The following is a 144,179-nucleotide window of genomic DNA, read 5'->3' as shown; positions in this document are numbered from 1 at the left end:
CACACTCTCTATCTTAAAGGGACTTTCACTGAGTCCGTAACACCTCCCACCTAAAAAAAAATTTTTCCCAAGAAAAATTTAACCGCGCATACAGTTAGTAATGTTAATGATTATCATGCTACACAACTACAGACTATCAGATTAGTACAGATACATGTTTCCCATTTAACATCGGGAAAGACAATCAGCAATCACATTATCTTTGCCTTTAATGTGAGTTATCATGAGATCAAACTCTTGCAAAATTAAACTCCAGTTTAACAGCCTTCTGTTCTTGTTTTTGACTCAGCTCAGAAACACTAATGGGTTATGATCTGTATATACAGTCAATGGTTTCTGAGCGGTGCAAACATATACACTGAAATGTTGCAAGGCTAAAACAAGCGACAGTAATTCTTTCTCTGTGGTGGAATAATTCTTTTGATGCTCATTAAATTTCTTTGAAAAGTAAGCTACAGGATGGTCAATATCATCAAGGTCACCCTTCTGCAGCAACACAGCTCCTGCAGCTTCATCACTGGCATCTACTGCTAATGAAAATGGCTTTTCAAAGTCAGGTGTTTTGAGCACAGGATGGTAGCATAAAATGGCTTTCAGTTTCTCAAATGCTTCTTGACAAGAATCTGTCCAAACAAACTTTACTCCCTTCTTCAGAAGATTAGTTAGGGGAAGAGCAATATCAGCAAAACTTTTACAAAATTTTCAGTAATATCCAACCATTCCCAAAAATCTTCTAACAGTCCTCGTACCTGTGGGAATAGGGAACTCAGATATTGCTTGAACTTTTGCCTGAACAGGAGCTTGCTTGCCTTGACCTACAACATAACCAAGATACGTCACAGTGGCATGGCCAAATTCACTTTTAGCCAAGTTAACTGTAAGGTTAGCCTTGGAAAGTCTTTCAAACAACCTTTCTAACGCAGAGATGTGATCTTCCCAAGTATCATTCCCAGTCACTAAGTCGTCAATGTAGGCATCTGTATGTTTTAACCCATGAATCATTGAATTAATCATTCTTTGAAATGTTGCCGGAGCATTTTTCATTCCAAATGGCAAAACATTGTATTCATACAATCCAGAAGGGATTACAAAGGCTGAAATCTCCCATCCTCTATCTGTTAATGGAACACACCAGTATCCTTTTAATAGGTCAATCTTTGTAAGAAATTTTGCCTTTCCCACTCTATCTATGCAATCATCCACCCTAGGAATAGGGTAAGCATCTGACTTCGTTACAGCATTCACTTTCCTGTAATCTGTGCAAAATCTAACAGTTCCATCAGGTTTAGGTACAATAACACAGGGCGAACTCCAATTTGAAGTAGAATGTCTAATAATATCATTTTCCAACATGTATTTGATTTCCTGATCAACAAGTTTACTTTTTTCCACATTCATTCGATATGGGTGTTGTTTGATTGGTTTTGCATCCCCAACATCAACATCATGGGTAATTATCGATGTTCTGTTTGGAACATCTGGGAACAGATTTTTAAATTTTGAAATTAATTCTCTCATCTGTTGTTTTTGTGAAACTTGTAAATGGTCCAACTTCATTTCAAGGTTCTCCATGATATTTTGGTTTTTTAGTTTTGATGGAACAATATTTGGTCTAAATTGGCCTTCCTCAACATCAACATCAGGCATTCTAGAAACAACCTTTACATCATCCACCAAGGCCACCATTGAATCCCTCTCATAATAAGGCTTTAGCATGTTTACATGACAGAGTTGTGTTTTCTTGCGTCTATCTGCTGTTTTGATTATATATGTTAGATCAGTCACTCGAGATTCAATAACATAGGGTCCAGAAAAACAAGATCGCAATGGATTATTTTGGCTAGGGAAAAATACCAACACCTTTTGCCCCACTGCAAATGTCCTAGGCCGAGCACGTCTATCAAAATATGTCTTCATTCTTATCTGGCTGGTTTTCAAATTCTTTCTCGCTAGCTGGCAGACTCTCTCCAACCGAGTTTTAAATTTTTGGACATAGTCCAACAGACTCAAGTGCACTTCTTCATTAACCCATTGCTCTCTTAACAACTCCAAAGGTCCTCTCACCCTATGTCCAAATACAAGCTCAAATGGACTAAATCCTATTGACTCTTGGATTGATTCTCTAACGGCAAACAAAAGTAAATGAATACCTTCGTCCCAATCCTTTGTGTTTTCAAAGCAATACGTCTTCAGCATATTTTTGAGAGTAGAATGAAATCTCTCCAGAGCCCCTTGAGATTCTGGGTGATATGCAGAGGATACAATCTGCTTTGCTCCCAGCTCATAGACTATTTGTTGAAAAAAATTTGACATAAAATTACTATCTTGATCAGATTGGATTTCTTTTGGCAAACCAAACAAGGTAAAAAATTTTAAAAGAGCCTTTGACACCGTCTTGGCCTTAATATTTCTAAGGGGTATTGCCTCTGGAAATCTAGAAGTGGCACACATGATGGTTAACAAATACTGATTTCCAGTCTTAGACTTTGGTAATGGGCCAACACAGTCCACAATCACCTTCGAAAAGGGTTCACCAAAAGCAGGAATTGGCTTCAACGGAGCCACAGGGGGCTTTTGATTTGGTTTACCTACCATCTGACATGTGTGACAGGTTCGACAAAACATCACCACATCTTTTCTCAAACCAGGCCAATAGAATTGTTTCAAGATCTTCCCTACAGTTTTATTCACACCCAAAGGTTTAAAATTTCATCCCTATAAACTTTTAGAACAACAACCTGATGAATAACTTCCCATTCCTCAGTAACAGGAACATGAGGAGGTCTCCATTTCCTCATTAACACTCCATTTTTGACATAGTATCCAATTGGCACTTTTTCAATCTCCTCACATGAGAGTGCTTTTTCTTTCAATTCTGTCAACTTAGGGTCCTTTGTCTGTTCCACCATAAAATCCTTCCTCGACAAAGACAAATCTTTAAATTCAGGCTCACTATAAGGATGTTGATCCTCCAGTGAAGACAGAAAAGTGTCAGATAAGGCATCATAATTTTCTTCCTGTTTAGGACTGTCACAAGGAACCACATCAGACTGCACCAGACTGTCTGTCTTGGCTAATTCTTTAGCTCTAGCTCGAGTCACCGCGCATGATGGGTAAACATCTGGATCATTCTCAGACTCATCAATCCTTGGTTTGGTTGTTAACCGTACCACAGGAACAATTTCTCCATCTGCAAGGTCATTTCCCAATAACAAAGAAACTCCTTCCACTGGCAACCTAGGTCTTATCCCTATCTCGACTGGTCCTTCTACGAACTTTGACTTTAAAATCACCCTGTGTAAAGGGACAGACATGGTGTCATCTGTAACGCCTCGCACTAGATTTACCTCACCAGTGTCACTTTCTTCACCAAAATTTAAAACACTGTCCAGCAAGAGAGATTGACTAGCCCCAGTATCTCTAAGAATTTCACTGGCACCTGGGGTGACTCATCATTCAGTGAAACAAAACCCCCTGATACATAAGAACGGAATTCCTTTCTCACCTCCTCCAACTTTTCCGCTTTTACCTCTTGCAAGGACTGATCTTTAACAGCATCTCCTAAACCTTTTTGATTTTTAATTGCCTGAAAGCAAGCACTGGGCACAGCTTCCTTCCTTTTCTTCAAAAGGGCACAATTAGATATCACATGGCCAGGTTTCCTACAGTAATAACAAGTACGCTCAACAGGTTTCTCCAGCCCTGGCTTCTTTTCATCCTTTCCTTTTTGATTACCTCCCAATTTAATCTCCAGTTTACCTGGATTGTCCTTGTAACTCTTTTGAAAGGTTTTAGGTTGTCCCCATTTGGATTTATGGGTTAAAGCATAATCATCTGCCAACCTAGCAGTTTCTTGTAAAGTTTCCACTGCCTTTTCATTTAAATATGTTGTTAATTCAGCTGGAACACATCTTGTAAAGTCCTCCACCAGTATCAATTCTTTCAATTTATCAAAATCCCCATCTACATTTTTAGCCATGTACCATCGTTCAAAACATATTCTCTTTCCATTGGCAAATTCCATATAAGTCTGATCTGCAGATTTCCTCAAGTCTCTGAATTTTTGTCTATAAGCTTCAGGTACCAATTCATAGGCCTTCAATATAGCTTGTTTTACCTTGGTATAATCAGCTGCATCCTCAGCAGACAAAGCAGAATAAGCTTTTTGAGCTTTACCTTTAATCACACTCTGTACCATAAGAGCCCATCCTTTCCTTGGCCAGTTTGAACTCACAGCAACCTTTTCAAAATGTTGGAAATACTGATCAACCTGATCTTCTTCAAAAGGAGGGACTAATCGAACCTCCCTGCTGGCTGAAAAACCTTCATCAGAATCAGATTCCAAACTCTTACGCTTCATTTGTAACTCATGTTACCTCTGTTTCTCCTTCTCCTCACTATCCAGCTCCATCCTCTTCAATTCCATCTGCTTCATTGCTAGATCAGCCTCTATCTTCATCTGAGTTATCTTTTGTTCGGCCTCTAATTTATCTCGTTCGGCCTCTATCTTTAACTGGGTTTGTTCTCGTTCAGCCTCTAATCTCTTTTGCTCTCGTTCAGCTTCTAATTTATTTTGCTCTCGTTCAGCCTCTATCTTTGCCAGCTGCACCTGTGCCTCAGAAATTGCTATTTCACTGCCAGGAAACTGTTTTAACACTTCCTTCTCAAACACCTTCTTTTCCACATAATGGCCAGCTATCAGTCTCTGAATATCTGCCTTTCTCATAGACTGCTTTACTTCTGTAAGGTTTAGCCTTGTAGCAATCTTTATCAGATCATCCTTTTTCGCCACCTCCAATCCCTTTTGGGTATATCCATTGCTGCTGGTTTCCACACACACACAAGCCAATTAAAAAGAATTTATCAGACCTCCCTCAAAAATCTTTGGATTGAATCCCGAACAAATCTCATCAATCTGGGGAACGATCCCAGACGACACTCGTTAATCTTTGGATTGGATCCCGGATGAATCTCGTTAACCTTGGGAACTATCCCGGACGAGCCCCCAATTTTGTCACGAACCAGCAACAAAAGAAACACACTGAGCATGATTCAGTGTTAAAAACTATTTTATTAATTACTACTTATGATAATACATAAAATAAAAGTAAAAATGTTAGTATGTTAGAATTCAAAAATATTAAACCTCGAACGTTAACCCCAAAACTCAACTCGTCGTGTGTGTGTGTGACAAAGTCCCAAACTCCAAGTTCCGGAATGGTTCTTAAAGTTCAGTTCCGCAAGCCATAAGATGAAACATGAGCAAGGGCTTCTTCAACAACCACCGTTGTCAGAAGATAAGACGTAGATGTAGAGAACATAGAGAGAGTAAATACGAAATCCAAATGTTCCACAATGGAACCCAAACGACACTTCAGGGTTTACTCGGTAGTGACTTCCTCACCCCGAAAAGCATCCGAATCGTGGTCGTCCACACACACAAATACCTGTTTCCTTCTACAGGTCAGCAACAAAGTGAACTCCACCGGATTACTTCCAACTTCCATACATGGATTTCTGTGGCAAACACAGTTATTGTTTCTCATCCATCGATAGAGAAAACTAGCAGGCTGGTGTCTCTCTCCCTTCTCTCTCTCTCTCTCCTTCTTCTTCTTCTGACTTCTTCAACAACGTCATTACGTCCTTTATCTTCTATTGACGTAAGCACGCCCCACACACACATACACACACACTCTCTATCTTAAAGGGACTTTCACTGAGTCCGTAACAATTAATAAAGTAGTTTTAAACACTTACACATGACTTGGAGTGTTTCTTTTGTTGCTGGTTCGTAACAGTGACAACACATCGTTGTGGCCTGGATTATCTATTTTTATGCCAGTAATATCAATGCAATTTAGCAGAGCTCAAGGTAGTAAATAGATCAATGATGTTTTTAAAGTCACTTTCAGTGATTTTATGTCAGATTACTCACAATTGCTTATTAAAAATGCTTATTTTTGTGATAAACCCTGTTCACTTGTATGAGTAATACTGGACAAAGTTACACTACTTAAATACATTCTATTCCATTGTTCTGTTGTGCTGGTTCGTATAATTGTGACTATGCAACCGATTTTTATTGGAAACTATAACCTATCCAGTCTAAGTTCAAGCATGTTTTTGTTGCAGTTTCCAAAGATGAAATTCTCCATGATGGCAGGGCCCTGAAACTGAGTGCTAAAGATAAAGCAATAGCACTTGCACTCATTTTCAGAGAGAACTGCCAAGTAGTTGATCCATCTCAGCTTCTTCCTGTTGACCCCGCCATTACAGAAGCCAGTCATTAACCAATTCAATTCACTCTACATGATTACATTGGATACAGTCAAAGCCTTAAGACTGGATAACAATCCAGCAGTAGTGCTGAAGACTTGCTCTTAGGTTCCAACTAATCCTCTAGCCAAGCTGTTACAATACAACTGCAAGATTGGCATTCACCCAATAGTACTGAAAATTTCCCAAGATGTTCTGTGCATAAAAGGCAGGACAAATTCCAGTAAAGCTAATTACCAGGCAATCAGTCTACTCTTGGTAATAGAATCATTGAAAAATCATTGTACAGGAGGTCATTCAGCCCAGTGTGTCCACTCCAGTTGAAAAAGAGCTACCAAACCTAATCCCAGCGTCAAGCATTAGCCTTGCAGGTTTAGATCTTCAAGTAGGCATGCAAGCACTTTTTAAATATGGTAAGTCTTTCTGCCTCTACCATGCCTACAGGCAGAAAGTTCCAAACCCCTACCACCCTCTGGTGAAAAACATTTTCTTCATCTTCCCTCTAACTAGTTACTATAATTCTACACCCTCTTGCCTTTGACCCCTCAGCAAAGGGAAATAGGTCCCAATCACCTGCAGAGTGTTGAAGCGTATAAACAACCAAAATATTCAACAGCTTTTAACAATAACCTGCTCACCATTGCTTGATTTGGGTTTCACCAGGAATTGTAATCTTCAATCCTTATTTTGGCTTTAATCCAAATGTAGACCAAACAGTTGAATTCCAGGGGGGAGATGAGAATAACTACCATTGACATTTAACTAGGTGTGACATCAAGGAACCCCGGTTAAGCTGAAGTTTAGGGGTATCAAAGAGAAAATACTTTAGTGATTGGAGTCACAAAAAGGAAGGTGATTGTGCTTGTTGTAGGTGAATTATTTCAGCTGCAGGACATCACTGCAGGAGTTCTTCAGGGCAGTGACCTGGGCCCAGCTATGCTCAGCTACTTCATAAGATTAGAAATGAGGACATTGACTGATGATTGCCCAATGTTGAATTCCATTTGCAAACCTCAGAAATAAAGCAATCCATGTCTACATTAAGCAAGACCAAAACAACATTCAGGGATGACCTGATAAGTGGAAAGTAACCTATGAGCCACAGAATTGTCAGGCAGTAGCCAACAAGAGAGTTTAACAACCTATCCTGGATATTCAATAGCATTACCATCACTGAGTTTGCCATCACCAAGATCCTGGGGTCATCACTGACCAAAAGCTTAATTAGCTAGCCATGTTGTAGGTCAAAGAATGAGTCTTTTGGAGTGAGAGACTCACATCCTGATACTACAAAGTCTTCACACCATCCATGAAGTACAATTCATGAGGGTGATGGAATGATCTCGTTTCCTGTATGAATATCCTTCCAAATACCATCAAGGACAAATCATTCATTGGCACCCTAATCACTACTATAAACATTCATTCTCTCACCCATGGGTGCACTACAGCTGCAGTGTGTGGCATCTACAAGAAGTATTTCAGTTATTTGCTAGACTACTGTAACAGTATACTCACCCCCCACCACTCTGCTTCAAAACCCACAATCTCTACCACCAAGAAGGATGGTGGTAGCAGGCACACTGGAACACATCTACCTGCAGGTTGCCCTACAAGTCACAGGCCTTTGTAATTTAGAGCTACATCATTGTTCTGTGATCTTAATCGCTCCCCTTTAAATAGTATTGTGCAGAAAGAGTGCAGAGGTTCAGGAAAGTGGGTTATCAGCACCTTTTCAGAGCAAATAGTGATAAGCAATAAATGCTGTTCCTGCCAGCAATTTTCATATTCTGCAAATTAGTATCAGAAAGTAGAAATACTCTTTCTATAAAGTTGCATGTGGGTTAATTTGCATATAGCCATTTCCCATCCTACCCTGGACAAAACTACCTAGAACTGCGTAGGTATTTTGAAGAATGCAGGCAGAAAGTTAAAGATATCTGAATGTAAAGATTGTAATAAACTATCATAATAGATTACCAGGAAATCTAGCTATGTTGTATAGAGAAAAGTAGTATAATTTTCTAAAATTGTTATAAATCATTTTCACCTAAAATATTTGGCCAGGGGGAAATGATATAACAGTTGCTTGCTCCAATGCATAATTAACATCCCTAATCTCAATTAATGTGCAAAGTACCTCACTTGTTTTTGTTTTACAGTTGAAAAATCTTTATATATTAAATACTCTGGGTCTTGTTGTAGTTCTTTATTGCTTAACCGAAGATTACTTTTCAGTCCTTTTAGAAACACACATTTAAAAAACAACTAGAGCATTTCAAAGGAAGTTAAAAATAATTTCAACCCTCTTATTGACTGTACTGCTCCCTTCTCATACTGCGAAGGAGCTGAGCTTCCTGTTCTGAGCTTATGGATCATCATTAATGTTATGCTGAGAATTAAATTGACTGCAAGCAAATGGACAGTCATGATAGTGCCCCATGAAAAATGTTGCAATTCATAAAAGAAAACACAAATTTTAGTACCTTGTAGCTATATATTTGGATATATTTACCTTTAATATAAGATTTTCAAAAATTAGAATAACATTTTATATTGACCATCAGCATGCCATCACAAAAATACTGAAAAGGCAAAAATATTAGCAGTATTCTGATTTACATTTGCTTAAAAGTAAAAGTTAAAATAATGTTATCATGAATATTTCATGTTACACACCAAGATTTAATCTGAAAATTCTAAGGAAAAATTTCCAATTCTGCCTTTTTTCATTTGAAGAATGTCAAACAGATGTGAATTACTGCAACACTTACGAATATTTTGGCATGTTTTATAGTGAAACAGAAGGCACAACACTGACCAAAAAATAAGAGACAAACAATTGGCATAATTACCCTGAGATCTCAAAACCAGCATTAAATACATTGGAATAATTATTATGAATGATTAAAGATTGATTTGATTTGTTTTTGATATGTGGGTTTTCTTTTGATTGCTTATGAGCATATATTCTTTAAATGTGAAGAATAATAATTAAACAATAACCCTACTAATCTTCATAAATGCACATTTAAATCTCAAATGACGACTGGCTGACAATCAGGAATTAAAGTCTGACAAAGATATTTGATCTGAAAAGTGTGGGAACATCCAATGTGGAAGAAAGAGAAGTAATGGGCCAGATCTTGTTGCTAATAGCAAGCCACCCACATTCACTTTTGACCTACCTTCTCTAGTGTTGACTTGTTGGCTGAAGACACTCAAAAGTGGCGGTGTCATGTAATTGTGTTACACGAAGTCACAGAGTCATACAGCACAGAAACAGGCCTTTCGACCCAACTGGTCCATGCCAACTGTGTTGCCCAGCGAGCTGGTCCCATCTGCCCGCGTTTGGCTCTCAGCCCTCTAAACCTCTCCTATCCATGTACTTATCTGGATGGCTTTTAATCGTTGCTAATGTGCCCGCCTCAACCATTGTTTCTGGTCCAAATACGCACCACCCTTTGTGTGAAGAAGCTGCCCCCTGATGTCCCTCTTAAATCTCTCACCTCTGATCTTAAAGCTATGCCCTCTTGTTTTGAGCTCCCCCTCTTCCCTTGGGAAAAAAACTATGTCACTCATTGAGACTCAGCCCGGTGATATCCATGCAGACTTGTCCTATCTCTTGCCCTACAGAGAAGCAAGAAAAACCTAAAAGTCTTTTGCAGCCTGCCAAGCCACACCAAATGTGAATTATTTTTAAAATTTTAAAATCAAAAACTCTTAAAAATGTTTTAAAATATGCAATTAAACTCAATTAATTAAAAAAAACCTGTAAGTTACCTTTCTCTCTAGTAGCCATTCCTTTCCAATGAAATCAATGAACCCGCTGTTTGAATAGCAGAATTTCACAGAGAAGTACCACAAATTCACATCAGTCATTGGGGTACATAATGTGTCCAATGTTGGAGACCTGCCAGTATAATCGGATGAATTCAAGCTTCAAGTGGAAGTCCCCTATTTAGTAACACTTAGGGTGAAAAGCTCAGCACAGCACTGGCAGTTTTCCCAGCAAGTTCCAGCCCAATAAATTCTTCATACATAAAACTTATGAAATTGTGATTGATTAAACTTTGCTTTCTGAAAATGAGAGGTGCTTATTCTGCTTTTGGGTGTTGCATGGATGTTGTCAATTTCAAACTGGGCACTCAGTCAAGCAAGCTGCTGGAGTTATCATTTACATTACTAGCTCAAACAGGGACATTTGTCTCAGCTGCTTACTGGTGATAAGCATTTATTTTGTCCTTGGGAATTTCTATCATAATTTACATTGACTAACAGTGATATGCAGCACAACAAATTGCACAAAGAAACCTGCCAAACCTTTTGAGGGCTGCATTGTAACATACAACTAGTGTGCCAGATATCTAAAATGCATTTTAAACATTCCAAGTCATTTCAATTGCATGCAGAGATGAATAATTAATTTGATTTCAATGTTTCTTACCAAGAGGACAGTTAAGTTTAAGTGAAGCAATCATCACCAGTCATAGCTTCAGGCCATGATTACAATTTTGTCTGTCTCAAGTCCACTAGAAATGGAATGATTTTTGTAACAGACATTTGCTTAATTGTCAAAGACCTATGCAATTGCTCTGTGGGAATTATTGGATCCATGCATGTTTTTATCAGTGTAATACATTGATATTCCAGAAAGTGGCCAGTTATCTCTCCCAGTGGTGAAAACATCATCTGTTTACCAGAAAAAGAATTGGGGTCAATAACAGACCCACTACATCACAGTTGTGCATTCACAGTACATTAATCAGTTTTTTGGGAACTTGCATCTGCTAATTCCAAATTAATTATGATGTTGAAGAACTGTGCATCAAAATTACTACCTTTAGAAACAAAATCCACTTGCAACAAATTCATACTGATTGACATGAATCCACAACTTTTTTTTCCTCAGTGGTGGATAGAAGAACTGTGCTACAAGATTTTTTTAAAAAAAGAGCTGATGAGAGTAGGGGCACAAATAGAAGGCCTTGAAGCAGAAGGACACAGTCAATCTGCTGACAACTGTGTATTGGCTCTGCTGCTGACACCTGATTCTAGTTAATTAAAAATATAAACTGGAATGATTTAAAGTTTAAGAAAGGTCTCTGTTGTCATTATTCTTTGCCCTTGTCCCTTCTTTATTATATTCTAAGCATGGCATTTCTGTGCACATTTATTTTCTCATTTCCTTTACTATGAAACTGCAGAATGTGAACACTCCCAAATGTCCACACTACACATTCCATTCCTCAGTTTTTAAGAAAATGTAAATTGGGACTAAGTTCCTTCAATGTTAAGAGAAGTATCAATCTGAACCAGCCTCTAATTGTTAAATTCAGTCAGGTTCATATATAAACTTGAGGACCTTTGGTAATTGAAACACTTAAATTTCATCTAAAGTATTAATTACTTCTCAATCCCCAATGGCACTATAAAGTCTGTGGTGTCCTTCACCACATCCTCATTAGTTCACACACCTTTTTGGTGTTTACACCACAGTAATACTGGAATATAAATTGGTCTGAGTCTGTAATTTTTTTTCAAACACATACCGCCTCAACGAACTCCATGTATAGAACCTCAGAATGGCATTCCCTGCCTTCCATTTCTTCCCTTAACTTTGAAGGCAACAATCTTTCCGTTATTATAACACTAATCACTCTCCATGCCATTAGTCAAATAGCTATTTTTTACATGTATGTCTAGGCAGTAAGAGTTGATGGGCTTAAATTGCTTAAGGATAGCTGAATTTAGTTGGACCTTGCTCAATGTTTACACATGTACTTTATAACAGGAATCAGTGACAACAATCAGATGTTGATTTTGTCTCTTCCACAATGTGCAACTATATAGCAACTTTCGGGGTAATACAACAGCCCAAAATGTTTCAAAGAACTAATCAGACACAAAGCAACCAGTAAAAAATGATTAGGGCTAGTCACAAGACATGGTCAAAGAGTTTGATGTACTGTACAGAAATGAAGTAGAAGAGTTAGGCTGTGAATTCCAGAGTACAAGGCAAAGAAATACGAGAGATCAGTGACCAAAAGTAAAGTAAAATTAAAAATTAAAGTAACATCAATAACATTAAATCAAGAACAAATAATTACTATTTTTAACTAAACTTGTTCTTCCCTTTCCTACTCATAACTCTCAAATCTGCATTCCCTTGCAAACCCTGTACCCAGTCTAAACTGTTGTAGGATCCACAAGCATATTCCATTCATTCTCCATCCCTGGATTCCATTCAAATACATCACTTCCTACAACTAGCATTAATCTACAAGATCCTGTACCACTGCGCTCTCATGCTTCAGGTATAGGCCTCCTCATGTCACGTTCATGCTTATCAATACTGTCTCCAAACAATGGCTCATACAAAGCAGAGAGTGGTGATGCAGCACCACTGTTACAAATATAATGACAAGTGAAACTGAGTTTAATTCAAAGAATGTGTAATAAGCATAGAAGCCTCTACACACGTTACGCCTTTAGACATGCTTGCTTTGCTGCAGATTCACCTAAAGCCCAGAGAGAGGGTTTAGATGTCATGAAATATGTCCAATGTGCGTAATTGAATTTTAGCTGACAATAAGCAAGAATTGATCTGAATCTCTTTGTATGTTTTGATGTGTTTATATGTTTTTGTATCTTTGGGCAGAGTGAGTTAACAACAATAATCAAGGAATCTTGTTGCTTCCTGATGGCATTGATGCATTAAAGATAACAAATAATTGACCTGAAGTATTACTGACTGATGTAACACACAGGATTAAGATTTTATCCTCAAAGTGCATCATGATCATGATCTACAAACTAATGTTATTTCACATTATGCATATCAAGCACTACAGGTTAATCTCTCCATTAACAGCACATCAGAATCATTCTCCCTACAGATTAGAAATTTTTTAAAAGTTACTCTGCCTTCTTTTCTGACTCCATATAAAATTGAAATTACGGAAAAAATTTTAGGCTTTAATCCCTATCAGGAGGGCTTGATAGTAATAATTTATGATCTAATTATGAAAATACATCCAGAGACACTTGATAAAGTTAAGAATGAATGGGAAAGAGAACTCCAGATACTTTTACCCACAGAGACATGGAAGAAAATTCTTCAATTAGTTAATACATCTTCAATGTGTGCCAGACACTCTTTGATACAATTTAAGGTGGTTCACAGGACCCATATGTCGAAGGACAGGTTAGCCCGTTTTTATCACCATATAAATCCTATATGTGATAGATGTAATTCGGAGGTGGCTTCCCTGACATATATGTTTTGGTCCTGTCCTCTTTTGGAAAAATATTGGAAAGACATTTTTAACATTATTTCAACTGTATTGAATATTGATTTACAACCTCACCCAATCACTGCAATTTTTGGGCTACCAATGATGGAATCTGGACACTTATCTGCTGTTGCTTGTCGTATGATCACCTTTGTTACATTAATGGCCAAGCGATCCACTTTGTTTAAATGGAAGGATCCAATACCTCCCACTACTTTTCAATGGTTTTCTCAAACTATATCATGTTTAAACTTAGAAAAAATTAGGAGTGGCACTGTTGATTCTTCGCTTAAATTTGAGGAAGTTTGGAGTCCATTCATTCAATATTTTCATATGATATAGATCCCTTTTCAATAATGTTTGAACTTAGAGGAGTGGAGTTGACGACATAATAATGCTCTTTGTTCATCGAGGAATGTCAGTCCAGTTTTTTTTTCCTTTTGAGATTTTTTTTTTAGTTTGCTTCATTTTATTACTTAAATTTTTTTTCAATTTTTTTTATATAATAAATCTTTTTCTTTCTCTTTTTCATTTTTTTTTGTAATATATTCGTTTACTAAGAAACCGTGGGCCTAGAATATATTTTTTTATTTTTTATGACTATATATGTTATGATTGTCCTGTAGCGGTTGCTACCGCGGAATAAAACAAGACTCTACTCGGAGGATTGCCAAACAGAACTGGTTTATTTTCCCGCCTTGCGCGGGCCCTTTAAGGGAGAATGTTCCCGCCCAAAACAACCGGCAATGACGTAAGTCCTACGTCATCAGGACTTTCCCGCGCGCGGGTTCTCCCTGTCACTCGGAAAGACGAGGCCCGCCGCCATCTTGGGCCTCGTCGCTCCGACGCCGCGCGACCCGACTGCCGAGCCGATTCGCCCGACTAGACGGTGAGTCGCCACACAACCCCCCCCAGAACCGGCGAGACAGTCCCCAAGGTCCGTGGGCTGTGCCAGCTGCCGCTTAGGGGGGCGGCCTCTGCGTCGCGGCGTGGCAACCTCGACAGGCTGTTGCAGATCCAAATGGGCCGGTTTGAGGCGGTCCGCCGTGAAAATCTGTTCCCTGCCTCCAATGTCCAAAATAAAAGTGGATCCGTTATTCCATATGACTCGGAACGGACCCTCATATGGTCGTTGCAATGGCGCCCGAGGTGTGCCCCTGTGAACGAAAACAAACTTACAGTCCCGTAGTTCCTTGGGCTGGCAGGATGGGGCTTGACCGTGCCGTGAGGTGGGAATCGGGGCCAAGGCGCCAAGCTTCTCACGCAGTCTTTGTAGGACTGCTGGGGGTTGTTCCCCTTGGTCCTGAAGGGCAGGTATGAAATCCCCGGGGACAACTAGTGGCGCCCCGTATACAAGCTCAGCTGATGAAGTGCGGAGGTCTTCTTTGGGGGCAGTGCGTATGCCGAGCAGGACCCAAGGCAGCTCGTCAACCCAGTTAGGACCCTTCAGGCGGGCCATCAAGGCCGATTTCAGATGGCGGTGAAAACGTTCCACCAACCCGTTTGATTGAGGATGGTAGGCCGTGGTGGTGTGCAGCTGCGTCCCTAGCAGGTTCGCTAATGCAGCCCAGAGACTGGAAGTGAATTGGGTGCCTCTGTCTGAAGTGATGTGGGCCGGAACGCCAAAACGTGAGACCCAAGTTGTGAGCAGCGCCCGGGCGCAGGAATCAGTTGTGATGTCAGCCAGGGGGGTTGCCTCAGGCCACCTCGTGAACCAGTCCACGATGGTAAGGAGGTACCGGGCTCCTCTTGAAACCGGCAGAGGGCCCACGAGGTCAACGTGTATGTGGTCGAACCTCCTACGGGTAGGCTCGAACTGCTGTGGTGGGACCTTGGTGTGTCGCTGGATTTTTGACGTCTGGCAGTGCGGACAAGTCCTGGCCCACTCACTGACCTGTTTGCGCAGGCCATGCCAGACAAACTTGCTGGCGACCAGTCGGACAGTAGATCTGATGGACGGGTGCGCCAACCCATATACCGAGTCAAAAACGCGTCTCCGCCAGGCTGCAGGGACTATAGGGCGGGGCTGACCAGTTGCAACGTTGCAAAGTAGGGTCCGCTGACCTGGACCAACCAAGAAATCTCGGAGCTGCAGACCCGAGACTGCGGTTCTGTAGCTGGGCAGTTTGTCGTCGGCTTGCTGTGCGTCAGCTAGGGCCGTGTAGTCGACACCCAAGGATAGGTTGTGGATGGTTGGTCTGGAAAGTGCATCAGCAACGACATTATCCTTTCCGGAGACATGTTGGATGTCAGTTGTGAACTCGGAAATGTAGGATAAATGTCTCTGCTGACGAGCTGACCAGGGATCGGAGACTTTGGAGAAGGCAAAGGACAGAGGGTTATGATCGGTGAAAGTGGTGAAAGGCCTGCCTTCTAGAAAGTATCGGAAATGCCGGACCGCCAGATACAGCGCTAGAAGTTCCCGATCAAAAGCGCTGTACTTCAGTTCGGGCGGTCTAAGGTGCTTGCTGAAAAATGCCAAGGGTTGCCAGCGGCCTTCGAGTAGCTGTTCCAGTACCCCACCCACCGCGGTGTTGGACGCGTCTACCGTGAGGGCAGTCGGGACGTCAGTCCTGGGGTGTACCAGCATCGTGGCGTCTGCCAGGGCGTCTTTGGCCTTAACGAAAGCAGCCGCAGCCTCGTCAGTCCAGGTGATGTCCTTGCCCTTACCAGCCAGCAGCGAGAACAGAGGGCGCATGATACGGGCTGCTGCAGGGATGAAACGATGGTAAAAGTTGACCATCCCAAGGAATTCCTGTAGGCCTTTGACTGTGTCGGGGCGGGCAAAATGGCGGATAGCATCCACCTTGGCGGGTAGGGGTGTTGCCCCGTCGCTGGTGATTTTGTGGCTGAGGAAATCGATAGAGTCAAGTCCGAATTGGCACTTGGACGGGTTAATCGTGAGGCCGAAATCGCGGAGGCGGGAATACAGCTGGCGGAGGTGGGAAAGGTGTTCCTGGCGGTTACGGCTGGCAATCAGTATGTCGTCCAAGTAAATGAACACGAAGTCCAGGTCTCGGCCTACCGCGTCCATCAGCCGCTGGAAGGTCTGCGCAGCATTCTTAAGGCCGAACGGCATCCAAAGGAATTCGAACAGGCCGAATGGGGTGATAATCGCAGTTTTGGGGACGTCATCCGGATGGACCGGGATTTGGTGGTATCCCCTAACGAGGTCCACTTTGGAAAAGATGCGGGCCCCGTGTAAGTTCGCTGCGAAGTCCTGGATGTGAGGGATGGGATAGCGGTCCGGGGTGGTGGCATCATTCAGCCTGCGGTAGTCGCCACAGGGCCTCCACCCTCCGGTGGCTTTGGGGACCATGTGCAGGGGGGAGACCCAGGGGCTGTCTGACCTGCGAACAATCCCCAGCTCCTCCATGTGACGGAACTCTTCCTTTGCCAGGCGGAGCTTGTCTGGAGGTAATCGTCGTGCTCGGGCATGAAGGGGTGGCCCTGTGGTAATGATGTTGTGTCGTACCCCGTGTGTGGGCCCAGAATTTGTAAACAAAGGTGCCAAAATCGATGGGAATTCGGCTAGGAGCTTGGCGAAATTGTCGCCAGAAAGGGAAATGGAGTCCAGGCGCAGGGCTGGTGGGCTGATTTCTCCCAGGGGATAGGTCCGGAGAGTGCTAGAGTGGACTAACTGCTTCCTTCGCAGGTCGACTGACAGGTTGTGGGCCCGAAGGAAATCGGCTCCTAGGAGTGGTCGGGCGACGGTGGCAAGGGTAAAGATCCAGGTAAAACAGCTGCCGCCAAAGTGTAATTGAAGCGTACGGGTGCTGAAAGACCGTATCGTTGTACCGTTGGCGGCATTGAGTAGAGGACCTGGTGACCTGTCACGAGTGTCGCGGCCTGTCGGGGGCAAAATACTGACCTCCGCTCCAGTATCAACGAGGAAACGCCGTCCAGATTTCTTGTCCTGAACGAAGAGGAGGCTCTGTCGGCGGCCAGCCACCGTAGCCATCAGCGGCGGCTGGCCCTGGCGTTTCCCTGAAACTTGCAGGGTGGGCGGCATCGACGGGCCTCCGCACCCCACCTCTGATGGTAGAAGCACAGCTGGTCACCTGTGTCGTCGTCTGCGTTCCTGGGGCGTGGCTGCTCGGTTGCTGGGGCCAGGCGAGGCGGGCGTTGGGCTCGCAGCCTGGTGATTTGACTGATGGACGAACCGCTCTCGCGCTTGGCCCTCCACAGGACATCTGCCCGGGCGGCCACCTCACGGGGGTTGTTGAAGTCGGCCTCAGCTAACAACAAGTGGATGTCATCGGGGAGCTGTTTGAGGAAGGCCTGTTCGAACATCAGGCATGGCTTGTGTCCCTTGGCCAATGCCAGCATCTCATTCATTAGGGCGGATGGGGATCTGTCCCCCAGGCCATCCAGATGAAGCAGGCGGGCGGCGCGCTCACGACGGGAGAGGCCGAAGGTCCGGATCAAAAGGTCTTTGAAAGCCGGGTACTTATCTTCCTCCGGAGGCGACTGGATGAAGTCTCCAACCTGGGCGGCTGTCTCCTGGTCCAGAGAGCTAACCACATGGTAGTACTTCGTGGAGTCAGAGGTGATCTGCCGAAGGTGGAATTGCGCTTCGGCCTGGTCAAACCAGACGCTGGGCCGAAGTGTCCAAAAGGTGGGCAGCTTGAGGGCCACTGCGTTGGCTGCTGCGCTGTCGTCCATTTCGCGGGTCCAAAAGCCGTTTGGACCGTCGGGGTCACCAATGTAGCAGTTGCTACCGCGGAATAAAATAAGACTCTACTCGGAGGATTGCCAAACAGAACTGGTTTATTTTCCCGCCTTGCGCGGGCCCTTTAAGGGAAAATGTTCCCGCCCAAAACAACCGGCAATGACGTAAGTCCTACGTCATCAGGACTTTCCCGCGCGCGGGTTCTCCCCGTCGCTCGGAAAGACGAGGCCCGCCACCATCTGGGGCCTCGTCGCTCCGGCGCCGCGCGACCCGACTGCCGAGCCGGTTCGCCCGACTAGACGGTGAGTCACCACAGTCCTCCCGATCTCTTTGTATTACATGTATAATTACCAAGGTTATATATATTATTCTGTATTAATTTGAAAATTAATAAAAAGATTGAAAAAGAAAGAAAGAAAGAATCATTCTCCTACATTTCTACAGAGAAGGCAGAGATATTAAAATCTCCATCAATATAGCACCAACAAAAAATCCAGTTTAAAATTGGAATATAAGGAGGTTATAACCCTAATAACTTAATATTACTGATTTAATTGTTAGCTTTTGAAATGTCTTATCCTAAGCTTGCAATGAAGTGAAGGATACCAGCTTTAGTATATACTCCATTTACCCCAATTCTTCCTCACAGTTCTAAGTAAAATAATATGGCAATTTTTTGACATTCCAAGAACTATAAAATGCCACCAAGTCCTAATCCATGTTAAGGAGTAAACTTTAGCGATGTAATAGCAAAGATTAATATTAACATGAACACTGATACAGTTTATTAAGAACTGACTTGTTCCTAAATAGTCTTTAGCAAAATCATAGACAGCATGCAATGCAATTTAGGACTAGAAAATTGCCCCATTTGTTAAAATCATGCTTCACAAGTGTGCTTGGTCTGATAGATTGAAAATGAGATGACTGTGGGTCTTTTCTCAAGAAGAAGGCAGAATGAGCAAAATATGAAGATGTGATTAACTAATAGTTATCATGCTCACAAGGATTGTGCCACAATGTATAACGGCTATTACAAAAAAAACTTTTTCATCTGAATTTTGCCACCTCCATCTCTTCAAAGGCTGTTTTTAGCTCTAGAATGCAGATCAATAACCGTTAACATTCAGTGCCTCTTCAATTTCTTCAATTTCTCTATAACAAAGGAAAATGGATAAATAGTTGAATGGAATAGATTTACACTGCCATTGGTAAAGAGCAAGGGTGTCTAACTTATTAAGGGGCTCTTCCAGAGAGCCGGCAATTGCACGAAGAGCAGATTAGCCTCCTTCTATTCTGAATCCTTTTATGAATCTAACCCCCTCGTAAAGAAAATTACTTCAATGGAGAATGGCACCCAAGGAAATGACTGGATACTTCATAAACCAGTTCTAGAGAGGATAGTGAGGGAGAAAATTTCTGCCAATGGTGCCCTGAATCAATGCACTCAACCCCTGTGCCATTCAGGGAACTTTTAAAAGAACCAATAGTTTTTAAACATTTAGTGCCTTTGTTCCAATATACATTGTACACAGACAAAATGGTTGCAATATCATATTTTGCACATGCAAACTTTGTGAACGTAATAAGACAATGATTTTTAAAGCAAGTGTATGTGAAGCACTTTTGGAGAGGCAGTAAGATGCCATGTAAACAAATTCTCATTCTTTGCTAGTCAGAGTGCTTCAAGTTTACAGAGGACAGGATAGTTCTATAAAGTACAGACCACAGTATGCACAAAACATAGTTAAATTCAGAATTTTAAAGTAAAATGCGAGAAGAAAAAACTTCATTGTCATTTATGAAACACCTTCACTTTTACTAGAAAGTCATTCTTTATAAAACTGATGGTCAAGAGAGTACATACTGATGGAAATAGAAAATAAATGAGATATGATGTACGGTTGTGTCTCAGCTAAATTGGCAGAATTTCACCAGTGTCAATTTTGTGTAAAATACAAACTCATCAATATAGGCAACATCATTTTTTTCTCATTGTAAAATGTCATCCCTGTTACCTAAATTCACAGATATGTTTATGAAAATGGTAATTCATGAGAGTGAGGATTGCCATGCTTTTTGTTTATATTGATTGCACAGTGCTGTGGAATCACATAGAAAAAATTGTCATGTTTCCTACTAAATTACTGATTCCTTAAATTGTTTTGGTAAGATATCTTGCTTTTGATAGAGAAGTTATCCACCAATAAGCTGAAAGTGACCATAAATAACTCTATCCAATCCATTAGGCCCAGAAAACTTAAACAAAATAAACTAGGTAAGAACGTATTCTACAGGAATCAATGTTAGTATAACTTTATTTATAATTTGTCTTAATTATTTGGATTAGAAACAAGCAACAAATATCAGATTGTATCAAAGTAATTTGGGGGATTGGTATCCAGCCTATGCAGAAGCAAAATGTAATATACACATAATTGGAAAACTGTGTGGCTGAGTGACAAATTATCCATATGATAGATAAGTATGTAAATAATTGTAAAGCGATGCATTTGGGTAATAAAATTATAACATCAACTACCCTTCATAAAATAAGAAACTGAAAAGGTTAGAAGAGTAAAAGGAACCAGGGATAGAACATAGAACAGTATTGCACAGGAACAGGCCCTATGGCAACCATTATGCCAATTTAACTAATCCTATCTGCTTGCACATAGTCCATATCCTTCTATTCCCTGCCCGTTCATGTGTTTGTCTAAATGCTTCTTAAATGTGCTATTATATCTGCTTCTCCCATATTCTCTGGCAGCACGTTCCAAGCACCTACCACTCTCTGTGTAAAAAACTTGCCTGCTCAACTCCTTTAGAATTTCCCCCTCTCACCTTAAACCAATGCCCTGCAATAGTTGACATTTCCACTCTGGGAAAAAGACTCTGACTCTCTACTTCATCAATGCATCTCATAATTTTATATACTTCTATCAGGCCGCCCCCTCAACCAGAGGAAGCAATCCAAGTTTGTCCAAACTCTTCTTCTAGCTGATACACTGCAATCCAGACAACATCCTGGTGAATGTCTTCTGCACCCTCTCCAAAGCCTCCACCTCCTTCCTACAATGTGACAACCAGAACTGCACATAATAATCCAAATGTGGGATAGTCGAAGTTTTATGCAGCTGCAACGTGACTTGGCAACTTTCATACCCAATGCCCCGACTAATGAGGTAAGCATGCTGTACACCTTCTTTACCATTCTATCCACTTATGTGGCCACTTTAAGGGAGTTATGGACTTACACCCCAAGATTCCTCTGTACATCAATGCTCCTCAGGGTCCTGCCACTTTTACATTTGACCTCTCAAAATTCATCACCTCACACTTGTCTGTATTAAACTCCATCTGCCATTTCTCTGCCCAGATTTCCAATTGATCTATATCCAGCTGTATCCTTTGACAACCTTCCTGACTATCCACAAATCCACTAATTTTCATGTCATCAGATACAGGTGAACAAAGCTTTGCTGACCTGTGAAGCCAATTTTACAGGTCAGCAAAGCTATGAAAACATCGGGATTTATTTTAATTGTTTATTTCATGTTTTGTTTATTTCCAGAAGCAATGGAAAACCTGACAGCTTTCTCAGACAGCAAAACTGGGGGTGCTTTTACCACCTGTCCAAGGTTTTCTCACTATGTTTGTGGGCAAGACTTCTTCTGGCGCACCTGTGTAACCTGATTATGTTATAGAAAGCTCTGGCACCATACAGCGTCTCTCCAGTTGGGTGCAGGATGCTTTCATCCAGTGAGTTCCTTAATCTACATTTCAGTGAGTTCCTTAATCTACATTTCAGTTACTGGCATCTACTTGCATCAGCATAGATATTTTCAATATAAATGAAGAAATCTTCATAGAAAACTTTTGTTCCTACTCAAAAAGTTTAATTATTTTCCAACCATGTCCTGTTGCAAGAGTCTAATCCTATGATGTGGTTCTCAGTTCTATTGTTTAATATTCCTCAAACATAAAGATGCAATTAATTAAACATCTCTGTCATATTCGGAGTGAAGTAATTAAACACATGTATTATATCATGAGCAAAAGAACCGGGGAAAGAACAGGTCCCCCTAGGAACCAGAGGGGAAATCTGTCTGTACAGTTGTGCATAAGGTCCTACTTGAGTGTTTCCCATTTGTATTCACTAAGGATAAAGACATGGTAGATGGAGAGTTTGGGGAGATCATATTATTGTGGAGTATGTTAGCATTAAGAAGGAGGAGGTATTAGATATCTTGGAGCACATAAAGGTGAATAAATCCCCAGGGCCTAATGAGAGGTATTCCTGGCTGCAACAGGAGGCAAGGTAAGAGATTGCAGGGGCCTTGATGGTGATTTTTGCATCTTCATTAGCCAAGGTGAGGTGCTACATGACTGGAGAATAGCACATGTTGTGTCTTTGTTCAAGCAGGGCAAAACAGATAAGCCAGGTAACTACAGGCTAGTGAGTCTTACATCAGTGGGAGGGAAACTATTGGAAAAAAATCTAAGGTCAGGATTTATCTGCACTTGGAAAGGTAGGAATTGGTTGGAGTTTTTTGACTGATAATTGTTTTAAGATATAACTGAGCATATTGATAAGTGCAGTGTGATAGAAGTTGTTTACATGGACATTAGTAAGGCCTTTGACAATATCCTGCATGGTATGTTAAAGCCCATGAGATCCAGGGCAAGCTGGCAAAGTGGATCCAAAACTGACTTAGTAATAGGAGGCAGAGAATGATGGTGGAGAGTTATTTTCTGATTGGAAGTATTGTGACTAGTGGTGTACCTCAGAGATCAATACTGGGTCCATTCTTGTTTGTGATACACAATAACAGCTTGGATGTGAATGTAGGAGGTGTGATTAGTAAGTTTACAGATGACACAAAAGTTGGTAGTGGTGTTAATAATGGGGAGGGTTGTCTAAGTAACAGCTGGATGTAGATCAAATGGAAAGTTGGGCAGAGCAATGGCACATGGAATTTTATGCAAGGTGATGCATTTTGGGAAGGCAAACAAGGGTAGGACATACACAGGAAATGGTAGTACTCCAGGGAGTGTTGGTGAACAGAGAGACCTTGGGGCACAAGTCCATAAATCTGTGAAAGCCTGTTTCTGTGTTGTATGACTCTTTGACTCTCTCTCCTTTAAGCATAAAAGCCAGAGTCTCCACTGCATATTCCAATATCCCAAACCTGAAAACAAAATTGAGATGTGGTGAAATCATGAATCACTAAGAAAAGGGCAGTCCTTGTTTCTATGTTGTATGGTGCACCACTGCACTGCACTCCAAATTACAACTACACCTCCAAGTTCTGATATCATTACTTTTGTAACAGAACTTTACTTAGGGCCGGTGTGACTACCATTTGATAATTTTCTCACATTTTCACAAAATAATATCCTGCGCACATGATCATATTGATCTGTTTCACTTCTTATTTGATGATTTTCAATGGCATAAAATACAACAGCATAATGTGCACTCTTGTTAAACAGGATACATTGAACAACAATATCTTGAGTTAGGTAAGCTTTTAGTTTCCATGACAACAAACTTAATTAATTTACCAAGGTATTAACTATTAAAGAGTTTATCATAAGTTAATGTTTTCAATTTATAAACCTCTTCACTTATTATGTTATGTTCTTTACAGATACACTGGATATTTTATTCAAAATATAAACTCACTGATAATGACACCTATACCAAAGTTCTATGGCACAATTAATCTTGACAGAGCAATTTTATCTGCCAAGAGTTCTTGCTAGCTGCTAATTCTGATGCAGTCTTACGTGATATACTGTTCTGATGTATTCAATGCCAGTTATCCACATATAACAAATTTGACCTTATGCTCTCTGTCCACAGCCCACTTATCACATATAATTTATTCAAAATATTATATAGGTAATATTATAGAGATAATCATACTGGAATATTACATGGATAGAAAAGGTTCAGAGGGATATGGGCCAAACATGGGCAAATGGCACTAGCTTTGATGGGTACCTTCGTCAGGTATAGATTTGGGCCAAAGGGCCCCATTCCATGCCGTATTGCTCCATGACTCTATGTATAAGTACTTCACTTCCATCAGCTTAGACGTAATTCAAATACAAGCACAAATGGATATTGAGATATATCTGACAATTTACGTTATTTTATATATATATAATCTTGTTATTTACAGAGAAGAATAGGCCTTCTCCTTTTCATTAAAAATTAGATTTCACTAGGCTCTTGTTGCCCTAGACTGTGGTATTTTAGGTACTTTTTTCCTGGCCATAATCTTGCCATTATGTCTGCCAGTTTTCCATTCATCACTGCTAGTTCTGTTGCTGTTCTCAAGGGAATAGCTATTTACCACTCCTCCCAAGCTGTTCTCCATGGATGCCATCATCACCTTTTTCATCAATTATACCTGATATCTGGGCAATACCAACATATTAAAGGCCTTGGAAATCACTAAGGGCTTGCAATTAATTTGTTCACTGCCAACTTAACAGCATGCCTTGGATGAGATAGTATTAATGCGGAGTGAAGAAATTTTGCACATGTTGCTGAGTGTCTTGGCACCAATCACTAACAACATCAGCTCAATTTTGGGCAAGAGTTCTGTGTTTGCTAGTGTTTTTTTTTACATCACCAAGCACACCAAAATGATGTCAACAGTACTGCAACACTCAAAATTCATCATCTGAAAGATTTTCAATTCCATTGGTTTGAAAAACTGCAGTTGCTGTTCACTCACAGATGAACTAACTTTCACTAATACTGGCTTTAAATGTTATTTAAAGAGATACTACATTAAAAACACATCCAAAGCCAGACTGCTGCACACTGTTCACACTGAAGACAGACTCTTCCTTGCAATCAAAGCTTACCACACCCTTTTGCTAAGGCATTGCCTTTCTCTTCATGGATAATATACCTGTGCAAAGATGCCTCGCAAACATCCCACAGGGAGTATATCACATAAAGCTTACAAGAGCTCAGCACCCAACATGTTATCCACCCAGTCTACCTACTTTTATCAAAGGAAAGTGTCTATGAGAGAGGTCTCATTCACATTCATGATCTCCTAAAACCTTAAATACAAGCTCAAGCAGGTTCCAATACTCTTCTCTCAGTCAAAGTCAAGGTGCCCCTCATTTTCAACTTCCTTGCTGCAGGATCATACCAGTATATGACATTGTTTCCTGCTCATCATATCATTTACATTCTCAGCTCTCCAGTCCTAACTATTGATGGTGGTTGGAAATAATCCTCCTGGTTATAGCTGCAGTAGCTGCAGGTGAAAACACTTGTATTGAAGACTGAGGCTGTGCTAAGTACAATGAAATTGTATCTTGCCAAATTTGAACAAGCTCTGTTTCTCTGGTGGCCAGGGCTCACCTGACTCACCACTCAACAAGCCGAGCATTCTCTCCTGCAAAGGCATCAACCTGCTGTTCCAAGGTGGAGCCCCTCAAGTCTGAAACGGCATCTGTCTATTCCTGGCTATCTTCAGTCTCAATGGACAACAATTGTGGAAGATCTGAGATAAATTATGTTGTACCTTCTTGGATTATCAGATGGAATAGTCATGAAGTGATCGTTTTAATGTGGATACGCAAGAAGTAATGGAGTGAATCTGAATCAAGTTTATTATCACTGACAAATGTCGTGAAATTTGTTGTTTTGTGGAAGCAGTACAGTGCAAGACACGAAAACTACTGTAAGGTACAAAAATAAATAAATAGTGCAAAAGAGGAATAATGAGGTAGTGTTCATAAACCATTCAGAAATCTGATGGCGAAGGAGAAGCTGTTCCTAAAATGTTGAGTGTGGGTCTTCAGGCTCCTGTACCTTCTCACTGATGGTAGTAACGCGAAGAGGACATGTCCTGGATGGTGAGGGTCCTTAATGATGGATGCTGCCTTCTTGAGGGGCCACCTCTTGAAGATGTCCTTGATGGCAGGGAGGGTTATGTCTGTGATGGAGCTGGCTGTGTCTATAACTGTCTGCAGCCTCTTGAAATCCTGTGCATTGGAGACTCCATACCAGACTGTGATGCAACCAGTCAGAATGCTCTCCACTGTACATCTGTAGAAATTTTCAAGAGTCTTTAGTGACATACAAAATCTCCTCAAACTCCTAATCAAGTAGAGCTGCTGGTGTGCCTTCTTCATCACTGCATCAATGTGTTGGGCCCAAGGTAGATCTTCTGAGATGTTGATGCCCAGGAGCTTGAAGCTGCTCACCCTTTCCACCACTGACCCCTCAATGAGAACTGGTGTATGTTCTCTCGACTTCCCCTTCCTGAAGTCCACAATCAGTTTCTTGGTCCTGCTGACGTTAAGTGTGAGGTTATTGTTACAATACCACCTAACCAGATGATCTATCTCGCTCCTGTATGCCTCATCACCATCTGAGCTTCTGCCAACAACTGTGGTGTCATCGGCGAATTTATAGATGGCATTTGAGCTGTGTCTAGCCACACAGTCAAGAGTGTAGAAAGAGTAGAGCAGTGGGCTAAGCACACATCCTTGAGGTGCGCCTGTGTTGATCGTCAGCAAGGAGGAGATGTTACTACCGATCCGCACTGACTGTGGTCTCCCGATAAGGAAGTCGAGGATCCAGTTGCAGAGGGAGGTACAGAGGCCCAGATTTTGAAGCTTATTGATTAGTACTGAGGGGGCGATGGTGCTGAACGCCGAGCTGAAATTGATGAACAGCAGCCTGATGTATGTTTTGCTGTTGTCTAGGTGCTCCAAAGCCACATGGAGAGCCAGTGAGATTGCGTCCCCTGTAGACCTGATGTGGGAATAGGCAAATTGCAGCGGGTCCAGGTCCTTGCTCAGGTAGGAGTTAATTCTAGCCATGACCAATCTCTCAAAGCACTTCATCACAGTAGACATGAGTGCTACCAGGTGATAGTCATTAAGGCAGCTCACCCTGTTCTTCTTGGGCACAGGTATGATTGATGCCCTTTTGAAGCAGGTGCGAACCTCCGACTGCAGCAGTGAGGAGCAAGTGCCCTGCTGAGTGAGCGGACACTGATGGTGTCATGGTGAGTCAGAGTGAAACGTGAATGTTTGATTTCAACAAGGGTGGGGCCAGAACCAGCTTGTGGTCAGGAGTGAGGGCGAGAGTCAGAGCAAGAGCACTACAGAAGACATAAAGAGACATGGAGAAAGAGAAACATTGTGTGTGTGTGTGTGTGTGTCCAGGTGATAAAGTGGAAGCAAGAAATATTGTCAATGAAAGTTTGAGAAGAGAAATACCATTGTAGAATCCTTACCATAGTGGCAATCTTCCCAAGTCCCAGGCACTCTGCAATACCTCTTAGCTTCACCTGGCAGTTGCAGGCTCCAGACTCTCTGTTGTGCATCCTGCAGCCAGCGTGTAGTTTCAGGACCAGCATAATGGTCTTTGTTATAAGCCTCAGTGCTGTGTGCAGGGAACGGGTCCCAAGAACTCTCAGTTAGCAGCAAGTCCAACAGCAAAGAAAGAAATGAACACAAACTGAGTGGGTGGCAGAGAGGCATGAAAATGGAGAGACAGAAAAATTGATTGACAAGGAGAGTGCTCGAAGTGGGTGAGAGAAGCATATGGATAGCAGTAGGGAAAGGGAGAGACAGGCAGAAGAGCAAGGAGCAAGGGAGAGAGGCAGAGGTAGAATGAAAGACAGAGTGAGCAGGATGGGAGAAGCAGCAATGCACGACTGAGTGAAACAATGAGTCTGTTGCAAAAAAAGGTTTTGGCACTACAATTGGAAGCAAAGGCAAAAGGTGGAGATATAATAAGGAAGCATACTGGGGCGGCACGGTAGCGTAGCGGTTAGCGCAACACTATTACAGCGCCAGTGATCGGGGTTCAATTCCCGTCGTTGTCTGTAAGGAGTTTGTTCGTTCTCCCGCGTCTGCGTGGGTTTCCTCCGGGTGCTCCGGTTCCCCCCCCCCCAAACATTCCAAAGACGTACAGGTAGGTTAATATGGGTTTAAAATGGGTGGCGTGGACTCATTGGGCCGGAAGGGCCTGTTACCACATTGTAAGTTAAACAAAAAATAATAAGGAAGTCTTAAATTGTGAGGACACCTCTTGACCAGTCTAGTGAGATCCATTTTTTTTAAACACAGGTCGCCACTGGAGATTGCCATGGCAACCTGCTGTCAATGTCACCCGCAGGTAGTGCTGGAGTGTCTTTGTTGCCCCTTTGAACAGAGCACATCATTTCGCTTTATGATTAACCAGCCTCTGTAGGTCCCTCTCACTAAACCTGCCCTCAGAAATCAGTGGTTCAGCCATCTGCAAATAAACATTACTCTCCAGTAGCTAAAAAAGTGCTGATTCTGCTGTACACATGCCTTTAAGGATTGGCTGATGAGGTCCCAGCTGCATGTCCAAATGCTGGCAGATGTGAGAAATTCAACTAAAGGTTTTGAATAATGCCTGCTGTATCTGAACACCATGCCACTACATAAGGGAACATAACAATACTGTTCTTTTAATTTTTGTATGCAATAGTCAGATTTTTTTGAGGTTTTTAAACAATATTAGGGACATGCCGGCTTAATATGAAAAAAATAATTTCTAGATCTACATTAGATTAATAGAATTTTAAAGTCTGTATAAAACTAAAGACTAAAAAATGTGATTCTTGTATCTATTAACCAAAAATTACCTATTTCTTTCTATAGTTCTAAACTTATTAATAAATTGTGGGACTCTGTAACAGGTGATTTCAAGACAATGATTTTAATGTAGAATAAATTGCTTCTCCTGATACTTGTTGTGGGATTTCATCCAACTCTCTGTTCATTTATAGCATTTATCTCATGTGATAACACTCTTCAATAAAGCATGTTTTGTTTACTTAGTTCCAGGTCTATATAAATGCTAGAATTGGCACCACATCATCTGTCAGACTGATATGAGATGTGTGCATGACTTTACTACTGAACTGCATTGCATCTGTCACATTGCGTGTTTTTTCAACACAAACACATGTAGAAAATGCTGTGGCCTACATTAAACAATGGAAGATAAGACAGGTGATCACATGGTTACCACTGTCTTTTGAGAAGGTCTATCAGTCCTATCTCATTAGGGATGGAGCATTGGTTATGCAAACCACACAGTTTTGATATTCAATGATTAATTTTCAATTGCTTGAATTTAATTGTCATCTTGTTCAAATACCTCAAACAAATTAAACTTCAGGTGTACATTATCTATTACATTATATATTATAATGTACATTATATATTATATATAATGTATATTATATATTATAGCAGTATCACTCACCATTTTAATGCATTATATTAGAGAAGAGATTGCACTGCAGAAAATGTGCTCTAACTTTACGCAATATACTTAATGACTCCCAATTTTAATTCATCATAACCCATAATGATGTGGTGGCTATATTGTTTAATGTCACTCAGAAGCCTGGAGCAATGATCTGGAGACATAAGTTCAAATGCCACCAAATTATCTGAAAAAAGTTAATTTCAGCTCATTTAGTAATCTGGACCACAGTGACCATGAAATTACTTTGCAAAACATTTGATCCTTCAGAACCATAGGCCTGGCCTATTTGCAACTCAAAACCCCGTGCAATATCCTTGATTCTTAACTGCTCTCTGAAAGGGGGAAACCATCCAGTTGTATCAAAACTGCTATGTTTAATTATAGAAATATTAAAATCCAAGATAGACTACCAGGAACATTGGTATACAGTCAGGAAGGAATGGTCCTGCAAATTCTCACCATTAACTTGAGACCCTATAAATTCTGATCAAATCAAATGTGGTCTGGTAAACCACATGCCAATTGCCACCTGTAGTCCTCCTTCAGCTGATGAATCAATGCTACCCCATGCTGAGCACAGATCATGAAAGGATTAGAGACACAGAATGTATCCTCGAAGCTATCGAAATCCGTCACCAAATGTGGTTTATTGGTACCACCACTGACCAAGCTGGCCGAGTGCTAGCTGACATATTCGCTAGACTGGGTCTGTGGCAGGTACTGAGTGAATCAATGTGAGGTATAAACATCTTTAACCTCAACTTCACTAATTTACCTGCTCCAGAAACGAGTGTCCATGAATGTAAGTGCTACGTACTACCTATGGCAATATTTGGGATACCCTTGATTGTGTAGTGCTAAATTGGGTACATACAGGACAGAAATGGCATCTCAGCACCCATGAGCTGGGCCATCACAGCTTCAGAAATAATCCACCATATTTTGTAACTTAAAGGGCCCAAAGATCCTTCACCTTACCATCATAATCAAGGTAAGGAGCCAACCCTGAATAAACAAGGAGTGTAGAAGGACACACCAAAATCAGTAGAAGGTGACTCTAAAAATAAAGTCCCAATCCCAAGAGGTTGCAACACAGAACCATAGGCAAAGATAGCCATCAAAAGCAGCATGCAACAGACAAAGCCAAATGATCTCACAACCAATAAATCAGATCAAAGTTCAGCAGAACCGCCACATCCAATTGTAGGTGGCAGTGGATAATTAAATAGCTACTGTGAGGAGAGAGTTCCAAGTACATTCCTATGCATAATGTCAATGGAACTCAACATATGAGTGTCAAAGACAAGATTGAAGCATTTACAAACATTTTCAGCCAGAAGTGCCAATTAGTTGATCTATTTTGACTTCCTCCTGAAGGGCCCACCCATCACTGAAGCAACCAATTTGATCCAATCTATCGAAGACTGAAAAACAGCCGAGAGTGCTGGATATAGCAAAGACTATAGGGCAAGATGACAGCTAAAAGGTGACACTGAAATATTTGCACTTCAGAACTTGCCATGCTTCTAGCCGCGTTATTCTAGCACAGTTACAACACTAGCTTTTACCTTACAATGTGAAAAATTTTCCAGGGATGTCCAATCCACAAAAAAGAGAACAAATACAATCTAACTAATTATCATCCCATCTATCCACTATCAATCATAAGCAGAGTGTTGGGAGGTGTCACAAACTGTGCATTCAGGCACAACTAGCTCAACAATAAAAACAGAAACTGCTGGAAAAACTCAGTACGTCAGGCAGCATGTGGAAAGAGAATCAGTCAACATTCCAGTCAATGTCAGCACCCACCAAGTGTCGCAGACTTGAAACGTTGAGTGTTTCTCTTTTCACAGATACTGCCTGACTTGCTGAATTATTCCACCACCTCCTGTTTTTGTTTCAGATTTCCTGCATCTGCAGTTTTTTCAATTTTTGTTAGGTCACCAGAAACTAGAAAAACAGAATCTTTTTTTATGCTTCTGAGCATTACTGTTCATCTTCAAGCATAATGTTAAAATTCCATGTACCATTGTTAGACTTTACTGAATTCTTAGAATTACACCTTTTATGTTATTGATTGCATAGAAAATATCAATTTATAATATTTTCTGTTTTTGTTGGTATTTAAAACACTAATTGAATTTTACTTAAAAATCAAAGAATTAGGTTAAAATCTAAAAATAGAGAAGGTAAAGACATTGGCTTTTGTAATTCTATCTTTTGTTTGGTTCATAATGAAACAAGCTCTCTACAATTTTGCTTTCTTGCTTATGACTATTGAAAAGATGCATCATGGGAATGACTTAAGCTTCCAGCTCAATGGCTTATTGGGACTCCGAACACTTCAGAAAATAGCTGGAGTTTAAAAATGCAGCTTTATTGTTTCTCATTGCTGATATAGTTTACTATTTTAGCAATGTCCAAAAAAATGTTGCACTTATAATCATCCAGGTGACATCCTAAATCCGATTACCACTAAATTATTTTTCTAAGCAAATATGGTGGCCATGTTGCACAAAAGATTGCACAAGCAAAATTGGTAAATGACCATTTAGGTGAATATTTTATAATTAACCTATGTCAAGCCATGCCAGATCAGCAACATACAAAATATTGGCCCACGCTCAAGATGAAGAGTTGATATGAAACATCACCTGAACTATCTCACAAGGGATTATCAATAGTAGCCCCATCTGAACTGGTTGACTGCATATTGGCTGACACCGGTCAGTTTGGGATAGCTGAGGCTAAATGTTCATGTTTATAGATAATTACAATCAAATCTCAGCATTACAAGCATTTTAAAGAAATATTTTCAAAAATAGTGCAGTTTAATAAGTGTAACCCTTACCCGAAGTCATGTGCCGTCTGTAATCAATCTTCATGAAAGTTAATTACCATAATTACACATAGCTTCAAGTTCAGATTTCTGGGTGTATGCACAGTGCACAGTAGTGATATGGGCAAGAAATTCTAACTGAGATATAATGAGGATTTCAGCTACAAGGTTAGATATGTGAAGATGCCTTTATTCTCCTTAGAGAAAAGAATGTTGAAAGGAAATTTGATTGAAGGGTTCAAGATCTTGACTGGTTTAGATAGTGTAGTTGGTGAAAAGATGTTGCCGTTCGAAAATGGTTCAAGACAAGGGGCACCGAGTTAAAATTTTATGCATAAGATACAAAAGGAATTAAATAGGTCTTGAGGGAAAATAATTTGCAGGACTGTGGGAAAAGAATGGAGGATTATGACGGATTGCTGTACTAGAAACCAGCAAAGGCTCAATGAGCTGTTTGGCCTCCTTTTATGCCATACTAATTTTAGGATTCTGTTCAATGATTCTTTGGGACACAGACAATTAAAGGAAAATGTCCGAAAATCTCTATAGATTAGGAAATCCTCACATTTTTTAAAAATTTTAGCTTTGGCAAATAATACCAAAGAGGAAGAAAGCAAATGAACAGCTCACAAAATCTGAAGTGCAAAGAAACACTAAAGATTGCACCAATCCACAAGTAGGTGGCTGAGCCCAGTATTTGATCACCGGTTAATAGCTCCTTACGTGGTAGGAACACTCTGCAGGGCTTCCCTCATTGTTACATATGCCAATGCATCCAACATATTATATCCAACATATTTCCTCTATTGGCTTCTTCCCCCCATGCTTTCAAACTATCACCGATGGTCTCCAAGATTCAGATTTCTTAAAGTTGAGCATTAAACCCAGATTTAGTTTATCAAGGTTGCTTATTTCTATCACAACTCTAAATATATTTCAGCTTATCCTCAACTCACATTCATATATTCACTGCATAACCACTCTGCAACATGTTGAATGCAAAATCTCTCACCCTGCCTAAGAATTGCTCTGTAATTTCACCCCATGCACCCTTTCAGAATTACTTTGTGATCTCCCATTCTTTCATTCCCCCATTTGGTGGGAAGATCTTCAATCCACATGATCCATTTCTAGACCTGGCTTTATCCAATCCAAAGCGATTTCGGGCTTCATTTTTTGTTATCCCCTCTAGTTTTTTCCTAGTCCAGGTGTAACACCTATTTGCTGATACATTTTGAGATATTTAATAACACTTAAACAAAAAGAATGTGTAAATAATAAGTGCCAGTGCTTCTTAAAAATATAACATTTCACCCATTTTTTCAAGGATTTCTACTTGTATTTACCTATAGTTTATTTTTGGATTGTAATATTTTTCAGCTATCATATCAAGAAACGGGTACAGATTCATCAAAAGTGTGTATGCAAATATAATAATAGACATAAGTGTTACAAAAATGTACCTCAATCCTGTGACACCCACACACATACACAACAGTTTATGCTGTTGTCTAGCACTTCCATTGCTATAAATTTGCCCTCCCAGTATGTTTGAAAGTGCTTCTGCTCATTACAGTGTGTTAATGTGAGAAAATATGGACTAGTTATATTATCTAATGTGTGGCTTTCAGAGTTTCATAAAGTAGCACATTTTGGGTTCATGCTAAGTATCACATCATTGTGGTTTCTAAATACTTTACGTGAAAAATCTGGAAATAATGCAAATCCAGGAAAATAAAAATGAAAAAATGCTATTGCAGTGAATATAAGTTGTTTCAATATGGAATCTTGAAGAGAATTTGCCAAAATGCAAAGATTGCAATATAAATACAATCCTTGGTAAATTGTAGGACTTTTATTAGCCTTCCCCTTTTGCCAGTTTTTTTTTATTTCTAGCACCGGCTTGGGTAACCTTTACCCCCTGCAGATATCTTCCTCTTATCCTTCAAATTATTGCTAATTCATTCCAGATTCCACCTTCATACTGTGCTTCCATAGTACCAGTATTAGTTCCCTCACCACTGGAGGCATCCTTCACAAATTTGCCTTGATTTCCCAACAACACCAGATGTAGCTACACACATTTGTCCACACAGACTATCACATTTCAGCAGGAATCATAAAAACGGGCATGTGGATTCTGGCCTGCCCATGTTTAGTTGAGGGCCTCTGGGGCCAATTTACAGAATTAAATTTTTTTTTAACTTTTTAAATTTTACTTACAGTATGGTAACATGCCCTTCCAGTCCAACGAGTCCATGCCGCCCATTTTAAACCCAAATTAACCTACCCATACATCTTTGCAATGTGGGAGGAAACCGGAGCACCCGGAGGAAACCCATGCAGACACGGGAGAACGTACAAACTCCTTACAGACAGTGACGGGAATCGAACCCCGATCGCTGGTGCTGTAATAGCATCGCGCTAACCACTATGCTACCATGCCGCCCCTTTTATACTCTTATTTTCTCCAATCTGAGGCCAATGTTGTTCACTAAACCACCAGGAAAGCAATTTAAGCATTCTACTTTTTCTGAACACCATAGAAAGCAGCATCAGTGAAAAGAGACTGAGGGATATCTGAATTATATTGGAATGTTTCTTGTTAATTTTATTAATGTCCTATTTGCCCATTAGTGCAAAGCACAATCATCTCCATGCATTACTGGAAGTTAACATGCACATCCAGCAATAATTAGGTCGGCAAATAATACATCGACATTTATTCCAATTTCAGTACAAGAATAGAGATATCTTGCTCCATACGCATAGAGCTCTGCTGCGACAGTATCTGGAATATAGTATACAGACCTGGTTTCCCCACCAAAGGTAAGATGTACTTGTACTAGCAGGAATGCAGTTAAGGTAGGAAAACAAATAAAACTGCAAATGCTAGATTCTGGAACAAAAACAAAAATGCTGGAACATCTGTGGAAAGAGAAACCAGTTAGCACTTCAGGTCAAAGACCCTTCAGCAGAACTGAGAAAGGGTGAAAATAATGTTGGTCTAAGTAACAGAGAGGGTGGGGAGGCCAATGGGTGGAACAAAGGAAGTGACTTTAATAGGGTGAAATGATGCAGCCATTGAATGGACAGTAAAGCTCCTTTGTCTGAGTAATATGTTGCTAATGTTCTGAAGTCTGGGTGATGTTGCATGGTCTGGCTTACTGGGACTTGCTGTTCAGGCCAGAATGTGAAAAAAAGGAAAAGGAATGGCAGGCACAAGTGTCCAATCCTGACACAAACAGAAGGAAAGAGCAAGTTATCTGAAGTTTAGAATTCAGTATTGAGACCCAAAGGCTGCAATGTGCCCAGACAAAAAATGAAGTATTGTTCCTCAAGCTGACATTGGATCCCTTTGTAACAGTGCAAAAGGTCACTGAGAGAGAGGTCAGAGTGGGAGTGGGATGGTGAATTAAAATGGCAGACAACTGTAAGCTTGTGGTAACCTTGAAGTGTTGGGAGTGAGGATGTTCACTAATGATTTCACTACATCAGCTCCTTTTGTAATTCTTCAGATAACAAAGCACTTTTTGATACTATCAAAATTTGGGCTGATAATTGGCAAGAACCATTCATACCGTACAAGTGTCAAACAATGCAATTATCTTCTCTAATAAGACAGAGTCTAAGAACTTTCCCATGATAGCAAATGCTCAACCCATCAAAATACTGAGGATCCAATGGCACAGACAAATGAGTGCTGTGGCTACAAGGGCCAATCAGAGCCCAGGGATTTTATGGTGAGTGAATCACTTCTTTCATAGTCAAATTCTTTCCATTTATGAGTTACAGGTCAACAACAATGAAATACTCTCCACTTATCCAGCTAAATGCTGCTCCAATCATATTCAAGGAACCTTGACGCCATGCAGGTTAAAATATTCTACTTAACCAGCATCTGATCCACCTTAAACATTTATTCCTTCTGCCACCAACAGTTTCTGTGTGTATCATCTACATGATGCATTGCAGCAATTCACAAATGTTTCACTGGCTGTGTACTAAATTTGAATCTTCTGCCACCTGGAAGGTCAAAGCTAACAACCTTTGATTAATAGATTAGAATCACAGAACAATTTGCAAGATTCCTTCCAAGTTCCAGACAGTGCTGACTTGGAAATATATCACTGTTCCTTCAATGAGGCTAGTAATCTCCAGCCTAACAGCATAATCAAACTGAAATGGTTCAAGAAAGCAACTCACCACCACTTTCTGAAGCAGTGGGCAGTAAATGCTGACATGGGCAGTGATGCCCTCATGTAATAAATTTTAAAGAGTTCAATCGAACCCATATATCGAGTCCTATCCAAACGAGAATATGGCTCAGCTCATTGCTGTGAAGTAATACCATGATCAAGGATGAGAGAACATATTTAACCAAAGCTACTCCTTTATGTTTGACATGCACAATAACAATGGAAATTAGATTTTACATTCTCATTCAGTCCACTGAGCTTTGGTGTGGAGCACTATGCACACAAACTAAAGATAATTATTGGAGTCTTCGTGATAGACTTATTATAAAACGAATGTATGTACTCAGCTGATAATAGATGAACTGATGCAAGGGCATAAAGATTGCCTTTGGTGGCCCTCCACAGGGAGGAAGAAGAATGAAATAAAAAGAAATTGAGGATTCCTGGTTCACCATCCTGCTGAAATTGTACATATGGATGGTGGGTTTCTTGTAATTTCACTAAAGGGTGAATTCACAAATTCCCCTTGCATAGAGTACTTTGAAGATGACTGGAGCCAATGGAACTGTACAAAAATGAGCAAATTTGTCACAACATAAGACCATAAGATATGAGCAGGATTAGGCCATTTGGTCCACCAAGTCTGCTCTGCCATTCGATCATGGCTGATTTATTTTTCCCTCTCAACCCCATTCTCCTGCCTTCTCCTTGTAACCTTTAACATTCTTACTAATCAAGAACCTATGAACCTCTACTTTAAGTATTCCCAATGACTTGGCCTCCATAGCCACCTTTGGCAATGAATTCCACAGATTCACCACCTCTGGCTAAAGAAATTCCTTCTCATCTCTGTTCTAAAGGGACATCCTTCTATTCTGAGGCTGTGCCCTCTGGTCTTTGACTCTCCCACTACTGGAAACATCCTCTCCACGTCTACTTTATCCAGGCCTTTCAATATTCAGCAGGTTTCAATGAGATCTCCTCGCATCCTTCTAAACTCCAGCGAGTACAGGCCCAGAACCATCAAACGCTCCTCATACATTAACCCCTTTCATTCCCGGATCATTCTCATAAACCTCCTCTGGACCCTCTCCAATGCCAGCACATCCTTCCTTAGATATGGGGCCTAAAACTGCTCACAATACTCCAAATGTGGTCTCACCAACACCTTATGAAATGACAGGGGAATTGAAATATTTAAAAAAGAACTGGAAAGAAACAATGTTATCATGTTTAGATATAAAAGAGGGAGCCATCAGTGCTGTAATGTTCTCTGGAAATGGTCATTATAATTAATAGCTTAACTATAATGGAAGTATGTGATATAGTGGACCAACACAGGATCCTTTCAAAAAGTAGCGGTATTAGTTTACACTAAGCAGCACAGGGCAGTTCCTCGTGGTGTCTTGCCAATATTTATTCCTCAATCAAGAACAAGCAGATTATCTGGTGATTATTATGTTGCTGCTTGCGGGACCTTACTCTGCACAACTGGATTTTCTTTATTTTCCATTATACTAATGAATACATTGGCTGTAAAACACTTTGAGACATCCTAAGATCATGAAGGTCACTGCATAAATGCAAGTTCTTACTTTTTCTCTTTTATTAGACTCCTGCAGGAAATAGTAAAATGGATTACTCTGCATCAATATGTCTGGGTGGACAGAGCTATGCTTTGAATTTAATCTGTTCAATATCTGATTTAAGATTGCACGAAGTGAGAAAGTGTTTAGTTCCCTACTATTGGTCTTTTTCTTTTGATAGGCGTTCACCATAATAAACAAGTTTACATGGATTGCAAATTGGAAAGTTATATTGAAAATATATAGCATCCGCTGCAGGTAAAGCTTTCCTTCACTGCCAGTGTGGCAGTCATCCAGTAGAATTTTCAAAGGAGAAGGACTCTTCCAAGATACTACTCTTTCTTTAGCAGAGGGTTTGAAGAAAGGATTTATCTTGTTTCTGTGTCATTCTGTAATGATGCCCAAAAATGTTTTTTAACCACTTTAGCAGTAAAGTTCAGAATGTGTGAAAGCCATTGTTTTCTTTTACATTTCCTCGTCTAGTTTTCCATTCTTTCCTAAAGATTCTGAATCATGTTGGATCAAGATCAACAAGTGTCAGCAATATGTTGGACCACTGCACAACACGTCGACCTCCATGTGGAAATTTAATAATATAAGGACATAAAGGACTGCATCATCCTGAACCTGACTGGTACCTGGGGTCATTGCACTCCCCATTCACATGCACATGCAGATGTCAGAACCAGATAAGCTGACCCCCTGCACTCAGCAAAATCTGATGAGGCACAGTATGCTCTGAGTACTCAACAGGCTTCAGTGGCGTATCCTGAGGCCCTGACCCTGGATGCCCTAACAGCTTGCTGGCTAGCTGGTAACACTTTTTAATAATAGAGACATTTAAAAGTTGTTGAAATAGATGTAAATATTTAAAAACATGATATTTATTCTTTAAAATCACATTAAAATATTAATAAATAATTAACATCATTAAAATAAAGTGAGTCAAGAACTTAGCCAGCACTTGTCCTTTTGCACAGGGTCAGGGAACCCATTCACATGAATTGGGTCACTGTTCCCAGTCTTCCACAGTTTAAAGCTAAGGGTCAGTAGCTTGGTGCATCTTGACCCCCCCCCCCCCCCCCCTCCGTGGGACATCAGTCATCTGCCCTTGGGGTCAATGGTGAATGCAGTGGTTCCCTTCAGAACCAATCAGCATGATTGTCCAAGAAAAAGTTGCAGGAGGAGGCCAAATATCCTCTCAATGCCACTTCACAAGTCAATAGCTGATCTGATCTTTGGCCTTGACTCCATGTTTCTGCCCAATCCCCATACCCCTTGAGATTTATGTAGTCCAAAATTCCACAGTGAATATGTTCAACAGCCCAAATCTCTGAGTAGAGAATTCCAAAGATTCACAGCTCTCTGACAGATGAAATTTCTTCTCACCCTGAGATTCTGCTATTTCTAAATTCCCCCAGTAGGAGAAATGTCTTCATAACATCTACCTTGTTAACCCCTCAGAATTAGATATCTAGCATATTTCTGGCTTTGTTTGGTCTGGATATTAACTTAGAATGCACAGAAAGAGAGAGGCAGAGTAGGAGGTGAGATATGCTGTTTTGCTGTAGAGAAACTTAAATGAATATGTTCTTCTTAGCCCCTGTTGGATTTAAAGACGGGACTTGAATAACAATTCTTTGTCTCCATTTCCTGACTATAGCCAGCCAGATTAAAAGGATACCTGTCAGTGGAAACATATGGCATCATACAACAGCCTGAGAGCCAATTGTTGTATTTATTATTGCTGTGTATACTGTTTGCTCTGTGAGCTTCACACGAGCAAGGACTTTTATTGCACCCTGGTATATATGACAATAAACAACAAATTAAACTAAGAGGAGCATGGAAAAAATTATAAGTTGGCACATGTGATCAGGCATTTAGGGATACTGAGACATCAGAAGCATTAGGAGATCATGTGCTGGTTGGAAAACAAAGATATACAAGGCCACCAGAAGTGTGCTTGGAAACATCAAGTGAGGAGGATTGGAGATGTCACAGAGAAGTTATCAGGAAGACATCAGAAGTTTCAGATCAGTGGAAGACACACAAGACTGCAGATGCTGAAATCTGGAACAAAAGAACTTTTGGAGGAACTCAGTGGGTCAAGCAGCATCTGAGGAGGAAAAGGAATTGACAGTGTTTTGGGTGGACACCCGGCATTGAGTCTTGACCTGAAACATCGATGATTCCTTTCTCCCCACAGATGCTGCTCGACCCACAAAGTTTGTCCAGCAGTTTCTTCATTTGCTTCAGATCAGTGGGAGATACGTCAGAGACATTGGATTGCGGGATCTGGGGGTGTGGGGTGGTGCCTGGTAATGGGTAAACTGGATCCAGTAGGTAGGTGGAAAGGCACATTGAAGATTATTGTTGGATCCAGCAGTCATAGTCCTTCTTTAGTTGCCAGTTAAATGGCCATCCCATCTTCTTGAAGCATTTGATCATCATCCATCAGTCCCCACCCCTGCCCCCTCCCATTTATGTTAATATTCATTCTGGAACTTAAAATTCACCATTGTGTATTATTTTACAAGAGATAGGCTATTTGAAATGTGACAGGTTAAACACACCTTATTAAAAAATGTTCTTTTGCACAATGGTATTCCATTTGGCATTTACACAAGAGCCTGTTGAGGTAGGATTCACCAACACCAGATAAGAGTAGAATCAGCATATGTTATGAAATTTTAAATTAGAGTTCATTTTAAAAGGTAGCAATTAGTTGACACCAGTTTTTTTTCTACTTGGATTATTCTAGGAGGAAAGAATTGAGAAATTAGGGAAATCACACACTTAAAATCTGTAAAAAGAATATGTTAAGAATATGGAGTGGAGTGACACAAGTCTCTGCACAGAGAAAATAAAAATACAGGAAAAATCTATATTTGTAAAATCAGTGTTTATGTGTAGCTCCTATAAAGTTCAGGTAATTGGCCCAAAAAGACAAAAATCTAAAGGGTTTTCTCTGTTCATGATCACAAGCTTTATAATCGTTCTCTTAAATATCCTATTTATAAATTAATATTTGGTGTTCTAAGAACAATATAATACTAACTTTCAGTGAGTGATTAATACAAAAACTTTACAGACGAGTTTGTTCAAATATAACTAATTTCATAATCTGAGGCTCAAAACTACTAGAATTACAAAATCTAACATCTCTTGAATTCAGTTCAAAGAATCCAATAAACAAAGAGCAGTTAAAATGATTGTTTTCAAAAAGAACATCCTAAATAAAACAACCCGGTGATTGTATTAAACAATTTATGTGCCTGTAATAAATTATAGTGAATGTGACAAGACTCGATCTCTGAAGATCTAATTTGATTTAAGCTCAGCGATGATGATCACAAATCAGCAAGGGTCGTTCCATGACATAAGATAAATGAGTTGTGACAAATTCAGTCTACTCCCAGTAGATCCAGGTCCACAGCACAAACATTTAGCATTGCAGCAAGGAAGAATAGGCTGGTCTCCTTCCAACAATTGAAGATGTGGTTCAGGAATTAATGCTTGTTGATCTATTTGCATTTTACCTGATCTGGAGTTGTATGCAACTAAAGCAAAAGGGGAAATATCAAATTGTCAATTATTTGCCTCCCACCCCTTCCCTATTGACAATTATACAAAAATAGTTAACTCCCTTAAAATTCTTAAATTTGTTTACAAGATAAGGAATTATGCTAGAATAGTCAAAACATAAATTCACTTTCACTTACAGCATACTAAGGCAGTATCAGTAAAATGAGTTCCATTATTTCCACCTGAAATAGGCCATATAAAATCCAATAGAGCTTACAAGGAGTTGTGCCAGATGTAAGCTTCACTTTTAATCTTGGAATCTAAGGTACAATGAAGATAAGTACAAAAATGGAGGAAAACCTTCATAGACTGATAAGAGAAGAATAATAAATTTACATAGTAAACATAATGCATAGGATCTAGTAGGTTAATGATCCACATTTGTATGATCACAGAAAGAACCACAGTTAAAAGAAATGTATCATTTATATGGCACCCTTGATAATCTTGTACTTCAGGAAGTATTTTCAGTCATCAGCCCAAAAAGGTCACTGCTATTTAAGAAATTCAGCAATCAATTCCTAATATCCCATATCATTTGTTTGAGTAATGTTTTAGTATTTATCCAAGGCACTGGGAAGAACGCTGCTATTTCTCTATCAAACCAGATTATCTGATCATTATCCCATAGCATTTGCAGGAACTTACTTTGTACAAATTGGATGCTCCATTCTCTATTTTATACCATTAATAATATTTCAAAATGATTTCACTGCTTATAAGCCACTTTGGGAAGTTCTGAGGTAATGAAAGGCACAATATCATTCAATTATTTTTGTTCTTCACAATAATGCCAAATGAACTCTTGCACCGAATTCAAAGGACAAATAACCAATATTCTGTGTAGAACACCAAGGGTTTTTGACTACAGGAAGAGTAACAAAAAGTTGTAACAAAAGTTGGCTTTATGTAATAAAGTGCTTGCATTTAAAAGATTAGTGTAGCCATGCTTACATAAAATTATTTAACTACCCCTTACAAAAAAGGACAACTTAGGGCCACATTGTTCCTTACTGCAAAATGATAATTGCAATGATTCCATTTCTTTTTTGATCATTTAATTGAAATGAGTCAAATTGAAATTACAAACTACAAAATTGAATTTTCGGCAAAATTGAATTTTCAACAAAATTTAGGACTGAAATAATTTATGCTTTCTGCAATTTTATGAAAAGGATTGGTGAAGCTCTATTTGCATATATACATTGGGAATGGAAAGTTGATGGTATGATGCATTTAATTGGACCAATATCAGAAACAACCTTGTAAATTCTTGAAGATCATGATTCCTTTCTCCATTTACTGATTGGGTCTTATGTACTCTAATTTCATTTTGGTTATTCTTAAGTCAGAAAAAAAATATAGACTCAAATATATTTCTGAAAAAAGTACTGAAATTATGGAAAATGCCAAATTACAAATAGGATTCTGGTCCTATTTGTTCATATTACAATGTTAATTCATTAGGTTTAACATAAAATCATTCAACTCCAACATGATCTCTTAAAACCAAAAATTTAGATATGCATTTTGTACTAATTTTGCAATATTGTAAAGATTTAGCCATAAAGTGAGATTTTCAACAAGCCCTTTCAACTGCAGGAAAATAGAAGGAACAGCAACACTTCAAAACTGCACTGTGGGACAAATATATTTCACAATGGGAGTTTGGGGTCCTAAGATGCATAGGTCATTGGATTAAAGATAGCAAATGTTAGAATGACTGACAAATGTCATTAGTATTCATTTTCCTTGTTATGAAGGGCTGAGAATTTATGGGGTGTTACAGCCAGCTAATACAATTACTTTTATTGTCAGAAAAATTGATTTTAAATAAGTATCTGTTTTAAGGTGATTGCACTTAAGTTAATCCTCGAAATAAATAGTTTCAGTCAGGTTCACTAGAATGAAAGGTAAGCAAAGTTTACTTTTATGAAAACAAAAGGCATGAAAGACTGTATTTGTGACCCTGAAAGAAACAAAACTTTAAAAGGATTGTTTCAGCTGTTTTCCTTCTCACTGACTTATCATTTGTCTTAGGAGATCACAGACCTGACTGCTTTGGAGCTCACTGAAGAAATAGCTATATCCACTCAGATTCAGACAAAGAGGAGAAATCTAATCAACTCTACTCCAAAAGTAGCTACTGCCATGTAAGGTGGATCTCCCAAGAGAGACAGAAGACCCAGAGGGGACAGATACATCATCCACAGATGGAGGTGCATGTCCCAGGCAGCTAATATGAGCATCCAAGAAGAAAGCAAAGCAATCAACTGTACCAAGCCAACCCAGAAGGATGAGGATGTGTAATATTCAAGAATCATTGCTAAAGCTATTCATTTCATCCTCAAAAGTTACTCAAAGCTGGTAACCTGTCCTCTACGGATCTTAAAGGTTAAGTTTGTTTGTATGCTTAATACCAAACAGCAGTTAAGTAAAATCCAGATGATGCTACGTTACTTTAGAATACCTGACCTGTCTTTGCAAATTTCAGTTAATTATATCTGTATATGATCTTACACACTGCTGGTGTTCAGTATTTAAAATATTACCAATTTGGAACATCACGTGCAAAGGTAGAAATGTTAGTTTATGACTGTATTGTGTGATTTCCTTAATAATTTGACAAGAGGTTAACTCACATTATTAGCTGGTGATATAATTTCATCTGGTCACTGTGAAAATGGTAAAAGCAAGTCAAATTTAATAAATCCTTCATTGCAAACAGTGAGCTTCCAGATGCCTCCTTTATAAGAAGTTATGATGAAAGGGTTTTAAATTCACCTGGCTCTCTTTCTTTTAAATATACATTGTACAGATTATAAATTTACCACCATCACATTCCTATCACATTTTTCCATTTTCTGCACCAACCAGTCTTCTGGTCTTTCTGAGTGATATAACCAACTAATACTGAATAATGCTGACAGCTTTATACTCATGAGTGCACCACCCCCACAATGAAAAACCCAATCATTTCACACAGAACCACTGCAGTCAGCAAAGAAAGACTGCCAGTCTGGATTTGGATTCAGATTCTGGTCATTTTAGTCAATGGATAATGCTTTATCTCACTGCACCACCAAGTCCATTGAAAACTAAAATTTAGTTTGAAAATTATTGTACATTTACCATGAGAATTACTGAGATTTTATACAACTTTGAGAAAAATACTTCACTTTTGAGCAGAATCTTATGCTAACACTGGAGGATCTATCCCTTAATCATCAAAATGACATATCTTTAATTTGTTAACATTTGAACCACAAATATTATGAAACTTGCAATCATCAGAGATTGCTGAATCTTCAGATCACTAATTCACATCTCTTTAAATGTTTTTAGTGCATTCTCAGCTTTGTCATCAATCTTGAGGAATGTGTAAACTATTTGATATAATCAAGCAAAATATTAAAAATCCCCTCCCATGATCGTAATCATCTTCATGAAAGTAGTTATTCAATTTCTATTTAACCATACCTTCCTTCAATTAATAAATGTGAAATATAACTGAACTCAATCGGGAGAAAGGCATTTATAATTCACTCATAGATTCAACAGATTTCCTTAAATTCAACATCATTAATTCTCTTATTTTGTTAGTTTCAAATTGAATCTATAGAGTATTCAGCATCTGAAATAAAATTCATATTGTACTACAGAATTTGCTAGTTACTGTGCATATTTGAACATAATCAAAAGGTAGAATTCCAGAAACATTAAACTATTAGTCCTATGGATAGGTTTTATTGCAACAAATTTTATATTACAATAAAACCAAGTTGCATCATAGGTATAGATTGAAACACATCAGATTGTCACAATGAATCTTAACCTGATATTCAAACACATTTAACTAACCTGTATGTTTCAAAGTTCCAGTCTGATTTTTGTGATTTGTTTACTCAGTCATATGTTCCTTTTTGGCCTCTGTTAGATTTATTTCTCACTTTTATTTATTTGACTTTTCTAAACCATCACAATGTCACAACCCACTTTTAAATTCTAAACTTAAATAGTAAATTGGATGGGTAATAAAAGGTCTCCAGTATATTTAAAATTTATTTTCATAACCTTTATTTTTTTCAACTTTGTGACAGGGTTCCAACATGCCAAATAGAGAATTAAAGTTTTCATTTTGAAAAATTACCTTTCATTTTCACATTAACAAAAGGAAAATGATGAATTTAATTGCACTAACTTATGGGACAGAGTTGTATCATTTCAGATTGTTACACTGTGGGTTCACAGGTTGTACAACCCAATTAAATAAAACACACTTATATCAAAGGCTGTTGTCCCATGTGTTGGGAGCATTAGTAGAATGCTAATCCAAATCATTTGTCCGGTTAAGTATTTGCAATCCAATGTCAGCAATAAACTTAACAAACTAACTATGTTTTGGTAGCATTTACCTGGTATGTGTAGGTAATTTTTGGATGTCATTTGTTGCATAATAGTTTGGCAGCTGATGGAGATTTAGTTGCATTTCACCAACTTTGCCAGTTTCTATGCTATTTGAAAGGAACATAGGAACAGGATTAGGCCATTCAGCCCCGAGCCCGTTCCTCCATTCAATTAAAACCAATGTTAATTTTTTAAAAAAGCAACTTTAAAAGTAAAATAACTTTTTTTCATTTCATGTGAATGTTCAACAGTTTCTTGGATTTGGTTCCCTTCTTTCAACAACTTGCATGTTTATTCATAATTGTCAATCTTTACACATCAATAAGGAGACTTTGCACCTCTGCTTCTCCTATTCCACTTAAATACCTTATCGTGCAATTGACTGCTACTCTTACCAAAACACCCAAAGTACATTATGTGAGATCCATTAATTTGATTTTTCATTGTGAAGAGAAAACTACCCTTCTGCTTAATAAATTTATTTTCAAGTAAAAACAGTGGAAATGTACAAGAGAAAAAGAGCTACCATTTTGATTCAATCAAATGAGTACAGTATAACTTACTAATTTGATAATTTTGTATGACAATAACTACAGCTAACACTATTAGACTTATTTACAATCAGCTAGAGAAAGAAATGTAAAATTGACATTTGTTTTTCAAAGACAGTTTGTAAAATGCACATTAAGATATGAAATTGCAAAAAGTAATGTTTAAAGGTCAAAACATTTTTCAGTATATTACAATGCAGAGAAACAAGCTAAGAAAATATCAAAAGGAAAGTACAATCATACAAAGTTCTTAAATTGGAGTGGGAAGGGTGAATAGTGTCACTGAAATTATGATTTGTACAATTTTTACACTCCAGTTTGCTTTTTTCCGTCTGGATATTATTAATAATTCACTGCCCTGTGTAAAGAGCAACACAACTAGGAACAAATATTAAATTCATTCATTGTAAAACACTCTGAGATTGGGAAAGTGCTTAATTGTGTTTGAATTCCCTGATCAATACGTTTTTAAGCAATCAGTAAAATTTGTATCAAACTGGAGCCAACGTGGAGACGACGTTAGAGATCCTAATAATAAAGTGGCCTCCATGAATTCGTATTCCAGAGAAATTGGCTTGTCCTCAAAACACTTGACTCAGCGTCTCGCACTTCTTCAATGTAAACAGAAACCAGTGCAGTTGACTGTTCTGTGACAAAGATTAATCCGCCAAACGCCTGCACATACATTATTACGAGTTCCCTTGCGGATTTTCTTTCAAGTTAAGAAAAGGCGGTGTCTTTCTACTCTTCAAATGTCTTTTAAATAACGCAGTAAGCTTCCCTGGGCGTCTGTGTGCTTTGAAAACAAGGGAAGTGGGTTCTGAAGCAAATCCTCAGCTCTTTGTTGAAGATAAAGCACAAGATCGGGTTGACCCCCGCCTGGGCAAATGTCATCCACACTGCGGCGGTCAGGTAGACCTGGGGGATGGTACTGGCTTTGACAAAGACCCGCAGGTAACATGCGACAATATATGGCGACCACAGCAGCAGGAAGAGCACGGTTATGATGTAGAACATCCTGCCTATTCTCTTTTCCATTTTGAACTCATCCAAGACGAGCAGTCTCTTGTTCTGGTTGTGCGTGGTCTGCCGGATGCCCACCAGGGTCGGGGGCGTGGGCCCTCTGCCGAAACCAGCGATCCAGTTGGCGGCCGCCTGGCCCGTGGCGCCCGGCCCGTGAAACGTCCAATTTTGGCTGATGGCCGGGATCAACTGAGCGGGTTTCATCTTGCGATGGTCGTACACGAAAAAGATGAGTTTGACGTAGACCATGTGTGTGGCGGCGATGATAACCGCCAGCATCAGCATGAAGCCCAGGGTGTCGTTGGCCTTCACGTAGCGGTGCTCGAAGATGCACTGCTCCTCCTCACGGATGAACTTGTAGGTGCCCACGTCGAAAACTGGCGGGAAGGCCATGGCGACCGACAGGGTCCACACCATGCAGATGACCGCCACGCAAGTCCACACCGTCATTCGCTTGGAATAGAAGCGGTGGTGGGCGATGGCCATGTATCGGGTGATGCTGATGCAGAACATCATGAAGGCGGCGTGGAAACAGAAGAGGACGGCGGCGAAGGCGATGATCTTGCAGCTGAGCAAGCTGTAGGTCCACGCCGAGCCGCTGCTGATGGAGATCATGACGAACGGGAAGCAGAGCAGCGAGCGCACGACGTCGGCCAGGCAGAGGTCCAGGAGAAAGTAGTAGGGAGCCCGGTGCAAGCTTGGTTCTTTGAAGAGCAGGAAGGAGAGCAGCAGGTTGCCGGTCAGGCTGATGCAGATGATCAAGCCCAGGGAAGCCAGCTTGACGGCCGAGGCGGTGATGGCGTAATTCTGAAGAGAGCTGTTGGTCTCTTCGAGCTCGCTGGCGTTCGCCATCGAGGCGAGCATGAGACGGGGGTAGCCTCGATCCTCGCCGTCAGCAGCTCAATGTCTCCATTTCCATCGGAAAGGGCAAACCCCGCAAACCACAAAGTTCCTTTTAATCCTCATTGTGTAACCACCGTTGCGGCGGGGAGGGGGAGGGGATGGAAACGGGAAGGGGTGTGGGGGGAGGGTGGGGGAAGACAGTCGTCCTTAAACGAATGTTTTTTTGTGGGTTTTTGTTTTGTTTCTCATCCACCCTGAAGACCAATCATTTCTGAAATAGGAACAGGAGACATTCGTTTAACTGCCTGACTCGATGGGGAAAGCAACCTCGGGTCTCTTGTACCCCCGAGTACAGCAGCCGCCGCCGCCGCCTCAAAGGACGTTGTCAAACGAGCGACATAACACCCGCAACACAAACACACACAATCCCCAGGCTAGGTTAAAAAAAATGCTAATAAATAATAATACCTCTTCTCCAGCCGTAGCAGGGAGCTGAACTTCCGGTGAGTGCTAACAGAATGTCTTTAGGGTTAAAGTGAGCCTGCGCAGAATGTAACAGCTTTTTCCAGCCTTTTAAAATATATATCAATATATATATATTTATACATATAAAATCTCAATCCTTTTGTTTTGAGCTGGTTAAATTCCTCACCCCACCATCTGGCCAGCACGGGCTCCGAGCTTTCTGTTGCATGGAGAAAAATCCAGTCCTTCCTCTCCAACTGCGCAAGTTCCCTGCTGCACTGTGCAAGAATATCATCCCCCACCTTCCCCTCCCTCCCCTACTCCCCCTGGCAAAACAGGCTCGGTCTTCCGTGCTGCTCTCTCTCTCTATTGCCGAACCCCGGTGTGAGTGGCACTAGCCCGTATTTATAAACACAAAGAAACGACTATTATCTCCAATATTTTCTGCACTGTAAATGTAAATCCATTCCTAGATGATAGCAGAGATGATTATATATCAGTTCCAATAGAAAATCTTATTTGTTGATGATGATATTAGAAACCCAATGGATTTGATCTTCTGGACTCACTGTACAGTAAATCATAATCGGTCATGCGTGAATTGTACAAATGAAAGAGTGCTCCCTTACATATCTTTCTCTGCTGCATATTTTCTAAAGTAAACCATAATAATCATGAACACATACATGCACAGTAACAAACGTTCACTGTACGGGTGACAAAGATAGCTTAATTCCCGTTAGAATGTCGTTACTAGTCTGCTTGTATTCCATTGGGAAGGGTGGGGGAGGGAAGGATTGCATTAAGACTTCCGAAACAAATATGATCATTGCCCATCTTTTTGTGCTCAATCTTTTGCCTGATTGGCACTGTCCTCTCTCGGAGTACAAAAGAATTATGCAACAAAGGATCCATCTTACGTTGTTGCGACAAACTCGTGGGTTTTTTTAGGTTTTGCAGCAGACACCCAGAAAGTAATATAAACAAATGAATAGGAGGATCGAAGATAAATACAAATAATCCGGTAGCTCTGACACAAACAATTGGACAAAACCAGCCTATTCAATGCCAACTTGCAAGCAGCTGCGACTCTCCTCTGCTTGAGGTCTCCCTTCATGTAGTTAATACACATGCACCCCCTATGGACACGTTCGTTGTAGCTCTGATCCTGTCGGGAGGCGGGCTTCACAGGAAACCAACCACGGAAACTCCTAAAGATTCCAACCGAAAAAACTTATAAACTGATCCCATGTTTCACGATTTTGAAATATTTACCTATCTAGTATAGCTATACGCACATGTATGATGAGTGCTAATGTGTGTAGAGTACCAGAATAGAAAAGGGGAATGCTGGAAAAGCGTCAGGCAGCATCTGTGGAGCGAGAAACAGAATTAGCCTTTCAAGTCGATGAACGTTCAGCGGAACAGGACGTAAGATCATCGACTGAAAGAGTATCAAAGAGCAATATTTCCCTCATAAAGTATTAAACCATAACAGTTAAATTAAAATCTTAAGAAATGGTTATATCACCTTATTCGCATTTGCACTGGGCGAGGCAGAGGGCAAATAGAGTTCTGAGGATAAAAATGCTCGCAAGCAGACGGTATGATTGTGAGTAATAAAGTATTAAAAAAAAGCGTGCGTGATGGCCGAGAGCTTCACATCATTTTAAATCCAGGGCAAAAGTTACAAAGGGAGATGTGAGGATTTTTTTGCAATAGAGTTTCAGAGTGCGTGAAGGGCGGGTATCAATGCCTCCAAAAGGGAATTGGATCATAGATTAACTGGCTACTGTAAATGGCCCCTAATGAAGGTAAATGGCAAATTAATCAAAAAAGGGAACTAAAGGATGAATAATTTCTAGAAAAATGGAGAAAGAACAGGGGAACGGGACACTTGTTATATAAGTGGCCCATAGACTTAATGACTAAACAGCCTCCTTTTATGCCATAACAATTCCATGATTCTGTGAAAATCAGCTTATATATATATTAACTTATTATGACAAAATGGGAGGCCATTTGGCGTATCATGTCCATGCCAGCTCTCAGCAGAGCAATCACATTGATAACATTAGTTTTCTTATTTCCCTAGATCCCTGCAAATTACAAGCCCAGCCACTTCGCTTTTTATTGATTAATTTTCCATTTACCGTCACTAGAGGTATTTACATTGCCCAATTAACCTACCATCATACCTTTGGGATGTGGGAGAAAACCAAATCATCCGGGAGAATGTCCAGTCACAGGGAGAATATGCAAATTCCACACAGTACCTGAAGGAATGCGGGTCAATGAAATCGTGAGAGAGCAGTACTAAATGTTATGCATTGCTCCACCAGATATTAACATAAACTAGTTGTAATCTTACAAAGCTGTAGATATTGCAATTTTTAAACATGAGCTGTGTTCATGATTTGTTTATGCTGGAATGCTAATCCAAAAGTATATTAATTTGAAGCTGCTCCCATCCAGAAACCTGGCTATACCTTCCCATTAAAAAGGTACATTTCCAACTAATTGTCCCCATGTGAGATTTGCATTACATTGCACCCTGATTCTTGTGTGTACAGGCTCTGAGATTAATCATTTTTACCTGAAATGATCATCAATAAATTGGAGCTTGATCCAGGTCTCCATACCCTTTGCTACTGGTGTTGCAGTTACTTTGAATTCAGTTAAAATTATGCCAAATCCAGTAAATTACTGAACACACCTGCATGGCTTCAGATGGGGCTGCTTGTTACAGGTTTAATGTGGACACCAGATCAAAGTCAACTGAAGCCAATTGAGAAGGAGACCAAGAGTATCATTGCAGTCAGTTCCTTAAATCCTGTTCCTCTGCATTGCTTGATTGTGCCGATGCATGGAAGACTTCATAAGCAAACTACAATGAGTTTCCATGAAACAACAAATTCTGCGGATTGTACCCAAGAATAAAAAACTATATAGTTACTCAGGAAATTAAGTCATGCTCAATATTCATCAATCTTTAAAGCAGTGAGTTTGCATCCATGATATGCATATTCCTGGGTCAAAATACAGATAGATTTCAAAGTGGGCATCACAGTCAATAGGAGATAGTCATTTGAATGGGATCTCATACTACTTGACTACAATGCACTGAAATTCCAGTCAAGGGTTGATGTTGGAATTACATTGCCTTTGATATCAAAAATCACTCAACATTAATGCAAAAGTGGCTGCATAATTGCACCCTTAATTTTCTTTACAATGGATGAAATTATTGTTAGCATAAGAATTCAGAGAGCAATTCCAAGAGTTTCTTTGTTTTTGATCTTTCAAAGTTTTCTGTCATCTGATTTTCAACTTTGTTATATTCCCATATTGTCTTGTTATTTTTAATGATAGCTTTTACAGCTAGAATTTTTCATGCCTTTTTTTATTGTTCCCATCTTCATTCTCAATGGGCTGTTCTCATATCTAAAGTACTGAAGTAAAGCTTTTGCATGAAAGTAATTTGAGTGCAAAATTCAATCAAAACACAAAGGATCAAAAGAAATGAAAACATTTGCTCCTGAGAAAAGTATATTCCTCTTAAACTACAGAGTTTAATTTGGTTCTGCTATACTTTCAAATTAGGTTTGATATAGTTGAAATAATCTTATTAATAGGTAAACATAATATTTTAGCTCAGTAGATATTAATGAAAGGCTTCTTTGTCGAGAAGTTGGTTTTCATTTATGCAAAATAAATATAATGCCAGACACTGACTATTGAAAATTATAACCTTCTTTGGTTCATTTTGGAATCTAAAGCAACAAGCCGAACATTTTTGTACATGATTTCCCCACATTTAAATGGAATAAAATATTTGTTGTATATCATATCAATTTCAAGTTTTGGGATAATTAAAACAGGCATTATTATGCGAGGACAGTTCTGGATGGTTATGTTTCTTTGGTGGAGTACTATCAACCCTTTATTGAAAATGAAGCAGAAAATAAATATCCATTTACTATTTCACCTTGTCTCTTATCAGCAATATTGCATGACTTGACAGCATGTGGAGTTTTGCAAAGACAGGGAGGAGTTAACTTTATCCAGATGTAATGTTTCATTATGCACTGATGTTAAATATTCTCTAGAGTATAATTTACTCATCCTTTTCATTAGCTGCTAAGGACCCACAGTGCACATTTATTATGAATATGGATTCTTGCTCATGTTGAAGGCACGTAGAGGCCATGTAATAGGATTTGTTCTGCACATACATGTTTATAATCTGAGTAGAATAATACACACCAGCTTTATTTAAGAATACTTTGTTGAGGATTGGACAGTTGAGGAGCTTGTGGATAAAAAAAAATCACAACTTACAATAAATATACACTCTCTCAAGGAATAAAACCCTATAGAAAAATAAGTATAACAAGTAATCTGCTAACATTAAAGATAAGTTCAGACACAAAAAAATTATTATGTTGTTAAAAAGAGCAGTTTAAATAGAGAGGATTTTAGAATTCAGGAAAGGATGACTAATATTTTATAAAGTGAGAAATAGAATACAAGAATAAACTGTACAAGGTTCTACAGCTATATTAGAGGAAGAGACTACTGTGAATAAAAATGGATTTGCCAGAGGGAGTGAAAGGGGAAATTATATTGGGGAATAAGGAAATGCCAATTTAAAAAAAAACCTCACCCTATCTTCATGGTAAAGGAAATAAAATACATCTGGAAATAATGGTCCATGGTTTTGGTGAGAATGGGAAACCGAAAGGAGCTAGTACCGGCAAAGACATAGTGCTGAAGAAATCAATAGGATGAAAACTGACAAATCCCCTGGACCTAATGGACTACGTCCTGAGGATTGACTGTAGAAATAATGAATGTATTAGTTTTGATCTTCCAAAATTCCCTGCATTTTAGTATGGATCCTAAAAATTGGAAGCAGGCATTGGAAACAAAAAAATGAGAGAAAGTGAATACTGGGAACAATTAGACTGTTGTCAGTAGTGGAAAATGATAACATTTATTATTGCACGAATGGTATCTAAAAAATCATAGTCTGATTTCACAGAGTCAGAATGAAATTATAAAAGGGAAATGATGTCTGACTAAAGTTTTGAGATTGTACCAGCAAGATAGATTATGAGGACCAGCACATGATATGCATTTGAAATGTTGAAAAATATTCAGTATGGTGCCACACATGGGGAAACCAAGGAATATAGTACATTGAGATCCTCAAAAGGTATTTGATAAGGTTCCACACAAAGAGTTTTGGCATAAAACACAGGCAATATAAACTTGGATTGAAGATTTGTTAGTGAACTGAAAACAGAGCAAGATTTCAGGTTTGTGTACTGCAAGGATCTGTGCATGAGCCTCGGCAATCTTCTATCGATATCAAAGACTGAATTGAGGAAAATATTTGTGATGTATCCAAATTCTATAAGTGTACATTACTAGGTGGGAAATTAAGAAGTGTGCAAAGTATCAGTTTAAGTGAACTGGTAAGAACAGAGGAGAAAGAATATAATGGTCCAAATCAAGTTGATGCTGCCAGTGGTACCAAAGGAAACCACTATCATTCAGCTGTTCCCAGATGAGACCCAGACTTGGGCAGACCTACTGTAAGTCCAGGAGGTGCTGAGTGATAATGTCAGTGCAGGATCAGAGCCTGGCCCACAAATATTCAAATGTATGAATTAGGAGCAAGGGCAAATCATTCAGCCCCTCAAGTCTGCTCTGCCATTTAATAAGATTATGGCTGATCTGATTGTAACTTCAATTCCGCATTTCTTATTTCTGATAACCTTTTACTCCCGTACAAGAATCTATCTACCTCTGCCTTAAAAATGTTCAAAAACTTTGTTTTAATTGTTTTTTATGAAAGAACATTCCAAAGACTCATGATGATCTGAGAGAGAAAACTTTGCCTCAACTATTTCTTAACTGGTTCCAGATTTCCCACAAATGGAAACTTGCTCTCTGCATCTAACCTGTCAAGACCCCTCAGGATCCAGTCCAGATGACAGTTCTTGACCCAAAGCATCGACTGTCCATTTCCCTCTACAGATGCTGCCGGACCCACTGAGTTCCTCCGGCAGTTTGTTTTTTGCTCTCTTTTGCAGTCTCTTGTGTCCCCTCAGGATCTTATTTGTGTCTTGTAAGATTGAAGTTCCCATTCATTTGAATAAGTATTCCCAACCCCGGGGATTAGATAAGAAAATCTAAGAAAGTTATGTCCTAAAATAAAATTTAAAAAATATTATACTGTTAAATGTTATTAGTTTCTGATTTTTTTCTTATTATTTAAAACAACCTTAATAGTTCCACAGCATATTTGAATATAAGAAACATTAAGAAATTGTAATTAAGCCTTGACATGATTTAACAGAAGGCAGGGCTCTTCTTCCAACCTTGACTCCTGTCAAGGGCTGTCAAGAATTCTCAGGATGAGATCAGTTGCTACTTGCTGCTGAGGCCTCACTCTGCCTCACCAGATGCCCTTCTGGTCCTGGAGGGTCAGCTTTGTTGGGCATGCAAAAACCATGGGTGATGAGCCAAATCCAGTGTGAAGTTATCTACTTTGGTTGGAAAAATGGAAAAGAAGAATATTTTATAAATAGTATGAGACTGAGAAATGTTGCATTCAGAATGACCAAAGTATTGTATGCAGAGTACAAAAAATTGCATCCAAGTACACGAAGCCATCACATCAGCATATACTATGTTGACTTTTATTACTAAAGGGTAGGAGTATTAAAGAATAAAGAAGTCTTACTTAAATAATAGGACTTTGTAAGAACACACTTGCAGTACAATGTATAGTTTGGGTCACTTTACCCAAAAGAAGTTAAACTTGGCCTACAGGGACTGCAATACAGGTCCACCAAACTGATTCCTGGAATGTGGGGTGTATAGTTTATGGAGAGATTAGGTTATTAATGGGTGGGAGACAGATAGTTTCCCCATCAAGTCTGGAGTCAGGCAGGGTTGTCCACTCTCCCGTCTTGTTTGTGTGCTGCATAGAATCCTTTGGCAAATTCATCAGGAGGGATGAGAGCATAAGAGGGGTGACGTTGCCAGGCAGTGGAGGCACACAAGTCAAAACCTCCCTGTACATGGACAATGTCACCATCTTCTGCTTGGATCCACAGTCAGTTCAGAGATTGATCAGCACCTGCGACCAGTTTGAGTTGACATCGGGGGACAGAGTCAACTGCAGGAAGAATGAGGCCATGCTCTTCTAACTGGCCCAGCTGATCCAATATCTCCTTCACTGTCAGGTCTGACTACCTGAAGGTGCTGGGGATCTGGTTCAGAGGGGCTGAGGCGTGTAACAAGAATTGGCTGGAGTGGAATAGGAAGGTAAAACAAAAATTGGGTCCATGGAAAGGGCGTTTTCTGTCAATAACTGGGAAGAACTTGGTCATCAGGTACAATATGCTCTCAAGGCTGCTGTACTTGGCACAGGTGTGACCTGTTCCCCACTCCTCTGCCTTGGTAAACACTTGGGACATCTTCCAGTCTATCTGGGGGTCCAAGATGGAGCAAGTCTGACGGGTCATGATGCACAAGTCCCCAGGGAATGGGGGCAAAAGTGTACCTAATGTTGCCCTCATCCTGATGACCACCTTCGTGTGTGGCTCTATTCAGGCAGTTTGTGGATCCAAAGTACATGGGCACCGAGTGTCACTACATTGCTGTGGTTCTACCTCTCCCTGGTGTTGTGGAAGAGAGGCCTGGCCCCATTACCATGCAACATCCCAGTCAGCCTAACATTGCCACAATACCTGTCATTTATGAAAGAGTTCTTCCAAGTAAACATCTTTGACCACAAGTCCATCAGGCAGTGGTCAGCACGGAACATCCTGCAGACACTGCAGGACAGGGACACTATGGATATGGTGGGGTGGTTCCCTGAGCAGACTGTCCAAACCATCTGGCAGAATGCCTTAACACCAGATCTCACCAACAAGCACCAAGATATCACTTGGCTGGTGGTGAGGGGGGCCCTCCCTGTCAGAGCTTTCCTGTACAGATGACATATCACCCCCAATGTATGCTGCCCTAGGGATGGCTGCAGTGGGGAAGAGACAGTCACCCACCTCTTTGCAAACTGTGGATTTACAAAGAGGATGTGGGGACAGATACAAAGGTCCATGTCCCGGTTCATTCCCAGCAGCTGCGTAACAGAGGACTCTCTGATCTCCGGGCTGTTCCCAGCAATGCACACCGAGACAGACATCAAGTGCTGCTGGAAGGTCATCAACTCGGTGAAAGACGCCCTTTGGTCTGCCCGAAACTTGTTGGTCTTCAAGCACAGTGAGATGTTTGAAAGTGAATGCTGCAGACTGGCACAGTCCAGGCTGCAGGAGTACGTGCTGAAGGATGCACTGAAGTTCAGTGCAGCCAATGCTAAATCTCTGTGGGAAAGGACCACAGTATAAGCTCCTTCCTCTATCGCACATGTAGGGGCGGAGTTGGGTGCGGAAGCCCCTCGAACAATGAAAAGGGTATCACCCCAGGGGGCCACATGAGTAGCATGGTGCTGTTTGTTTGATTTTCTTTAAAAAGTTTACACTACTGAATGTAATGACCATTAATGTAAATGTTTCTTGAACTGTTTCTTCCTTTGTATATGTACATTTTATTATGAATAAAGTTTATTTTTGAAGTATAAAAAAAGATTAGGTTAATTATGATTATGCTTCCTAAAGTTTAGAAGAATCAGAGGTGAACTCACTCAAGTATATAAAATGTAAGTGTTTTGTAAAATATGTGGCATGTGTAATAACGATTGGTACTCCTAAGAATTGTATCATATAACCAACTGCTTTCTATGTAACATGTTCAGTGTGGAACTTGTCAGAGAGTTTGTCTGTTTCAACAGAGAAACGAACAGTAAAAAGAATGCTGTCTTAAACTGTAAGTTTTTCTTTTATTTAATTAAATATCCTTGTAGTTAGTTTGAATTATTGATTATTTTCCAGTATCTTAGAGAGAGGTACTAGGAAAGACTTGATGAGGACTGAGAGGAAGTTGCCCCAGCTGGACAGTTTAAAATAGGAATCAGAGTTTAAGAAGAAAGGGTTGACATTTACAGGCTGAGATGGCAAGTTGTTATTACATAGATGGTCTGTGATTCTCTATCCCAGAGACCTGTGAATGTCCAGTCACTGAGTATATGCAGATTAGAGGTTGATTGGATTTCAATATTATGGGAATGAAGCATTATAAGAAAAGCATGAGGAGGTGTCATTGAAACAGAAGATCCACCATGATCTTTTTGAACAGACTCAATTAGCCAAATGGTTTATTCCTGTTTCTATTTCTTATCATGTATTTTTTAAAAATTCAGTCATATGACAAACAGATATTTTGCAGTAGACCAAGTTTATGTACTTTTTGAAATCTGTTTTAAAAAATGAACATTCCAAGGCTGATTCAAAGTACATATTAATTTAAAAGAGAAGGAAATCATTTCTTCCCATCTCTGCTCATGTAATCTGCAAATAAACTGCCTTATATAGATATTTATGATATATCAGATTTTGACATATATTTGTCCTGTATTTGTTGTTTTGCATTTGTGTGATTAAAAAAAAGAATGTATGCAATACTACTGCATTCTCAGTGTACCTACATCTTTTACTTGGGGTGCATCTATGATGAAAGTGAATTAATTATAACAGTCATCTGAAATGTCACTTAGTCACTTAGTTCAGGAACAATTCTGGATGGTTAACAACTGCTGGCCTAGGTGATGGCCACTTGCTACAAATGAATAAAAGGGTTTGACACTGCAGGGTTAATGTTAAACTAAATGATTCAGGTTTGTAATGATATTAGTCTCACAATATAAATGTAGATTCAGGGCACAGGTCTACAGCAGATGCAATCTCGCTGGCTCTTCACTTGGCTTTGGAGCACCGAGACAACAGCAATACATACGTCAGGCTGCTGTTCATCAATTTTAGCTCAGCGTTCAGCACCATCACCCCCTCAGTACTAATCAATAAGCTTCAAAACCTGGGCCTCTCTACCTCCCTCTGTAACTGAATCCTCGACTTCCTTATCGGGAGACCACAGTCAGTGCAGATCGGTAACAACACCTCCTCCTCGCTAACAATCAACACAGGCACACCTCAAGGATGCTTGTTTATCCCACTACTCTGCTCTCTCTACACTCATGACTGTGTGGCTAGGCACAGCTCAAACACCATCTGTAAATTTGCCGATGACGCCACTGTTGTTGGCAGAATCTCAGATGGTGATGAGGTGTACAGGAGTGAGATAGATCGGCTGGTTGAGTGGTGTCATGACAACAACCTCGCACTCAACATTAGTAAGACCAAGGAATTGATTGTGGACTTAAGGATGAGGAAGTCAGGAGAATGCACACCTCTCCTCATTGAGGGGTGAGCAGTGGAAAGGGTGAGCAGCTTCAAGTTCCTGGGCATCAACATCTCTATCTTGGGCCCATCACATTGATGCAATCATGAAAGAAGGCACACCAGAGACTCTGCTTCATTAGGAGTTTGAGGATATTTGGTATGTCACCAAAGACTCTTGCAAATTTCTACAGATGTAAAAAATGGAGAGCATTCTGACTGGCTGCATCACCGCCTGGTATGGAGGCTCCAATCTGCAGAATCGAAATAGACTGCAGAGGGTTGTAGACTTAGCCAGCTCCATCACTGGCACAACCCTCCCCGCTATCGAGGACATCTTCAAGAGGCAGTGCCTCAGGAAGACAGCATCCTTCATCAAGGACCCTCACCATCCAGGACATGCCCCTTTTCATTACTACCATCAGGGAGGAGGTACAGGAGCCTGAAGACCCCCACTCAATGTTTTAGGAACAGCTTCTTCCCCTCCACCATCAGATTTCTGAATGGTCCATGAACCCATAAACACTACCTCATTATTCTTCTTTTGCACTATTTATCTTTATTTATTTGTAACTTATGGTAATTTGTATGTCTTGCACGGTACTGCTGCTGCAAAACAACAAATTTCACGACATTTGACAGTGATAATAAATCTGATTCTGATTCAGGCTGAAGCTGGTGAGATTTGACTAAGACTCCCCAGAGGCAGTAATCTTCAAACTGGAATTCCCTGGAGTGTTAATCCAATTTGGGGTCACAACTTGTCTACAAAGTATCCAGGAGCCCATTGACCTTAATTAAAATACTTGGAGAGTAAGCATATTCCCCTCCCCCCACTTTTTAAGCATTGGCATTTCTAACTTCTGGGAGACAACTTTGCACGTACATATATCCAAGCACATATAGAACCCTCTCCTGTAAAGAGCAGATAAAGTTTACAGGCAGAACTTGAACAATGTAAATACGAATGGCTGGGAACTGAAGTCAGTCCAATAACTACAGAATGAATATAACATTGCAGCAATTTTTGTTGATTTTTTTGTAATATCTAACTATCAAGGATAATTGCTTTATCATCAGCTTGTGGATAACCTGAAGAGAAGAATGCTTTTAATATTGGTTGTACTTTGTAGGTATGTGGCCCAAACTTCTCACATAGAAGAGCAAATTAGTCCATGAGGAAGATAATGAAATCCTTTAGTCAAAAAAGGTAAATTTCTTTCTGCATAAATTAAAAGTGAGAATAATGGAATATATTTTACATTCAGTTCATCCCGCATGGGTACTTAATAAAAAAAAAGTGATAACTCTGAATGGGAATTTAAATTCTTTACATAGCTTATATCCACGACAAATGTTCTCAATTCTCAAGGTTAGGATTATTGCCACAATTATTGTATTTACATTGAAATGATGATTCACAAGTGCATACCTAAAAATAAATGAGTGTCAAGCTAAGGAGGTATTACAAGGAAAATTCAGCACAGGCCATCCCCGGCTAATGAACAGGTTCTGTTTTTACAGCCATCCATAAGTTAATTTTGTCCATAAGTTGGAAAAATACATAAAAATTACTCAATATGGTAATAATTCCTACCCAGTATTGTAATGAATGGCATCAAAAGCACACAATGATAAAAATGAACAGTGACTAAAAGTGGAGAGAGAAACTTGTTCTGCTGTTCGTAGGAACAAACATACATATGTACATCAGACTTTTGAATTAAATATTATGGGAGCTTGTTCTTATGTAGGGGTATCCATAAGTCAGGCATTCATAACCTGGGGCTTGCCTGTACTCTCAAAGGGGTAGCTTTTAAAGAAACCTTTCAAGGAGCATGGAAAGGCAGAAAGGCAATTTCAGGGCTGAGGAAACAACCATTGTCATCCAGGGCTGAATGATAGCAAGATGAGATGTTATAAGAATAGAGTCAGAAGAATGGGGAGATGGGTAAGTTTTAGAGCTGGAAGAAGTTAAGATTCTGAATGAATCAACAGTTGAAGTTGCTCTGTGTCTGTTAATGAGCATTCAAGATACGTAATTATAAATACTGCTGATTAAACCATCCCCTGTGCTTTTGATCACTTTCTTAATACTTAGGTGATTTTACCATTTTACTTTTGCTATGTTTTCTGTTCTCTCACCTGGTTTTAATCTTTCTAACTTTGCTTGAATTTGCTGGCTGATCAGGTCTAGGGCATGGATCCAGCATCCTGTGGAGTTGGGAGAACAAGAACAGATCCAAGTTGATAAAATGCTGTTCAATTGTAGGAAAATGTATTCAGCATTATCCAGTGGGTATATGCATGTCAAAGCTGCTTCAGTGCATCAGGGAATGATGCTTGAGGAGACTGTATCTAGCTAGAGCTCGTGATACACCAGGAGTACGAAAAGCTGCTGCCTTACTTCAGTGACTGTGTGGTAACAGGGGCTGCCACCAAGGTCACCACTTTAAGCCATCAATACTTCGGAGCCCATGTTAGCAATGTAAGTAATCTTAGTGAGTTTGTTAATGTTTAAGTGACTCCTTAATCCATCATTGGTTCTCTCGAATTCTTTAAACAAGGAAGGCCTCTTCTCACTGTATGGCTTCTCTGAAGGTGCAGAGCAATAGTGATTGCGGCATCGGGGCTCCAGCGTTGGTGAATGCACCCATGGTTTGTAAGGGACTGAAAAAGACTTGTTTTTATAAAGGATCAAGATGGCTTCAATGCACTGGCTAAGTTAAATGTGCCATGTACTTTTGATGGAGGCCAAATTCAGTAATCTTAAGAACAAGGGGTTCTTAAAATTACTAAATCAAAAGCTACAGGTTTCTACGTATTGGGGTACTCTGCGTTACTTTTCCATTGAGGTTAATAAAGCTGTTGCTACTTTACGAACAGAGGTAGGTAAGATGATAAGTGGATCACTGCTGATGTTCCTGATATATTCTACCCTGATGTGCAACTCAGAAACAGTGTATTTGCCATGCACTGGTATAACGTAAAGATTTGCTCTTGTATACGAGAAGGTCTAATCTTCAACTTCTCACAGTTTTCTAATAATAGAAAACAATTTAATTATGAGTATGGTGGCATAGAGGTTATGTTACTGGTTATTAATCCAGAAAATGAGGGTATTTTAAAGAAACTTCACAAAATCTGGAAGTTAAAACATTGGTATCAGTAACATTGATCATATCACTCTGCAAAAACTCATTTGGTTCACTGATAATATTTCAGATATGAAACTTGTGATCACTACGTTTTCAGCCTTTCGCTCGATGTCTGTTCTACATCAATATGAATGATTCTTCACTGTCCTCTAGAATGGAAAGTTGCTGTTGCTTCACTGAACTAGATCAAATTCCTTCATTTCAAAAAAAGGCACTTTGTAGGGCATCAAGAGATAGGTCATAAATGTTGCCTTTGCTACAATTTCCCAAATTCCAAGAACTTATACTGAAGAGATCTATGCACAAACTTGTACACTGCAAAGATACCCACATGACATCAGAAATCAAAGCCAATAGCCACTTCTTTAAGACACCAATAAGCAGTGAATCTCTGGAATTCTGTACCCCAGAGGGTTGTGGAGGCTAAATCATTGGAAGACAGCCAGCGCCTCCTTCCCAGGGCATCAATGCTCAGGACGAGGGGGCATGGCTTTAAGGTTATGGGTGGGAGGTTCAGGGGAGATGTCAGGGGGAGGTTTTTCACCCAGAGAGTGGTTGGTGCATGGAATGCACTGCCTGGGGTGGTGATGGAGGCAGATACATTGGACAGGTTCAAGAGTTTGTTGGATAGGCACATGGAGGAATGTGAGATAGAGGGATATGCGGGAGGAAAGGGTTAGATAGTGTGAGGGTGGTTTGATGGACGGCACAACATGGTGGGCCGAAGGGCCTGTTTTGTGCTGTATGGTTCTATGGAAGTATTTAAAGACAAGGAAGATAAGTTATTGAAATAAAGGAGAATTCAGGGTTATGAGGAACTAGCACAGAAGAGGAGCGGAGACCTGGACAGATCAGCCAAGATCATATTGAATGGTGGAGTAGGCTTGAGGGTCCTACACCAGCTCCTATGTTCTTGTGCCCATCTGGTATTCTCCTGGCATGGATATTTCATCTTTATCACCAAAAATTTGCACTTCACCCTATTCATGAAAATCATGAAGACTTATCACAAGTCACTTGACCCATTATATCCATGCTGAGCAAAATTGAAGTCTAGAGACGTACAGCATAGAAACAGGCCCTTTGGCTCAACAAGTCTATTCAGTCTATCAACTGCCTAACCAATTTGCACTAATCCTACATTAATCCCATTGTTTTATTCCCCCCCCCACCCCATTCTTCTCATCAATTTTCCAGATTTTACCATTCACCTACACACCTGGGACAATTTATAGTGGCTAATTAACTTTCCAATGCACGTCTTTGGAATGTGGGAGGAAACTGGAGCGCCCAGAGGAAACCCACACAGACATAGGGAAAATGTGCAAACTCCACTCACAGCTCCCGAGGTAAGACTTGAACCAAAATCTCTGGTGCTGTGAAGCATCCTGAATGAAAAGGAAAACATCCTGAATGCCTTTTTAATTATTATTAGTTTTGATCAGAATATTGCTGGAAAAATTCCCCAAAAATTATTAACTGCCAAATTTGAGAGCAGTGGCAATGGCATTATCAGGGAGAAAATCATACAAGAAAAGGATGTTGAGGCAGCATTCGTGAACTTCAACAGATAGTGTTTCAGAAGTGCTCTGAACCTAAGTTTCTGCCCTTAGTGTCTTCGCAAGACCAGGCTACGTATCCTCCTGGAAGGTAAACTGAGCATACCTTGCCAGGTGGGATGCAGTTAAATTAATGGCAAACCCTTCTTATAAGTGGTTCACTTATGTGTGAGATAATAGGTTGCAGGGAAATTAGTGGGTGAATGAAATTGATGGGGCTGCTCTGAAATGGCTGCATGGAACCAGAGTGGAAGTATGAAATTGAGAGCCAGCAAAGACACACTGGGCTGAATGACCTCCTTCTATGTCTTACCAAAGTATGAAATATGAGAAGTTCTGTTGAAAACTTTAGACATATAGGCAGTTGATTATCATGGTACTAGAGTGGTCATAGGAAATGGAGTTGTCTAAACAGAGCACTTGAGTGAGGCCAGGAATGAGGAAGAGACATGCCATATTGCTTAATCAGGATGAAATCGTATAGGGTACCTACTCATTCTTGAATGATTCATTCATTAGGATAGTGATGGACAGAGAGCATTTAGGAACCCTTCAAAAAGGCATTTAATTTTAAGCCTAAATGGCAAAACGTATGCTGTGAGCTGAGATCTCTTCAATCTGAAACTAGTACTGGTTTTGTCTCAGCACTTTGATCAGTTCAAAAGTCAGAAAAGAAAAAAAAGAGGAAGACCAATGCTGAGACATCTTGCTGTTCAACATTTGACTGAACAACTTAGTGCCTACTAATCCTACTTGCCCACATTAAGACTGTATTCTTCTATGCCTTGCCTATTTAAGTGTTTGTCTAACTGTCATTTAAATGTACTATCCAATAGATGATCTTACTGAAAGTTTTGAGGTACTGATATTCCAATCTACTTCAGTTCATACAAAGGAGATGGTGGTGAATTTTATCATCAATATCTGGCTTCACAGAGATTGCTCCCCAAATATTGGAAAGTGATCGCTGTTGACCATGGTTTCATCACGGACCTTGATGCAGAGGACAGGAGATGGTTGTTGTACAGCAGGCGCAGGTTGGTTGAGAACCTTTGTCTCCTGGATACACAAGGCTAGTCCTGATGCAGAGCTTCGAACCGGAACATCGACAATTCCTCTCCCCTTCAACCAACCCCCCGCCCAAAATGCTGCTCGACCCGGTGAGTTCCTCCAGCAGATTGTTCGTTGCTTTTGTCTCATGGATATTTAGTGTAAGGCACATTCTCTCATACATTTCTGTGAACAAATAAATAATAGCATGGAGCTCAGCCTCCAAGTGTGAAAATGCAAACATTATCTGTGTACTGCAGCTCCATGTCTGAGGTTGGCGGGACCAAGGTTCTGAAGTGGTGCTGATGATGGATCGGAGGTTCCAGACGCAGCTTCATAGTCGGAGGCGAATGGGGAATGTCCCTCCACAGGAGACGCAGAGGGGGAGGGAGGGCTGTTATAGCAATAGCGCAGCCTTTTCTGACCCCAGTTGACATTCGGATGGGACCCGTTGGTTTGCACCGACACTTGCCGCAGACTGGGGCGGCATCTGCGAGAGCAGCCAAGTATGAGACGGATTCTCCGGTCCCCGCACCAACCACTGCCCTGGGGAGCAGCGCTCGTCTTCCCCGGCCGCCGCCGGAGCCAATGACTGCTCAACCGGAGTGTGACGCAATTGTCGGTGACGTCAATGGCTGAGGCAGGAGGTGGCGCGCATGCGCTATCCCTCCCCCTCCCTCCTCCCTCCTCCCTTCCCCCCCTCCGTCGCTGGTTCCCGGCTCCCGGTGTCGGAAGCCGTCACTTTGTCGCTGAAAATGGCGATCCCCGCCAGCCCGGAATTGCGGCAGCAACTGAAGGAAGGTACGGCCGCTCCGGAGGCGGCAGAGCAAGACACCATTCACCTCAACCAGGGGCACATCGAGGAGATCAACAGTCACGACAAGTCCGGCGTCCCCCTGAACTCGCCCTGGACCTTTTGGCTGGATCGGTGGGTGGGTGCGCAGGCTCTGGGGGCGCCGGGGACGGGGGACGGAGGACGGAGGGAGGGCCTGGGCTGTAAACAGAGCCCTGGACCAGTACCAGCTCTCCGCCAAACTCGGGGTGGGGGTGGAAGATGGTAGGAGAGGACGTTAAATGGCGTGTCTCAGAGTGTGTGTGTTGCGGGGGGGTTGGTAATGCGTGTAGAGACGAAATGGAGGGGAGGGAGGGAATCAAAGGACTGGACTTGTAGACAAGGACGAGCAGGTGAAGCATGACATTAAGTAATCTGTCAAAACAAGTAGTGTTGTGGTTTTCACACTTGGAGGTATTACTTCAAGTGGTCTCAAGCTAAAGAAGCATTGTAGCACACTAAATGAAGGCAGTACATGTTGCATTCTTGACAATTTGAAAGTTGCTGCTGACTCTTCTACCATCTATCTGGAAGAAAGATTAAGACAGAAGTGTGATTTGGTTTTGCAGAAATTGCTGTAGGCTATTAAGAGGACTTTAGAGCACTCTAAGCATCTTTAATAGTACAGTTTAAATAGATATGTGGTAATATGTGAAACATAAAGTTAGCATGGAAACACAACAAGTAACCAGGAAGGTGAAAGGAGTGGAGTAAAAGAAACTTTGTTTTGACTGTACGCGGGTATTCTTATGTAGTGAATACAATCTTGGTTGAAGTTTTGGCTGGTGTTTCTTGCATATTTTGTTTTTTAATACAGCTTTGGGCTTGTTTATTGAGGGATATTTTAGTATTAATACCAATTCATAGGGTTCATTTGGTTACTTTCTAGGATGAAAGAATTGTCAAATGAGAAAAGATTGAGCAGATTAATCTGCACCATTGGACTTTTTTAAGAAAGGAGATCTCGTTCAAAGGGGACTTAACAAGTTGGATGTTGAAAGGCTATTTGTCATTGGAAGAATCTAAGCTGGGGGCCGGGGATAGTTTCAGAAGGGGGGGGTCACACATTTAAGACAAATGAGGAGGAATTTCTCCTTTAAAGTGTTGTAAATATGAGGAATTCTCTCCTGCAAAGAATTTAAATCATTCAAGGCTGAGGTAATGAAGCTGAGGTCTGATCAGCCGTGGCACAGCAGGCTCAAGGCTATATGGCCAACTTCTATTTGTTTGTTTTTTGTGCATGTTTTGATTGCACTGATCTAGGAACTATCTTGTATTTGGAAGTTGAACTACCCCTCCCACCCCCAGAGTGACCCAGCATTGTATTTTGACATCTTAATCAAATCCTACATTCAAACTTTGTTCAAGGCAAACACATGATCCAGTTGAGCAATTCAGAACACAATTGAGTGTGTGCTGAACTAAGTGGTTCCTTTTGGAAGGTCCATTAAAGCAGGGTCCCAGCTGTCTCCTTGTTTGGATTTGAGGATAACTTGGAGAGGTTTTGTATTTTGACAAACTTTTAGCCTGCAGTTTTGATGTGCCACATTATACATTTGTCAGCAAAGTTGAAGCCCATGGAATAGAAAGGTGTGGTAGTACAGATATGAAATTGGCTTTGAGACAAAGACAAATTCCAGTGAACAGTTTTGCAGGTTGGAAGAAAGTGCACAGTGCGTTCGTTCCTCTACATTTGGTGCTAGGGCAGCTCCTCTACATTAATGATTTGGATTTAAGTGTACAGGACACTCTTTCAAAGCTTGAAAGACTGGTAAACAGTGAGAAGGAAGGTAATAGACTTCAAGGGATGTAGATAGGTTGGTGAAATGGGCAGATGATATACCCATAATGCTGAAGTCTTCTCAGCTACTTTTAGATCACCTCTCCTAATCATTTTGAGAGGTATGGTTGCCATGAAGTGAATTGGTCTGCCAAAGTACACTCAAAGAATTTTCTTTGTCAGAATGAAGCCAAGGTGAGAATGTAACATCACTGTCACATGAGCAAGTCTTTGAGTTTTTCCTGGATTGACGCACTCATGGCATTTTCTGGTCAGATACTGTTTCAGCGAGGACATAAAAATAAAATAATTGAAGCAAGCAATGATGTTCCCTGTGATATATTGTAGTACAGGCAGTCCCCAGGTTACAACAGAGCTCCATTCTCGAGAACTGTTCATAACCCAAACAGCTTGTAATTTGGAAATGAACAAAAACAGAAGGTAACAGAAATGGCTGTGACAGGAGAGCGAGCAGGCTTGGTAAGAGTGGCCACCAGCCAGTCTCACTGACTTGGTGAGTGAGTCTGCTGTGCTCAATCCAGCCCCTGATTGTTATGGCTCAGTTGAGGGGGTGGAGGGGAGGGGTGGGGGGGATGGTCATTTGGGGGGTGTCAGTGGAAGGAAAGAGAAGGCACATGGAAGTGCCCCATTGCCAATCTCCTACGCACACATTCATATGTATGTGCTGTCCATAAATTGGCTGGCTGTAACCTGGGGAGGACCAGTATGCTGTACTTTTATCTGCAGTGATGGATTGCCCAAAAATATTATTGAAGCACTGTCCTATGGTAAATTGGTTTATTATTGTCACATGTACCAAGGTACAGTGAAAAACTTGTCTTGCATGCTGTTCATACAGATCAATTCATTACAACAATGCATTGAGGTAGTACAAGGAAAACACAAATAGAATGCAGAATAAAGTGTTCCAGTTACAAAGAAAGTGCAGGTAGACAATAAGGTGCATGGTTATAACAAGCTAGATTGAGAGGTCAAGAGTCCATCTTATTGTACCAGTGAACCGTTCAATAATTTTGTAGCAACGGGATAGAAGCTGTCCTTGAGGCTAGTGGTACATGCTTTCAGGCTTTTGTATCTTCTGCCTGATGGGAGAGGGCAGAAGAGAGAATGTCCAGGGTGGGCAGGGTCTTTGATTATGCTGGCTGCTTTACTGAGGCAATGAGAAGTGTAGACAGCATCGATGGAGGGGAGGCTGGTTTCCGTGCTGAGCTATGTACACAACTCTTAGCGGTTTCTTGCAATCATGGGCAGAGCAGTTGCCATACCAAGCCGTGATGCTTCTGGATAAAAATTGGTGAGGGTCAAAGGGACATGCCAAATTTCTTTCACTTCTTGAGGAAGTAAAGGTGCTGGTGAGCTTTCTTGGCCATGGCATCTATGTAGTTGGACCAGGACAGGCTATTAGTGATATTCACTCCTAGGAACTTGAAGCTCTCAACCTCTAGACTTCAGCACCGTTGATGTAAACAAGAGCATGTGCACCACCCCCCTTCCTGAAGTCAGTGACCAGCTCTTTTGTTTTGCTGACATTGAGGGAAAGGTTGTTGTCATGATACCATATTACTAAGCTCTTTATCTCCTTCCTGTACCCTGACTCATCGTTATTTGAGATGCAGCCCACTGCGGTGGTATCGTCTGCAAACTTGTAGATAGAGTGAGAGCAGAGTCTGGCCATGCAGTCGTAAGTGTACAGGGAGTACAATAGGGGGCTGAGGATGCAGCCTTGTGGGGCACCAGCGTTGAGAATAATCATGGCGGAGGTGTTGCTGCTTATCCTTGCTGATTGCAGTCTGTTGGTCAGGAAGTTTAAGAATCCAGTTGCAGAGGCAGGTATTGAGTCCCAGGTCTCAAGAGTTTGGAGATGAGTTTGCTGGGAATCATAGTATTGAAGTTGGAGCAGTGGAGTTGTAGTCAATAAACAATAGTCTAACGTAGGTGTCTTTACTATCCAGATACTCCAGTAGGGCCAGGGAGATGGCGTCTGTCGTAGACCTTGTCATTTCTGTCTTGCACTTATCAAAGGAGCACCATACCAGACAGCAATATTGTCCTGGACCATTACTATAATTCATAGTTAAATGCTTCATTGATAGTGACTGAAATTAAATCTGCTAGATATTAGAACTGGATGGTATTAGGAGGAAGTTGTTGGTGATAGGGCAGACACACTTGTCTTCAAGTTATTTGCTGTAAGCCTGCGATTGCTTTTATATTTTTATATTTCAATGGATGAAACTTGCATTAAGGTCGATGAAGACCTTTACTTTCCAATAGCAAAGATTCTGCTACATTGTTTACCATTTGTCATTCATCTCATTGCGTTGATTTCATGTGATTAATCGGAAAGGTTTTTGCCTTTTAAAATGGATCTTTTTTTCCTAAATTTGCCTTGAGAATTATTATGTGCTATACTAAAACATGTCATTTTCATAAAATGTAATCAAATTCCTCTCTCTGTTGTTATTGTTTTGTTGGAAACCAACAAATTATGCATGAGCACTTTGAATAGCAGAAAAGTATGTACTTTTATATTAAAAACAAATATACAGTATATGCTGATTTTTTTAAAATTTACTATTGGAAAGATGTGATATTTGAGCTTGGCTGTCTACTGCTGAAGCAGGTTTTCTCCGTGAGACAGACTGACATTTATATTGAGCCGATTTAATTTTTGGATTAAATGTTCTCTCAGTATTCTTACTCCAAATGGTGTTGATTTTGGTTCTAATACAGAGATGTAGTTTCAGCACAGTATGTACATGTTCAGTAGCAGACATTCTTGATAACCAAAGTCCCCTCCATTTAGAAATATGAATGACAAGTTTCCTTGATGAGTATTATATAAATAGAACAACTGTTGACTTTGTTTGATACAATATTTGTTCAACAAACAGTGCTGATATAATGGACATGCAGCTTTCTTCATGTAGTTTTGTCAGGTCTGATCAGTGATCAGATAAAATGTGTGTGGTGTCCTTCAAATAATTTCTTCTGATACACCTAAATTTGGAATTTCATAATTAGTGGCAGACTTCATGGCTCTCCTCATGCTATTGATTTGGTTAGAAGTTTGTTTATTCATGGCACCACCAGTCCTCTTTGCCTTAGGTGGAATTTCCCATGGGGCAGAAATTGGGAAATTGCAAAATCATGATCATTTGCCAATTGTATATTTATTTATAAATTTCCTGGTAATTTTATGTAGCATATACTGGAATGCAAAAATAGGTGTAAACAGGCAGAAATCAGCATGACTGATCTGAGCTCCCAGGAAATACCAAACCTGCAACATAAATCCCTCTGTTCAAATATAAAACAAAATATTTCACATCATTATCCACAATAGGCACAGCATATTTAAGTATTATTTACACTGCCTTCTTGATGTACTTTTTTAATGGTTCAAAAATCATCATAAAATTTGATGTTATTTATTGCTGCACCCAGAATTTTGGACAATTTATTACCCAGGTGTTTTGAATGAGCACATTCACAGAAACTTTGCATTTGTACAAAGGTGTAAAATAATTGGGAGAAGGATCAGAGGGAAGTTGAGGACTTTTTTTTCACCCAGAGAATGATAGGTGTCTGAAAGGGCAGTAGAGGCAGAAACTCTCATCAGATTTTAAATGTATTTGGGTGTTGGAAGAGCTTTGACTCAGCTGTGGACTAAGTACTGCATGGTGGGGTTAGACTGAGTAGCTCTGTTTCGACTGACTAGGACACAGTGGGCAGAACAGCATCATCTATTGTAAGTTTTTTTTATGATTCCATGAAGCTCTTTAATGAGAGGACAGAACCATTACAAGACAAGTACAAAGACAGATAGATGGGCTGAAAAGAGTGTGGAAATTCAGACATCCCACTCACACGTGTAACAGATTTTCTTCAATGTTTTACACTTAGTACAATTAAAGTCAGATAATCTGGCATCCTCTTATTCAGAAATCCAGATAGCCCTGCATCTGGGTCATTTGTTAGTCCAGAATGTGGACTGTAGGTACAGAGTGAAAGTGGGCTGTGTGGTCAGGACCAAGGTTGGGTTTCAGAACACCAAGGATCAGGAACAAGGGGAGGTTTGCGGTGGGAGCTGGGGTCTGGACTATTTCCCACTTTAAACTCACTGTATTCATTGGGAAATTTATTATACTGGTGTGAGGTTATTAAGAAAGAATGAAATAAAAGTTTATTGGGGTATTAATGGGAGAAACATCCAGTCAGTCTGAAAATCCAGTCCTGATGAAGTCCCAATATGCAGAATCGGTTTCCTGTTAGCAATTTGTTTTTTTTTTGTTTCCCATTCTCTCTTCTGTAGATGATGTTATACCCTCAAATGGTATTTAGATATTTGTGTAAGCAGCAGTGACTGCAAATTATTGAGCTTCCAACTTGCTGTTCACTGGCTTCTTAACAGACAATAGCAGTTACAATCCATGTTGTTTGGTGAAACTTCAACGGGATAGTTGAGGTTATAATTGGGTTTGGCAGTCTCTCCCACAGGCACGGGTCGCTAGTAGGCGCAGGAGAGAACATGGCAGTTTTTATGTATCCGTTAATAACCAAAGGTCTACCTGAACAATCTCACCAAGATAAAGTTTATGTAGGTTGGGTGTTAAGATTATTGTCCTGCTTTTGCCACAGCATCTTTTTTTTATTTTCAATTGATTTATTGTAAAAGCAAATGGCAGATTATAGTTTGAATGTGTAATTCTGCTGATCTGCTAGAACCATATTAGCAGAAGTGAATCATGTGGATTATTTTAATGAGTCTCTGGTCTAGAGGTGTGATTTCATGTTGAATATTATCATTGTTGACAGGAATTTGTGCTTTGCACTGTGAATTGTAAATGCAGGATCGCACTAGAAATTTCTTGCATGTGTATCAGTCTAATGGCCTTGCTAATACTATCCAGTAAATTACCTTTACATCAAGAAATGGTGTAAATTAAATTATCAAACATGGACCATGCTATGATGGTGTAGCAAATTTGAAAACTTTCACAATGCTTTGCAGCACTTCAGAATCTAAAACCAAGGACAAGTCTTTGGAACGTCATCACTTTCAATTTAGCCAGCAGTCTAGCTTGAACACACAGTGCAGTCTCTCCAGTATTGCCAGGTGAAACAAAATAGAAAATACTCATCAGACCAGGCATCACTTGTGGATAGAGAAATGTGTTGATAACCTTTCATCAGATGGAACATCTTTGTACTCCTTGCATTATCCCATGATGGGAGCAATGCCACAAGAACTGCATTGATTCAATAAGGTGACCAGCCACCTTTCCTTAAATCCAGAGAAGTTCTAACACCATTCACCATCGAATCAAGTTTGTAATCAAATCAATATTCTTTCCTGTTCTTTTTATATAGAAGAACAGAAGAAGGAAGCATTAGAAAATATATACCTGTTTTGGGATTTGGTTGTAAATCTTTGACATAATGTGCATATTTGAGAACCATGTAAGCAAAAGACTTCAACCCATGAACCAGTCTGAATTTTGTGTTCTGCAGCGGCATGCGTTGCTGACTTTGAAACAAGAAACCGCAAAGATCTAATCTCTTATGTGCTCTTTCCCTTTTCTGCTGCTGGTTGTTATTGGTATTTCTTCTAGGGGATCCCTCCTATTCAGCAACATTAAATAGTCCGTATTGAAGGATTCTCATAGAAAGCAAACATGAAGTGGAAGCCACCATATTTAGCTAACATTTTAAACTAGAGGATTGGAGAATGGAAAATGTTAATTCTTGTTCGAAGAGGAATGCGAGGTTAAACTAGTGAACATGGGCTACTTTTAATCCCAGTGGAAACTTGGGGTTGGGGGGGGGGGGGGGGGTGGATTAACTGGAAGAACCAAAATTAAAGGAAAGCCGAAGGCAAATTGCATTTGGCTAACCTGAATTTTTGACAGGATTGAGGAAGATAATGTTCTAGATGTAATATATGAATATTCAGAAGCTGTTTAATAAATTCCCACATAAATGGTTGATTAGCAAATTTGAAGCCTATGTAATAAAAAAAAGGATAGTGAAACTGGATAAGAACATTGTCTGAAGGGCAAAAGATAGAGAACTGGAGAAAGACACTGTTGTTCCTTCAAAGGTCAGGGTTGGGACCACTTCTGTCTATGACAATGTATTTAGTAACATAGACATAGACGTGCATGGCAAAACTTCTTTATTTATAGATAACACAAAGCATGGAAATATGGTAAACAGTGTGGAGCATTGTAGCACAATTGCAAACTGCACAAAACCTACTGTATTGGGGAGAGATATGGGAGATGAAATTTAATGCTGAGAATTGTGATGATGCATTTTGGTGGGAAGAACATGGAATGACAAAACAGACTAACGTTCAATTTTAAAGGGGATGGAGGAAGATTGGGCCTGGGAGAGGGGGTGGGAAACACCAGGAAGCAGAAATCTCCCGTAAAGATCCAGTGAATGACGGCTGTCAGCATGCAGGTATATCCATGAAATTGAATCGTTAGTGTACAGCTATCTCCCTATGGGGGAGAGAGTGGGTGTGAGAAACATAGCAACTCACTGAGATTGAGATACCACTGAGATCACACATATCCTCTGAAGAGTGGCTGGTGTTTCTCAGATAGTGAGCAAATATGTCACCTAAGAATAAAATTATAAGACATCAACCAGTGAAGAGATACCCATGTATATAAATATTTGAGCCTGGCAGAATAAATTGAGGAAGAGGTTAATAAAGCATGTGAGTTTCTACCCTTCATAAAAAGAGACATAAAAGAATGAAAACAAAAAAATTATATTATTAAGCACAACCATAAGATTACTTTCAGTTCTAATCATTCCACTTTAGGAAGGATGTGAAGGTCCTAGAAAGGTGTGGGGAGAACTTCCTGGTTTTGTTCCAGGAATGAGGATGGACTAAATAATCCGAGTTCATCTCGGAACAGATGAAGTTGGGAAGAGATTTGATAGTTATGTACAAAATCTTGATTGATTGAGATGGTAAATCAAACTGTTCCCAATAGTGGAGGGTTCAAGGATCAGAGGAGACTGATTTCCAATGATTGACAAAAAGAATCAGAAGTGGCGTGAAGAAAATTTTTTTTTTTAGCAGCAATTAGTTGTGATCTAGATCATGTTGTCCAAAAGTGTGGATTCGTTTATGGCTTTCAAAAGGATATTGAACAAACATGTTTTCAAGTAAAAATCTGCAAGGTCATGGAGAGAGGTAGAGGAATGGGATATTTTAACCAATATTTATGGTCTGTGAAATAAAGATTGAAATGTACATAAGCTTTCAGCTTTCTTAAACTTTTAATTTTTTTTTAAAGTTTATTACATTATAATTAACTACATTTTAAAATATTTGAACAGAAAATGCTGGAAAAACTAAGCAGTCAGACAATATCTGTGGAAAGAGAAACGGTCAACGTTTCAGGTCTGCGACCCTAATAATTAAACCACGTTGTCCCATCCTATCAGATCCTATCCTATCCTATCCCCTTGTTCTATGCATCTCTCTTCCTCTTCTCTCCTACTGAAAACTAACGTACCTCTCTCTTTACCAGTTCTGACAAAGGGTCGTAGACCTGAAATGTTATGTTTGAACACAGTGTAACATAACACTTCAGGTCTACGACCCTTCGTTTTGGATCTCTTAATAAAATATCTAGACTAGAATGTAAGGAACAGTTTGCAAATCTTTCAAAACTTGGAAAGGTGGTAAAACATGTTGAGGATAATAATAGGCTTTAGTGCGACATAGATAGGATTGTGAAATGAACAAACATGGACTATGGAGTTTGATGCGAAAAAGATTGAAGCAATACATTTTAGGAAGATTCTGGAATCTTTGACCTTTTTATAGTACAATGTGGTTTAATTTTGGCCCCCTTACCTTTTTTTAAAAAAACAAAAGCTATATAGTAGCATCGGAGGCATTCAAAGGAGATTTGGCTAATTTCAGTGATGAGGTGGTTGTACTGTTAAGAGAGGCTAGACTAGAGAGGCTAGTTTGGGTCTGTATTCCTTAGAGTTTATGTTGGGATGTTTTCATCAGTGGGAGAGTCATGAACAAGGGGACATGGCAACAAAATAAGGAGCTGGGCATTTAAAACTGAGGTGCATAGAAATTTCTTCTGAGGGTAGTAATTCTCTGGCTTCCGAGGGTGGTGGTGGCCTGATTATTAGATATATTTAGGGTGGACATAGATAAATATTTGAAAGAGTGAGGAATTGAAGGTTGTGGGGATTTGGCACTGAAGAGCTGAGGCCAGGATAGATCAGCCATGATCAGACTGAATGGAAGAGCAGGTTTGAGGGACATGGTGACCTTCTACTACTTTCTTGTGTCCTTGTGAGATGTAAAATGAAAAAGGAGGAGGGATAGCCTTGGTATTAGAGAATGGGAGAAAGGTAGAAGAGAGGAAAGATCTTGCTCAGAAAAAAAAAGTAGAACAAGCTAGGTTGAACCTGACAAAAAGCAAGGGGCAGAAACCATTGGCAATTGTAGAGCATAGTATATGTCTGGAAATTACATGTATGTACCAAGGTAATATAGTGGGGATAGTAATTGACATATAGACTTGCCAAACAAATTTAGCAGCAATACTGTGGAGGATGAATTCATGGAATGTATAAAAGATGGTTTTCCAGATGAGTATGTTGAGCAACCAGTGAGGGAACATGCTGTTTTAGATCTCATTCTGTGTTATGAGAAAGGGTTAATTGATGATTGGCAGTTAAGGGAATAACTGAGGGAATAATTGGTAGTGACTTAGTTCATTCTGAAACTGGAGTCTTGAATCTCAGTAAGGCATTATGGTGGACTGAGAAATACATGAAAATTTATGCTAGTAAACATATGATGGCTAACATTTAAAGTATATATAGATTATATTTAATGTTATACCCCTTTTTAAGGCAAAACAAAATCCCAACAAGAAAAGCGGTCTAGCCATGGCTAACAAAAAAAAGGCATTGATCTGGAAAAGGAAAGTTGAATAAGGGAGCAGTAAGTATTGGGGATAATATGCCTGTATGTTTTAGGATTGATTTAACAGACATAAAGCGGAGAGTAGGAATAGGATCATTTTTGGGTTGTGAGGCTATGATTTGTGGAGAACTATAAGGACAGTACTGGAGCTGTAGCTGCTCACAACCTATAGTAATGATTTGGATGAAGAGATCAAATGAAATGAATCCAAGTTTGCTGTTGATACAAACGTGGGTTACCTTGAGGTTGCAGAGAGGTTTCAGGGAGATATAGACAGATTGAGAGAATGGACAAGGAAAATGCAGATGGAATATTGTTTGGAAAAATGTGAGGAAACCAACTTTGGTAGAGAAAGGTGGAATATATCATGATAGATTGAAAGCTGTTGGTATTCAAAGCAATACGGGTGCCTTTGTACACAAATCACTGAAAACTAAACAATCAGTTGGAGGAACTCAGTGGGTCAAGAGGCATCTGTGGGGGTGGGAAGGAATTGTCAAAACCCTACAGTCTCTGGTGCTCCAGATTGCAGCATCTGCAGTCCCTTGTGTCTTCACTTAAAGTTAACATGCAAGTATTACTGCAGTTAAGCAAATAAGATGTTGGCCTCTTGCCAGAAGATTTTAATACAAGAGTAACTATGCCTTCCTCCAATGATATAGGCCCTAGTGAGACCATATTTTGAACACTGTGCAAATCTAGTTCCCTTGCCCAAGGAAATAATGTACTTGGGACAGTGTAACCAAGGTTCACCAGATTGTTTTGTGGATTGGCAGGTTTGTTGTACGAATAGAAATTCAGCAGACTAGGCCTGTGCTCTTGAGTTCAGAAGAATTAAGAAGCAATCTTATTGAATTGCACAAAATTCTTATGGAGCTTGATGGGATGGTTTCAAAGATGTTTCCTCTGGTTGGTGTGTATAGAAACAGGATCACGGTCTCAAAATTAGGGGATGACCATTGAGAAGAAATTTTGTCACTTAGTGGGTAACAAATCTTTGGAATTCTTTTCCCAGAATGTCTTTAGAAGCCCAGTCACTGAATATATTCAAGACTGAGTTCAGTAGATTTTTTTTATTAAGAGAATCAAGGGACATTCTGGAAAATGACAGGTTAAAAAAAATGGGGGCCAACTATTCTACTCATGTGTTCTTATAATTTCTAGTTATGATATCACTTCAATTGCAAATTTGTTTATGCTCTTAACCAAGGAATCAAGAAAGCTTTGGAGTGCTTTCCCAACTTCTGCTGTGCCATTTTCTGAACCATCAAAGAGTAGTGACAGTCCTATTGCTCAATTTAAAGCACAGTTACTTTGATTTCAAAAGAAAATGAGATTCTACATTATTCATGTATTTAGGGGTGCATCTTTTGCTTTAGCCAATGTAGATGGGATGTTGCAACTCCTTCTCCTTCCGGCTAATGCAATTTCCTAACCACTATCTAATATTATGAAGTCCTAATTGGCGCACTGCCTGATAAAATGATCAGTTTCTGGGCTTGTCAGCAGTCTGAGAATTTAAATTATACACTTGCAATTCAGTATGATAAATGATATCAAATAAAAGTGTTAATTTTGCTCTTATGTCTGATGTTTTTATATTGTCATTCCCTCAAAAGCATAGGATTTTCAAAAGTTATTTTTTCTCTTCAAGGTTTCATATGTTCTATGTATCCCAATCCTTGTGCTCTATAAAATACTTAAAAGATTAAGTGGATTTAGTGCTTTTATTTCTCAGTTTTCTGTCTGTGAAATATTCAGTTAGTTAGCAGCTTAGCCAACATCATAATGTCAGTGGACGTCACAGATTCCTTTTGGCTGATTGCAAATTATGTAAACCAAAATCATAATTGTTCATTGTCATTCTTTCTCCACACACCCCAACCAAATCCCCACTTGCATCATCAGGTAAGTACACATTGTTAATAGGAATTAGAATAGAATACTCTGATCTGATTTTCTGCCTAGTTGTCATGGTCCATTCTGATAATCTTGCAGGCATGAGACGAGTATATCTGATACTCTGTAGCCCAATGAGATGCCTGTGCTTCTCTAAATCTGACCTCAAGGGGATACATATTTTCATTACCCCTCATGGAGCTTCATTTACAGAGAGCCAAACATCTGAAATTTCCTACCTAAGCCTCTCCATTCCTGTATCTTTAAAATACTGTACAAATGTGGACTTGTGGGCAATTTTCCCATAAACTTGAGCTTTTCATGTAGATCTTTTTGCATCTTAATACATTTCCATTTAAAATATAAGAATAAAATGCTTACTATCAATTTGTGAGGTCGAGTTGAATGGTAAACGGCTTACAGTAATTTTTGTCTTTGTCTTGCACTACTGCTGCCACAAAACAACAAATTTCATGACATATGTCTGTGATAATAAATCTGATTCTGATCTACAGGGCACATATAGGAAGTGTGATAGAACAGATCCTTCTCATCTGGATGTGTGCTGCTCCAACAAAACTCGGAGCTCAACACAATCCAGGATAAAGCAAACTGATTGGCACCCATTGAATCATCACAGGCATTCACTCCCTCCCTGACTAGTGTTTTGTGGCTTGCTCTGCATGATCTACAAGATTCCCTGAAACAACTTCCCAGCACTTCACTGACAACACATGTTGAACCTGCAACCTCAGCTGTGTAAAAGGACAAAGGTAGCAGGTACATTGGAATACCACCAATCTGTGAGTTCTCCTCCACATCAGACACCATCCTGACTTGGACATATTATTAAACCTGTACTGCCTCGAGTCAAAATCCTGGAGCTTCCTCATCAAGCAGCACTGTAGGAGCACTTCACTGATTACAGCAGTTCAGGAAAGCAACTGAAGGACAGTTAAGGATGGGCAAATAAATATTGGCCAGGTCCCACAACTATGTCATGTCTGATTTCCAGTTTTTGTTTGTATGTAGTATTTAGATATTTTTGAATATCCACCATCGAGAATTTCATCTAACTTTTGATTGTAGTTATATACTTCTGACTCCAAGTATTCAAAAAAAACTTTGAATGGTCAGAAATAAGATTATTAATTATCAATCAGAATTCATTCACCTTAGATTTTTCCCTCATAATTAATTGTAGTTTGCATAAATAAATACTTCCTTTAATTTGTTTTGCATTGATTGGTGAATTATCCTGACCATAGTTCTCTTTCGCTGAACAAGTTTGCTCTCAATTATTTTAAATTTGCCTTCTCCATTCCTGTCCTATGATCTTAATACACTTTTAAAATAATTTGGATTTACCTGGACCATTCCCACTTTAACAGCCGCCTGTCTTGGCCTGAAGGTTTAAATGCTTGATCTCTACACTTTCTTTTCATTTCATCCCCTGTGCATTTAGGTTTATTTTATTTTTATTTGAACTACCTGAAACTGAACTGATAAACACTGTCACTGCAGTCAATATTTCAAATTGTTGAATTTAGCAGCTTAGCTAAAATACCCAATCATTAAGTTATGTTAACCGTGCCCTCGGTGGTAATTCTCTCTCCTAAGTCAGCCCCATTCCAGAATTTTCATACATATCCAGCTTGACTGTCCATCTCCCTCAGTACTGAATTGTCAAAAATGCCATATTTGAGATGAAGTCTTTGCTTCTTGGTTAAAAGCAAACCTGCCAGATTATACTTATTTTGAGAATACTAAAACAATTCTCTTGGTTTCTGACATAATTGGTCAGTATACTATAAATAGATTATCATGTCATTTATCAAATAACTCTGTGTCAGACATTACTGTGTGCAAATTGACTACAATATTCCCTACTTTACATCAGCGTTGTTATGCTTTTTTGGTTGTGAAGAACTTCAGCTATCTTGAAAGGTGTGAATATATTTTTATTTCATTTCTTGCTTTAAGCTAAATATTAGTAGCTAAAGTAAAATAAATTTTATTGAGGACGACTAAAAGCTTTAAGGATACCATTCCAAATTCTGCTTTATGTATTGCAATATAAAGCTGATTTCCATTTAACAAACCTAATATTAAGCCCTTTGAAGTTTGATTGTAACAGGAGCCAAAGATTCAAAGCTTTGGTTAACCATGCATTTGTAGTTGGAGGAGATTAAAATTGAATTACAGAGGCAAATTCGGTCTGAGAACTCAAGTTCTAACGTAAACTTATTGTTTTCCCTATATATTTGATGAGACTGAAACTGATATAGTCACCTTCAATCTTGAGTTTTAAGTATTGTTGACACCTGGAATGCCTAACACCAGTTATGGCAATGTGCATGATTTGGGAAAAACATTTTTAAATTCTTCTCCACCAGAATCAAGAGCTGTATGTGTTTTAATAAAGAGCAAGTTTCTGTTGGGGAAATCATGATGCATTGTTCTGAGGCAGATGCACATTACTGTTGTGGCATACAGCAGTGCTACTAGGTTTGATGCATTGATATTCAAAATGGAACATTAAGGGCATTCCTGGGATATACATGCAGTTGTAAGTGCTCTCAAAGGATTTCTGGGATAGACATGATCCTAAGTATTTGATTTTTTTTGTCCTTGCTTTTTTGAATTGTTATATCTTGAATATTTGTTCCTTTTGGCATTTTCTTTTTATTTATTAATAATGTTGAGTTTTTGTAATTTTTATCTTCAGAAAATCTGATTCCATTGCCTGTACTAATTTAACAGTGCAGCACTTCTCTAAAATATATTTGTTCTAGCATGCTGGTTTAATCACTGTAACTCAGAAATGTTGCACTTTGTGATAAGGTTTTTAGTCGAGTAGCATGTAGAGGTAGAGCAACAAAGTTGATGTTTGGGATGATCTATTTCTTTTATGTATTGATAAATTCTATTGGGTATAGTCTGATTGAGATTCTATGAAAAGATTTGTCATTAATTCAAAAGAGCATGTTTACACTTTACAGTGATAAAGAAGTCTCAAATCATTTTAAACCAAGACTTTCTTCAAAAAATGCCATACAATTCTTTGCATCCCCATGAACCACCAGAATGTTTAATTAAATAATTCAGCTTCAGCAATCAAGTGAAGATTATTGCATATCAAATACAGTCATGTAACGCCCATTCAGAATAAGCAAAAGATCAAAGTTCCTGTGTTCAGTCGTCCCTGACGTTGAATTACCAAGCTGAATAGTCAAGGGAGCCTTGACCATTTGTTGTTATTATTACTTCCATATAATGGCTTGAATATTTGCTTAAAAAGGAGAAGATGCTCAAGTATAAAGACTTAAGAGTAACTGGCGGCAAATTGAATGTTTATGGTTCTTAAATATTAGTTAAGTACATCCATTTTTCTTCCTTGCAGGCTTGGTATTGAATACTGCAATCTGCTTGCTTTGACTCTTAAATCAAAGTTGTTGCATGAAACCTGCGTACAGTTCTATAGATTCCAATTGTGTTCAGCAGTAGAGGTTTGGTGCCATCTAGTGTCAATTCAACTCTGTACATTATATTTGTTGATTTTTATTTGCATTTCAGTAAAAGCTCAAACTTCCCATTCTAAAACAGAGTGAGCTTATAGATCATTGCAATGTTTTATGACATAGAAATTAATAGATTTAAAACTATTTGGAACTTTATTCCATTGATGTTAATGAATCATCATTGAGGTGGAGATGGTCTTAAACCACTGCATATACTGTTGGATAGCATGTTCCAGAATTTAGACCCACAGACAATAAGAGAATGTCAAATCATTTCAGATAGGATAGATATGATTTGTAGGGAACTTAAAAGTTAGTGGCCTGCTCATGGATCATCTTCCCTTGTCCTTCTCATCGTAAAATTTGCAAAAAATTAGGAGGTACCTTTGAAGAAGCTTTGGCAGGTTGTTAGACTGCATTTTATATACCTACACACTGCAGCTACTGAGTCTTGGGAGCAAGAGAAGTGGATATTTAGGATAGTGGATGGGGTGACAGCCAGGCAGGTTGCTTAATTTTGGATGTTGTCCAGCCTCTGTCCAGATTAATGAGGCGTTTTTGGTCATCCGGGCAAGAAAAGTATTTTTGACGATCCCAATTGTGTCTTGTACTTAGTGGAAAGAGCCTCTGAGGTCAAAGGTGAATCACGCTCTGCTGCATACTGAGCTTTTGATCTGCTCTTTGAATTTAAGTAACCGTGTGGTTGGTTGGTTCCTGTTCATTTGTGACCCCAGGATATTGACGGGGGTGGGGGGGGGGTGTGGAGACGCGGAATGGTGGTGGGGGGGGGCGCGGTTCTTGGTGTTATTAATGCTGTTAATTGTTAAGGGGTGGTTTAGGTTCTTGTTGGAGATGGTCATTACCTAGCACTTGTATGGTGAAAATATTACATCCCACCTATCACTGCGTGCTTAAGTGTTGCCTAAGCCTTACTGCATTGAGTTATGGAATGCAGTTGAAGCGAGCAAGACCACTAGCAATTATCCCCAACTGGTGACCACCTGATGGTAGGTGGGCGGGGATGGGAGGAGGGTTATACTGATGAAGCAGCTGAAGATGGCTGGACTAGTGCATTGCCCTGAGAACTTCTGCAGTGGTACCATAGGGCTAAGATTGATCTCCAACATCCAAAACCATCTGCCATTGTGCCAGGTATGATGTAGGTACATGGACAGTTTTTCTCTGTATTCCCGTTGACTTCAGTTTTTACTGGGGTTCCTTGATGTCAAGGATTGTAAACCTTAACTGGATTTTGGCTCTCTTGTCCATCTTTGGACTAAGGCTGTAATAAGGTCTGGAGCTGAATTGCCCTGGCTTGTACTTGGGACTCCTTACAACTTACGATTGAAAACCAGAGCATCATGTTCTGTGTGGAAAATGCTTGAAACTAGATTTCAAGGACCTTTTTGTTCCATACCCTTTCCCACTGCAGAGCTGCTTGAGGATGTTACTCCACTAAATGCATGACTATTGAAACGTAAACTAGGTATGCATATATGACATGCACATCTCCTGCTATTAATTATGGGTCCAAGATGAAAAGGTTTCAGATTAAGGAATGCCATCCAGGATCAAGTGACAGTCAGTATCCAAAGCCAACTGGAGTTACAGGTGTGAAACTAACTGGAACAAAGGTTGAGGATGGAGATGGAAAGCTAAGAGTGATTGACAGATTTGAAAAGTGGGATATCCCCACCCAAAAGCTTTACCTTATTATGTTTGCAGATGGTTATAGGCCACCCTGATATTTTGAATGCTTAAACCATCTGAATATTTTTACAATGTTGATTTGTTCAGATTGGTTTCTAATATAAATAAATGTAGATCTCGACCCAGAATGTCAACTGTCCATTTCCCTCCACAGATGCTGCCTGACCCACTGGATTCCTCCAGCATTTTGTTTGTTGCTCCAGATTCCAACATCTGCAGTCTCTTGTGTCTCCAGATGTCTTTCTACTTTGAGCTATTCATTAAATAATTTACTACAACCAATTTCATTTAATGTAAAGTTATGAATATGGACTGTTGAGTGGTTGTTTTACACACTGAATGTAAAGTTAAGAAAAGATAAGCAGTTCGGAAAATAAGTACTTACATGTGCTATTGCATGTGTCGGAATATTGCACCTAGCAATTTATTTTAAGCCTATAATTGCCACTACATCTCTGATGCTTGAAGAATGATTTTCAGTACTTAGTTTAGTAATGTCTACAAGGCATGATTTAGCACCCTTTACAATGCTGAGACGCAATATTCTGCAGATGCAGGAATCTGGAGCGACACAAAAAGTGCTGGAGGAGCTCAGCAGGTCATGGAGAGAAATGAACAGTCGATGTTTTGGGTCAAGACCCTTAAAAGGAAGAGGGAAGTGGGGGGGGGGGGGGGGCGGGGGAAGCCTTGCAATGCTGTCATTCACAAACAGATCTGTATCAGGTGCAAATTTGCAGATCATTCCCCTTGGCACTTGCGTCAAGATAATTAATGAAGGTGGCAACATCAAAGGTCCCAGTATTGATCCCTGTAAGACACCCTGGCAAGCAGATTCAAATCCATTGGCAATTTGAGGCCTACTGTTTAGACAATTCTTCACCCAATACAGCAGGTTATGATCAATTCCACAAGATTTTTTCTTGTGCCGTACCTTGCCAAAGGTGCAATATCTATAGGTACAGTCATCCATTAAATTAAAGAAAAATGCTATTTGTTGTGACCATATGGGTTCCTCCAAGTGTTCTGGTTTCCTTTCACGTGTCAAACAATTGTTGGATAATTGGCTACTTACTATAGGTTAATTGACTACTATAAGTTATCTCTAGTGCAGGGAATGGTAGAAGAATTGGATGAATATATATTATTCCAGGAAATGTATGAAGACATTATAGCTCTGCATCCAGAGGGAGCTCAGGGTAATTAATGTAGTGATCCAAAAGGAGCAGGAGGACAGGAACCTTCAAGGCTGTGCCCCTGTTAAACTGGTGCTTGTTATGGGAGACAGGGGGAGATGATAACACCTTGAAGGAGTGAGATCCCAATGAAATGCACTGTGGGATAATAGCTACACTTTGGGAAAAGAGTAGACATCATAGGGGATTTGATGGAACAGCTGTTATAACCATCAACATGAGCCCCAAACAATATGTTGCCTCTTATGAGGCAAAGCAAAGGAAGTCTTGCAGAGAATTCTGTGGGGTGAAAAGCAAGAGCAAGAAGGTACGGTGCACAACAGAACAAGAGGAAAGAAGGTTAAGATCCTACAATCAGAATTCCAAGAACTAGGGAGAAAGATTTTTTTTTAAAAAGTAGTCTAAAGTGATGCGTAGATTACATCCAGTACCACATACTAGTGAGAGTAAAATAGGAAGTTAGATCAGTTTGATCAACTTAAAGGTGGAAGGGCTTCAGATTCTAGGGGCATTGAGACCAGTTCTGAAGTGAAGATAGATAATGATCTTGGAGTTAGAGTACTACAGGACAGAAGCAGGCCGTTCAGCCCATCTTATCCATGTTGACCTGATCTTCTGTGTAGTTCCATCTACCTGCACCCTGACCATATCCCTCCAAGCCCCTCCCATCCATGTACCTATCCAAACTTCTCTTAAATGTTACAATTGAATCCGCATCTACCACTTCCGCAGGCAGCTTATTCCACACTCCCACCACCCTTTGAGTGAAGAAGTTTCTCTTCAAATTCCCCTTAAATATTTCACCTTTTACCCTAAACCTATGACCTCCAGTTCTAGTCTCACCCAACCTGAGAGGGAAAAAGCCTGTATGCATTCACCCTATCTATACCCCTCATAATTTTGTATACCTCTATAAGATCTCCCCTCATTCTCCCATGGTCCAGGATTAAAGTCCTAACCTATTCAACCTTTCCCTTTAACTCAGGTCCTCAAGTCCCGGCAACATCCTTGTAAATTTTCTCTGCACTCTTTCAAGCTTATTGATACCTTTCCTGTAGACAGGAGATCAGAACTGCACACAATGCTCTAAATTTGGCCTCACCAGCATCTTGTACAACTTCAACATAACATCCCAACTCCTGTACTCAATGCCCTGATTTATGAAGGCCAATGTGCCAAAAGCTCTCTTTACAACCCTATCTACCTGTGATGTCACTTTCAAGGAATTATGGATCTGTATTGTTCCTTTGTCTCTTTGTTCTACTGCACACCTCAGAGCTCTACTATTCACTGTGCAAGTCTTTCCCTGGTTTGTCCTCCCAAAGTGCAACACCTATCACTTGTCTGCATTAAATTCTATCTGTCATTTAACAGCTCATTTTCTGAGCTGGTCAAGATCGTGCTGCAAGCTTTGATAGTCTTCTTCTCTGTCCACTACACCCTCAATCTTGGTGTCATCTGCAAATTTGCTGATCCAGTTTGCCACATTATCATCTGAATCATTAATGTAGACAACAACGGACCCAGCACTGATCCCTGCAGCACCCCACAAATCACAAGCCTCCAGTCAGAGAGACAACCATCTACCACCATTCTCTGGCTTCTCCTACTAAGCCAATGTTAAATCCAGTTGACTACTTCATCCTGAATGCCAAGCGACTTAACCTTCTGGAGCAGCTTCCCATGCATGACTTTGTCAAAGGCCTTAAGTCCGTATAGCTAACATCCACAGTCTTTCCATCATCAACCTTCTTGGTAACCTCCTCAAAACTCTCTGTAAGATTTGGTTAGACATGACCTACCATTCACAAAGCCACGTTGACTATCCCTAATCAGGCCCTGTCTATCTAAATACTTATATATCCTGTCCCTTAGAATACCTTCCAACAATTTACCCACGACTGACGCCGGACTTACTGGCCTATAATTTTGCAGCTTATTCTTAAGAGTCTTTCTTGAACAACGGAACAACATTACCTATCCTCCAGTCCTCTGGCACCTTGCCCTCATCTTCAGGCTAACAGTCTGGGTGGGTTAAAAAGCTTTCTTTTGTGCTGTAAGGTGCCTTAATTCTAAAACATATTCTTCATTTTTTTTTCATAAATGGTGCCTCTGTGGGGACAAGAACACTGGTATCATCTGCTTTGAATCTTGTATAAGACCAGTCATTACAGTTTTAAGATTGCATTAACTTTAAAGAAAGGATTTCGGACTTGTTGGAATTAGGTGTGTAAATGAAGCAAATCCTGCTTAGGGAATATTGCTGGTTTGTATGATCATCTTGCAGGATAGGTTTGAGTCACTTTGGTACTTCGTTGAATAAGAATTTTCAGTTTCAGAACTGTCAATCTCCTGTTGACTACAATACAAATGAGAAGCCTGTAATATAATTTTACTCTGGAATTCATTTTACTTTTGTTTTCAGGTCAGTTCCTGGAACTACTGCGGCAGAATGTGAATCGAACCTGAAGAAAATTTATACTGTGCAAACTGTACAGGTGAGCAAAAAAACTAGGGAATGTAGAAAAGGTTTATTAACTGCTAATATTTTGCATGAATTCAAGGTAGCCTTCAAATAAAACCTTTGTATTGCTCAGAATACTGCTTTTGAAATTTGAGCATCAGTACAGCAAATTGTGAGAGAAGGCTATGCGTCTCTCCTGGAGAGGTTTAAGAATTAATGGATCTGCATTGTAGAGCTATCTTGTATGTAGCTTTGTCCTGTTTTGTCCTGTTTTGTGCTGCAAAAATCTTGGGAGTTTCCTGCTACGTGTTACTTGGCTAATCTTCCATTTCCAAAGAAACATTTTGCAGTTGCAAATGTTATCTGGTTTTGCTTTATTTGAACCTTTTCTTGGCCCAGTGCCAAACTGCAGGCCTGGAAGCACCCATTTTGAGAACAACCAAATTTCATCCAAATTTGTGCCTGTGGTAACGTTCAATGGACCTTGGAATAAATGTTTTTTTTAGAAAATTGCAAAACTGTATGTCTGAACAGAGCTGGTTGCTGATTCCACTCAGTTTTTCATCTTAACTTCTCTTATGCATTTTTCATCATGGGCCCAAGTTTCTGGAAAATTGCTAGCCTTCGTCAGTTGTCCACCCACTTCCCTGGCACAACCCTCTGAAAAGAAACCAACTCCAACTTGATTGGCAAGGTGCTGCACTTTTCAGGGCATTGCTGATTATCAAACTCTCAGACTTATTGGCAATCAGAACTGTTGGACTCTGAAGCTTGTGAATATTTATGTTAATGTCTAAACCTGGTACCAGTTTGGATGCAGGCTCCCAAGTGTAATGCTGGAAAGCTGTAAAATTTTGCATTGTGCTTCATGAGGAGCCTAGCATCAGAGCACAATCGACTTGACAGTGTCAATCAGCTGAGGGGGAGTACAGGTCTTTTGAAGAGCTGTTAGATTTTGTTGACTGTTGCTGATGCATTTGGAGAAGGGATGTTGACTCACTATGCTCCCATTTTTTTCAAATGGAAAGTGAAAGCAAGAGATCCCATTGAATTTTTTACTTATTAAATGTTTCAATAACAATCTGTGGTAATGAATTGCAGGAGGTGGTGGAAGGTATAGAAGCATACAATCCTAATGCAGGCAGATAGGATTAGTGTAATAGGCAAAAAGGTCAGCATGGACATGGTGGGTCCAATTTCTGTGCTGTATGACTCTGACTTTGATTCTAACATGGCCACTCTCCTGAAAACCAGCTTCTCCTGAACCATGACTTGATTCTTTACAAGCCAGTCGTGCTACTGAACCAGACTAAATTTGTTCAATCAGAAGTGCTGAAAATATGATCCATCTTGGCTTCCTCCTGAGATTCCCCCAATTTTTAGCCAATTTGATTCACTCCACATGATATCAAGAGATGACTGAGAGCACTGGTTCCAACACAAGCTATGGAACCAGACAGCATCCCAGCTTTAGTAATGAAGATGTATGCACTACCATGCTGTTCCAGAATTGTTGCAACACTGCGGTTAAAAATATTCTGTAATAGCTTGGTAGTATATCCATCTGACTATATGGAAAGTTGCATTGGTATGTCCTCTTCACAAAAAGCAGGAAAAATCCAGTCCAGCTAACTACCATCCAATCAATCTACTCTCAATCACTTCCAAAACGATGGAACCTGTCATCAACAGTGCTATCAAGAAGCCTCGTTTGGGCTGCACCAGGACTACTCAGCTCCAGCCTACGTCACAAGCCTTGGTCCAAACATTGATGAAAGAGCTGAATTCAAGAGGTGAGGTGAGAGTGACTGCCCTTGACATCGAGGCAGCATTTGACTGAGTGGCACCCTGGTAAAACTGAAGGCAATGGGCAACAAAGGGAAAACATTGTGGCATGGTAGTGCAGCTAGTTGAGCTCTTGGCTCGGCTCTAGTAATCTGGGTTCAAACCTGACCATTCTCACTATGACATATAGGTCTCTCCCAGATGCTTTGGTTTCCTCCCACGTCTCAAAGGTGTGCATGTTGGGCGGTTAATTTTCCACTGTAAATTAATTCCTAGTGCTCAGGTGAGTGGTAAAATCTGCGGGTTAGTTAATGGGAATGTGGGGAGAATAAAATAGGATTAGGGTAAATGGTTGTTTAATGGAAGCCATGCATTTGGTGGGCTGAAGGGCCATTTCCCTTGTTCTGTCATTCTGTGACTCCCAGTGGTTAGAGTCATATTTCGCACAAAGGATGATGTCAAAGATCAAACATCCCAGCACCAAAACATCACTGCAAAAGTTCTTTAGGGCACTCTCCTAGACCTGTCTACAATGTCCTTCTATTGTTAGGTCAAAAATGGAGATATTCACAGATGATTGCACAAAGTTCAATTCCATTCAGAAATCCTTAATAAATGAGACAGTCTGTGCCTGCATACAGCAAGATCTAAACGATATTAAGGCATGAACTGATAAATGTCAGGTAATATTTTGTGCCACAGAAGTGCAAGGCAATAACCATCTCCAGCAAGGTATCTACTTATCCTTGATTTTGAATGGCATTTCTATCAACCAGCTCCCCCACTGCTCAATCCAGGACAAAGCCAGCCACTTGATTGACACCTGATCATTCCATCCAGTACTAGTAGTGCACAGTGGCTGCAATGTACATCATCTACAAAATGCATTGCAATTACTTGTCCAGGCAACTTGTGCCAGCACCTCCTAAACCGGGGACCTTTCCACCAAGGACAAGGGTAACAGGTGCATGGGAACACCACTATCTGCAAATTTCCCTCCAAATCCCTCAATATACTGACTTGGAAATATATCACCAGTCCTCAATGTGACTGGATCTAAACCTCAGAACTTCCTCCTCAACAGCACTATAGGAATACCCTCACCAGGCAGACGACAGCAATTCCAGAAGGTAGCTCAGCACCAACCAAAGCAAGTTTCTGCAGCAATTAGGGATGGACAGCAAATACTGGCCTTGCTAGCAAAGTCCAGATCCTAAAAAATGAATCAGCAAATGAATAGTTGATAGCCTAGCAGAGCTCTAATTTGGACTTGCTTTGATTTACTAATTTTTAATACTTATGGATTAAATCAGAAGTAAATTGTTGAATAGCTCTTAATAGTTGACTTTGAGGTATTCCAAAATTATTAAATTGATGTTTTTTTAAAGAAGTTAATTAAAATATCTAAAAATATTAAAGCACTACTTGTCATTAAAGCAAAAGTTAACTTGTCTTCTGATCTGTCAATAAGTCCCAGACTTCCATGTTTTGACACTGCCTGCTTGGGAGTCCAGAACTTTCAACAGTTGAATGCCAGACCTGCAGTTCATAAGATTATCCACCAGATGCTGCAATATTACCCTGCAATTTATTATAAGGGATAACACCTGAACTGCATAAATTTGCAGAACTGATCAACTATTATTTGCTTTCTTTTACTTCAGAGTGCTTACTCCATTAAACAATATTAAATAATACAGTTAGCTACAGTTATATAGGCACAAAAACGTACAATTTATGAAAGCAAATTTTATGGGAAAAAAAATCATGTTTTTTTTAATGTTCATATCCCTTCCCTAGGCTTCATTGAATAAATTGGTGTTCCCACTTAATACTTCATCCAATAATAATATGCAGGTTGCTGAAAAATTCCAGTTTTTGCTTTTGATTTGAAAAAATTATCAATATTAATTGGTCCGGTGGCATACTCTTTAAAATCTGCTGTTTGAAGAATGGATGCTATAAACAACTAGATTTCATTAGCAGTCTGTATTGTTAGCTGATCACATCTGAAGAAAGGGTGGTTCATTTGATCTTTCTTTTCAGCCAAAGTTGTAACCTGTGTTCTTTATCCAATATCCACCTAGTGAAGGCCTGGCGGTCGTCTCTGTCTCTTGATGAAATTCTCTAATTTTGGTTTATTTTCATCATTCATTGATAACATCAAATGGCATGCTTCATCCATTTTGGTTTTCTGTTCCCTTCTTGTGAGCTTATGATGTTGGGAATATTACATTAACATGTAGAGAATTAGCTGACTAAAAGAAATGAGAATCGGGATAAATGGGTCACTTTCATGTTGATTAGCTGCAAGTGGATTTCCAAAGGGAATAATGCTGAGGTCTCAGCCATGTACAATCTATTTTTGTGAGTTAGATGAAGGGACCAAGTGTATTGATAGCTAAAGTTTGCTGACAACAAGATAAGTGGGGAAATAAGATGTGAAGAAGACAAAAGGAACTACAACAGATTGTAGGTGCAAATAGATGAAAATATGACAGTTGGAGGATAATGTGGAGAAATGTGAGATTATTTACTTTGGTAGAAAGAATAGAAAAACAATATTGTTTCAAATGAAGAGAGTGCTGCTGTACAAACAAATCTGGATGGCCTTGTACATGAGACAGTTTTCATGCAGATATAGCAATTAATTACAAGCAGAGAAGTCTTGCTACTACAGGACGCTGGTGAGACCACACCTGAAATACTGCAAGCAAGTTTGATCTACACATCTATAAGGGGGATAATTTTTCATTGGACCCATATCAGAGAAGATTCACAAGATTCTGGAGATGAAGGGGATGTCTTGTGAGGAAATATTGAGTAGCTTCAGCCACTATCCATTGGACTTTAGAAGAATGAAAGGTGATATGACCAAAGCATCTGAGTTTCTGAGAAGATTCGACAGGGTAGATGTTGAAAGGCTGTTTACCATCATGGAGGAAATTAGGACTGCAGGACATGGTTTCAGATTCAGAGGAGAAATCTTTTTCTGAGAGGGTCATAAATTTTGGAGTTCTTTATGCCACAAAGCTGTGGAAGCCTAATTGTTTAATGTTTTTGGGGCTCAGAAGGACATTATTTTTGGAAAGGGGGGGGAGTCTAGGGGCATTGGGTACAGTCAGGAAAGTGGAGTTAAGGCCAAAATCAAATTGGCCATGATCTTATTGAATGGTAGAGCAGCTTGAATGGCAAAATGCTGGCCTCCTGCTCCTGTTATTTATATTCTTATGCATCAGAATGTAATTTCTGCCCATTGCATTCTAGTGAAAGAGAACTTCCTGGATCTGGATACCTATCATTGATATCCCTAAAAGCAACATTTCATACTTAAAAAGTAGCAAAATCTCAAATATATTCATGGTAGTATAGGGGTGACACGGTAGTATAGCAGTTAGCGTAACGCTATTACAGCGCCAGCGACCCAGATTCAATTCCCGCCGCTGTCTGTAAGGAGTTTGTATGTTCATCCCATGTGTCTGTGTGGGTTTCCTCCAGGTGCTCCGGTCTCCTCCCACATTCCAAAGATGTACAGTTTAGGAGTTGTGGGCATGCTATGTTGGCGCCGGAAGAGTGACAACGCTTATGGGCTGCCCCCAGCACATTCTCAGTAACACAAAAAGATGCATTTCACTGTGTGTTTCGATGTACGTGTGACAAATAAATATCTTATCTCATCTTATCTTAGTCCAGCTACATATGTCTGGCTCCTCTCAATCACCATAAAGCAAGGTAAAACTGAAGACTGAGGATAGATAGAGAAAATAAGAGATGGAACGGCTCCATGATGTCTTGCTGATTCTAATATCCTTGGGTCAATGAGAACTAGAATTCATTGGGGTTGGGTAGTATAGATGGGTTTTTAATTTGCTCAGTCAGCCAATAGATGTTACGGAGTTGTGAATGTGCAGGAATCCATCCTTTACAGATTCTCAATTTAGCTTCACCATGGCAAACCAAACAATGGCAGAAAGAGAGGAGATGGGAGAGGTGCACATGTAGAGGTCCAATCTTTATGGTGAATGACAGAGACAGCTGCTCTGAGAGAATGCGTGCAGACACGAGTACTTATGCACATTCCACAAATATTCAGGAACTTGGGGGGGACGGGAAAAGGCATTCTGAATGAAAAAGAACGAGAAACCAAGTTGGAGTCAAAACAATATCTCTATTGGAAGATTGTCAGTTTGTTTATAAAAATGTGACTAAAACTTTGAGTGTTCTTTATTCCTTTATTGGTATGGGTAGTATGATTCATAACAGAAGGTTTTAACAACCACCAGCATTCTACTTTTGAAGCTCTGAGGCCTTTTTGCAATTATCAAAGCTGTCATGAAAAATGAAGTCAAGATAAAATGAAAGCTAATTAAGTACTTTGGAAATTTACTTTTGTGATGTAAGGAAAATAGCTGCCAAATTATGCAAGGAAAGTTTCCCCCAAAGTAAATAATGTTTCTCCATAGAGAATAGATGGGATCTTGTATTAACACCAAAGACAGTTCACATAGCTTCCATTTAATTTTTCTTCTGAAAAATGACACCACCGAGAGTGAAGCCATCCTTCTACACTGCACTAGAATGTTAGTTTAGATTCTGTGTTCGAGTCTCTGGAGTGTGGGTTGAACCTGCTAACCTTTTAACCCACAGGTAAGAGTCCTACCACTGATGATTTGAGAAAATAAGTTGCTTATTACATGCTTACAGTCTTTTCCTCTGAAAATAGCCCAGCAACATACTAGGCCAAATATTAGGGCTTCCAAACTGCCTGTAGGTATTAGGCTCATTAATTTGAAGCATGTGTTGCACAGCTCTTATTAAATTGATCATTGCATATATAACTGCTGCCCTCGGTGAGAATTGACTTGTTTCAGGAAAGGTGGGTTTAGAGGTTGGAGGTTCCAAGAAATGTGGAATTGGGAGTCAATGTGAACTCTTTGAGACCTAGCAGCAAATTTGTACACTTTACACTTTCCACAATAATGCAAATCATTCTTAAGGTGGTGAGTGAGGGGTGCAGTAACATTCAAACAGGTGTTAGGCTTTGTTTGCATTGTTCAAAAGTTGACCCATGTTTTGGATATTTGAAAGGATGCATAGTTCTTGCTCCTATTAAAAGTGACGGAAGCTGGAAATGTGTGCATAAGTTCTGCCTACCATGTTAGGGCCTTGGTAGTCTAAGTAGTGCTATGTGAACCACTGCTTTATTTTCTCTTGTGCATAATCAGCCAATTTGGGGATTTGATGAAATTAGGTACAAATTTGCTCTGTATGCCTGAGCTATTAAATTGAAACATAACCTGAAATGTAGAAATTTTAATACAACTGTCAGACTTCTTTGCAATGTTGGTTATTTTCTTCATCCAGAATGATCTGTTTTGCATTGTATATCATAGTATGAGGGAGTGTATTTGAATATTAAATATGTGAGTGGTTCACAGCTGCAGTAAACAATCAAAATTTTTTATTATTATAAGTTATTTATATTCTACACATCCCCTAAAATTTTCATTGTATTCCCAAAGGTTAATTAATTTTAGTGGCTGAATAATGTTGTATATGTGAAGATTAAAAAAAATGAAGTGCTGTGCTTCCTAACAACCAATAAGCTGCTTAAAAATGTCAAAGTGATGACTGATCTGGCATCTGAGTAATGTGGTATCAGTAAACTGCTAGTGTTTTGTTATTTGATTTTTGATAAAATTTGATGGGTGTTGATAACTGACAAGCATCAAAAAATGGACATCTGCTTATTGTCTGGCTAATGGAAGAAACTGCAATTATAACAAAATATTTGGGAGTCTTTGTGAACCTGCACTGTTAATTGATCAGGCTAATTGGCATCATCCACTTTGATGGAATATGATGCCGTATGTAGCTTCAAGCCATCTGCTGCATATCTAGGTTTCTACAAAACAGTTCAAGCTAAACATAAGCATTTAATAAAGGATTCACAAAATATAATGGATTCACAAAACTCTTGTGTGGATTTTCCTAGATTCTGGTTGGGGCTGGGGCTGCATTGGGAAGGTAGATTGTACCACAGACCAGAAATATGAAAATATTGACTGAGGTTCCCATTACCACCTCGTAATGGATGTTCATTGATCCTTGTTGAATGTGTGCTTACATGAGAAGAAATTTGCTTTTGGCTACAGTGCTCCCAATAATCACACTGGAAATGCACATATTTGATATGAGTATTTCCAGTGTGGTATGAGTTACACTTTCAAAGATGGAAGGAGGAGCAACAGGAGGACGTTGTCATTCCAGACCTCTCTTAGGGAGGGAATGTTGAATTTGTATTTAGATGAAATTTCAGTTAAGGAGCTGAATAGTTTAGACTAGGTTAAGGTTCTATAGAAGTCTCTGCTGTCTTATTGTTTTCTATCCACACTGCCTGTCAGAGAATGGTAAGAATGATTAACCTTACTGAAACCTCTTCATTGTCTTTCCGTGGATTTCCATAATCATCTCCACTAGGAGGTATGCCAAGTAACATAAAGCATAGGTCTGATCAACCTCAAAGTCAAAACTAGACCTGAATCCAAAACAACCACAGCCAATCTAAAACTAAGCCAGAGTACTTGTAATTTATTCCATGCCTGACCCAGAGGCATGATCAAAAAAGCAGGGAAAAAAAGACTTCCCATGCTGCACATATTGCTTTTGATCAAGAAAAGGGCTTACACAGGTAAACTAAGCACTTGGCCTACACCTGAAGTGGGTACTACAACCACCTTGCACAGCACAGCCTAACCTGAATCCAAATGTTCTATTAGAATATACACTAGACCTGACCTAAACCTGATGCAATTAGTCTTGTTGTGTTGGGGCTATGTAGCCAGGCTTTAATATGAAGAACTAGCTTGCCCTCTGCTGCAAAAAGACCAGTAGGTTTATTGTCTTGAATAATCTCCTGTCCAAGTACGTGCAAAGATTTTAACACAGTTTGGGTCTTCAATTTTCACACCAGCAAACTAGTCTTCTAACATTTTTGAACTGTGAGAACATTATTTTACAAGTGCTTTAAAAAAAAGAACAATCAGAGGGTCCATGACCTGAAACAATGACTTTTACTCTGTCCATGGACACAGCTGGACCACCAATTGCTTCCAGTATTTTCTATTTTTAAGCAAAGACAGTGTTTTCTTGTCAGTATTAAATGTAAGTAAAAGCCACACCCCACAACCATAAGTAATTCCAGCTTAGATGGTTAAGATACTAGTATACATCTGCCTGGAGACCCTGCTTTTAGCATATTTTGTGTTTAACCATCTGTTCAACTTCCCACCACTTAATATTTCTTCTTGCTGCTTAAACCTGTTCCATGCAAGTCCCACTTATTATTCCCATGGAATTTCAGATTTTCGTGCCTCAATGAATAATAAAGTGGTGTAAAGTCAGATGTTTCTTCTTCCACAATATGTTAGCATTTCCTCTTCCATTACTATATAGGATATGCAAGTGCTGCATGAGACAGATGGACTTAGAAGGCAGTTGTATTTAAATGAAGTTTACCAAAGCTGAAGAGCATTTAAATTACATGCTTCATTTGTTTTTCCTCTGGATGCTGAGGGTATTCCTTTAAACTAACAAATTCCACAAGTGGGGGTTCAGTTCACAGTTTTAACCATTTAATAGCTCTGCAACCCATAATTTTAACGTTATGTATGAACACCCAGGGAGTATTCAGTTTTACTTCCTGAGAGTTGCAAGACACTTGGAAGCAACTCTTCTGATTTGGAAAGAATCTTGAGAGGTGTGCTTGGAAAAAATAAAATGTGCGTTGATGACCCTGGGTAACTTCAGTCAGTGAAGGATTACTTTGTAATTGTGCAATAGTTATATTTAAAGTGTTAAATGCATAAAAGCATAATATGGTTCTGTTTATCCTGGGGCTCAATGCATAATTACAAAAGTGAGGCTTGACATGTTACCTGAAAGCAACTATGAACACACTCACTACGTCTATAGCAAGTTACCTTCTTTGCTTTATTGCTCTGCGCAACATGCACAACCTGTGGGGAAAGTCAAGCAACAAGGAATATGTAGTCCACAACACTAAACCCTGTGCTGATAAACGGACAAGATAATTAGTAGATTCTCAGGTTACTAATACAGCAAAAAATGTATTGCCATTGAGCTTTGATTTTTGTGCTATCAGTGATTTAAAATACTAGCCTTTGATGACAGTCAATAGCACTCTGCCCAACAAACAGATACCAAGCCATTAAGTAGCTGTCTTATGACCAAACCCCTGGGAATAGTTTCAGCCAGAGTAGACTTCCTATCTAGGAGGTGATGATTGTCTTTTTAACTTGAAAAATTATTTTAAGATAATTTTTTGCTATTTGCATCCACAGAGCTGTACCACTGTACTACCCAGTAGAGCCATCACTTCACAGTGCCAGAGACCCAGGTTTAATACTGACCTCGGGTGCTATCTGTGCAGAGTTCGCATGGGTTTCCTTCCACCTCCCAAAGACGTACAAATTGTTGAGTTAATTAGCTTGTATAAACTGCTTCATATATAGTTAAGTGGTAGAATATGGGAGGGAGCAGATAAGTATGTGGGTAATTTAAAAAAGATTAATAGAGGATTAGTGTAAATGGTTTGTTAATGGTCAGTGTGGACTCGGTGAACCAAAGGACTCATTTCCATGTTATATCTCTGCATAACTCTGACTCTAAAGCAGTGTGATGGAGACAGAAGTGTTTGTTATCTATTAATTCTCTTTTGTCTATTGTCATCTTCTGTATTTTATGGTGTGTAGCAATGTTTATACCACGTACATGTTTACTGACTTTGGGGATGGTGTGACTGGTGATACCCACAATAAGAGTCTAGTTGTATCTTGTGTAGTTTGCTGAATAGCTTGAACCAGAGATAAGGTTCTCTCTGGCCCAAGTTTATGACTATAGCTGCTCCCCACTTTCATGTTTAAAAAGTATTGGCCTCAAGCTCTCAAAGCCCTGTGCAACTATCATTCATAATTCGGCACTCAACATTGCACACTGGTTTCTGCAGACCTACCAACAATAGGGGTGCCATTGTGCACCCCTGTTGGCCTTTAGTGTTTCCCCAAGATGTACTTATCTGGGTATACTAAACCTCTTGTGTGAAGCTGTCATGGGTAGCTACCACCTACATTACTTGCTAGCCTGTGCCCCATTGTACACCAGTTGCACAATTATCTATTAAATTATGTTTTGCCATCATCGTGACTGGCCATAAGTCTGAAATCGTATGATTGTTTCTTCTTCATCAGTGTTACCTTGTTCTTCAAGCAACTGTAACTCTATTTAACAATGTTTGTGTTATTCATGTGCAATCAAAATGAGTCATTCATTTGAATAAATGATAAGTAATTTGGAATTATGGAATGTTTATAATTTGAACATCGTATTTTTCTCATCTGAACTTTGTTTTATTTTGAACTAATTGTGTTTTCCTTTATCTCCTCAGAGTTTCTGGAGTGTCTACAATAATATACCTGCAGTGACCAGTTTGCCCTTGCGTTGTAGTTACCACTTAATGAGAGGAGAGAGACGGCCATTGTGGTAGGAAATTGGTTGTAATAATTGAACATCTAAAGGAAAGCAGAGCACTGACTAAATACAGCATTGCAGTGCCTTACATTTTAATTTACTTTTTTTTGTGCTTTTCAAAGGGAAGATGAGAGTAATGCCAAAGGAGGATTGTGGAAAATGAAAATTTCAAAAGAGCATACTGTAAGTATTTCAGAAAAGCAATAAATTCTTCTAACTAAGAAGAATAATGACTTTACAAGACATTTCAGAAAGTTGTTCTGCATCAACATGTATTTTCCGGAGGGTTGCCTCAATAGTTAACCCAGCAGTATTAAAATAGCAATTTACCATGGCTAGATGATTGTAACAGAAATTAAGTCTGAGGACAAGATGTGTATTCCACTCAAGATGTTAGAAAATATACCAATGATTACCTAAAGCTTTGCACATCATGCAAAGCTTAAATGATAGGAGATTTAAAACAAAATGAAGGATAAATTGGAATATGGCATACAGATGTATTGGAACAGAATTGTAAAGTTGGTTGCAGTATAGAAATTCTTCTGCGGTGCTAACTGAGGAGATGGGAGATACAAACTCATGCATTACACGACTACCACTGGTGTAATTACAGCATAGAAAGTTGAACAGAAACTCACCATTATAACTGTAGAGGTTTAAATGACCTAATTCCTCTTCCTTACTAAACTGACCCTCTCTTACCTCTTCCCCATCCATATCGAAGTCAATATCCCCCAGACCACATCATCTGTTGTTTATCACTTTGGTGTTTACACTTTTACAGTTTATAACCTTATGCACAGATGAAGAATTTAATGGTCTGTAATATGCTTTGGAATGTTCTGATTTCAAGGGAGAAAATTGTTTTTTTTTATGGGCAGTTGTCATATTAAAAGTTGACAGTGTGCTTGAATAGAAGATATTTGGATGCTGTACATATGTCTAAGTGTTAGAGTACTTTATTTCCTTTTTTGGTGTCAACATGGCATTCAATTTTTGCTGCACCCATTTGCAGTTATGTGGAGACAGATGATCTTCCAATTTGCATTTAGTAGGCATTATCAACGTTTAATAAGTTCTTGTTTGATTTCAGTTTCTAAGAAGCAGAGCAGGAGAGGTTGGGAAGGATTGAAATTGCTTAAATCTAGAGTTTTCTTTCAGTCTTTGCACTCCTTGGGGGGAGGGGGGGGTTAGGAGGAAGAGGTTCAATTAAGAACTTTTATGCCTTAGTTTTGAGAAAGCTTTTACAACTAACCAAATTTTGCTTTTTTTTTTGTTTAAAAGCTCAGTAATTAATCTCAAGGATGTGAAAGGAATGACTAGGGTCTCTGCTGCATCCAATCATTTTGGTCTCCAATCTAAAAAGTGCGGTGGTACAATGCAGAAAGAGGAAATCACATACCAGTTAGTCACTTGGACAGTGGCCTGTGTGATTACTTGAACAGAAAGCTTATCATACCCATGATGAATGGAGATAACCTGAAACTTCACCTACATATTGCTATATATCAAATGTAAACACAGACCTATCCCAATTTAGAGCAAATATTCTTTCTGTGTGTCATATGGCTCAATTTGTCCTGTCATTTATCAAGATTGTGGATTCAAGCACAAAATGTGATATTCAGTGCAGTTCTGAGGCAGATGTAGTTCACGCTGTATTCATTGGTGTATTTATTATTACCATATACTGTTTACTCTTTGAGCTTCATGCAAGCAAGGAATTTCATTGCACCCTGGTGTATATGACAATAAACTAATCTAATCTAACCTAATCTAAAATCTCATATCACTCTTTCAAAAAATAGGGGAGCTATTGCTCATCCCTGGTAATATTTATCCATAAAGTAACATCTCTGAACATATCACTTAATCGTTATCATAATTTGTGAGAGCTTGCTATACCCAAATTGGTTATCCTGTTTCCCACATTTAAAAAAAATAAACACTCATTGACTGTAAAGTGTTTTAAAACCGAACTTGTGAAAGACACTTTATAGATGTAACTCTTAATTTTATCAAATGCTTTTTATTGGTCATGCAATGATTTTTTTTGTTTTAACTTAATAATAATTATTGATCAGTTCAATATGTTTCAGAATTCTTGCAATCCAAAAATATTTGAACTTGCATTGTGACTTGCTTAGACGATTAATTTCACATTTGAGCATACATATTTACAAATATCTTAAATACTAGCAATTTAAAAAGACATTCCTAAGAGGAGTTCTTTATCTGTTTCTTGTGACAGTCTGCTGTTTGGAAAGAATTATTACTGGCTACGATTGGTGAACAGTTTGTAGATTGCTGCACAGTAGGTAAGATCAGGCCAATGGGTGACATTATTGCCTTCAGTACTTTTAATGACTTTTTTAGCTTAAATTGTTTAAGATTAGAAACAGGAATTTTGAGTGTTGTATGCTAATTAGCAAACAAGACTTCCTCTTTCCTTGTCTTAAATTGATGGTTTTGGATGCCTTGGAAAAAAGATTGACCTTTTTTTTAAGAGGAAAGAATGAATAGAACAGCCTCTCCAAATTTTCCTGAATCATTTCACACTTGAGAAGGAGAAATTCTTCATAGTGTGCAGTTGTATGTAAAATTGCACCCTTTCCCCCAGTGTCTCATCCACCCAAGAAAAAGTTTGTTCAAAAAAAGAAAATTGGCCACAGTTCTGGTTTCTGTTGACTTTGCTGTAAAATAGATTGTATGAACATCTGTAAGAAAAGGAAGAAACAAAAATCATCCAAAAGTCCATCACTTAACACATTTTTGTATCTGAATGATTAGATTCACTTTTGTTAGCTTTATGATTATTGACGATTATGTGTATTTTCTGATTAGTGTGCTAATGATAAAAGCAACATTTCTTCCCCATCCCTTTTGCATCATAGATGCACCATCTATCATGGTTGTTCTTATACAGCAGAAACATAGATTAGGTATTAGAGGTAAAAATGAGCTTCCCTTTCTGGACAGTTTTCGAAGCAGAATCGGGGCCAATTGCACAGTACAAAAAAAATTTACCTCCCTTTTAACCACCAAGCGTGCTCCCTGTATCACACCCAGCAAAAGTACAAAAGCAAACAGGTTAGTCATAACTTAGCTTTTATAATGATACCTGACATGCTGTCGACCCCATTGCCATCTGTTGTTCCATACTTGGGTATCCCACTGCTACCCTCCAGCTTCTATTCTGCTCTGATATGCCTTCATTCTTGGCAGCATTTTATTCCTCAGTCTGTTTCTTCCTGCTTGTCCCTACATCTCTTCCTTTCTCTTGCTCCCTGCCATCTATTGACTTCTTTCCTGTGCCTTCACTCATGGCCGGTGAAGAGCATTGTGGAGATATAATAGTCATTTTTTTTAAATACTTAAGTTATCAGATGATTTTAAAGTGCCCTTTTGGAAGCTTGTGTTAATCTTCTAACAGAATGCTGCCTCCTCTGCTATCATCAGTAATAGTGCTGAAACAGACATTCATTTAAAAAAAAAATAGACCTTACAAACTCTACTATAAATTGTCGACTAAGATGGTGAGGATGCTTAAAAAGTTGATCTTAACCATTACAACACTTAGCTGCTCAATGTTATTGGGGACTAGATCACAACTTTGGGTAGGGGTCTATTCACATCTGTGAGAAATATTTTGTATCGTATTTTGAATACCTCCATGCAATGCATTTCTTGTATTATGTTTTGCTTATTTTTTTTAAATATAAGAATATGATCTATAACCTTATTTATTTCAGATATTGTTTCTTTCCACAGATGATGAGGTAGTTGGTGTCAGTGTCAGTGTTAGAGATCGTGAAGACATTGTTCAAGTTTGGAATGTAAATGCTGCTGGAGCAAATGAAGTAACTATTATACAAAAGATTTATGAGCTTCTCCCAAAAGTAACTTTTAAGGCAGTGTTTTATAAGCGTAAGTATTATGCCTAAATACTTTTCATGAAACTGTTTGTTTCAGTCTTAAAAATTTGAAGTTTACATTATAACATGATAATTTGAGTTCCCCATCCACCACCAGGAATTTTTTTTTTCTCCAGTTGCTTCTGCTTAACATTCAGGTTAAATTTACCTTTAAATGCTGATTTGGTTTATTTTATATTGATGATAATCATGGTACCCAATCAGCATTTTGTTGTATCCCTTAAGTAAAATACTAAGGGGAACTGGTACTCTCAGTGGACTAACAACTGAGAGGTTCTTGATCAATAATCCACCAAAAGGATATCCAGGATTCTTGTAAAACCTGGCTAATTTACAGATTTACCTTGGGGAAAGCAGACTATCACTTCCACCTGGTCTGGTCTACATGCAGTTCCAATGTGTATTGACCGATGAAGGGTCTCGACCTAAAACATCAACTATCCATTTTCTTCCACAGATGTTGCCCACTTAGTTCCTCCAACTTCTTGTTTGTTGCTTGTAATCATTTAAGTTCTGCAGGGAAAAAAATAAACATTGGGTAATTCACAAGAAATATTGAAGCATTCAGGCAAAAATAAGTTTTGCAGGTGAAGTTTCACTTAAAATCCTGCTCTTAAGTTATAATTAATTTCATTTTAAAGGTCCTGTTGTATGACATATAGAAGGGAACCTGTTGTTTCTGTTGGTCAGCAGGTGAAATGAAAATATTGATTAAATTGTGTACAGATTTTGTAATGATGATACATCCTCTTCAAATAACTTAATTTACTCATAGATAGGTGAACAGAATATATTGCTGCCACTCCATATTATCCTTGTTCATTGCAAACAGGTGACTTGAATAATGAGGTAATCTTCTTCCACTCAGTTGTATACAACACCTTGTCCTGGGCAATGCTTTTAATTTTGATAAACAAATAATCATTAGTTTCTTAATTTCCTAGTGTGGGAGACATTTTTTGATTATTATCAGAAGTTGCCATATAGTAACAGAAGTTCCTTTTGAAGTTTTAGAACTTGTTTGCGGATTCTCAACCTTTTTTTGTTCAGCACTTCTATTTTGAAAAGCAATTGAGTGAAATGCATCAAATTAAAACACTGATCGGTTTTTCAACACCCATCCACCCCTCACTCACACGTATTGGGCCTCCTGTCCCTTGACAGCAAACCAGTGATTACTTAAAAAGAATTACACTGAGAATGTATATAAGGTATAAGGAATCTGACAACACAGCATATATTGGATTTCTTTCCCAGCTACTCTCATGACTTTATTCCATCATATGTATGATAGTTCTTTTAGATTAGTTCAAGAACCTGGAACAAATTCATGTATTGCAGGTGATTCTTTTCAACCAAGCAAGTTTAAGGTCCCACTCTGTTCTGAGGGGGAATAGGGTATCTATAAATATTGCACACATTTACAAAACAAATCCCAGAAAAATGTGCAGTTTTGTTCTCTGAATCTAAGAAAGTTGCTTGAAAATTCAAAACACCACCTGTACTGATTCCCTTTGATTCTCCCTTCTCATTACATTCTCCAAAATGTGACTAAGTTTGTCAAACACAATTTCTCTTTCATAAGATCACATCATCTCTACTATTATTTTATCAATGTTGTTATTTTTAAAATAACAGCTGCCAACATTTTCCCATAAATATATATTAGGCTAACTGACCTGCAGTTTCCTGCTGTTGGTCTCCCTCCTTTCAGGGGTATTATTTGCAGTTTTGCTGTCTCCTGCGACCTTTCCAGAATCAAGTGATCTTTGGAAGATCATTCACCACCTCTATAGCCACTAATTTTAAGACCCTAAAATGCAAACCACCAAATCCAGGAGACCTGTCCACCTTTTAATCCCATTACTTTGCCTAGTATATTTTCTCTAGTTATTGTGAATGTTTAAAGTTCCTCCCCTCTGCCCCTGCATTTTCTACAAATATTGGGATGCTTTTTACATCTTTAAATGAATACATTTACAAAACAAAAAGCAATCCAGTTGATCCAAAATGATCAGCAGGCTGCAAATTCTGAGGCTTTACCAGTTCTTTTCTGGGAACTTATCTTGTCATCTATCAAATATCAAAGCCTGATTGCACAAAATGGTCTTAGTCTAGATAATTCTCCCTTTTGAAAGATGGCTTTAAGCAGTGTATCATTAACTAGAATGGCAAATTGAGTAATAATCTACCTCCACCTGTGTAATAGAAGTTCATCCTCCACATATAAAGTTCATTCTCATTCTATTGCACTTCTGATCTGCTGTGGATTGGAACATCCTTTACTCTCTTTCCTCAATTACTTGTTCCTGTTATTTGAGATCCCATTGTTAGCATCTCCAAGCAAATGTGGAAAGACATTTATTTCCCATGTTACCTTGATTGCAATGTAACACAATAGATGAATGTAACCTGATCCTCAATGCACAAATTTAACTCTGTCATCTTTTATGTGTGGATTGACATTAACAGGCTATTTATATTTGGAGATTAGACTTCTTTTAAAAAAGAAATGTTGAATGGCATGATTATTTAATAATCTAACATTTTGAATTCTTTTAGTTCTATAGTGTATTCTCTTAAAATAATGCTGTTATCCATGTGCTTTTTTTTTTACAGCTCATGAGGAACATCATGCTTTTGAAAGAGGTCGTGCAAAGCCATAGCAATTTCACAGCAAACACTTCATATTGAGAGCTCAGATTTTATTTGTATGTAAAATTAGAGAGTTGGACTTTCATCACCAAAATGGTGAATTCCAGTAGAACTTTGATAAAATAGTGAAATCAGGTGACTAATTCTGAAAAGACAGCAAGTGAAATATTGACATTTTTGTTTGTTTCAGCTAATGTGTGACTTACATTAACTTCTGTATTAAGTTTCTTAAAAAAAAATAAGGCAGAGATGTTTCTCAACTATTGATTTGATTTTCATTATTTTAATGTTAGTTAAGTTATTTTGCTTTTGACTGCATTCCTGTTTTAAGAATGAGGTTTCCTGTTCTGGTTTAACTATTTGTACTGTATTTACAAATGATTACTAATGTACACAATAGACCTGCTGCTTAATCTGGAAGAAAATTATTAAAATAGGAATGTTGATTCACACAAGTTGAAGTCAAATCTGGTTAATTGGCATGTTCCTAGGAGATCATAGTTTATTTCTATTGGAAAATTGATTGCACTGCATAATTATGTAAGTCACTATAACTTTGGTTATGTGGATGTCTTGCACTGATAGACAAATGTTTCCATCAGAAAGTACTACAAGGTGTGTATCATTTGTTTTGTATTTCATTATTTTACATTGTACAACTTTGTCCAGTAACTATAATTTTGGACACATTTAATTTACAATCTATGGAAATGCTGGCCCTCAGTGAATTTAGAATCTAAATCAGTAACACTTTACATATTTCACTTACTAAAGTCTTAGTTGTTTCTGAAATGTTTGCAAATTAATTGCTGCAGCACATTAAACTAGTTTTTCTGTCCACAGAGAGCATGTGGCAAAGAAGTCAGTTTCGCAGAATGTTTCATGCTGTTGCAGTATTTACTACAGTACAGTAGATGCAATGGTGTTATTTGGTGGGATTGTACATTTCATTGCTTCAGAACCAAAGAATTCTATTATTGTTTTGAGAAACATGGGAGGGGAGATAGGTCAAGAGTGAAAGCTGCAAATCTACAAATGCCACCCAAAAACAAACAAGATTAAAGTAAAAATTGCACAAAAATGTAAGTTATAAATTTGAATGCCTACTGCAAGAAACTCCACAGTGTATAAATTCAGTAATACAGAAAAGCTGTTTTGCCTTGATGCTAAATGCGATAATGATAATCATTACAGATCAGTATGAAAAATGTTCAAAAGATCATAAGGGTTTCACACAGGGCATCATGATTACCTAAATCACAATAGAACTTGTTCCATAAAGTCAATAATTCTGCTTGTCTGAACCCACTGATTAGCACTAGATTGTTGAGATGCATGCAGTTCTGATAATCAGAAGTTGTATTATCTATAAAGATTAAATTGCATGGAAATTTGCCATGCCTTTAATCATATTATGAATTGTTACATGTCAGTTTAAATTATCGGATGTCAAGTCGTCAGATATTTTTCCTGTTACCATGGTATCAATAAGAGCTATAAGATACATCCCTGTAAGTTTAAAAACAGCAAAATTTGTATAAAAGTGAGCTCTACATCAGAGCTTAAAATTTAATCCTGCATAAATAAAGACATACAAAAGCTATGGTGCTGCATAATCCATATTACATAACATCAAATCATGAATTGTTCTTGCATTTATACATTAATTATAATTTTACTTGTGACAAAACAAGGTTCTTCAGAGTTACTGCAGCTTTTGTACTGTGGTTTCTTGAGCACTGATTATTTTCTTTAAAATACCAGTTTGTGCATTTTTTTTTAATCTCTGCTACCCAGGTCTGCGTATGTAAAATGGATTAAAGCACAACCTATTTTTGTAACATTCAGGGTAAACTGGTAATTCACAACTGTGAACGGTGTACACTTAAGTACATAAGAAACAAGCTGATTTTTTTTCATGAATGAATGAATCACAAAACCATTTTTCACTTTTTTTACCCTTTTTACATACAGCAATGGAGGTTTTGTGATGGCCAGATATATGAATGTTATCTAACTCCAGGTATTGAAGTCCACATCCAATGCAAATCTGGTCAGCAAATGGTCAGTTTCAAATTGTATTCTCTTCTGATTTGAAAATAAAGGCTTTTTTTAAAATTTATTAATCATGCCATAAGTTAGTTTGAACTATCAAAGGTCAAAGTTCTGAAGGATACTTGATCTTTAAGTCCCAAATGATTTACTCTGTATGTCTAAATTCAGAAGCTACTACTGGAGATATTGTCTTATCTAGCCTCTGTGGGTAGAGCCTCTAGAAAACATTGTTTTATACTTTTCTAGAATTGGTTTGTTAATAATCTTAGTGTGTTTAGAATAAAATATAAATTGATATTTTAATTACATTAACATGGGATCAGAAGATATGAGTGTCTAAAAGATGATGTGAAAACTGGTTTAAAAGCAGAAAATGCTGACAACAGCCTTTGACTTGAAACATGGTTTCTCTTTCACAAATGCTGCCTGGCCATGTGTTTCCAGCATTTTCTGCTTTAATATCAGATTTGCAGTTTTTTGATTTTAAATTAATGTAAAAGCTGGGACCTTGTGTACTCAAGGTTATCAAAGATGCTACAGATTTGATATTTATATTTTGTTATCTTATTAGTACTGCTGTATGTATGCCATTTATGAATTTTGCTTGTTCATTTGGCAATTATTGAAATAAAAAGAAACATGCTATATTGTGATAATTTATCATTTTCAGTGACTTTTTATAAAGAATTATGTCTTGATCTTTAATCAATTGAGAACATTTTTATTTCAGTTGTGCAGCATTATATTTAGCAGAGATAAATCTAGGTCGTAATCTCATAACAAAGTTTGTAGTTTCTTGAACAGATTACTCTGTGGGTAGGGGACAAACTATTAATTACCAATTCAGAAACACAAACTGGCCATTGCACATACAGTGGCGTGCAAAAGTTTGGGCACCCCTGTTCAAAATTTCTGTTACTGTAAATAGCTAAGCAAGTAAAAGATGATCTGATTTCCAAAAGGCATAAAGTTTAAAGAATGGCACATTTTTTAAATATTTTAAGCAAGATTACTTTTTTATTTCCATCTTTTACAGTTACAAAATAACAAAAAAGGAAAAGGGCCCGAAGCAAAAGTTTGGGCACCCTGCATGGTCAGTACTTAGTAACACCCCCTTTGGCAAGTATCACAGCTTGTAAACACTTTCTGTAGCCAGCTAAGAGTCTTTCAATTCTTGTTTGGGGGATTTTCGCCCATTCTTCCTTGCAAAAGGCTTCTAGTTCTGTGAGATTCTTGGGCCATCTTGCATGCACTGCTCTTTTGAGGTCTATCCACAGATTTTCGATGATGTTTAGTTCAGGGGACTGTGAGGGCCATGGCAAAACTTTCAGCTTGTGCCTCTTGAGGTGTGTTTAGGATCGTTATCCTGTTGTAGAAGCCATCCTCTTTTCATCTTCAGCTTTTTTTTTCACAGACAGTGTGATGTTTGCTTCCAGAATTTGCTGGTATTTAATTGAATTCATTCTTCCCTCTACCAGTGAAATGTTCCCTGTGCCACTGGCTGCAACACAAGCCCAAAGCATGATCGATCCACCCCCATGCTTAACAGTTGGAGAGGTGTTCTTTTCATGAAATTCTGCACCCTTTTTTCTCCAAACATACCTTTACTCACTGCAGCCAAAAAGTTCTATTTTAACTTCATCAGTCCACAGGACTTGTTTCCAAAATGCATCAGGCTTGTTTAGATGTTCCTTTGCAAACTTCTGACGCTGAATTTTGTGGTGAGGACGCAGGAAAGGTTTTCTTCTGATGACTGTTCCATGAAGGTCATATTTGTGCAGGTGTCGCTGCACAGTAGAAAGTGCACCACCACTCCAGAGTCTGCTAAATCTTCCTGAAGGCTGAATTCTTCCCTGAGTGCCTAAAACTTGGTCAGTTTGAGGTGGAGGTGGCAGAGAAGTCCTGGGGGAGGCACGGTCACCAATTCAATTGCCTGATGGAGCCTTCCAGCCTCATCAGAGATGTGGATGTATAAATGCTAACATGGCAAGGGAGGGAGAGAGGACAACCCCCACTTCAAAACAATTGTAAATGTGTCTCAATTTTTAAAATAAATCAATTAAAGTGATAAATTATTAAGTTTAAATTAAAACTGTTTAGAGGAATTAAAAATGATTAATTTTAAATGCTTCATATTACTTAGCTAGGTCCTCACAACCGCTCTCCATTTGAGTGAACCGAGATGCTTTATCCCCCATCATAATTTCTGGGAAACTTCCACAACTTACCCTCCTGTCCAATATCAGGGTACATTTAGAAAGTTGCTCGCAAAGAGTGGCCAGCAAGTTTGGGATTTCCTGTTGTAGAAGCCATCCTCTTTTCATCTTCAGCTTTTTTTTTCCACAGACTGTGATGTTTGCTTCCAGAATTTGCTGGTATTTAATTGAATTCATTCTTCCCTCTACCAGTGAAATGTTCCCTGTGCCAATGGCTGCAACACAAGCCCAAAGCATGATCGATCCACCTAATCAGGCCTAATTTGTTGAACACCTTTACATGTTCCTTCACTCCTTTCAGAGAATTCTTCCCATATCTTGATAAATTGGTTTATTATTGTAATATGGACAAAGGTACAGTGGAAAAACTTTGTTTTGCATGCCATCCATACAGATCATTTCATTACATCAGCGTATTGAGGTAGTACAAGGGAAAACAATAACAGAATGCATCATAAAATTATTACAGTTACTGAGAGAGTGCGGTACAGGTAGACAATGTGCAAGGCCATAGCGAGGTAGATTGTGAAGTTAAGAGTCCATTTTATTGTACTAGGGACTGTTCAAAAGTCTTATAACAGCAGGATAGAAGCTGTCCTTGAGCCTGGTGGTACGTGCTTTCAGGCTTTTGTGTCTTCTGCCCGATGGGAGAAAGAATAGAGAATGTCGGTGGGGTCTTTGATTATGTTGGCAGTGAGAAGTGTAGGTAGAGTCTATGGAGGGAAGGCTGGTTTCCGTGATGTGAGCTGTGTCCACAATTCTCTGCAGTTTCTTGCAGTCTCAGGCAGAGCAGTTGCCATACCAAGCAATTGTGCATCCAGATAGGATGCTTTCCAAGGTGCATCGATTTTAAAAAAAAATAGTGATGGTCAAAGGGAACGTGCCAAATTTCTTTAGCCTCCTGAGGAAGTAAAGGTGCTGGTGAGCTTTCTTGGCTGTGACATGGTTGAACCAGGATGGGCTATTGGTGATGTTCACTCCTAGGAAGATCTCATCCCCCTCAACCTCAGTACCATTAATGTAAACAGGAGCGTGTGCACCGCCCCCCCCCCCCTTCCTGAAGTCAATGACCAGCTCTTATATTTTGCTGATATTGAGGAAAAGGTTGTTCTCCTGACATCGTGGCACTAGGCTCTCCATCTCCTTCCTGTACTCCAACTTATCGTTATTTGAGATTCAGCTCACTACGGTGGTGTCATCTGCAAGCTTGTAGATGGAGTTAGAGCAGAATCTGGCCACACGGTTGTAAGTATAAAGGGAGTAATGTAGGGGGCCGAGGACACAGCCTTGTGGGGTACCTGTGTTAGATAGTCGTCGTGGAGGTGTTGCTGCCTAACCTTACTGATTATGGTCTGTTGGCCAGGAAATCGAAGATCCAGTTGCAGAGGGAGGTGTTTGGAGATGAGTTTGTTTGGAATTATAGTATTGAAGGCAGAGCTGTAGTCATAAGCAGTAGTCTAACGTAGGTGTCTTTAAAGTCCAGATGCTCCAGAGATTAGTGTAGAACCAGGTCTGGAAAAGCTCATTAATCTTTGGAAATGGAACATTTCCTGCTGAGCCACTGCAGACATTCATCCCCAGAGGTTGGAGCCCAACCATTTTACTTTGTTGTTAATTCTCCTTTCAGTGGAAAAGCTTCCAGACAGATTTTACGAATGTGACACTTGTTTTAATTTGAGGGTCTTGAGATTTAGGAAAAGTTATTTTTGTCACTCGGTCTCACCAATGAATAATCAACAACGCCAACCCGTAAACAAGTTTAACAATCCACTTAATGATTCAAGCAGGCAGGTCACCACCATCACCTTTGCTGGCTAACTTGAGAATAAGTGTTATCCTTGTCAGTGATGCTTTCACATAGAGAAATTCATTTTTTTAAAGAATAGGGTTAGTTTGAAATACATGCTAATTCTTGGACCTTTTGATTTAGAACATGGTTGATGATGATAAGCTTATGATTTCTATTGGCTGGACCTGACATTAACATAGACTGCATAAGGTATACAGGCATCACCTGTGTTCCATTTAGTTATCAACATGTCTGACAACTATGCCAATGATTACTACTAAACTCTATATTTTAATCCAAAATTCCTGTTATCATACATTCTTTACGAAAATCTTAATAACACAAACCTGTTAAATATCCTATTAAATACATACATGGGGGGACATCGAAGTGTAGAAAAATAGAAGGCTACTTGAGCCTAATTCCACCACCATGATATAATCATAGCTGATCGTCCATCTCACGACCATATTCCCAACCTCTCCCCATACCCTTTGGTGCCTTTTGTGTCCAGAAATCCATCTCCTTAAATATATTCAGTGACTTGGCCTCCACAGCTATGGTAGAGAATACCACAATTCCACCTCCTGTGTGGAGAAATTTCTCAGTCCCAAGTGTCTCATCTAAGACTGTGACCTCCTGATACTAGATACCTCCACCCTTCCCAACCAGGAGACAAATCCTTCTTGCATCCAGCCTGTCAAACTCTGCACATGAGATCTCCTCTTATTCTTATGAACTCAAGCAAACGTAAGCCTAATCAATCCATTTCCTCCCCTCATATGGCAGTCTTCCCATCCTAGGAATCTGGTGAATCTTTATTGTATTCCCTCTATGGCCAGTATTTTTTTCTTGGATAAGGAGACTAATCTGTCTTCTAACTGTAGCAAGTCATCCCTGCTCCTGTACTCACACCCTCTTGCAATAAAGGCCAATGTACCATTTAGCTTGTTAACTGCTTGCTGAAGCTGTCTGTTTGCTTTCAGTAAAATGGTGTACAAGGACACGCAGATCCCTTTGTACATCAATGTTTCCTGAGCTACCATCATTTAAATGATACTCTGAATTTGTTTTTCCTACTGATAACTTCACATTTATCTGTGTTATACTGCATTTCCTACTTGTATTTGACCATTCACTCAGCTTCTCTAAATCTTCTTTAGAAGACACTGCATTCTCACAACCTCACACAATTACACATCATTGGCAAATCTATAAATATTAAGTTCAGTTTCCTCATCCAAATCTTTGATTCATACTATGAATAGCTGGGGCCCAAGCATTAATCTCTGTAGTAACTCACTAGTTACCACTTGCTACCTCAAAAAAGACCTTTCTTTCCCTATTCTCAACCAGTTTCCAATCCATGCTAAATATATTACCTTAAATCCCATGTGCTTTAATTTTGTGCACTAGCCTATCATTCAAGACTTTATCAAAAGCCTTCTGAAAATCTAAAAATACTGCATCCATGGCTTCTTCTTTATCTATTCTACCAGTTGTATCCTCAAACAAAACAAGTCAAAGATATTTTCCCTTTCATTAATCCTAAAACATCAGTACATTAAGGTTAGAAGTTTAGAAATGACGGCACGCGTCCAGCAGAAAACATGAGAAGCAAACCTCTACATGCATTTATAACATCAGATGAAATATGCTGCAAGGATTAACCTCACCTGTAGCCTCAAAAATATGATTAAAATGCCGGACTGTAAAACCCACACAATGATTTATTAATTTGTAGTACTTCAGTGCTCGAGAAAACAGGTCCCTCTCAAATGACTGCAGTAAGAGGTTGTTGAGGAGCTTATGAGCATTAATGTTCTTGTTGCTGTCCTGATCCAATTAGAAAAGAGCCCTTCCATGATGTAGGTTGTTATTGGAAGAGTAATCAATGCCATTAAAATAACCCTGACATTAGGAAAAATATCCTAACATTTTGCAAAGTGATGGGCAATTTTTCCCTTTGGCTACCTTGTGTTTTAGCTGCTGCAAAAAGTAAAGTAAATGTGATATCCTGTAAAGCAATGCTGTACAAATTGTCAAAGATCTCCAAAGTTGAAAACAAAGCAGCAGAACCTTTCATTACACCATGGGCATCATACTGAAAATGGCTGGTTAATTCCATCTTTAGTTAACCTGAGAGGAAGGTACATCCCATTTTTCAATTTCGTGCTCTGGCTTGAGGTCTTCTGTTAACTTGAGAACCTCCTCAAAATTATTGATCATAATGCACCTTCATCGCACACAACTTTGTTTAAGACATTTTATCACATAAATACAAATGGACAGAGGGATCTGCAAAACTTTTGTAGAAAATTTGCTGATTTCAAGTAACTTTCCATTGTGTATGATACTGGCACAAAATTAGGAGGTGTTGTTGATAGTGAAGAAGGTTATCGTAGATTACAGGGGGATCTTGATCAGTTAGGGAAGTTGACTGAGGAATGGCGAATGGATTTCAATACAGATAACTGTGAGGTGATGGATTTTGGAAAGTGAAACCAGCGTAGGACTTACACTATGAATGGTAGGGCACTGGGGAGTGTAATGAAACAGCGGGACCTAGGAGTACAAGTGCATAGTTTGTTGAAAGCGGCGTCACAGGTAGACAGGGCGGTGAAAAAGGCATTTAACATGCTGGGCTTCATCAGTCAGGGCATCCAGTACAGGAGCTGGGACTTTATGTTGTAGTTGTATAAGTCATTCATGAGGCCACACTTGGAGTACTATGTACAGTTTTGGTCACCATGTCATAGTAAAGACCTAGTTAAACTGGAAAGAGTGCAGAAAAGATTTATATGAGGATGTTGTCAGGACTAGAGGGCCTGAGTTTATAGGGAGAGATTGGCCAGGCTAGGTCATTATTTCCTTGGAACGTAGGAGAATGAGGGGCGACCTTATAGAATTGTTTGAAATGATGAGAGGCATAGATAAAGTGGACAGTAACAGTCTTTTCCCCAGGGTAGGGGAGCCCAAAACTAGGGGACATAGATTTAGGGTGAGGAGGAAAGATTTAAAAGGGACCTGAGGGGTAAATTTTTCACACAGAGGTTGGTGAGTATATAGAACGAGCTGCCAGAGGAAGTGGTTGAGGCAGGTACAATAGTCTCATTTAAGAAGCTCTTGGATAGGTACATGGAGGGGCGGGGCATAGAGGGATATGGGCCTAACGCAGGAGATTGGGACGACCTGGGTGTGCATAATGGTTGGCATGGATGCGTTGGGCCGAAGGGCCTGTATCACTCTATGACTCCATATGTCAAAAGCTAAAATTTGTGGCTTATTTGCTGCAGAAAGAACTGCACGCATATTTGTTTCTGTCCACTGCATTTTGAAAACTCAGCAACAATGCAAGTAAATCACAAACCAAAAGTTAGCCTTTTTCTCTTAGATCCAGATTTGTATCAGTCGATGTTAAAAGTTTGGGTCATCGTCGATCAGAATGCAACTCTTTCATGATCTCTGAACACCGAGAGTGGCTGTAATTCAAATTGTGGTAAAGAGTTCAGAATTTTAGATGCTCTGCAGACAAGCAGATTGAGGCAATAGGGGTTGCAATACACATATGCAACATGTGAAATTTATGCCTTTGAAACTACATTAACTTGTTTTCAGGACATCGCTGATCCTCCATTCAGAGCTTAAGCCATCTCATAATCTTGGATCTAATTTAAGTACTTCCAGTACTTTAATAATCTTTGCAGAAATAGCATAAGTAGTCCTGTCAGATGTAAGATTCTGCTCTAACTCCAATTACAAGTTTGCAGATGATACCACCGTTGTAGGCCGTATCTCAAACAGCGATGAGTCGGAGTACAGGAAGGAGGTAGAGAGCTCAGTAGAATGGTGTCATGACAACAACCTTGCCCTCAATGTCAACAAAACAAAAGAGCTGGTCATTGACTTCAGGAAAGGGGGCAGTGTACATGCACCCGTCTACATCAATGGTGCTGAGGTCGAGAGGGTTGAGAGCTTCAAGTTCCAGGGAGTGAACATCACCAACAACTGTCCTGGTCAAATCACGTAGAAGCCACGGCCAAGTGTTGTGGAAAATCGTTCTTCTAACTGTCTTAAAGATCAAGGACTCTGGACTCGAGCTTTGTAGACCAAAACTAGTTTAATCACAAAGGCAAACACAGGACAGAATAGATGGGAACAGACACACGCTCACTCGTGCACAGGATACCACGAACACGAGAGGGGAAGCGCAACTGGGGTAAAACACACTCACACACACACAATAATACACACAAGCACACAGTAACAATGTACAACTTCAGGATGTAACACTTCAATGCCCGTCCCACACTAGCATTGGCCCTTAACGCTCCCTGACCATGTGGTGATGCACTCTTACCAATGATCTCTGCAGCGTTGTCTCACTACTCCTGGGGTCATCAAAAGAGGAGGGGTTAGGGGAAGCAGCCCTTTTTATGGTGTGAGGAGGCTGGGTGGAGCCTCACTGTTGTGGTTTAAACGAGCCAATGGTGTGGGAGTCAAAGATAAAGGTTCCTGCCACAGCCAATGGTCAAGCAGGTTCAGAGACAAAGGATACTGGTCAGGCAAGTTCAGATGCAAAAGGTACTCTCACACCTGAGGGGTGGGTGGAGCCGCACCTTGATTGACAGCAGTATCACTTCCAATCAGAGGAGCAATGCTGTCCTCCGGTCAGCGGGGGTCATTGTCGTTACTGTCACGTGACAGCCATGTGGATTTCTCACAACATCAAGAAAGCTCACCAGCACCTCTACTTCCTCAGGAGGCTAAAGAAATTTGGTTTATCCTCTTTGACTCTCACCAACTTTTACAGATGCACCACAGAAAGCATCCTATCTGGATGTATCAGGGCTTGGTACAGCAACTGCTCTGCCCAGGACCGCAAGAAACTGCAGAGAGTTGTGGACACAGCCCAGTGCATTATGGACACCAGCCTCCCCTCCTTGGACTCTGTCTTTACCTCTCGCTGTCTTGGTGAGGCTGCCAACATAATCAAAGACCCCACCCACCCGGGACATTCTCTCTTCTCTCCTCTTCCATCGGGTAGAAGATACAGGAGCTTGAAGGTACGTACCACCAGACTTAAGGACAGCTTCTACCCCAATGTGATAAGACTATTGAACAGTTCCCTTATACAATGAGATGGACTATGACCTCACGATCTACCTTATCGTGACCTCACACCTTATTGCACTGCACTTTCTCTGTAGCTGTGACACTTTACTCTGTACTGTTATTGTTTTTTACCAGTACCACCTCAATGCAACTCAATGTAACTGCACCGTGTAATGAATTGACCTGTACGATCGGTTTGTAAGACAAGCTTTTCACTGTACCTCGGTACAAGTGACAATAATAAACCAATACCAATACCACTCAGACATCCTACTGCTCTCTTTTTTATTGTGTATGTACCTGACGCATAAGGCAGGGCGCTCTCTTTTTGGGAGATCTGTATAGTTGTCACCTGGAATTGCATTGTATGGCATTGTACCTTCATGCAATTATGTATTTGATTTTACATGGCGGTAATGAAACTGCGGCTGTCAGAAACTGATTCTGAATATCTGCACTCATGACGGTTGCCTCTTTCGGAAATTTGCAAGGCGAATTTGAATTCCACTGTAGCATTTAGTTAAAAATTTAAATCGCTCTAAAAACTTCTCTTTATGTAGAGCACACAGGAATTGTGGCTCTCTCTGTATCCCCATATTAGAATCTCCCACTTTACGTAAAACATCAGTATGTCTAGCTCTATCTCAATATGTTCACATATCCTCTGAAGTCATCTAAACGAGTCACGTGACTCCTTACCAATGCTCAGCAATGCAAAATAACTGTGTTTTCAGATGTTGAGAGAGCGACAGGAAATTCATTTTGATGGGGGTTTTGTGCTTCCTTTTCATGGCCTTTAAGAACTCCAGTAAGGACTTTTGCCTCGCCATTTTCCTGCTTTTATCTGTATTTTAAAATAGATCCAAGGTCCTCCATGGTCGGTCTGCTTGCAGCCCAGTAGTGAAGAAGCCACTGCTATTCCTGATTCTGTAGAATGCGGAGTGGGCCAAGTGCCAGCGAAGGAACACTTGGGGAATAAAGATCATCATGTCATCAGGTTCAGATTAGCAATAAAGTAAAGCAAGAAACAATCTTACCTAACACTTGAAGTAGCGATAACTTTCATGGATAAAGTGGAACCAAAGATTGGTAGCTAAAACTGTAAGTGAAAAATGGGTGACCTTTAAAGCATAAGTGTGACAGACTGGACACATTCCTATAAGAGAAACCAAAGCTGGAACTGTCCGATTTAAAAAGGAGAATATGAGATCAAAGAAAGTGGGTACTTGATGCATGTCAGATGAGTAATTCATTATAATACGCTAACGGGGAGCAGGTTAAAAGGACAGGCAAAGAGAATGAAACGGCAGTCAGCATAAAAGTGAAACCAACAGTTTTCTACAAGCATGTAACTAGGAAGTGGGTCCTAAGAGGAGGGATGAGGCTTATTAGGGACCAAGAGGGTACTCTGTGCATTCAAGCAGAGGGCAAGGCTGGAATACTTAATAAGCACTTCATTTCCGACCTTACCAGAGAGGAAAATGCTCTCAGGATCCTAAGGGAAACTGAGATAGCTGAGGTAATAGATTGGGTGAAAACTGCTGAGATGGAGGAAGTAGACAGGACGACCATGCTTGAATTAAATAAGTCCCAGACAGGACGCTGGCAGGAGTGGAGTGGACCACAGAATTATTTGCTATAATCTTTTGATTCTCCTGGATAAAAGGAAGTTCTGGAAGATGGTAAGTATGGCACTCTTGTTCAGAAAGGGATGTAAAGATATGCCTGGCACCTGCAAGTTGGTCAGCTTTACTTTTGGTGGTGGGGAAGGTTCTGGAAACAACGACCAATTAAAGGTTAATGGGTACTTGGAGAGGTTTGAGTTCATAAAGGAGAGTCAGAATGTTAAAAACATTGATTGAAACACTGATTGAACTTTTTGATGAGATAACAGCAAGAGTTGATGAAGAGGATGCATTAGATAGCATCTATATGGATTTTCAGAAGGAATTTGACAAAATCCCACATTAAGAACTGGTCATCAAAACTGAGGCCCACGGAATTGTGGCAGTATGGACAAAGACAAAAAACACGGGGTTAAAGATTGTTTTTCAGACATTGCTGCTCCCCATTGTCAGTTCTAGGATTGCTGTTTTTTGTTACATACTAATAACTTGGATATGGGGGTTTGGGGCAAAGTTTCGCCATTTGAAATAATAACTTGGAGTTATGAAAGGCATGGACAGGCTGGCAAAATGAGCAAACAACTGGCAGACACAATGTAACAGGGGAGTGAAGTAATGTATTTTGGCAGAAAGAAGAGAGACATTATGGACTAAATAGTACCATTCTTAAGGATATACAAGAATAGAAGGATACTGAGTATTTGTGTGTATAAACCTTCAGAAGTTGGGGGTGTTTAGTGAAGCCGGTGGAATCCCGCGTGTCATGAAAAGGGATTTCAGCTACAAGACTAGTGCGATGAAGCTGGAGTTGTTCTTCTTGGAGAAAGGGGAGTTGATGAAGGTTTAAAGGATCACGCTGAGTTTAAATACAGAGACTGCTCAAAGGACCAGGATAGATCCAAGTGACGGGGAAAAGATACACGGGGAGGAATAGCGTGAAGATTTTTTATGCAGATAGTGGTCACAGCCTCACTGCCTCCAAGAGTAATGGAAATACAGTCATTCTGGGCTTTAAGTCCTTAAAGGGAAATACTTTGCAGCACAACAGCAAGGGAAAGGGACCGACTGGTTAGCTCCACAAGGAGAGGGCATGGATCCAATAGGTTGACTTTTTTTTCAGAGCCATAACGATTTTATAACTCAAAGTAGTTGAATCTTTGAACCCTCTGAGGTAGCAAACATTCAGTTCTCGGGCAGTTGAGGATGGACAATAAATGTAACTCGTAGCAGCGACTCCCACATCACGTGAAAAAAAAAATAAAGCGAAATTCGCAAGTATACCCAAATAAACACGGGCGCCCTTGCTCGGTGTGCAGGGTTTGGAAGGTTTTCGGACGGCCGATGGTTTCAGCTCCCGTTGACACAGCCTCTGGGATACCCACAGCCGGAGCCACATTTTAAAGAACGTGGAAGTTGTTCGATACGGTGGTAAATATGTAATGGTCTCTCTTTGCCACAGAAGAACTTGTCTGTGTTGTGCGGATATCGCTGGTACCCCAGAGCACTTGAATGCTGATTTTAATTGGCTCAATTAATCTATTATGCAATAGGTTGGATATATCTGCCCGGCAGAAGCACACGAGTAGAACACGCTAAACTGCAGCTGGAAGTGGGGCGTTAACCTTGACCCTTGGTGCTCACTGCCGACGAAGGATCCTTTAAATTTTGCGCCGTTTAAAGATGCGAGCAGGACATTAGTGGCGAAAGAGACTCAGTTACGAAATAAGTGAAAGATCCGATTTGGGAGGCAACTGGCAGGTGATTGGGCTTCGCCTTCGGTCTACCTGTGGAGAGAGGTGTCTGGGCGGTCCCTGGCCACTCCGCCCTCCTCAACCCTGGCCACCTCACCTTCCTCCAGCCTTCAGCTCGGAAACGCAGCCAGTCGGCGTGCTCCCTCCGCTCCTCGCATCTGACGAAGCTGGAGTCAGCAACAGGCTTGGAGCAGAAGTGAAGAGGGCGCGATGACTTCGGTGAATGTGAACACCAAGGCCACGTTCTTCAGACCGTTCGCAGACGCGGAGACGGCGGAGCAAGAGGAAGGCGCGGAGGGAGGAGAGCTTGTTCCCACCTGCTCCTCGGTGCAATTCGTTGCTGGCGCCGAAACGCCCAAAGGCAAAGGGACCCCATGCTGGAAGGATGAGTCAGAGGACAGAAGCTACCTGGAACCTCCTAAGAATCCCCTTCAGGGTGAGTTCATCGGCCAAGCCACGAGGGACGTCCAGAAGGAGAAGCCAGGCCAGGAGCAGAAACCAGCCATGTCCTACATCGCTCTCATCGCCAAGGCCATTCTAACGTCGCCCAGCAAGAGACTGAACCTTGGCTCCATTTACAAATACATTGAAGAGACTTTTCCTTATTACAAAGGTCGTGGTCAGGGCTGGAGAAACAGTGTGCGCCACAATCTCTCTCTCAATGAGTGTTTTATTAAAGCGGGGAGGTGTGAGGATGGTAAAGGTAATTACTGGAGTATCCATCCCTCCAACCTAGATGATTTCTCCAAGGGAGACTTCCGACAGCGCCGGAGGTACCGGAGAAGGGGGCGGAGTAAGGAGCTGGAAACTAAACTAGCTGGGACTTATCCGAGCTGCCCCTTCCCCGTGGAACCTCTCGCCCTGAACTCGCTGTACTCCCCGTACACCGAGCAGGAGCGCAGGGCGTACCGACTGGACGAGGTGCTCTATAGACAGTACATCACCAACCCCTTCTGGCGGTGGTACCACAGCTGCAGGAACCCAGGGGCTGCTGGTGACGCTGGTCTGGGGCTGTCCACTGCCCCGAGCGCAGGGTCACAGTGGCAGGGTTTGGGGGAAAGCGCTCCCGCTCCAAACTTCTTCAAATCAGCCAACAACTGACTCCAGAAGAACAACAGGCTTCCTTCTGGCCTTCAGTCCATGACTACCATTGAGTAGTTTCTCGCGTCGCTCTTTGTCTTACAGAGACGCGCATAAATTGGTGTAAATTTGAGAATTCCTCTCATTGTATTAATGCTTAAAGAAAAGCGCCCTTTTGTAAAGTGAGGCTTCTCCGCCGCATGTAGCAAGTAAACTCAACGTCAACTAAGTATTCAAGTTATCCCAGGAAAGGGGATCAAAAACTAGAGGGCAGAGGTATAAGGTGAGAGGGGGAAAGACTTAAAGGGGCTGAGGGGCAACTTTTTCACGCAGAGGGTGATGCGTATACGGAACGAGCTGCCAGAGGAAGTGGTTGAGGCAGGTGCAATAACTTTATTTAAAAGACGTTTGTACAGATAAATGGGGAGGAAAGGTTGAGCGGAATGTCGGCCAAACACGGGCAAACGAGACGAGCTGAGATGGGCACCGTGGTCAGCAGTGACGAGCTGTGCCGAAGGGCCTGTTACCGCGCTGTATGACTCTATCACTCGAAGCTGACAATGAGTTCACTTGCCACAAGAGACGGAGAAACCTTGTTTTACAAAATTGTGCAAACATATTGAGATAGAGCATTTAACATGACCTGTTGTGACGCCCTAGCTGCAAGTGGTAGAGAGAGCCGACGTAGCTTTCGTCTTATTACCTTCGAATGAATTTAATAAATGGATATTGGTATTGGTACTTTACCTTGGAGGAAATTGCTCTCCATGTAATTCCTAAGGGTCAGACTTCCCCTTCCCCGACTGTTGCTGGAATTGTTTAGTAGGTGCTAGATGTTTCCGCAAATTTCCTCCCTTGCTCTGCAACCTATTGATTGTTTATTGGAGTATTGATTGTTCATTGGTTGTTTAATGGGGTATTGATCGCGTACTAGGAAATTAATGACCTTTCTATTGTAGGAAATACCCTTGCATGTTAAAAGTTCCTTACAATGAAATAAAAAAATTGGATTGTGCGCAATCTCATTTATTGATTCTTCATTTCACACTGTTATGGTTGGTTGACTTGATCATTAAATCGCACCGTTGTTTTATGGAATTTCGCACACTGTAGGATTCTGATAGAACATCGGCCGATCGTTTCGTCGGCGTTTAAATAAATTACACCTTACATTTTCCTCAGCTGTTATATTCAAGTTGTGCGATACATGTAATTACGAATAGATGGAAGTTAAATAGGGAACACACTATCGGCGTCTGCGCCGAGGCTACACGTAACTACAGTATAATACATCATCTCGACATTAACATTTCAAGATACATATAACATTGCTTTTGTCAGCCTGTACCAAATGACCACGGGAGGATGGTAACGAATGCTATGAACTCGCTGAAAAAGTCTCCGAAAACAAAAATGTCAATTATCAAAGATGTTCCCGATTGCTTTGGGTTCCACAACTCTTCCCGAGGTCTGTAGCAGATTAACTTTTTGTCGAGGATCGGAACTTCTCTCTAGTAAACGGCGTGATTTTTTTTTAAAAATTGGTAAATTGACGAAATGGTACTGGTCGGGCGGCCAGGTGTAAAATGGTTAGTGGCTCAAACCGCATGGTATCGCGCACTTTCACAGAGCGACGGGTTACCGATGATGTTTCGATGTACGTTATTCTAAAGGTCATTTCAAATCAAGATGCAAGAGGAAGACACAAGAAATTCTGCTCTATTGCTGCTTCTTCCAGAAGTTTAGTTTCTTCTATCCTTCCGCATATTTAACTACAATTCATGTTTTTAAGGATTAATTAAACAACCCCCGGAGTTCGCAACTGTCTACATTTTACCCACTGCGACTCATTCAAAGTAATGACTGAAATTACACTCAGTTACGAGTCGCCTGATTGTTGACATTCCACGTCCAAAAATGCAAAGAATTGTTAACAGATCCACTATAAACCGTTGCAACATTTATAACCTCTTTTTATTTCTTTATGAGGTCGTCCTCAGATAAGTTTTGTCCGGCAGAAAGCAAGAACACGCTTTAATAATTAGTTGTAAGTTGTAGTTTGACTCGCTTTACCACAGCGCACTGCGTAGATTTTAGAAATCAGTCAATATTGAGGTCTAGTGACCTCGACACAAGGCATTTCGAACATGATGAGTTTTTAAGATATTGCAAACCTTCAACTTAATATTAAATAGTCTTAAAACTGCAGAGGAAACTGTCTTATCTCAATTGACAGTAAACATTTCAATACCAAACCGATATTGGTTTTAACTTAAAGCAACAAATGATCAAATAACATTTAGAAACTAATTTCTTCGAAGCTCTCCCATTAAACATGGCCAAAATCGATTACTCAGTTGCAATAATGTAGCCTAACAAAACTATTATTGACAAATACTTAGGACAAAATCCTGAAAACGTAATGTAGTTTAATGGGAAACACATCTTTATGACAACCATTATGTTCGGGTCTTCAGTAAATATTATTGTGTCCAGACTACATCCGTGCGGTCGGGGTCTGCCTCCGACATTTCCACGCACAAGAAGGCCGTGTTGGGGCGCTGGTCCTTCAGATATGGTCTCTAGTCTCAGTCAATCATTCACTTTATTGTTTCCTGGTTGAAGCCAACGATTTGTGTAATCTTCAGCAAAAGAGGGAAAACAAAGCATTAACTCTCATCAAATAAAGCTGCACCCAGTGTCTAATGATGAAAGCTCTGTGATAAAACGGTAGCGGCAGGAAACGGAGCTGCTGCTAACAAGGCGAAGGTCCTTGGCGATGCTTGTTATCAGCCGTGGCGTTACTGTTTGGGGACGATCAATGGGCCAGGAATAACAACCAGATGAAAGCATCACTAACCACACCAAACTATAATTTATTGTCAGTTGAATTAGTCTGTTTTCTATGATTTTCGTTTCCAGAACTGTGCAATAGACTGAGCAATAAAGGGCAGCTAACACAACGCTCCAAGTTTCCAAACTTGAGAAGTACTTTGTAGAGCACGTTCCCGTGGAGTTTTTGAATTTTTTTTATGACTGATGACACGTTGTGTCAAGAGTTTACCCACAACAGACAAACGCAAACCACTTGCGGGATTTGTCATATTCTTTTGTAGCATTTAAATTTGGTGACGGGTGTCTGCGGAACGAAATGTTACATATGTCGGCACAATCAATGATTCCTCACTGGCCAAGGCTCCAACCCGTGTTCAGATCATTTCACTCTGTTGTAATTCCCTTCCGTCGGGTAATGAAACACTTTGCTGCAGAAACAAACTATTAAGAATAAATTTATACTTGACAATTTACTAACAGTTATTCTAAAAACGTAATCGGGTTCCGGGGAAGTAGGAAGATGGTCGAACGAGTGAAATGCTGTTGAGGTGCTGTAATGTGAGAAATGGGACAGACAATGCCTGCACAGCAAGATCCCAGTCGGCAGTGCGGTGATGACCAGGTGCTGCAATATGTTTTCGTGTTTTTGATTGGGGGATTAATACTGGCCAGGATTTATATGGTTAGCCTTTCTTCCCAATGATGTTATGGGACGTTATAGTCTACCAGTGCAAGCAGAACTGGTAGACTATAACTGAGATCAAACAGAACACGGGGCAAATACTCGGTCGGTCCGGCAGCAATTTGGTGTTCCGGGTCAACTCTGCACAACTTGGTAACCTTGTGTGGAAGGGCTTGGGGTGATGAAGTCAGAGAGAAATATAACATGGAAAGAGGCCCTTCGGCCCACAGAGCCCGCACTGCCCATCTGTACTATCCTACATTAATCCTATTTCCTATTCTCCCCACATTCTCATCAACTCGCCCCAAGATTCTACCACTCACCTAGGCATTAAGGGCAATTTAGAGTGGCCAACTGACCTATCAACCCGCACATCCTTGGGATATGTAGAGGAAACTGGAGCACTGGAGGGCACCTGTGTGGTCACAGGGAGAACATGCAGACTCAGCACGGACAGTACCTTAGGTCAGGATTGAACCTGGGTGCCTGGTGCTTGTGAGACAATGGCTCTACCAGCTGTATCTTGAGTTAGGGGAATTGCACACAAGTGATTAGGAACAACAGAGAAGCTGGCAGTGCTGGGCCTTAAGATTTATTGAAGTCCTGGGCGAAGAGAAACCTGGAAGCCCTCCAAGCCCATTAAAGTTGTTGCTTTCTTCTGCTCTGTTGTGCAGGGCCTATAGGTGTCCATAGCCAGAGTGGGTAGAATCTACTTGGGTTTGAAATTCAAACCCAATCCAACCATGGCCAAGCAAAGCCCCACCTGACTCAAGACCCTCGAAGCTCACAAACCCAAACCTGGCGTATATAGTTGGACCCAATCAGGCTTGGGTCAGGCAGCCAGGGCCTACAGTAAATGCTGCCCAGGTAACAATGCAAGCTCTTCCTTCTTTACAATGCAACCCCTTCCCACTTTCTGCTCTTATTTCCAAACTATCTATCTTTTACAAGTAATATGAAGCATCTTCCCTTTAAAAGTTAACCAATAGGTTCAAAAGGAAAATATTGCAGATGTTGGAAATAGCAGGCCAACCTGAAATGTTGGCTCCCTTCACAGATGCTGCTGGACCTGCTGGGTATCTCCAGCATTTCTATTTTAAAACTGCTAACTTACCTTCTCCATACCAGAGCCAAGTTCCTGCAGTGCACAGGTGTTACATTAGAGATGCAGATTCTTCCCACAGTAAAAAATGTTAACGTTGCTACAAACCAAGAACACATTTAACCCTGCAACAATTAATCCAACATTATGTTTTTTAAGATAAAAATCATTGTGGCTGGCAGCTGAACAGAGAGGCAGTCCCATGGAAGGGCGGCCAGAGCCTCTTCTTCTCACCTGTGCTGCAATAACCTGGGAGCTCTGATCCTGTCATCCTGCTAAACCACTTCCTGCATTACACCTTAACCTTCCCGAGGATCAATAGGAGAAAACGGAGGCAGTGATTGACCAAGAAACAAGGAAGCCAGAGGAAATTAATTCTCCTCATATATTTTATCAAATCTTGTCATAGTTAAAGCAAACTTCTATTTTGTCATCACTTTTCCAATGCAATGCAAATGCTCACAATATCTTGTATTTTTCCATAACATCCCTCCTTGGTATCATGTTCCCAAATTTGTGCTACAACCTTTAAATGGATTGAACATCTTTTCTACAAAGTGCATCTAAAATGGCCTACTCCACCTAATTTTTCTTCAACAACTGTATTATGAAACATCTGACAATTTATATATATTGTCAACATTAATGTCCTATCAATAATATTCCATTTGTCTATACAAATATTTCTGTCTTGAATAAATCTGTTAAATTTGTCCAGGATGACTTGCCATTAAAATATACTATGAAAATTTTAAGTTGTATGTCCTTGCTTAACCTAGGATTTTAAAAGTGTCTGCTAGCTATCTTGAACTATGGAATTCAGTCCCTTGAATTAATGCATCCCATAACCCTTCCCATCCGCTCCTCCACCACCACCGATGGACAGGACAGGGTCACGGCCAGGGGCAGGGAGTGGAGAACATACATGGTGGGGGTGGGGGTGGGGGTGGGGGTGGGGTGCAGAGAGCAGAATTAAAATATCAGACAGCACAACGGTGCACACCTATCCACTATAACTTCCCAAACACTCAAGCCTCTGCATAAGGCTTTAACATAAGACTTGGAAGTTGAGACCTAATGTTGTCATTGGCCTGACAGCATATTTTTAACTGCCTCTCAGAGGGAGTTCGCACATTGTCTTGCCTGGCATCTTAAATTGTACAAATAGTTTGGTGAACCTCTGCTATCACACAATTATGCAGAAATAATATAAATCTGCAAAACTGTCAGAGTTCCCCCTTTGTTAGTTTACTTTGAGAATCTTCATAGCTTCATTAATTAAGTATGCCTAAATATTAATTACCTAGTCACCACACTTTTTATGTGAAAGAGTGATGTGTGTTTAAGTACTCAGAAAATTTGTAGCTTTGCAATTTAACGGTAAGTGGCAAAGACACATTGATTGACTTTTATACACAAAGTGTTCCCAGTGTCCACAACATAATCAGCAGAAGCAAACTCAAGGTGCTGAAAGGCCCAATCACAAGGGCATAAAGAATAAAGTGGGAATAGACTGCTCAAGTCTGTTCCACCACTCAATAGGATTATGACTTTATGCCCTTTTTCCACCTGATCGCCATATCATTTGATTTCCTTTTGCCTTTTGAGTCAAAAAATTTCATTCTTAAATGTTGATGATGCACAAGCATCTAGGGTAGAAAATTCCAAATTCCCTACTTCTGTATCATTGGTAAATTTGAAAATTGTGTTTCCTCTATCCCAATCCAAATCATCCATATGCACTGAGGGCAAAAGTGAACTCAACACTGACTGCTGTGGAATGCCACTTCAACTCCTTCCAATGTTTAATCAACCCATAGCACATTGTTACCTGTCTTGAGATCATGCTTCTTAGCTCCAGACTCTCCAGCTGAGTGATAACAACCTTTCAGCATCACCCTATCAACCATTCTGAGAAGCCGAACTTTTTGACTCTAGTGAGTATAGACTGCCCTATTCAATCTCTACTCATAGGACAACACAAGGAAAAGTCTTATGAATCCCTCCTTGGGTGCTGGGCCAAAACTCCACACCGTAGTCCAGAGGTCACCTCACCAAAACCCTGTGCGATTGCAGCAAAACTGCTTCACACTTGGATATAACCCCGTTGCAATAAAGACCAACACACCATTTTTCTTCACATTCACATTCTATACCTACATGCCAACTAATTTGTGTACAAGGACACCTGTTTCTCTGTATAATATGGAATAGTTCTGCATCATTAAAAAATATCTACTTTTCTTCCCACTGGAAGGAATAACCTCCCATTTCCCCACATTGTACCCCTTCTGCCTTCTTCTTGCCCACTGTCAAACTTTTTGAGTTTCCCTTTTCCATGTTCTTAAGAGCTACTGACCTAAAGAGAAATATATTTTTCTCAAGCTCTGAGCACTAATTAAACTAGCTAAAGAGATCTTAACCATTAAGCAGTAAGCAATGAGAGATATCAGTATTTGATCTGTAAGCCAACTATCCCCTGAATCAACGGACAAGGAATTGTCCCTTGAAATATTCACCAGTGCTTGCATCATATTTATAGTTCAATTTTTTTACGGCAATTACAACAAAACTAATTTGAAATATCACAAATACAAATGTCAAATGTTAATTTGACAGGCTAAGTTCTACTTTAAAAGTACTTGTCAGATATCAGAAGTAAATTAGAAAAAAAATTCCTTATCAAAGCAATAGATTTTAGACTTTATTCATAGTCAGGACAAAATCTTGTTTTAGACATAGAGTACGTCACAAGATCATGAAAATCCTCAGGTTTACAAATGTGCTGCTCTGATAATGTATTTTCATTGAAAGCAATAAAGTAGCAGTCACTCATGATGCATCTACAATATTGATCATTGTAAAATGCTTAAAATACTAAGGTACTGAAAAGTATATATAGGAAACAGGGAATAATTGAAACAGTTGAAGAATATGTCCAAAGAGCTTCAATGATTGAGAAATTCAGAAGCAGTGAAAAATGTGCTCTCAGGTTTTGCTGTTTGAACCAGTGTACGATGCAGACAATATTTGTGTTCCTACTTCATCGTTCTGACTTCAGTATCCAGGCAGCTTTAACCACTGTGCTGGTGATCTTAGTGAATATACACAAATCGGAGAAGTGGTGAGCACCAGCAAAAGAGAGTTAATGCTGATTGAAAACAGGGGCACTCCTCACAACAAACAGCAGGTCAAGCAGCATCTGTGGGAGGAAAGGAATTGTCAACGTTTTGGGTTGAAACCCTGCATCAGGACTAAGAATAGAGAGGCAAGATCGCCAGTATAAAGGGGAGAATGGGAGTGGTGAGAAAGGAGTCCGAGATGATTGGTGGACTGAGGGGGGAGGGGTTGTGCCAGGTGGCATTGGGGAGCAGTGGTGGAGTTGGTAGACAGTGGCAGGTGAATGATAGATGGAAGCAAACAAAGAGAGAGAGAGGAGAAAAGGAAAAATAGGTAGAGCAAGGCGGGGGGGGGGTGGATGGAGGAGTGTGAAGATTGGAGACAGCTGCTGAAAGTAGATAAGCGGGAACACAAAGAGCTACCAGATGGACCAGTAATTCCAGCATCTGCAGTCTTTTGTGTCTCCAGCCCACATCACAAAGTGGGATGGCAGGGGACTGCGAGTGGGAGAGGGGATTACCTTAATTGTTTTCAGCTAATGATGGAAGTTATTCCACAGGTTTTGGATTTGGAAGCCATGGTAGAGCATAAAGGGGAATTGGGATGCACATTTTCAGGGCTTTTGAAAACTTTGGTTGATGATTCGTTACAAATGAGATTGGTCCTCAATCCACATTGACCATTAAGATACTCTGTGTATGACTGCAAACACATTGAATGATGAGGGAGTGATCCTCCATGCAGTTGTAGTGTTTAGAAGTGTGGCGATGTGGTCAATCCCACTTTGTGCCTTTGGTAAGACGGCAACAAAAGCAAAACCCACTACAAGTGCTGCCTGCTGTGGCCTCACCGAGGAGAAGTAGCTGAAGTTTCCCTTCAAATAGGGGGCCTCTGCCACTTCCCCAATCCTAATCCTCTCCTTCTCCTGCCTCTTCTGTCAAGTTTCCTTGCTTTTGTGGATCCTCTCCTCCTCCTCCTCATGTTGGACAGGAACAGTCAGCTAGACAATCACTCTTGACAGCAAACAAGTATGGCTAATGATGTGACTTGAGAAGGTAATTTCTACTTTAGCCAAAGCACTCTTCATCATCAACTCACTCAAATCAATAACCATTGCTTCTTCCAAAAGAAAAATCAACACTATATTAATCCAAATCAAACCTGGAAGTTACTGATAATTTGTTTAAACTGCAGCAGCAAGAGCTCTTCCTTGACCTAAATGTCAGGTTTCTGGTTCATGATTATCATATGGCATTAAGTGGATCACCATGACCAAAGTTGACAGGGCTATCGTCCAATCAATATTCCAGGAGGACTGATGTCATAAATTGCCTATACTGCAGTCTCCTGAGCAGAGCAGGTACACTGAAAGTCTACAGTCATTTTTATTATACAATTGAAACCAAATCAGCACCTTCAGTGACAAAAATGCCTGATTTTGAAGTAGTATGTTTTTAATAGCACAATAAATGCAGTCCTGTAAAACAAAGAACCTGTATTACCTGCACTTATGTAGCATCTTTAACAACCTCAGGAGACATAGAACAACATTTCTAAGGTCTGACTATTTCTCTCCATATTTTACTGATATATTTGGGCATATAAACTTGACATTAAATGAAGGTGCACGCACTGGAGAGTAATTAATCTGAGTAATCTGACTTGCCCTATTTTTTACAAATATCAATAAAAAATATTAATTTGCAACAGAAAAAAAATACTACTTTAGAAGAAACATTTGCCATGATGTGAGCGTGGTCAGTTCTTTGTAAAATGTTGGCTCTGTCCCTCTGGTAGAGTTGGGGAGAGTGCTTTACTTTGTATGCATGTTCTACTCCCAAAGTAAACTACAGATATTAGTACATCATTCCTTCTTGAACGTAATTAAAGACATAATATGTTGCCTGTGGTTTCTTTTAATGTGGGGTTGTCATTACACACCAGCCACCACAAGGGTATGACAGTGTGAGGTCTTAATCCAATGGCAAGGGTCCAAGACGACTGTAAACCAGGCTCTGCTGCATGGGTATTAATGCTCAGCTCCAGCCACTCCACTCACCCGCGTTCCTGAAGCCTGGTTTGTGACACATGCCAACCCACATTTCTGATGCGTGGTTCCCGCCGCACATCCAGCCATTTCCCAAATCCTGGCTCCAGGCACACAGCCACCCACCTCTCCAGCCCTGGCTCCAGCCACTCATCTGGTCCACGCTCCCACTGCACTCCTATTCCCTGACTCCGGCACCACACCCACACATGTCCCTACCATGTCTCTCCAGTGTGTTCTCCTGTTAACAGAAGACCCAACACAGAACCACAGTGGATCAGAATGGAAACTTACTGCGAAGTGTCTGTGAAATTGGACTCAGTAATCTAAGAAGTCTGTGTCATTTTTTCCCCTTTTCTTAAAAAGTTTTACTTATTTATTTTTGTGTTCTACACTGTCCAAGCAAATGTGCCAGAGTGGACCAGCACCATGAGAAAGACTGAGCTGGAGCACCAATCTGTTGCTTTGGAAGTGTAGTTCCCATTGCATTAAAATGCAGCCAATTATACCAAGCAAGGTTCCACACATCAAACTGAGATAAATGGCCAATCTACCAGTTCCACTGTTGTTGGCTATGGGATAAATGTTGGCCAGGGAATCAGGGAGAATAATCTGTTTATTCAAATCCTTGAGATGGTAGATGGGACCTTAATTTAATGTCTATTCCCACAGTCTCTTATGGAGTAATCAACTTGGCCTGTTGCAACTGATAATTGTGGGAATAATCATTGACCACAATTAAATGCAATTTACAGCAGTAAAGATCCCTGGCATTGGTGTAACCTCAGCGAGGTTAGACTGTGATACTGGTCGAGGCTTCCTCAATGCCAGGAAGTAACAAGTTGTCCCTGTAATCCTTCCGCAGTTCTGCTGCATCTGCTGTAGGAGTACTTAACAGGATTACAGAAATGTCCCTCAATGCTCACAGGGAATGGTGTTTACAGGAAGTACAGCTGGCAGGTAGCCTCTGATTTTGCCTAGAATAAGGGAACGGCAATCAGGTGCGTGGGCCTTTGAATCACAAGTATATTTCTGGGTACCATTCATTTCTCTTCAGCAGAGCAGTCAAGTGATCAACCCTCATATTCAATGAGAATACTAGCATATCCCAGTCATTGTAACATAGAATAAATATATTGTTGTCCCATTAACTCTCTTTCGTTCACGAAGCATAAAAAGTGAAAGCCAAACAAATAAGACCAGTGCATAATAAGGCATCTACTGAACAGGGAAGAACATACCAATTCTGGGATCAGAAATAATGGTGCCAATTGAACAATTCAGTGCAAGAACTGGTGAATAAACCTTGCCTACATCCCAACTTGCCAGCACCTTGTACATGACCATATAGAACTTCACATTTAGGGGGTTGATGGAAAGGTGTATAATGAAGTGCTTGATTTCTGTAAAACGTTCCCAATATGTTAAATTGATGCAGTAGTGAATTGAACCACTGTATTCATTTGCAGATGGTTGATTGTTTTTGTGACCTTGTGTCAGTCCGAGCCAGGCTGCTAAGCCTTAGGTTCCACAAACGTTGCTCTTCAACCATGGCCAGCCATTATCCAAGGATACACGGTACAAATTTTGAACCTCTTCTGAACACTGAGGGCAGTAGTGGTTAAGCTTCCTTTTGGAGTTTTTGTATACTGAGGCTGCTATAAAAGTGCAAGTTGCTATTGTTGAATTGTTTAAATGGTGCAGAATGTGAGACACAAAGAGGTATTTTGAGCTCCAGGTTCTAAGCATCAAAGGTTAGCTTGCCAGTGGGCTGAAGCAATCAAGGAGCATTAATTGTCAATAAACATCTAATTGCTATAAGTATGGACTATGGGTATGGAATCTTGGAAGAAATTATCTGGATGAAATGAAGGAAATTATTTATTAAATAAACTGGGATTCTATTTCCTGGAAATAACCCAATTAAGATCTTTAAAGTAATACAGGGTTTTGGCAAAGTAGTTGAGAGGCATTTGTCTCATGCATGGGGACAAAATCTTGAAGTTATAATTTATCAGATTAAAAATTATAATTTATCAGATTAAAAATTATAATTTATCAGATTAAAACTGACAGAAGAGAAAATTATATTCAGAAGCTGTGTAATGTGGAATGTGAGGAAATAACTTACTGACAGGGTTCAAATTTGTAGAATGATTGATTGGTGAAGGAGGTACTTCTCCCCCACCCACTACCTTCCCCCCTCACCTGGACGTGCCTATCACCTGAACTCACCTATCCCCTGCCTGTGTGTGCTCCTGCCCTCCCCCCCACCTTCTTATTCTGGCTTCTGTCCTCTTCCTTTCCAGTCCTGATGAAGAGTCTTGGCCTGAAACATCAACTGTTTATTTTCCTCCATGGGTGCTGCCTGACCTGCTGAGTTCCTCCAGCACTTTTTGTGTATTGTTCCAGATTCCAGCATCTGCAGAATTTTTTGTGTCAGTACTTGTATGTGTTGGGTAGGATCCTGGCACACCACCAGCATCAATATAGGAGAATAAGACTTTAGCAGGAGCTACAGCATTCTGACAATGCATTTTTGAAATGATTTGGAGGGCTATACAGTAAATAAATACATATATTTCTGCTTATTTATTTAATAAATGAATGGCTATTAAATATATAATGGCTATTATATTAAATAAATAGGTTATTTATTATATAGTTCATTTTTATAGGTTTTTGTAATTCTCTTTGTCACTGCAACAGTATGATTGTAGTTCTTATCCTCCATCTCTTGTCGAGTACTTCTCTACCATATACAACACTCTGACTGATTGATAGGTAATGGTGGGCTAGTTCAAGAGGCCTGACTGAAAGCCAAGTACTTGAATTTATTTTCTACTACATCTGTAGACTAAAATATGATCCTGTACTCATCATCTTGTAAGTTCATACCTATCACAATTACATTGAAAATAATATTTTGAATTGAGTTATGTGGTTCTAAACTTTAATGCAGCGTGGTTGATATAATATCATAACTTGAAAAAAATTGGTTAATTTCTTTGAAATTCAGAAATTGGAAATTTCGTTGAAGTCGGAAGATTTGTGTGGGTAACTATTCATGGAAAGGAAGATCTGGCTTGAAACCTCTTCTCAGTGCATTGATGTGGCCTCAACTCAGTCTTTAGAGAAGAACGCTTAAAATTCATGAACGTTGCTTTGTTGGGAGCAGTAGTTCTTATTGCCCTCCCATTTTTTAGTGTCATTAATGAGCACTGGACTGATCTGGAGCTTATGTGTGGTAGAGAAATGATCTAAAATCCAGGAGAGTGGATTACCGAGTGCAAACAGCAAAACTGAAATAAGAGCACAGCAGAAAGAAGAGTGATTTCATTTCGGCAACTATAGCATCCTAGCCCTTGTTTTATTTGGGATCAACACCAGTTAGGTAGTGAATCTGAAATGATGACACAATCCACTGAGCGGTCAGAAATACCTGTACTTTTAACACTTGGCCAATTTAAAATGAATTGAAAAAGGATGTACACACACTCCATCTAGTGGTCATTCATTGAAATAGTTTCACTTCACAACATCGGACCTGTCAATGACTTCCACCAGTTCCATTTGAAGCAGTTCTGTGTAGATATGCCGCTGGGGGCATGCTTCCTGCAAATGGTCATTTGCAAATATTATCATTAGTATGAATTGGAGGTGCCTTGTTGTTTAATGGAGGATCAATGGAGTGCTGGAAATGGGGACTTCAAGGGCCACTGATAATGAATTTAGAACAATCTGTATTTCTTCCAAATGTTCTTCTTTCCCTGGGACCTACTAATCCATGTAACTTAACTAGATCCTGAGAAATGTTCCACAGGCAAAAATATTTAAGTGAGGATATGGTAAAACTGTTGTATTTTGATTAATTTAAAATATTTTACAGTTCACAATTGATAGCATTTTAATCATATTCTCACTGAAAATAAAATTACATTTGAGTTTACTCAGCTTTTTATTCATTTACACCATGTGGGTATCGCTGGTAAGGCCAGCATTTATTGCCCAACATTGGCTGCCCTTGAGAAGGTAGTGAGTCCTTTCTTAAACTGCTGCTGTGCTTCTGATGAAGGTACTCCCATAATGCTGCTGGGGATGGATGATCAGGAGTTAGATCCATCAGTGATGAAGAATGATGATGCACTTTCAAGTCAGAATGCAAAGCAACTTGGGGAACATGCAGGTGTTGGAGACTTATGTTCCTGCTGTTCTTTTTTAAGATAGAGGTTGTGAGTCTGGGTGATGCTGTTGGAGTAGCCTAGGCAAGTAACTGCGGTGTCTGTTGTAGATGGAACACAACCACAGCATGCCAACTGTAGAGGAAAAGAACATTTGGGGTGGTGGATGGAGTGTGGCTTTGCCCTGGATGGTGTTGAGCTTGAACGTGATGGAGCTGCACTCATCCAGATAGGTAGAGAATATCTCATCACGCTCCTGACTTGCGACTTGCAGATGGTAGACTATTTTGGCGCAGTAATCTGCAGTCTTCAGTGCAACAGCCCTCCTCATGTCACAACTAACATATCTGGCAGGTTTATAGTCACACAATCCCAGAAGACAAATGTTTATTTTGATATCGGTACTCTTGAGGTGAGTTTGCAGATTCATGCTAGGGAAGTGATATTATTCCCTTCTCTGCTCCTATGTAATGCACTGTCACCGTGTTTGACAACATTTAGCAGCTGCTGCTGCAAAAATACTCTTGAAAATTGGCAGAAAAAGTTGATGTGAAATACAGTGTTTGTGAAGTGGATGCCACAGCACCAGCCATTACTACCTGAATTGGTTGGTTGGTATTGGTTTATTATTGTCACTTGTACCAAGGTACAGTGAAAAGCTTGTCTTACAAACCAATCGTACAGGTCAATTCATTACACAGTGCAGTTACACTGAGTTAGTACAAAGTGCATTGATGTAGTACAGGTAAAAACAGTAACAGTACAGAGTAAACTTGTCACAGATACAGAGAAAGTGCAGTGCAATAAGGTGCATGGTCACAACAAGGTAGATCGTGAGGTCAGAGTCCATCTCATTGTATAAAGGAACCGTTCAATAGTCTTATCACAGTGGGGTAGAAGCTGTCCTTAAGTCTGGTGGTACATGCCCTCAGGCACCTGTATCTTCTACCCGATGGAAGAGGAGAGAAGAGAGAATGACCCAGGTGGGTGGGGTCTTTGATTATGCTGGCTGCTTCACCAAGACAACGAGAGGTAAAGACAGATTGTTTTCTAGTATGTGGCTGCAATCTTCAGTCGGAAGTGTCCAATGCTTGCACTCTACTTTCCATGTTCCCAGGCAGTTTGCACCCATTTTACACAAGAGTTGTGGTAACATCTCCATCAAAGCTCTTAAGTGAGGACATTCTCAGGTGAAAAACTAAATCTGTACCATTACTAGGCACAAATATTTGCCCATTTGTGTGAATCTCACAACATGAAAATCATAGGCCATAAATGTTAGAGGAAATAATCCATGTGATTCAAAACACGATGGAATCACACAGTTGTATATTTTATACATCTTTGCTACTGAAGTATTTAGTGCAACTTTAGTTTAATTATAAGTGGATGATCTCAAGCAGCTATGGTGTGATGAAATGCCTCATGTTTAGTTTTACATTTGTACTGCTTGGAGCATATCATATTGTAATAATTATATTTCAGAATCAGCATCATAATCAGGTTTATTATCACTGACATATGTTGTGAAATGTGCTGTTTTGCGGCAGCAGTACAGTGCAAGACATACAGTATAAATTACTGCAACTTACAAAAATAAATAAATAGTGCAAAAGAGGAATAACGAGGTAGTATTCATGGGTTCATGGACTGTTCAGAAATCTGATGGCGGAAGGGAAGAAACTGTTCCTGAAACATTGAGTGTAGGTCTTCAGGCTCCTGTACCTCTTCCCAGATGGTAGTACAGTGAAGATGGCATGTCCCAGGTGGTGAGGGTCCTTAATGATGGATGCCACCTTCTTGAGGCGCCGCCTCTTGAAGATGTCCTCAGTGGTGGGGAGGGCACCACTGGCAGCATTCCATTACCAGTGGCTTCAGAGAAGGCATGGCTGACCATTCAGGGAGAGCCAGAGATCTCAGGGCTGAAGCCATCTGTGAAGGGCCTATTCCCAGTGACAGCACATCGCACCTGGATCTATCTGATGAGTCAGGTATTCACAGACCCAGGTCTTCAAGATCTGTGATCACAAAGATCTGTGACATTTTGTGGGATGACCTTTAGCCAATCTTCATCCCTCGACTGCTCTCTCTGTGGCAGTTGTGACCACAGTGGCTCTCAATATCTTGTCCATGGGTCATTTCAGCTGCCCACAGCAGATCTGTGCCATTCTTGAACTTGCTGCCACAGAGGGGTCACCAAAGCTCTCTACTCACAAAGGAAGGAGTTCACCTTTTCTGAGTTCAAAGAGTAGAGGGTGGCGTTGCTAGTTTCCAAGTGTGTAGGCACATATTGCCTGTACTCACAAGGGATCCAATTAATTATCCGTACATGTTCATCAACAGAGAGTATTTCCACTCCCTAAATGTATAGCTGGTCGTGGATCACAAGAAAAGATGAATGAAGTTGGATGTCTGCCAGCTTCCATGGGACAAGGACTACCATTTACTTCTGTGATTTCCCACATCTTGATCCAACATCTGAACAGGGATACAAGACCCATACAAGTAAGGTCCTGGTAGTGCAGAATGCCATTGCTCCTCCTGGTGCAATTCCATAGCTTCCATCATTCCAGAGCCTCCCTGCAGTACATGCCCAGTAACTCTGGAGACTTCATTGTGTGCTGTCTGCACGCTGCGTCGCCTGGTAAACAGAAGACAGCAGTCAATGCTGGAAGAGGAGCCAGGAGACCCGGAGCCCAAGGACCACAAACACGCACCCTAAAGACGTTCCCAGCCTTATGTCCTAGATGAGCAGAAGGGAATCCCTGACAGGGAGACATTTCTCCTAAAATCCTGCCAAATCATTGCCCCAGTGCAGACTAACTGATCCTCTCCACATTCCAATCATTACCACCAACACAATAAGCAAATAGTTGAGAGAGCTCCATTGATGCAAAATATTCCCTCATATCCTGTTGTACACTGATGATAGCACTATTAATGAATGAATCCATGATCCAATTAGCTAATTTCTCTTTATTTCCTAATAAAGATAAGATATCTTTATTAGTCACATGTATATTGAAACACACAGTGAAATACATCTTTTGTGTAGAGTGTTCTGGGGCAGCCTGCAAGTGTCGCCACGCTTCCGGCGCCAACATAGCATGCCCACAACGTCCTACCCTTTGGAATGTGGGAGAAAATCGGAGCACCCGGAGGAAACCCACGCAGACACGGAGAGAGCATACAAACTCCTTACAGACAGTGGCCGGAATTGAACCTGGGTCGCTGCCGCGGTAAAGAGTTACACTAACCGCTACACTACCATGCCTGCCCTCACTTGGAGCACAATGACCTCTGCATAACGAGCACTTTCCCCAGAAGATCTTCACTCTGCAGGTGTAAACGGTTCTCGAGAGCTTGAACACTTTGATCTGCTGACCATCATCAGTTGTGGCTGATCACCATTGCGGACAATTCTGCTGAGAGTGACACAGGTTATTGATCAGATCAGTATGCATTGAATAAAGAGGTTCATTGATAAGCTGACGCTTCAAGGCAATGAAATCCACACATTCAGTGAGAGGAAATCCAGGTGAGGTTCATGTCAAGCCACTTCAAGATACACCATGGGAAAGAACTGAAGTCTCAGCAGGAGAAGCACCACACTTCACTCAGCTCACAACAATTGGATGTAATTAGCACAATGTCATGTTTTCCTTTTGACTAAGACTCCCTCACCTATTGCTGCTCGTTTCAATTCTGTGCACCAAGGGGGCCCTGGAGACCAGGCAACAAAGAGCAGATTGGAAACACAAGAGACTGCAGATGCTGGAATGTGGAGCAAAAGACAAACTGCTGGAAGGACTCAGCGGGTAAAGCTGTATCCGTGGAGGCAAAGGGATGGTCGATGTTCTGGGTTGAGACCGTGCGTCAAGACTGAGAGCACAGAGGGAAGATAGCCAGTATAAAGAGGTGAGAGGGAGGGGGTGAGACAGAGGCTGGTAGGTGATGGGTGGAACCAGATGAGAGGGGATGATGGGCAGATAGAGCCAGGTATAGGAGGGGGATGGGGAAGTGTTGAGAAAGAGACTGGTGGGTGATAAGTGGAAAAGTAAGAAAAGAAAAAAACATTGGTGGATGGAGTTGGGGGAGTGGTGGGGTCAGAGGTTTCTTTTAACCATGCAACCTTGCCCATAATTGTCAGCCTCTCTTTGGAATCACTTCTTCAGAAATATTCTATTATAAGTATCGAAGAGCCAGACCAAGCAGGGGAGAAAACTCCTGAGACAGGAATAAACCACATTGAAGCTGATAATCAATAATCAGGAAAATAACATGGTAACTAAGCAATCAGTCAAATTATTTCATGATCACTTGCTCGGCTTTAGTGAGACAATCTTTTTTAATGAAAAACATCTCTCACTGTCCAGCGATAACCACGCTTGAGTACATTGACATGAAATGGATGACAGTAGCAACCTTTTCGAGGTGAGGCAACTTGCTTCAATTACTTTAGCTGCCATACCACTGTGACTTACCTGTGCACACCATACAATGTTTTGTGCCCTAATTGAGAGTATATGTGAACATGGTTAGTGTCTTGAGACCTGTTCATCATGAAGTAAAATTGAACAATACATAAATGGAAAACCATGATTATTGTTAAATATTTGAACACCTTTTCAGTTTGACATTTTTATAAGTGGATTTTGATGTCAAAGCTGTGTCACAGTGCCTACTCTGTGTCTGCAGTGTGACTGCTGGAAACCAGCGTACTCAACTTTATTTTAGAGAGCGCAAGTTCTCTCTTCCCAACCCTCTGAACATTTCCAGCTCTAATCATAGCAACAACCTCACTCGCTCAACTTACGATCTATATCATAAATGTTGAGAGTAAATAATCAGGACATGTATTTCAGACTATTATTCAACATTATAGCCTGACATGACTGGATTGAACACATATTCTCTATTTCAGACTCAGATCTGTGTTTACTGTTCATTTACTTTCGTGCAGTAGCAATGTTTAAGCTGCCATGCAGATAGAGCACTGTTTATGTTGGTTGGCTCCTGCATGGCTGGGTTTGTAAGCTTCCTGTTTGGGAGTGATTTCTGTTATGCACAAATGGATGTGTATTAATAGTGCTGCTTCTTGAAATGTAAAGATGCAAATTGTCAGAGAGTGGCCTTTCTGTTCATATGAAATGAGATCAGCTGGTTTACAATATGGCAGTTAGGCACTCCAACTGTTCCAATAACTCCAGCTCTGTGTTAAGCCCTGACTCCAGATGTGTCAGGTTAGCATCAGTATAAAACAAAATCACTTTATGTTGACAGTAAACTAATAGCATTCCACTTCCTCCTGTCTCTGGAGTGCTGAATCCAATTCTGCAGGCTTCAGATACAAAATACAATTAATCAATGCCCAACAAATAGAAATAAAGCTGGAGCTGTTCAAAGAATCTACAGCCTACAAGTCAGGAAAATATTTAGGATTTGAGAAGTTTTTTCCAAGTTTTTCCTGTTTGCTCCTGAGCAGCAAATTTCCATTTTCTACCTTTGAACTCAAGCACAAGCCTATCTAAAACTGAATTTAATGTGGATTTGTATTAGCTCTGTTTTTTTTGCAGTGATTTATCTATTATTGATAAAAAATTTTAAAAGTACTACGAAGACTGGAAATCCAAAACTAAAAACAAAACTAAAGTAGCTGGAAATGTTCAGCAGGACAGACAGCATCTGTGGATAGAGAAGCAAAGTCAATATTTCAGGTTGGATATATTGCATCAGAACTGGAAAGGGAGGACACGTTCATGGGGGAGGAATTGACAGGACAAAGGGAATATGTGAGGATAAGCTGATCTAGTCAATGAGTTAGAGAGAAAATTGGAACAAAAATAATGGAGCAAGAGCCATTATTTATCTTCTAGTAACTTAGTAATAGTCTCAATAGCTTCTTACGACACATTTCCACAGCACAATCAGGTTCTGCCATTTAAGGAATTGGCAAGATTATCAGAATCAGTTCCTGTTTTACTTTTTGCATCAGCTATATCATTTATCTCTCCTCTACCTTTCCCCATTATTGGCCTCTGAACCTTATGGCTGGATGCAGGTGGTAGATGTTAACCAACATGATCATTCTATGTGCTAATAGAAATGTTAGTGGGCTATTTAACATCATAGTCAAGTGTAACCATATCCCTGGCAGAGCAGTTGTAAAAGGAAGGAGGCACACAAACACTTCTTTTTATAGCAGATAATAATTTCATCTCCTTGTAAAAAAGAACTGTGGTTTTCAGCTGAGGAGGGTGTTCCTGGTCCTTACAGCTGACAAGCAATCCATGCAGTACACTCAACAGTAGACCATGGCAAAGTTCCACTTATTTATGTTGGGTCATTCAAACGTTTCTGAATGGTGAAATTATGATCAAATAAATTACTATTAAGCCCTATTATTTTTGTTAATTGTGGAATACCAAGACATTTCAAGTCTCTATTTGGAAAATTCCTGATTTAACATGGTCTTCATAGCTGGGAGCACTCACCTATGGTAATGATTTTCTGTAAAATAAAAGTTTGAATGGGCAGAAACATCTTATTGATGAGTCTCATATTGATAAAAGTTGATTGATAACTTGGTTGTTTAAGATGACTAAAATAATCGATAGGCTGGAAAGAAAGAAACTCTTTGCTCCCACAGTTAAGTTCAGAATTGCTTTAAAGTTAGAGCTAATTGTTTTGGGTGATGTTGGGGGATAGTTCACACAGTGGAAATCTGGAACTCCTCATACTGCCTTGCACCCCCACCATGCGACCCAAAAAAAGCTGTCAAGACCAAGGATCGTGGAAATGTTCAAAACTGGGGCAGTTACATTGTTGTTAAGTGTTAAGGAATGAAGAACCCATGCAGGTAAATGGAGTAAAAAGACAAATCAGCTATGATCAACTGAACTAACAAACAAATTAAATAAGCAGAAAAGGCTACCCCAGTTTCTTAATCTAGAGTAGTGCATCCCAGTACTTTCTTAAGGCTGACCCCATTTAAACCATATAATGTTTTTGTGACCCTAAAATGATGGATTCACAGATGGGCAGGTATCATAAAAATTAGGTATATCGTCAGCTGATCATTTTCACAATGAAAATAAACACATTGAGTTAAAATGTTTTACAGGGTCGTATCAAGTTAAGGCATGGAAGGAGGCCATTCAGCCCATTGCATCCCTGCCAACTCTATGCAAAACCAGTTCAGCCAGTCCCACTCCTCCTTCCTCTCCCCTCTCCCTGCAGCACTGAAAACATTTTCCTTTCAAATGCTTATTCCATTCCCTCTTGATTGCTACAACCATCTGCTTCTACTAGAGTGGTACAATAATTGGTGTTGCCGCCTCATAGCTCCAGTGACCTACAACAGTGTCAGTGTGAGTTTGCACGTTCTCCTTGTGACCTTGTGGGTTTCCCCCGGGTACCTGGTTTCTTTTCATATACCTAAGCTGTTTTAATTGGCACTATAAGTTGCCCCTAAGTTGCCCCATATAGATGGGTGGCAAGAGAATCAGGGAGAAAGGAGCTTACGGGATAGAAGAAGAAAAAAAGTTGGAGTCGTGTAGATGGGTGCCTGACACGTCACAGACACTCAAGCAGTAGCAACATATAAATGGATTCAGCAATCTTGCTAATAAATCATAACTACTTTTGAGGCATATATACTGCACATTAATGCATTTGGGAAAACAGTAGAGTGGACATCACTGCTATGTTCTCACCAAATGCTCAGTTGGAATTTGTGCACAGGAACAGGAGTGTGGAGTCTTTGTGATGCTATTATTAATCGCACCCATCTTACTGCTGCTTTGGCTACAATCAGTTAACTTAGCACAGGTTGGGGACAAGAGCTCGAACCTCTCAAAGCACAAACCACAGGAGAAGATCATTCTTCTGTAAAATGCATCTTCAAATTACTTGAAAAAATTATGTTCAAGGCCTAACTCTGAATTAACTTTGTGAAAAAATGTGCATGATTCTTCTTTACTGCATTGCTGTTTATAATATATTCAAACAGCTCCATCTACTGTCAGGAAGGAATACTGCTCACCAGCAGATCTTCCTGTGAGAACAACTCATCTCTCAGAAAACAAATTAGTATACAAGCAAATTAACGACTTTTACAATTTTTTAATGATGCTATTTTAGTGTGTTGGTATTTCTCAGTGAAATCAGCATTTGGTGTAAAATGTTTTTGATGCCGAAACAAATTAAGATCAACTTTTGTTTCAAAGTTAGCTTTCATTTACAGGGATAAAATTTCAAACTCACAGCCTTTTAGCTCAATGATTAGGACCGCATCATTTACCTTTAGTAATCTGTGCACACATCATGTTGGTCAAAGCTCAAGTATGTCAGAAAGAATTCAATAGAAATTTCACTAGAAAGCTTCCCTTTTGGGAGTGTGGCACAGAGTAGCTTACCATCATTGGCCCAATTAACTAATTAGTGAGAAGCTAATTACTGTACTATATACATGAATGCATGAGTAGGGGGAGTTATGTAACAGGTTTAATCTTCAATTAATATAATTTCACAAGAGGAAGAGCTATGTCAGGAGACTCATCTTTAGCCCTTGGGTACACCGTTTATGCTGCAACCTTTTTAGTTTAGCAAATTTTTGTTCTAATGTTAGCTATAATTTGCAATAATGTTTTATTGTGCAATAAAACACAGACTAAAGCAATTTACCTCTTTATCATACGTAGTAGTTAAATCATGAAAGCCTGAGAAATGTAGCCAGGAGCACTTGTTTACTAAGCACAAGTTATATAAAATAAAGCCCCTTTGACCATGTTTTACAGCAACAGTACCCATTTCCGGTGGTGGTCATGCCCATCGGGAAATAGGACCAGAAACTTCCAGGTGGCATTTTTTTAATCACACTCATGATGATGTCATCAATGCACATGATGCCCGTCACTGCCTTACTGACAGAAATTGAAGCAATAATATGCATCATGCAATGTTCAGTTATAAACCCCAGTAAAACCAACAGCAAACTCTTCAGCAAGTTGGCAAAGAGACGTGAAAGAAAGAGTCCTAACCACAAAGCCAATGTGTTGTTGTCTGCATGT

General features: G+C 39.9%; 2 protein-coding genes across 2 annotated transcripts; one reads left to right on the top strand and one right to left on the bottom strand.

Annotated features, from left to right (window-relative positions):
- Positions 1-45,695: 45,695 nt before the first annotated feature.
- On the bottom strand, positions 45,696-48,590 carry gpr27 (G protein-coupled receptor 27). The gene has a single exon (XM_052018163.1). It carries the CDS (start codon positions 48,588-48,590, stop codon positions 47,475-47,477), a length of 1,116 nt encoding a protein of 371 aa, XP_051874123.1. The 3' UTR covers positions 45,696-47,474.
- A 17,220-nt stretch (positions 48,591-65,810) lies between these two features.
- eif4e3 (eukaryotic translation initiation factor 4E family member 3) lies at positions 65,811-108,217 on the top strand. Its single transcript, XM_052017726.1, has 7 exons — positions 65,811-66,108; positions 87,545-87,617; positions 98,835-98,929; positions 99,040-99,100; positions 101,172-101,238; positions 102,692-102,847; positions 105,475-108,217. Exons 1-7 carry the CDS (start codon positions 65,837-65,839, stop codon positions 105,519-105,521), a joined length of 771 nt encoding a protein of 256 aa, XP_051873686.1. The 5' UTR covers positions 65,811-65,836; the 3' UTR covers positions 105,522-108,217.
- Positions 108,218-144,179: the final 35,962 nt, after the last annotated feature.

This window comes from Pristis pectinata, chromosome 6, assembly GCF_009764475.1.
Source record: "Pristis pectinata isolate sPriPec2 chromosome 6, sPriPec2.1.pri, whole genome shotgun sequence".
Classification (NCBI taxonomy): domain Eukaryota; kingdom Metazoa; phylum Chordata; class Chondrichthyes; order Rhinopristiformes; family Pristidae; genus Pristis; species Pristis pectinata.
Note: the sequence above shows the minus strand (reverse complement) of the source record. Positions and strands in the feature narration are given on the sequence as shown.

Excerpts from the sequence above, each read along its gene's own strand:
- gpr27 (XM_052018163.1), bottom strand. The coding sequence starts at position 48,590 with ATGGCGAACGCCAGCGAGCTCGAAGAGACCAACAGCTCTCTTCAGAAT.
- eif4e3 (XM_052017726.1), top strand. The coding sequence starts at position 65,837 with ATGCGCTATCCCTCCCCCTCCCTCCTCCCTCCTCCCTTCCCCCCCTCC. Across the intron at positions 66,109-87,544 it reads TGGACCTTTTGGCTGGATCG|GTCAGTTCCTGGAACTACTG; the intron begins GTGGGTGGGTGC and ends TTTTGTTTTCAG. Across the intron at positions 102,848-105,474 it reads TAAGGCAGTGTTTTATAAGC|CTCATGAGGAACATCATGCT; the intron begins GTAAGTATTATG and ends TTTTTTTTACAG.